The following is a 130,712-nucleotide window of genomic DNA, read 5'->3' as shown; positions in this document are numbered from 1 at the left end:
GATTTGAGAAAGAAGGCCATTAACGAACACAAGGTTGCCTCTGAAGGGATTCTCAAAACCCCAATGACTTTGAACTTTGAAACAGAGAAATCAAAGTGGATCACCAGAAGGCACCCAGCCTGGCCACAATGCAAAGGAACCATCTGGAACAGTTCCTAGTCAGCATAGGACATAAAGGTGTCAAGGTAGATGAATGTGTGTTCACAAAAACGCAAAAGTCTGCATTAGTGAAATTTGAATTTTACTGATTGAAAGAGAAATCTTTAATGACTGTGAGCCTCACATGTCAACAGCCTATACATAGTGTTGAAATATACAGATATTTGATATACACTGTTTGATTTGGCACTGCTGTGCATTAATTTTCATGACAATAACTTGTCAAAAGAAAAATACTAACTTCAGATAGCACATGCATCCGTGACGACAGATTGAGTTGATTAAGCTAGCACAGCCTAGAGCCATTCGCTTACACCACTGTCCACCTAAAGGTCTGACTTTGAAAACTATGACACATGACATTATAGTCCATGACCATGCAGATCACTAGTGCTGGTTTGAAGGGTGCAGATGAAGTGATGGCTTGAATTGACATCGCTACTTTAACAGAAAGAGCCTTAAACACATCTTAACATAGGTCAAATGGTATCAGCATAAGGTTACTGATTTTAGGAAAGAGACTCTAATTTCAGTATTAAAGCGTAAGTCTGTTTTGGCAAAAGAATCTCAGCTCAGCAGCATATAAACTGTACCAGAATTCATTAATTTGCTTTGGTTGGAAAGAAAAAATACCACTTGCAGTAGTACTTAACCTGTTTCTGATGAAGGAATCTCATTACAGTGTTATATAGATATAGATTCGGGCGATGCTCCCCTTTCGACAGTGTAAAGGCCTTAAAGATTATAGTCAGATTGATGTCATTCATCTAAACTTTAGCTGCACCTACAAGCATAGCTACCTGTTGATTAATACTATGTTTCATTCGCTGAAAGAAACATCAGTATTCAGTCATGAGATGGATGTAATTCGGTGTGCTTAAACAAGTTTTAACTTGTAGCAAAACTGTTTACTTACTCTTGAGACAAGTGCCAGAAGCCTATCATCCAAAAAAGGAAAGAAAGAAAGAGAAGCACTTGCAGAAAGAGCTTACATGAGTAAAATTCGCAAAAAACAAAAAACAAAAAAAAGTCATATTCTTGAATATCTGAAAGTACAGGCACCATCTTGTAACTCTATATAGTGTGGTTTTGTCTCCCCATAGAGCCCAAAAGGGACCAGAGACAAACAATTTTTATTTGTGATTCTGTTTACACTCAATGAGTGCACAAAGCTCTGTGACCCTGCTACACAGTAATCTCCAAGACTACTAGAGCATAAATATAGTTCACTGGTAATAAACATAATCTGAATGGGAAAGTCGTTCTTCTCCTTTTGCCACCTCTTAAGAGACCTAGCCTGTGCAAGCCAATAGGAGATTCTGAGAAATAATTTGACCACAAGAACCATCTTAAGTCATTTATTAAATCTCGCTTACTACTTTCTGAAACACCCTCAAAACCACTCAAATCTTAGCTCTACAGCTAAGCAAAACTTAGCTCCTACAGCTAAAATAGTGATCAAAGCAGACACCTTTCCATAGCAAGCTATGCCAGAAACATCAGGCTTTATACTTTACCACTAGTTGACCCAATGAACCTTTAGCTGTGAACTCTTTAGGATCATGCATTAGTCCCTCACCCGACTCTCAACAACAAGTGTGCCAAAATGTTGCAGATGCACAGTCCATCTTCCTAGGCAGGAGATCTAAAGGACTGACTGGCCATTGCGAGGAACATGGTTCCACCCAGGGCGGCGGAAAGCCCGCAGCACCAGAGCCAACACAACAGGACAATATGAAAAGAGGACTAACAGTACATGACTCAAGCCAGAGTTGCAGCCACACAGGTGACCAAGGGTTCCACCTCCTTAGCTTCCACCTCATGAATCTGAAACAGAAGGTAAAACAACCTTACACAGCAGATCACAGAGACCGGCAAGGAGCGGACACATCCTCAAAGTCTCACAGACCAGCTACAGACTGAGGCCCAAACCAAAATCAAAAGACTTTAAACGGCTCAGACAGCTCCTGAACAATGAGAGCAGCTGGACAGAGCAAGCACAGGACCAGTGCAGAACTGTCACTATGGCAACTGTCCAGGTACAAGACACTGGGCAAAGCCATGGAAGACTGCACCCTCAACCTGCGCACACCACAGGCCATCCCACGGCCGATGACAACCTCTTCAGCCAAACCCTTTACACACGTGTCAAGCGAAGGCTGAACAAAGATAGCTGGATACGACTATCTTAGAGTTACAGGAATTGCTGACACCAGCAAAATAGCTCCATGAACAAGCCTCCAACTCCTTGCCCGACACAGCTCAGGCAAGCTCCTGTCAGCACTGCCACAAGAGCAGAGCAGAGCAGAACTCCAATCCTTCGGACTTCTCGTGACTGAGAGGCTAACAACAGCCTGCTGCCCTCCTGCTATGAGCACTAGGTCAGTCTAAAACCCTCTTCAGGTCACACAGACCCCTAACCACTTCCTGAAACTAGACACCTGCACCACACAAACGGACTTCTGGATGACAGGTGACGCACCATCAGGGCACCTGCTGCCTCGACACCTGCTGCACAAGCACAGAGACCTGAACTTGGCTACTGTCTGCCTTATCTGCAGTGGAACAACCATCACTCCAGGAGACAAAAACAACTGGAGCCTAACATTTCAGTGGTGCATCTGATCTTCCTGAACTTTTGATATTGCTCGTTATTGTCCATAGGAGGGGCAACAACTATTGAAAGGGGGGAATTATGTAGCGACTCAGGCGAATCAAACACACAATCGCCAGTTACATTTAACAAATATGTTTTGAATGCTTTGTGCTTTGTAACAGACCTTCCCCCAACACAACAGAGAAAGATTCTCCGTTACCCTGGAAACCATCTGATAAGACGTTTTACGGCCCAAAAGAATTTGGCCACATGAAAAGTCCAGAGTTAAAGACAAAGCTTGGAAAACACACGCTTTTGCCTCAAATTATAGACAAACCATCTATAAATGAACATGCACCCCAGGACATTGTATGTAAACACATAACTGTCTTGTAAAATGTTTTTTCTGTATGGTATTTTGCATCTTTGTGTCTTTGTCTTAACAACTTACTAGTTCAGGTAACCTCATATATGTCATGTCTCCTATCAAATTAATGCTCACTTCACGACTTACACTTCCATGTATGTCACTTATTCAGAGAATGCAGTGTGTGTTTGTTGCATTAATTAGAGTATGAATGGGCAGAGACCCACTGATTGAAGCTTGAAACAAAGAGCCATAAAATCTCCAGAGGAATTTCCCACTTGGAAATCCCAACAATTTCATTGGTCAAGTCTACCCCAGGAGGGCGTGACTACTCCCAGACCTTAAAAAGAGGAGTGCTCGGATGCCCTCCCTCTCTCTCTTCTCTCTCTGGCTGAACCAACACGTCATCGTGGCTGGCCCTTGAGCCAGGCCACCAATGCAGGCCCTCCAAGCAGGGAGGGCCTCCATACACAGAGCCATGTGCTGTGTGGGACTAGAAACCCGAGGCCCACACACGACTATTGGGCCAGCAGGCCCCAACACTTCATGTGGACCTTCTTCGACCATCAGAGACTCTGCAAGTTCACCGTCGTTCCTTCACTCACCACGGAAGGAATCATGCGTGATAAAACCCATCAGACCAAACCATCAAACTTTCTCCTGCGATTTCCACCTGGACGGTCTTCTACGGCTCAAGCCATATGCAAGTATTGTACACAAAACAAATTGCTGTGTAGTGAGTAAAGCTGTAAACCCCTTTGTTCAGACAAAGGGGCTTGTAGTCACCTATGGTTTCTCTCAAGGTTTCAGACTCTTTAGACTTCATCCATCTGTACTGACCCGGTTCTTCTTACCACTTTCACTTCAACTCTTGCTATGTATGTTTTGTGTATGTATGTGTTTTATGTCTTGTTCGTGATTTATAGATATTAAATTTTGTGCACAATATATGTTTGGTTCTGACTCCCTGCCTGCAAATGAATTGTCCCTTAAATGATTGATCTGGTTATGCGCTCTAAGCGCTTATGTAAATACAAAGGAAGAATAGTTTTTCTGTAGCCATGAAAAATATCCTTTTCATTCATTCATTCATTCGACTTTATTGTCCACCTTAGTGGAAATTTGTCTTCGACTTCTCCGAACAAAAATAAATCAATGACACCACATTTAAACTTACATTAAAATACACACAGTTAAGAGTACAATACTACCGCCATCAACATACAACAACAGAAAAATGGAAAACAGCGCAGCTGATTATAATATGATAGATTTCGATCTACAATAAACACATTTTTAAAACAATTTCAGTTTAGATTAAGTTCCTGTATGGCATGGGGAACAAAAGATTTCTTATAGATGTTCCGGCTCGCCCTTGGGACCCTGAATCTATGGCCAGATGGAAGCAATTCAAACTCTGAGTTTAGTGGGTGTAGGGTGTCTGTTGATATCTGTCGGGCCTTCCTGAGTACTGCCTTATCAAATACATCCCCAAGCTGCCTCTGTGACTTGCCAATCACCTTCCCTGCCGTACTAACAATTTTAGAAAGCTTGTTTTTATATTTCACATTCAGGTTACCATACCAAGCTGTTATATTAAACTGCAAAATACTTTCTACAAGGCCCCTATATGCCATCTCAAGAATATGCTGACTGACCCTGAAACTCCTCAGTTTTCTAATTAAAAACAATCGCTGATTAGCTCTCTTAAAAATACTCTCTGAGTTAACAGTAAAACTTAAAGTACGATCAATAATTGTACCCAGGTACTTAAAATTTTCAACTACTTCCACAGGCTGGCTGTTAAGTACAACAGGGTTGATGTTACTGGCCCCTCTTGGTTTCGTTTGTATTATAAGTTCTTTTGTTTTAGTCACGTTAATTTCCAATTTAACAGTCTGACACCAATCCTGCAATAAAGTGACTTGGCTAAAATAAGCTTCCTCATGTGCTGCATTATTTTCTGTGAGAAGTCCTACCAAGGCCATGTCATCAGAATATTTAAGTAAACTAACATTGGTGCTGTGCACAGTCATATCATTTATATAAATTGAAAACAACAAAGGTGACAACACACAGCCTTGTGGTGCTCCAGTATTTATAACAAGCTCATCTGAGTAGACCCCATTCATTAAGACTCTCTGAGGGCGGTCAGTTAAGAAACTTCTAATCCAATGAATGAGCCCACCATTCACATTCATCCTATGAAGTTGTTCTAAAAGAATGTCAGTTTGCATAGTATTAAAAGCAGAAGTAAAATTAATAAAAAGAACCCGAGCAAGTGACTTTGGTTGTTGCAAATGTTTAGCTATTTGATTTACAAGAGTAAGAGTTGCGTCCTCTGTGCCCCTGTGTGACCTATAGGCAAATTGAAGGGGGTCAAGTTGATTTCTAACGGAAGACATAAGATGGGTGCTGACCACTCTCTCCATACACTTAGCTAAGAGTGGAGTGAGTGCCAGTGGTCTAAAGTCTCCAAGGGCTATAGCCCTAGAGACCTTAGGCACAGGTATTATTGTGGATTTCTTCCATGAATTTGGAAAAACACCACAATTCAGCAAAATTTGAAACAGCTGAGTGAGAACCCCTTTAAGCTGCTGAGAACATACCTTTAACACTAGAAGTCCCAGAGATTTGTAGCCCTCCTTTAGCCAACTGGATGCTAACTGGCTAGTCTTTTGGCTATCATTAGCATCAATTCATGTGTAAATATGGTCATTACCTGAGCAATCTGCAGGGGGGTTTGGGGTGTGTGTGTGAATGGTTGCTAGTGGCTTGTTTGTATGTGTGGGGGAGGGAGGGCTGCTAAAAGCAGAGAACTTGATTGACCATGTCTCACATGGACATGGGTAGAAATGTTACCACGGGCAATTCACTTGCACATAAACTTATTAGCCGGAAAACCACCATCCTCGGCACAGTCAACAAGATTTCCCGGGAAACCCCTCTATCCGCTAGACACACAGATCGCAATGAATTCACCACTCAGGTATGTTGCAGGTCTTTTGTGGTTCTATGTTTGTGTTTCTAAATTTTAGAATCAACACCGCCAAGTGTTTCATTGTGTGTAAAAGTGCTATGAAAATAACAATATCTTATTTATTAGGTGTTCCCTATATCGAGGGAACTTCGCACTGCGTCGAAACGAAGAAATTGGGGATACTCCCTAAGTATGAACGCGTCTGAAGTATGAATGAAACTAGTCCAATCTTTATTGGTCCTACGTCATGACGTAGATGTGACGGCATACCCGGAAGCTATAAAGGGGAGCCCGGCGCATTGTAGCGTCAGTTATCGCTCTACAGCAATAACGCTCTGTGTGTGTGTTTGAAGCACTGTCTGTCTATTTATTGTTGTCTGTCCCATATATCAAAAAGAAAAGAAAAGAGACCTAGAAACATATATATAAAATAAATATGTCGAACACTGAGTTTAAGAGGTGCGTGCATCCGTGTCCCCGCTACATCTCGGGAGTGGACACGCACTCTCTATGTGTTCAGTGCCTGGGCGTTCAGCATGCTCAGGTGGCTCTCGAGGGAGCCGCCTGCAGTCATTGCGAGCTGCTGACGCTCAGGGTACTAAGGTCTCGGTTGGCGGTCTTTGATGAGGCCGGCCAACCACGCGAGCCCCGCCCCTCTCGCAAGCTATCTGTCACCCGAATCGGCATCGTCCCTAAAAGCTCTACTGCCCACCAAGCCATGCAGGGACACATCGGCGTTGGTGGGCAGGGCATATATGGTGGCGGGTCGGGCTGGTAGCTCTCTGCACACGTTGTCTAACTTGCAGGCGTACCAGGCCGACCTTCTCAAAGAGCTAGACGAGGGAGAAGGTCCCTCTCCTGAGGACATTTTAGAACTTAGGAAGGCTGCTGATCTGTCTCTCCGCGTCACCAAGGAGACAGCCCGTACCATCGGCTTCAAGGCTTCTGGTGGGTGTGTAGACTCGTAGGAGTGAGTAAAAGTATGCGGGTGCTGAGCTTGTGGAAGATCCAGCAAGAGTCAGGGCTTTGAATTGGATCCAGGCAGCGAGTGGTAGAAAATGCAGAGAGATGAAGAGAGGTGTGACATGAGCCATTTTGGGCTCATTGAATACAAGGCGTGCCGCAGCATTCTGGATCATTTGCAGCGGTTTGATTGCACAAGATGGAAGTCCAGCCAGAAGCGCATTGCAATAGTCAAGTCTAGAAATGACCAGGGCTTGGACAAGAAGCTGTGTTGCATGCTCCGTAAGGAACGGTCTGATTTTCCTGATGTTGTGCAATGCAAACCTGCATGACTGGGCTGAGATGTGGTCTTTGAAGGACAGCTGGTCATCAAAGATTACTCCAAGATTTCTGACCGACTTTGAAGGGGTAATCAATGATGAACCTAGCTGGATGGTAAAATTATGTTGTATGAAATGGTTGGTTTCTTTATTGGTTTCTTTGGTTGGTTTCTTTATTTTATTTTGTACTATTTTTATCAATAAATCTCAGCAACAAAGGAAAAAAAAAAACATTTGTGTTGATTTCTCCCTAAGATGGCTCCCTAAGATTCCCTAAGGGAAACACTTCACAAGTTTCCTGGAAGTGGCTCAGCATGGCCCCACATTGTTTACATAACAAAAGCAACTGTTCACAGGTGATTAAGGATATTAGCCTAAAGCCTTCCAGCCCATCGGCTGTCCTGCGGGTTTTATAGGTAGAAAAGCCAAATGGCTGCTCTCTGGGACTTCTAGTGTTAACACCCTTCCTTGGAGGCCATCAGGCCCAGGGGCTTTGTTTGTTCTAATTTTAGAGAGACATCTGGCTACTTCTTCTTCAGAGAGCTGTATCTGTTCATAGCTACCAATCTGATCACAGGTAATACTGCAGCCTATTTTTGGGTCTCTCACATCATATCTTCCATAGAAGATATTTAATTCATTAACAAATTTACCACAATCTGCCACATTTACACTTTGTTTTTTTCCTTCCCTACCCATTATTGTGTTTAATCCCTCCCATGCTTGTCTTGCATTGCCTGTACAGAATCTTTGTTCAACCTTATTCTTAAAATCTATTTTTACTGTAAAAACCTTACGTTTAAATTCCTTCTCTTTTTTCTTTACTACATCATTTTCTCCTCTCAAAAATGCAGCCCTTTTCTCATTCAGACACATTTTAAGATCCTTTGAGAGCCATGGCTTGTTATTACTAAACACCTGAACTTTCTTAGAGGTGATAACAGTTTCTTCACAAAACTTAATATAGCATTTTCTTAGAATTAAGTGATAATCAATATTAAATGTTCACAAATGAACTGATTAATTGATTGCAATGTTAATGTAGCTACATAAAGCTAATCTATTTAAATTATTCAAATATTCATAATTAATCATAATGAGTTATGAATAATTATTAATATTTCCCTTAAGAGCTAATTCGCTACAACACACATCTCACTGGGATTGGATTATTACAATTAATGGCAAAATAAATGTTTAAAAATGTAAACTGGTATTACCTACTGACACACTATTGCAAAATATATAAATAACTGGCTTAATATTTTTTTTTTTTTTGGGGGGGGGGGGTGAGAACATACTAACATACTTAAGACTTTTGCAGAGTACTGTATATTGCTAGATATTTATATTATAAGGTTTGTCTTACCTGTTTGTTTGATCATTTTTAACTCTCTGATTTCTTCCTCCAGTTGAACCCACTTCTCCATCTGTGCTTGATGATATGTAGCAGATGAGTAGCAAGTATTCCTCATAGTAAGCACATTGATCAGTTCTGAGAGCTGCTTACTTTCAAGTCTTTGCTTACGGTGTGCACTAAGTGTGTAGTATTTGTCCCCGCATTTTTGAACAATTTGTTGAATATCTCTGTTTCGATGTATAAAATCACTAATGACCTTTTCCTTTCTGTTACCCTGCGGTATGAACAAGATCGTCAGATGATCCCAGAACTTCCCATCAGCTGTGTCAAATATGCCAGTGAGTACATTGATTTCTCCTTTATCATCATCAGTGAGAGGACTGACAGGAAGGACCAGGAGAAATGTGTGTATGTTAAATGAACACAGAGACAGAGCACAGTGTGCCTCATGCAGCACATCTTTCTGAGACAGAGATGTATTGTATAGCTCCGGCATTTCAACCAGGGTGACCTGATATCCAGATGAAGGTGTGTAGCATACACCCTCTCTCTTCACACATCCATGGATGGTTTCAGATTTATAAACTCCTGGCAGTATTGTATTTGCTGTAAAAGTCTTTTCAGCGCTGCTCCTTCCAAACATCACCAGATTGAGATTTTGAAAAAAATTGCTTTGCACTGAAACAAACAAGTAAAAACTGTGTTGCAAATGTTCAAACCTACTGAAGAGCTAAAATCTGTTTTGTACCAATACACTGACAACCACCAGAAATAGATGGTGATGAGAGTCACATGATAAATCAAACTTATCATCTTCCACAAACTGAGAAGGTTAATGCTAAGAAGGGTCTCTAATTAAATTATAGTAATTTACTTCAATTTGTGGATCAATCTACTTTTTTCACTGTAAATTATACAGTGACTTGAAAAAACTTAAATGTAATGTTATTTTTTGTACAATTACACTAAATGTCAGGTTGGATCTATTACAGCTATACATTGTAGAACAGAAACTTAACTTTTTACTGTAGCATTTTTACAGCCTTTGACCATTAAAATCATGTTATTTTTTTTGTGTAAAATATTTATATTATTTATTTTAATTATATGTGTATATTATTTATTGGGCTAACAATTTGATTATTTATTTTTACAAATTGCAGTATTTGTAGAACAATCTTTTCTAGCATTGAATTCTTTATACAAATTAAACACTTTTCATCTCATGTTTTAACTGAATAAATCATGTGTAGCAGAAACACAGCAAAAACTAAAGTGTTATCGAGATATTTAAGAGATTAATTAAGTCATGAGTGAGCATTAGTGATGAACACTTGATGATAACAAGCAGAATTACTGAAAGATTATGGTGATCAGTTTTTGATGTACTGTAGTTGGGCTCTTGACCCTTGGTTTTATAACATTAGTTTTTGTCTGTCTGTCTGCTGTAAGTGATTTATAACAGCCAGATAAGTCCAGAGAAAATGGGATTGTCAGGGTTATGAACATTTTCGGCCACTAGAGGCCCCCATTGCATCAATTTTTGTTTATCAGTCACTGTCACTATGTCGTTTCGTGTGTGTATATTTAAGTCACCCAGAGGCCCGTTGCACAAAAGTCGAATTAAGAAATCCAGGATAAATGACTGAGCTGAGCTCAATGAATCTAAAACAAGGGTGTTCAGGCTTAATTGGTTGCACAAAGACCAAGCCAGGATGAGCAGACACAGATTCATCATTATTACAAATTTGGCCTCTTATGATGTTTGTGCTGTATACTGCAAGCTTGTATTACACACAGTATACAGCATAAACATCATAAGAGGCCAAATCAATTAAAACAAACTAATTGAAAAAAACAAAAAAACAAATTCCTCTGCCACTGCAGGATATATTTAACCAAAATTGCAAGCACACATACTAACTAAAATAATTCAACACATATTGGTCCCTCAGCAGGCCACATTGTGGAGAATGCATTTATTCATTTGTCTGTTCAGTTGATGTGTATGGACTTGTGCTGCATTTATTGCAGTGTGCAGACATGCGTTGTGTGTTATATACAGACCTTTGAATGTGTATTTATCCTTTTTTGTTGTATAATATGCTTTGGAGTTTCAAAAGGAGCTGATGGTTTACCTGCTTTTTTTATCCTTATTCAATTAAGGAACATAATGTTACTTTAACTTTGTTACTTTAACTGTGTTTTTTAAATTTATATGGAATGTGTATGGTATATGCCATAGTATTAGGGCCACACTGAGGAAGAAGGAAAAAGTCATACATTTATGAGGCTGGTTCTTTCTGCGGAAAAGATACATATTCTTTTTACAGTCCTGATACTTACACTGTAAAAAAAAACAAAAAAAAAACAAACAAATCAGGACTCCAATTGAAAATGACTGATCACATCTAAATTTGCAGTTTTCAGATTTTCTGTTAATTGATATAATTGAATTCACAGTTTAATTCCTTGTTTGTGAAATCATACTGAAGAACAATTCCTCAAAATGCCCCAGAGCTGTCATTTTATTTTAATTACTGTCCTCCTCTAAAACAACGGGTTACAATATTAGGACTTCATTCTCGAAGGCTGTGAATTTTCTTTTTTTCCCTCTGCGGCCCTAAAATTCTATCATTTTATATATAGCCTTATAGTCTATGGATAACTCTAAATTATCTAATAATAGCAACATCATCTGAAAATCATCATTTATCCAAAATGATTGAAATTAATGATCACAAACGTTTTAATAATGACAGTGGGTCTAGTTATATGCCATTACAATGTACAGTGGGCAATGGAATAACTCTTGGTTTCCGTTTGTGGTGACTGCTGACTGACATAAGGGTGAGATTAAATAAATCCTGGAATTTAGTCTGGTCTGGAGCAGGCTAGCTCCACAGAATAAATCTCCATGGTCATTTATACTATAACATCCTACTTTCAACCATCCAGATTTAGTGCAGCCGGATCACAGATAACCAAGATATCCCGGCTTAATCCCTTATCCTAGTTTTGTGCAATAGCCCCCTGGTCTTGAATACTCTGCTCAGTGTTTTCATGCTGTGCTTTTTGGACTGATCTGAAGAAACTAAATTGTGTACATGGTATGATTCGTTTGTTTTATTTGATTTACAATTTTTTTTTTTTTTTTTTACTTTGGCAGTTACTCAAAGATCTTTTGTTTAACTTTTTCGAATGCCTCCTGGATTTGCATTGTGAACTTTTGGGATTTACCTTTTGGAACTCTTGACATTCCTCTTTACTTTTTTGTATTTTTCTCCTACGAATTTGTTTTGTATGCATCTTGAAAAGAAATAACTTTTTTTTTTTCAACACTTTTTCAACTCTTTGCAACCTTTTTCAATGAACCGCAAAAGAAACTCTACAGAATGGTTGTCATAAATGTTACCAGATTATTGGATGCTTTCTCAAATGTTACATGGCTGTACTTTTAGTGCTAGCAGTCAAAATAGAAATAAATAGTCAAAGAAATATTGAAATACTGTTTGTTGTTGTTGTTGTTGTTGTTCTTACTGAGAATCATCCATAAAGAGTAAGCAAAAATTTTAAATTGCAGGGTAAGGTGGAATTCATTCATAACATTATACTCACTACTCGCGAACTCTTGAGTACTTTTAAAATTGCTGCTTTTTTTGGCTCCTACTTTAAGTAGTATTTAGGACAGGTACTTTTTCTCTAGTAGAACAAAAGTTTTTGACAAGCAACAGTACTTCCACTTGAGTATGCTTTTTCAGTACTCTTTCCACCACTGGTAATGATGTTACTCAGTGTGTTCGCTCAGCGGCTGCTGTGACTCTTGTTCACACTGGAAAGAGTAAAGCCCTTCTGAGAATAAAACCAGAAACTGAGAGTAACGTACATATGACGCAATTGACAGGCAACTCTCTCAGATGTCCCGGCTCCTTGGTTAAAATAACAGTTTTCTCATAATTTACAAATAGTTGGAAAAATTTTGGATATTGAAAGAACTCACTTGAACAAAATATATAACACTGGCCTGGTGTTTTTTTTTAAAAATATTTTACAAAAAAAAAATCCTACATACCACCTGCACCTGTAACTTTAACACTTCTTCTGAGTTACTTTTAACACTTGAATACATTTTAAGGAGAGTTAATTTAACACTGGAGTTTTTGCTGTGTACCAAACAATTGTTTGATACAAAATCCTCTAGTATAGTATGAATATTGTTGAGATTCAAGGATTGGTATCATGACAGTGATTACTTACAGTCTTCTTCTGTTGCGCTCTGGTGTGCGGGTTTCAGCAATGACGACACTTTGTGTTTGAGCTTACCTGGAGGAGAAAGTATAGCATTATCAAATTAATGTTTATGATATCAATTATTATGTTTATAATTTGAGCTTTGTTTATATTGCCTTCTATGTATATTTAACATTAAACTTTAATACCGTGCCACAGCACCTACCAGTCTTATGTAAGGAACTTGATAAATTACCTTTTTCTCTTGGTTCCACTATTTTCATCTTTTTACTCAAATGTGGCTCTTCAGATGATGTTGATGGCGTATCTGGCGGTGACTCAAACATTTCCTGGGTGAAATGCCTTCCCTTATTCTCTGTTTCCAAGGACTTGATTTTCTCATATAACTCGAACCGAGAACACCCATCTTTAAATGTGTAGTATTTCCATCCCTTGAGTAACCTCTGAACAGCTTCATGCTCCTTAGCACTGTATTTCTTCTCAGTCATCAACACTACAATGGTATGCTTCATAGTATCATCTGACAATTTATTCATAAACTTCATAATATCTCTGTTCTTCCCAGTGAGATCTGGATGCAGAATCGGCAGAAGCACATGTGGACCTGGAGCGGACATTTCCTCAGAACATCTCAGTGCCTGAGAAACTTGGGCTACAGGAATCTGTCTGTCAAAGAGATTTGGTGTGATGATCACAGATATGCGTTGAGTCTCAAAGCATCCCCTGGCTCTCTCGGGACACTGCTGAAGGCAGGGAGGAACTTGGCTGTCAAATGCTGTTCTATCCAAGAGAAAATTTCCAATTTTGCTTTTTTCTGCCCAGTTCTCTCCCAATATCCAAATTCTTAGTTCAGACACTAGAATTAAAGAAATCAAGCATAGTGTTAGTTCTGGCAGGTCATGTCAGTCAAGCTCGGATCAGCTGACCTATACCTATTGCAGCATCCATATGGGGCATTTAGTATTATTCATCTGCTTTATTGCATTGCTCAGGAGTTAATTCTCCTCTAGTTGGAGAAATCGAAAGCATGCCATAAACGTAAAGGATGCAGAAGCAAACAGAAATGGGGAAACTATATATAGCCTACACAAGCTACCCTTTTTTCTGTTTAACTTTTATTAGACTCCAGATCAAAATAAAATAAAAGGGCGAAAAATTGTTCAACATGATTCTGTTGAACCCTGGTGCATAATCGCAAACATCCACAGGGTATAATAGAAAACAGAATGCGGGTCAGTATATTGGATGAAGGGGGCATTTTTGTCTCATGCCTGTAAAGAGAGATGGAGATTTTAGGCGCCATGCGCAAATACACTGCAAGCTTGCTCTCGCTCATATTTGAGTTAAATCATTAACCCCATCACCACGTATGTTTTATTATAGTTCAAACTATACCCCCGTGAGCAGCAAGTAGTGATCTAAAAATGTAATTGATTGACAGCCCTAGTTGTTACATTGAATTATTGTCATTAAGAACATTGATGATACCTGCAATACATGTATGTTGGTTCTGTTCTGTTAACGCTGCACTCACTGCTTTTACCCATGCTAAGTTCAATCTTTGGCCAAACTATTTAAAAATGGCGGGGTTATTCAGGATATTCCCTCTGGTGAGTGCAATGTTGATGCGGTGAATAGTGACGTTTTTCTCTGACCTCAGTAGTCTGCCATATTTTCACGTCACATTTTAGTATCGCCTCAGCTCGGTGATATGAAAAAAAGTATCTGGAAGCAGGAACTGGCACAACTTTTACACAGTGGAAAACCAAACAAAGGTGAGTCGAGTCGAGCCGAGGTGAGCTGATACTGTGTTGTGGAAAAGCACCAAAACTGGGTGTGGGGCAGGCAGAAGTACCTCTGAAGGTGTCCGTCATCCAGGTGCAGCGCCTAAGCAAGTGGCGAAACTCAACAAACTGGGTATGCCTCCGGAGGGTCTGGTGGACCCAAGTACTGCGACGCTGAGCCCTATGCCGCTGTTCTGCTCTCCAGAGCAAATAAAGAGAGGTGAGTCTCTCGATGAATGCACTATCATCAGCCATCTTGCAACCATACAACCGCCTAGCACTTGCCTCTTCCACTTGCCCCTTTTGCCTCGAATAAGTGTCTATTTAGCTTCAAATGCTCGATTTATACACGTGTCTAATTCGCTTTGGACGCAAGTGGATTCAAAATGTTAAAGTGTCCTAATAGATGAGATAGACGTGGATTTGACTCTCACTTAGAGTAAATTTAAAAGTACTGCGTTACTTTAGCAACTTGAAAAAGTAATCTTATTTACTTGTAATGCATTACTGCCACCACTGGTTGTGACTTTCAAAACAACAGACATAATGGTAAGAAGGTTTTACAAGAAGGCTTTTTATGGACTTTGTCTTTGTACTTACTGTTTGGAGGATCACTCATGCTGTATCTTCTCTTCCTTGGTCCTCTTTTTCCCTTTTTGCACGGTGATGTATCTGTTGATAAATTGCAAGATGAGTTTCAAAAACTGCTTTCATTGGTGCTGAAAAAAATATTAATCTTTTAAACCTTCCCAGCATTGCACATGTTGTATGTCAGATGAATAAACTCATCAGTTGATTGGTAGAGTACTCCATGACCTGATTTGGGTGTGTCCAATAAACAAAACATCCAATATAAGCAGCACTGGTGAGGCTCCAGGAGTGATTTGAAAGACCTCATTAAAATGTGTTTATCTGACAACTTGCTGAAGCCAAAATGTTTTATTAATATTGTAGCATACATGCTATTGGTTTTCACATGCTATGGGCCAGGGGCCAATTTTACAAAACATCTTAAAGGAAATGTATGTAAGATTGTGGCCAAAACTGGTATTGCAATCACTTTCAAATTACTGTAGAGTTCCCAAACCCAGAGTTCTGCCCACATCCAGAGTTCTGCCCACATCCAGAGTTCTGCCCAAACCCAGAGTTCTGCCCAAACCCAGAGTTCTGCCCAAACCCAGAGTTCTGCTCAAACCCAGAGTTCTGCCCAAACCCAGAGTTCTGCCCAAGTAGAGTTATGCCCAAGTACAGAGTTCTGCCCAAGTAGAGTTATGCCCAAATCCAGAGTTCTGCTCAAATCCAGAGTTCTGCCCAAATCCAGAGTTCTGGTCAAATCCAGAGTTCTGCCCAAACCCAGAGTTCTGCCCAAATCCAGAGTTCTGCTCAAATCCAGAGTTCTGCCCAAATCCAGAGTTCTGCTCAAATCCAGAGTTCTGCCCAAATCCAGAGTTCTGCCCAAATCCAGAGTTCTGGTCAAATCCAGAGTTCTGCCCAAACCCAGAGTTCTGCTCAAACCCAGAGTTCTGCCCAAGTACAGAGTTATGCCAAAACCCAGAGTTCTGCCCAAGTACAGAGTTATGCCAAAACCCAGAGTTCTGCCCAAGTACAGAGTTCTGCCCAGACCCAGAGTTCTGCCCAAATTCAGATTTCTGCCCAAATCCAGAGTTCTGCTCAAACCAGAGTTCTGCCCAAATCCAGAGTTCTGCTCAAACCCAGAGTTCTGCTCAAACCCAGAGTTCTGCCCAAATCCAGATTTCTGCTCAAACCCAGAATTCTGCCCCACATCTCAGCGAAAGTGAGGAACGGCTGGCGGAGGGATGCAGAAAACTGTGGAGGTGACTTGGTGAGTCGGCTCTCTCTTGCACTGAATACATAGACCATTTGAACGTGCTACACACAAACTTTGTTTATAAAACTTAATTTTCACTTGAATTCTGTAAACTCACAAGATGAAGACAGAGTCTGGCAATTAGCTGATCATATACTAGTTTAATTTGTCACAATTATGTTCTGTTTTATCTTCACCTGTGCTCATTCATCCCTGATTAGTTTATCATCTCCACCTGTCTCTAATTCATTCCCTCTTTCACCCTGTGTATTTGCAGTGAGAAAAAAATAAGTATTTGAACACCCTACTATTTTTCAAGTTGTCCCACTTGGAAATCATAGAGGGGTCTGAAATTATAATCGTAGGTGCATGTCCACAGTGAGAGACATAATCTAAAAAGAAAAAAATCCAGAAATCACAATATATGATTTTTTAACTATTTATTTGAATATTTTTTTTTTCCATCACTGGCTGTTGCCAGCCCCTTGGATCTGTTGGCACCACTGGTGTCATCCAGCTCCTCGGCTCTGCCACTGCTGCTCATTCCATGATGCTCATCCGTGCCTCGGGCTCTCTTGCCACCAGCTCATCTAGAGTCCCCAGCTACACCTCAGGCCTCCAGGCACATATCTTCACCTTGGCCCGTCAGCCCATCACCATCGCCTCGGCTCACTGCTCCCTCATCGCCTCCGCGTCCTGTCTGCCCGGAAACTCCGCTGGGCTCTCTCGTCACTCCAAGTCGGCCTCCGCCGGTCGATGCACACCCTGTGCCTCGGACTTCTGGGATTTGAGCTGCGCCCTCACCCTGCACCCCTAAGGCATCAGCATGCTCCTCCCTTCCTCCAGCCTTCCCCCGTCGGCCTCACTCGCCACATCATCGTTCCGACCATCCGAGTCCATGTCACCGCCTCAGTCCTGTGAGCCAGCGGCTCAGTGCCAGGCTTCCAGGCCTGCAATGTCGCCCTGGTCCGTCGGCCGCTTGGTTTCGCCGGTTCCTCCTCTCACCATGGTTCTGCCTCCGATGATCAGCCTTAGGGTTCTGCCCGCCCTTGCAGTCAAGATTCCGCCCTAAATCCGCCCACCATCCGTGCTGCCATGGTACCAGTGCCCGCCACTCCAGGATTCTGCCTGTCACCAGCTTCACGCCCTACGCTGGAGCCTCTGCCCTTTTTCCTCATGTTCACCTTTCTTTTTCATGGTGCGAGGACGCGTCTTTTCGGGGGCGTAATGTCACAATTATGTTCTGTTTTGTCTTCACCTGTGCTCATTCATCCCTGATTAGTTTATCACCGCCACCTGTGTCTAATTTGTTCCCTCATTCACCCTGTGTATTTATACTACCTGTTCTGTTCAGTCCTGGTCGGTTATTGTTGGTCTACACATGTCTGTTTGTACGCATGCGTGATTTAACAGCTGTCGTGAATATTCTTTGTCCTTTTGAATTAAAGTCTGTGTTGTATTTTCATCTACTGCGATGTGCGCTTACTACAGCCTCAACTTGTGACAATAGCAACATTAAACAAAATATTTCTATATTTAAATCACTGACAGACACTCTACTATCAGCCAATCACTGTGGTCATAGTTAGCAAGCGTGACGACATCATCCATAGACTTCTCTTTATTCCTTAGTAAATGTTGCTCTCAGTTCTTTTGTAAATAGGTTTTAAGAGAAAACTCTAAACTAATAACTTTTACTGCCATTTAGGAGAACTCTTAAGCCGGGCATACACTGTGCGATTTTCGTCCGATTTCGAGCCGAATTCTGACTCGTGCGACTCTTTTTTGGGTCGGGCCGATTGTCAGGTATATCGTGCGTCGTTTGTTGAGACAAACCTCTCACGATCGGGAATCGGATGGTCGGATGAATTTCTGGCGTGTCAGAAATTCTGCTCGCCCCTCGTGAGTTTATCGCACAGTTGAAGCAAAGCCACGAACTGATTGCCCTATTTCCCCTCACTGCGCCTGCGCGAAGGCAGAAGTTCAACCATTTAATTTTTAAAAGCATTAAGGAAGAAAACGAAAAGAGGGAGATCTTTAATTATGTGGGCAGCTATCAAATAGCAGAAATTAAGTGAACTGCTGTGCCTCCAGTTTGTGTTGTATATATCCAGTGCATCTTATTCATTTAGCTAGTTGATCATTCATTTAGCCTACTTGTTTTACTTTCACATTTTATTTTTATTTTTTCAATATTAATTAATATTTAGCCTAGGCCTACTTAATCTTATTATGACGGAAAGTGGGAACCGTTGTCCATCTTGACACAATGTCATGTTGCAATGTGTTCTTTTTCTTCATGAACGCGAGTCAGTGTATATCACGCAATGCGCAGTTTAAACGCAGTCAATTATTCACTACAGAAAGTGAAAGTAAAATCTGACAAGCTTTCGGCGCATATTCTCATACAACGAGAGATAAATGTAATTCAACATACTGATAACGTAGCTAGCCTATTGCCTTTTCCCATTTTCTTATTTATTTTCTTAATATTTCTATTTTGGTCCATATTGTGAGAAAAAAATAGAAGAGAAGTAGGCCCATTTTGTGTTAAACAAGTTGTTTTTAGATTAATCTGCTTACTTTTCATTGAGACAGACATTATTATTGCAGTGTTCTGACATTAAATCATATAATTAGACCTATAATTCCTTGTTTAATCGGGCTAAATGTTTTTAAATAGTGAGGAGTAATCTATCTATTATTTTATTATGCAGTGTGTCGATTGTGCATTATTGTTGGGGGGAGGGGGCAAATTAATGTAGGCTAATATCAATTTAATAATAAAAGTAGGCCTACTCTTAATAATAATAATTTTATACATAAATTCTAAATCCTCTTGATATCAATAGCTGATGCATTTACCTCTCTATAATACACCATGGTCTATATCGCCGCCACGGGGGTTTTTGTTGCGCATTTTTCACCCGTACAGTGTGAGCAGTCAAAACGCGCTCGAAGGTCGGACCGCACAGTGAGAGCACATCAATCGTGAGCTTTGGCTTTACATCGCATGCGATCTACTCGTACAGTGTGAGTAGGTAACCTTGCTGAAAACGCATAGAAATCGCACAGTGTATGCCCAGCTTTAGTGGTGAGATAAAATGTTTTGTGAATATGGCCCCAGATTAACTAACAGCTTGCGGCAGCCTCTTTTGTGCTACGTTCAGGATTTAATAAAGAATTAGCTCTGAAAAGTCATGAAAAGGGTTATTTTGTGTCTGGCCTTGTTGCATATGCATTTGCAGCAGTTTCCCTTTTGAGACGCAAAATTCGTGGAGGAGAGTAATTAAATGAATCATGTAAGATTATTTACGAAGGTTTGCTCATCAATTTACTGGTGTTTGTGCCATTATTTAAAGCCCCCCCCCACCCCCCCACACACACCCACACAAAAAAACATATTAAACATGTCTTAAGACATCAATGTGTATCCACGAGCCACAGGGTTTAATACAGATTTGTATGTCAGTGTGTTTTTTACAGTCATAGAAATACAACCCATTGACTTGCATTATACGAGCAACGGTTGAGTTAAAAATCTTCATTTGGGTTCTACTGAAGAAACAAACACACCTACATCTCGGATGCCCTGTGGCCTGTTGCACAAAGCTGGTTTCAGTTGCTACCCAGGTAAGTTCGAGATTAGTTTGAGCAAACTCTGGTTTTTCGGGCTCAAGAAGGTGGATTGGTTTTTAGAAGGGTTCATCACCATGGTAACTTACACTACACGACTAACCTGCTCTGGAGACGGTTTTATTGTGGATTTGAGCAGAGCCATAGAGAGAGAGAGAGCCGTGACAACTACATAGACTCCAATGGAACGTTTTTTTTTAAAGCAATGGCGGCTCGTGGAGACTCAATAGTTCCCGGAAGTAGCAGCCGCGCCATTGAGTGACAGCAGAACAGACCGTTCGTGATGCACTTTTAAAAGGTCTTCTTAATTCCATTTCATCCATCGTTATGGAATTAGAGAAAAATATTCTACTTTTTTTTTTTTTTGCAAGGTATGGAAAGTTACATATTAGTTAAGCATAACATGTCGATGTGATAGAAAATTATTGAAAATCAATGCATTTATTGACTATTAATTACCAAAAATCACAGTTCTGTCACTGTGACTGACAATTTGAATTGACCGCCAAAGCACTTCCTGGAACTATTCGAGGTCTACATGAATTACGTGACTATCAAGCGTTTTGAACTTCCGTTGTCGCAACTCTCTTTCACTATGGCTCTGGGTTAGAGTAACCAAACCCAAACTGGACCAATCAGCAGCAAGCCAAGACGCACTAAAGCCACACCCCCTGTATCTAATTCAGCAGTTTATAATGACAAAATCCTTAGAGACAAAATTCCTCATTCTTTGGTGCAAATTATTTATTATATTTATATTATATGAATTATAATTACTTTAAATTTTAAATGTGTTTTTTTATTACAATAATAAATTCATATAATTATATGAATTGACAAGTAGACAAAATAATATAAATATAATACATGCATTCATAATTCTTTTAAACAACGTGTATTAATTTGAGCTCTTTAATTCACATATGGTCAGATATTCTTTGTAATTTTCAAAACCATCTCTCAATCTTCAGAAGATAAGTGAATCAAACGGACACTGTGATTGACCGTTTGCCGCACGTGTCACACTTTCAGGTGCTCGCGCTTCAGAGTTAAACGCTAACTTTGGATTAAACCTGAGTTGACAGATTAAGTTTATACCAAGCTTTGAGAAACGGTTGCACTTGATCTAAACCAGGTTGGGTTTATCTGGATTTGTTAACTCTAAACCTACTCTGAAACTCAGAGTTTGTTCAGCTAGCTTCATGCAACAGGCCTCAGGGGTCAGCAGATAAACATCATAGTTTCATTTTGGCTGAAGTATCCCTTTAAACTTTAGACCTCTTTATTAGAAAGGGGTTTAATATGTTTTAAAAGTGTTTTAATATGACTTCTGACCTGTAAAGTTGCCAGAATAATAATCTTACACGGTGTGTTAATAGCAGGGTTGCCAACTTTGGAACTTTGGCTGGAGTGAGACTCCGTAAAAATTTCAGTTTGTGCGCGGAGAAAATGTTTGATAACCCTAATTAAAAAAAAAATCAATGTCAGTCCTTGTTTACTTAGTATAAACCCTGATTTATTCACAAAAAAACTGAATATAATAAACGCTTTTTCAAAATGTACAATTAATTTATTGATTGTACTATAAAAAATAAAGATAAAGGTGAACAAAATAAGGATGATTAAATAAAATGAAAAACAACACCATCAGAACAATAAGAAATATCAAAACAAAAGGGACACATAATAGTTACTCCACTTGCCCAGAAAACTACAATACACAAGATTCACAAATTAGGTGTGTTGTATGCTACAGTGGCAGTTTTGGCATGCTTCACTACCTCTGCAGGCGGTTCATATCTGAAGCAGGGTTCAAGGCTGCTCATTTTGATTGTCATGATTGATGACAGGGTGCCATCAAGTGACAGTCTATTCCTAGTGTCAGTCTTGTTGAGCCCAATAACCGAAAAGGTTCGCTCAGCATCTGCATTTGAGTGTGGCAGGCTCAACACAATTTGGGCAACCTTCGATAATTTGGGGAATTTTAAAATGCCACTTGCCTGATTTTTCAGGCTTCCGAGGTATCCCCATAGACGGTCCATCCTGTGGTACTCCCCATCCTCTTTTGTCCGGATGACTGCTTCTCCCCAGATGGATGCTGGGATATCATCCTCCTCCATCATTTGATACTCAAGGAACTCATCATTCAGCTGGTCCTGCTCCCTTGGTTGGTTGTAGGGCAGGAGATGGTTGAATCTACATAGATATATTGCTTTAAGAAAAGTGTCTTTGCAACAGAAACAGAATAATCCAATATCACTCTACAGCCCAGATAGTTGTATACATACCTATGGACAAAGTAAAGCACATCATCCAAGCTGGTATCCATTTTTTGTCTGAAGTCAACAAATCTTGAATGCTCCAGCACAGGGTCATGTAGTGGGAGCTTAGCTGTGGCATACTCGACTGCTTTGACAAAAAAGCTCCTGGCTGCAACTTGGAACTTTTTAGCAGAGTCCTTGGGGATATCACCTGCTTCCACAAGGCGGTTTAATGTTGTCCTTGTTGTGAAGCCAACACCAAGCTGAGAATCTAAAAGGTATGTATGGATAATTTAGTGCTTAGAGTAACAATAGACCTGCATTCAATGCAAATTTTATATAAAACCTTTGTTTTTGTTACTCCTAATATTCACCTGGCAGTTGGCTCTCCTCATCCCTGAGGTCCACTGTGTCGACATTGACCCCTCTGAAAGCTCCTGGTTTCAAGAACTTGGACAGGAGTTTCTTGATGAAAAACCTGATCTTGAATGCACAAAAAAAAAAAGTCTTAGGTTATCGAAAATACACTCTCACACATTACTTTAAAAAATATACCCCCTTGAAAATTAGCCCTATTTGCACAATTACTTAAAGCACAGGGCTAAAATAACTCTAAAATAGTTAAGTTAATAGTAGGGTAGACAAATAACTGAATATATTTGAGAGTGCAACTACAAATAACAAACTAAACTAAGTGTTATGTACTTGTTCATGAAGGAGAAAGACACAAGGGTCTTGCCGCTGGAAGAGCAGGTTGAAATGTGTAAATATTATCAGTGTCGACTGGTAGAATAGGAGATGGATCTCTGTCATTGGGTCCTGAAACACTTCACGCAGTCTGACACACCTGGCTTGCTTCTCATCTGTGGTTTTAAAGAACAGGCACAACCAAAAAAATGAATAATGATTTGAAACACTCATATTCCAACAGTCAACTTGTGACAAACCAAAAAACATTTTTGCAAAGAAAAGGATACATTGTACCATTAGATATCATTCATCAAATATTTTTTAAAATCAGCTAAACTAGGTTTATACTCACGGATGCTTCCAAAATAACTCCTGAGTGCATTATAGAGACGTAGAATCCGACTGACCACCATCTCCAAACTAAGCCATCTTGTGCTCACATGCAGCAGTGTCTCCATGTAGCTTGTGTCACAAAAGGTACAGAACTCTGTGATGATGAAAAATATAGATAACAGCAATCAAGCAGTGCAATTATTTAAGAGAAAAAAACAATTTATTACTATATCTGTATGCAAACTATATATTGACAATTGAAATGGGTGAATTACCATCCAATATGTTCTTGCGTTTGGTGCTAGCCTTGAACCAAAAGCCTACATCTACTGCCAGGTCCTCAACATCGAACCCTGTGATCTGGAAGGATTTATTTTCTTTTTTAAGAAAGAATGCTAATGCAAATGGGACAGGTTTCCTAAGGAACACCAGATTAACATTTTCTTTCATGTAATGTTCTGTAACGTTATGTGGTTTCTTATTTGAGCTTGAACTACATCATCTTTATAATGCTATGACTTGACTAACTGAGCAATTTACCTCACTGTACACGGCACCAGCAGCAGAGGCATTGTTGTGCACTATGTGGCATGGGCAACCTAGGATGAACACTGAAGGGTTTTCTTTCATCACCCTTGACTTGATAGAGTTCCTGTCTCCCATATTGACACTGGCATTGTCCACAGAAAGAGCAATGCAATTCTGCCATTTTATACTGTGCCCTTTCAACACAGAGTCCATCTTGCTGAATATGGTTGCCGCAGTGCCACAGCCTTCTCCGGTTGTTATTCCCATATCTAAAAATCTATGGGCAACCCCATTGGTCTCCCAGATTTTGACAGTCAAAGGGTTCATCTTTTCCTTTCCTTAAGAACAAGCCACAAGTTTTACACAATCAGATAACTGAATCTGCCATTGTCAGTAAACAGTAACAGTAAAGCAGCAAATCAAGCAATGCACAACTTGTCATTCTCTATACCTATTCTATGTTGGATTTAATAGAAGTTGGATTCAAGCACCATGTAAAAGCCTAATGGGAGAGGGAAATAATAAAAAGATCACCTGTATCATTGGACCCATCTGTCAACAGACTAAATGGTTTACTCCTCATGTTGCTCACCAGCTCGTTCAGCAAATAAGGACTAATTGCCTTGTTGATGATGGCTGATGTTTTTGTTCTTGCAGAACAATATTTCTTGGCAATTTTAGAATCAGGAAAGCATTCTTTGAATAGCGGGCTGAGGTGATCTGCAAAGGCTAATGGGATATTGTGGCTGACCAGAGTCACTGCCACTTTGACCTCTGCCCTTCTAGCCTGTAAAAAAAATAGAAAAAAAGATGAGTTTACATCTGAGGTAGATTATGTGCAAATGCATAGCCAAAGCACATGAGGAGATTGCATTAAATTATTACCTGAGTGTCCAGATTCATCTCTTCAGTCTTCGAACAAACAAATCTATCTAATTTGTTGGTACTTTCAAGTATTTTTAGTTTTTTGATATGACTCTCTCTGCTGATATGCCGCTGAACATCTGCCCTGCCCTGATGCTTGCATTCCAACTCATGCCGGCAGACGTCACACCAAAAGTGAAATTCTGTTGTGCCTGGTTTGATGAAAGGCCACTCTTTAGTCCAGGCACTGATAAATTTGCAATTATAAGCAGCGGCCCCTAATTTTGCAGTTTTTTTCTGCTTGATGGTTGGTTCTGTGCTTTTATCTTCCATCTCCTGCTCCTCCTCCTCATTCTCCTGCTCCTCGTGCTTCTCCTCCTCTTTCTCCTGCTCCTCATCATTTAACACCACCACTTTATCTTTCTCCTCTCTTTCCTTTATCTAAAAGGTAGGCTAGGTTAAAAACCTGCAGCCTCATAATGACATGGTAGCCTAATCATAACACATCTCCTTTAAAATTACATGATGTCTAGATTTTCCTGTGCTAACATTGGCAAGGCAGGTTTTGAGTTATGGTGAGTATCAGGTGGAGGGGGCACTCTCCATCTTTTAATGAATAGGTAGCCTAGTGTAACATTTTTTGCTAACAAACAACTGAACATTGTTGTTATTTGAGTTATATTTAAAAAGTCCAGGCTAACGTTAATCCCAGCAGTAGTTGTAGTTGTGTTTGAAGTCCATAAAAAATGCAGCTGTCCGTCAAATAACGTGCTCCACACGACTCCGATGGGTTAACAGAGCCTTCTGATTCCAATCGATGCGTTTGTGGAAGAAAAATATCCATATTTAAAATGTTCTAAAGGAAACCTGCCTTGAAGTCTTCCATTGCAACCCACGGCTGTTTAAGCCACAAGATGGCGCCAGCGTTAAGCACAGAAGTAGAACCGGTCAAGATAACTCGCAGTACCCGGATGAGCGGGTGTTATCTGGAAATAACATACTGCTGGAATGTGCGATTGACCAATCAGAATCAAGTATTTCACAGAGCCGTGGAATAAAAAATATTATCGTTGGCTCTCAAATGTTTCCACATTTCTGATTTCTAGGGTACATTTATGATGAACATACAGAGATTAAAAAGGATATTAAAAATGGACAGCATTAACTAGAAAGTAAAGTATATCGCGTTAGGAAGGAACAAGCATTGTCTGTGCGTGAACATGAATCAGTTCCTGGAGCTGAATTAGTTACGAACTCACTGGAAACGACTAACAGCTCGACTAAACCTCTTCATGCTGTCGGACCACCGTTAGACAAACAGAAGAGGAAGAGAAGTTCAACATCCTCCTGTTTAAACAGGAACTCAGATCTGAAACCCTGCCAGCTTACTTTTATATATCTAAATGAACATCAGTGTGTGTGAGAAAACAAACAAGCTAAAGCTAGCCAAGCACGCTTGTTTTGGGTCTTCAGTTGATGAATTTGGTTCGATCAGTCAACGCCCAGAAATAAATCTGACTATATATTTTTTTACTTTTAACAGTCCTGATTTAGCAGCTGCTTAAAGTGGAACATTCAGTGAGATGAAAACTACCTGCTAAATTACAGTGAAACAATTAGGCTAGTTTTGATCATGCTAATCAGGCATCAGGTTTGAAGCTGTTTATTTCTCCTGTTAGAGGAACTTTTCTGTCTTCTTGTTTTGGATGCAAAAAATAACAACATTTCACATAATTTAACTTGAAAATAATCACATTGGGCCAGTTCAAAAGTAATCTGATTGGATGTTCAGCTATCGGATTGGATCAGGGCCCGTATTTATCAAGTTTCTCAAAGTGCTTTTTTAGTCTTATGTGCTGAGAATTCATGAAATTTACTCCTACTTTCAAACTTAAAGGGTCATGAAACCCCCCTGCTGCAGTGGTGTTTTTTCACACCTTCGATTTGAAAAAGCTTGTTAAAAGGGGAGTGGTCGAATGTGAAAAGGTGGGATGGTATTGTGTGGAAAGAGGGAATGTTTGCATAAATAGGGGAGTGTCATTGTGTGCATTAAGATTAGCGATACCAACAGCAGCAGTTAGAGCGGTTCTGAGACATGTTCTTGGTTCACGTTGGCATAGTTTACCACAGTGAGATTAAATGAGGGATGAGTACAGCGAATGAGAGAGCTATGAGTGGCATGCAGCAGAGATCGCAAATCATTCAGCTCTTCATATTCAAACCAGCATAATTCAGTGAGAAATGAAAATAAATGGTATTCTGCATGACGAAATATTTTGCAAACGTGATTAAAAAATTTGTCCAAATATGCACGCTGTTTGGCAAGATGAACAACGCGCCGACGTGATAAGAGAGCGTGAACCACCCAACATGCGATGTGATAGAGATGTGTAATTCTAGATCGGGGTAAAAGCGAAGGGGTTTGAGGCTTCATAGTCTCGACCGCGCATCTGAAGCAGAGCGACGCGCTGGGTTGCCGTGACGATCCGCGCGGTCACTTGGCAGCTAAATCTATATTTGTCCAAATATGGGGCACACTGTTTCACTAAGAGCCCGAACACGTGCGGTTTAGTGCATGGCTGTGACCACAAATAAAACGGAGAGGACGTGGCTTTTGTTCATTATCCTACAGATTGGTTATTTTGCACTCCTGACATAAATTAGGTAATGCTTGCAGGTTCGGCGTGCGATTGCTCAAGTTAATTTCACTTTACCGAGCCTTTGTAGCAAAGGCTTCCACAGACGGCGCCGGTTACAGCTCGCTCGGCGCCCTTTACGTTACTTCGTATCAGCACAACGCCTAGCTTTCCTCCGTGACTTTTCCGCACGCTGCTTCCAAAACTTCCCCACCATATCTCTACAATAATGATGTAAGACGAGCCTGACAGAAGTGACTGTCTCATGCATATTAACTAAATTATCTTGTATGAATACTACAGCGCAGGGATTGGACTGAATGAGCTTTATGTCATGAATATATATCGAGAATTGCTCAGAGCGGTCGACGTCAGCATGTGCCCAGCTGCCCATACTTGGGCCGAAAAGGCCGTGCCGACGTCAGCATTTGTGACGTTGCTCCGACTAAGCTTTTCAAACCGGAAGACAGAAATCGCTCTGAAAAATGCAAAAATAACTATTTTCACATATGAATACCATTAATGAGTACCCTTAGTGTTTTCAATGATGTGCAGCCTATACATATCTGTTTACATCTCAAAAAAAGTGTTTTGGGGTTTCATGACCCTTTAAATATAAAAGAAAGTTATCAAATTTCTTAAAGCTAAGAATCCCTCTTCCTCTCCCAGTTATTTAAGACCGATCGAGAGGTCTACAAGTGGTTAGGAGTGTCCAGTAGGGGTTTGTGAAGGCGCTGAGGAGACAGAGACATGCGCACATCTTTCAGGAGAGGAAGAATGTGTTCGAAATGTTTGACAACGAGCAGTTAATCAAAGGGTATCGTTTGGACAGAGCAGGCATCATCTTTTTCAGCGCTGGATAATGTTGGGTTTTATAAAAAAAAAAAAATTATAAAAAAAAACACTGTTCGAGTAATTCAGCAAGCAGTAGCGATCGCTTATTCATCCTGCCATTTCGTTTCCAATTCTGAAATAATTTTTTATTTTATTTTTATGAGCAGATTTACAGGCCGTTATCTGTCAGCTTTTATAACACACAATCTATCTGCCACACATTTAGCTGCATGCTTTACAGCCCTGAAGGACCTTTGGCCCCTCCAAGGTGCTCCAGAACATTTACGAACCGCTCAGAGCTTCGAGCACATTCTGTGAGCAGCAGCAACAGAGACATATTGGACAGAAATTAGGAGGTTTGACGTTTATGGGACTTTTCTTCTGAGATATTTGGATTTAATTGAAAGTAGGCAGTAGCTGAGTGATGGACCTACTTGAAGTTCATTGATATGGTCAGTAGACGTCGCCTCTTATCACACGCAAAGCAGAAACTGGATCAATGAAGGCTTTTCCTTTGAAAAGGTTGGTGCTGGTTGTTCATTAACACGCAGAGACACACCTGAGCGTGCATTTCCTCTTCAGGTTCCTGTAAAAACACAAAAGCAGAAAACTCTTGCTGCAGTCGCTGTATAATGTCCTTTCAGAGACATCATGTGATCTGTGTACATGTGGCTGAGCGGACCTTTCGGATGGAATTAATCAGGAATGACTGTGGGGTTAAACTGAGCCGTGTCTATTGAAGGACACTCACTGCGGACGGGATGGTGGGTTTGTTCTGGTTCTGGTTCGGCTCTGTGCTCTGCGTCTCTGGGTTTGACGTGTTGAGTTGCAGAAACTCATCCGTCACACTAAACGTGGTTCTGCTGGAGGATGAAGATTCGCCCTGGAGCCTGAAGTTTGTGAAGGACGTGGTGGAAATGGCTGTCAATGTGGAGAATGACAAAAACAAGGACGCAGGTGAGGCAGCTGTATATTAAAATAAGTTACAAGAGGGACAGTCCCAGATTAATCATTCTGATTACATTTTACATTTTATAAAGAATAGAGTGGAAGACATTTGGGTTGTTTATATTCAAAGACTACGGGAAGACAAGGAGTAAATAATCAAACTATATTTCAGAGTAGAATTCTTAAAAACAAAGGTTCTTTATTGGCATTGATGGTTCGACAAAGAACCTTCATAGAACCATTCCATTACGCAAAAGGTTTTTTAGAATTTTAGTGGTGGAAATGGTTCTTTTTAAGAACTGTTCACTCAAAGGTTCTTTTGGGGAACCAAAAATTGTTCTTCTGTTGCATCGCTGGGAAATCCCCCTTTTGAAACCTTTGTTTTTATGAAACTAGTGGAACATTTATTGCACAAGACCATTGATATATATGGTTTTAAATTGGTCAAGGGATTCAGTAGCCCATGGTTTGGGCTCTGTTAATCAGCGTTACTGGCTAAGTTGAACCAATAACTGTAAAATGATCTAAAACTTGCTTTACCTAATGAAGTACTGTATATACCTTGCATTTTGCTCTAAAAGATACTTTAAACATTTTTAAATGATCAAATATCAGCCTTGATGTGACCCTCTTCAAATACTGGCTTCATAAACTGATGCTGATGACTAAAATTGCTAATATTTGTTGCTTATGATTGCTTATATATGGGGTACATTTAGTCAAGACTAACTTGACCGTTTCTCCTAACATAAACTCTTAAAAATAAAGGGAGTTTTTGTAACAATACCATAAAAGAACCATTTCGATTTTCCAAAACAACAATCAAACGAACAGTCCGTAAATATATATATATATATATATATATATATATATATATATATATATATATATATATATATATATATATATATATATATATATATATATATATTTTTTAGTGTAAAGAACATTTGAATCATATTTTTTTTCACTTATGTGCATTGGAAAAGTTAAATGGATGTTAAAGGTTCTTAAACGGAACCATCCATGCCAATAAAGGACATTTATTTTTAAGAGTGCACTAGTTAAGTGCCCAGTAAAGAAATATAGTCTTTTTAAAGGCCCTCATTGCTTTACGATCCTACATCAGCATCAAAACACAGCGAATCCAACCCATTCGTGCAGCTCGCCATAAATTATATAGCCGGAAAATATAATCGAGCAGCTGTTAAGTTGATTCGCTGCTATTTCAAAAATGGCGGATCTCAAGTTTGTGTTGGTCTTGTTGGTAAGCCCGCCCCCAATCCTTGACCCAAGCGGTTCTTACTTCTAGACCCGCAATGATTTGGTGCTACTTAAGAACCACTTTTTCTGGCTTGGAGCTGGTGCTTTGGGTGTCAAAAGACAAAAAAACGATTTGAAACTAGGCTCTGGTTCCGAACCAGCCCCAGCACTGCCTTAGTGGAAAGGGGGTATATTTTAAAACTACACCAGAGGATACACACTGGAGAAAAAGCTTACAAGTGATCACACTGTGGAAAAAGATTCAGTTGGCCATCAAATCTGAAAACACATGAGAAGATCCACACTGGAGAAAAAGCTTACAAGTGTTCACACTGTGAAAAGAGATTCAATGTGTCTGGACATCTGAAATCACATGAGATAATACACACTGGAGAGAAACCGTACGTGTCTGATCAGTGCGGGAAGAGTTTCTCTATTAAAAGTAACCTGATAGTAAATGGCAAATGGACTGCATTTATATAGCGCTTTTAACAGACCCGGCCATCCAAAGCGCTTTACATATTGCCTCACATTCACCCATTCACTCTCTCATTCACACACCGACAGCGGTGTCAGCCATGCAAGGCCCCATCCAGCTCATCGGGAGCAGCTGGGGTTGGGTGTCTTGCTCATGGACACCTTGACACTTGGTCAGGTGGAACCAGGGATAGAACCACCAACCTTCCGGTTTGTAGAAAAACTACATGAACCACTGAGCCACTGCCACCGAAGTGATGAGAGACATGAAGATCCATTCAGTGGAGAAACCACATCACCACAGTCTGAAATAAGTGGTTAATCTTAATATGCTGAGTTAGTTTGTAACGGAACAGTTTTTTGACTGCTTGGAAAGTTTCTCATCATAGCAAGAAAGTGTCTCATTATTACGAGACATGGCGCTATTATGAGAGTCTCATTATTAGATGTTCAGTTTGAAACTATACTCTGGCTCTAAACCAGCACCAGCACTGCCTTAGTGGAAAAGGGGTATGTGTTCTGATGCCAATGTAGGATGGTAAAGCCATCAATAGTAACACAACGTTCGCCATTGCAGCTCAGTCGCCATATGCCAAAGGTCTTTAACCCTTCTCCTGGGGACCCACTGTCCTGCAAAGTTTATTTCCAACCTGCCTGTGCTTTTTCAACATGTGCTCCTGAAGAGCTTGATTAGATTCATCTGTCTTTAATAAGGGTTGGAGCTAAACTCTGCAGGACAGTAGGTCCCCAGGAGCAGGGTTGAAGACCTCTCCCGTATGCCATCAAAGTACAGCGAGAGCAGATAACTCCATATGCTTTTGAATCGCCCATGTGGTATTTTGATATCATATGGCGATCGTTCTGCGCAGTGCCTCTCGAACAAGCCTGGTGTGTTTCAGTGATTGTGTTTCCCACTGAGAAAGATGAGCCATATACAGTGACATAAGACCTGGCTCTGCGCTGATTCTCTAGCCCGTGGAAAGACCAACTGGTTCTTAGAAGGCTCATCAGTCGAACCAACTCAGTACCGGCACTAGCAATGGCTCTGAACTAGCACCCGTTCATTCTGGTGGACAAACACAAGAGGATGTTGAGCCAGTGTTGGAATAAAGTTAGCGATCCAAACATGGTGGTGACTTTGTTCTTGTAGGTCTAGACTTCGAGATCAAGGTGCAGTTCAACGGCTTCAACACGACGCATTACCGGCGCAGGGGTTGTGGCAGCAGTACGTGTGAAGCTGTGGAGATCCTCAAATCACTGCATGTAAGTTCTGCCTCACTGCCATCGGCTTGAAGGACGTTTGAAGGACGTTCAGGTTTATTAACGTCGTCTGTCCTCAGGCAAGCTGAAACATTATAGTGAAGATTTAAACCAGCTAGTGTGGATTAAACCCTGCAGCGCTGATTAGTGGTTAAATGTAATGCTGTTTCCCATTTGTTTTGTCCGTTAGAACAGCAGTGACCTGGGATGTGTGATGTTGGGTCCGTCCTGCACATACGCAACATTTCAACTGGTGGAGTAAGTTAAACTCAAACGTGGATTAATCAATGGCTGATTCTTAAACTATTATCCCCAAATGTTACACACAGTATGTGATTACAGTCTTGCTAAGTAGGCTACCAGGATTTTTCATTACTAAAGGCCATTGCCACCAAGAAACATAACTTTTTAAGAGGTTAATCGTTAACTCTAAGAGAATAGCAAATCTACACCACCAAGACTTTCAGAACTATTTTTTTTTCAGCCAATCAATGATAATAAACAATCAGAATCCATCCGTCAAAATGTGCGCTGCACTTGTGGATGGATTTTGAATAAACAGAGCATTGTTGTGGTACAAGATGTGGACTCCAGCGTCGGACAGACGTGGAATTTCAGTTGAAGATAAAAGTTGGGCTTATATGTTTGTTTAACGTCAAGCTCCAACGTTGGGTTAGACGTCAAATTTTGGTTAGAAAAACCAAAACAAGTTTTAAAAAAGGTGAAATGTATGGCAGACACTTGTTACCAGGGTCACACTTTACTAACCAGATTGACTTTATTTTTGTCAGACGTCTTCAAATGTTCTAATTGAGAAATAATAGAGGTTTAGATGTTAAGGTGAATCCATGGTGATCATTATGGTGATCAGTGGTGGACTATTACAGGCTTGATATAATTAATGATTCAAAGGATTATATTCAGGATGACATCAGTTAAATAGACCAGTATATGATGATTATATCTTTATCATCAATAAGACATCATCATAAGATCAAAAATCTCTTGTTTTCCTTGCAATGACAAACAGAGTTACAGTAACCAGAGAAGAACTAACAGAGTCAAACTACCCAACTAAAGCAAACACTGATCACCATTATGGTGACTATTATTTTCAATAACACATCATCATCTAAAACTCTGTTGATTCTCAATAAGAGCTTCTGTAGACGTCTGACAGAAATAAAGTCAGTCTGGTTAGTCTGAAGCTGGTAATGCTGTTTGTGGAGGTGTTTAATCATGGTTCTCTGTATCAGGACATAATAAAAAATAATAATCTGGTCCTTGGTGGCTCTTAATTTGGAAAATAAAACCTCAGATGAACAACAACACATGACATGTCACAACTGTGTGTGTTTATTTATCAAACATAAAGCCATAATAGAAAAGCCATGGGTCACAAAGTTAGTACACCATACTGTTAGCATATGAATTAAGAGGGTAAGTAACAGTCAGCAATAAACTTTCATTAACCGGTCACCAGCAAGTTTGATCACCTCCAAAAGCAGAAGTTTTGGCAATTGCGGGTTCAGGTGTGTGTTAACACAATGCCAAGGAGGAAAGACATCAGCAATGATATTAGAGAAGCAATTGTTCCTGCCATCAATCAATCTGTGAAGGGTTACAAGGCCATTTCCAAACAATTTGAAGTCTACAGCTAGGGAGAATATTCACAAGTGGAAAACATTCAAGTCAAAGCAATCTTCCCATGGGTGTACGTTGCAGAAAATTCACCCCAAGATCACACTGTGTAATGCTCAGAAAAATGGCAGATAGCTTAAGAATTACACTTCAGACTCTATAGTTCATGACTGTACAGTTGCAGCACAGCTTAGGTTTGCAAAGTTGCATATGAACACAAATGTGAGACCATCTGTCCAACAGCTAAAGCTAAAATTGGGTCATATAACCTGCCAATGATCCGAAGACAACCAGCGAATCCACAACAGAATGGATGAAAAAGAAAAGAATGAAGGTGTTGCAATGGCCCAGTCGAAGTCCAGACCTCATCCCGACAGAAAAGCTGTGGCAAGAGCTGTGCATTACAAATGCCCACAAACCTCAACAAACTGAAGCAATGCTGTAAAGAATGGACCAAATTTCCTCCTGAATGATGTGAGAGACTGATGAACAATGACTTCAAGTTATTGCTGCTAAAAGTTTGTCTACTGGTAATTGAATGATTGGTTGTCCTGACTTTGTCACCCATGGTTTTTCTATCTTGAGCTTCTTTTTGCTAAATAATTTCAAGATGTGATGTGTCATGTGTTGTCGTTCATCTAAGGTTTTATTCTAAACTTTGGAAAATAAAGACCTGCTACTCACTAGATGATTTTTATTCTATAATGTCCTGAATCAGAAAACCATGGAGTTCAATGTGTGTCCAAACACTTTCACATGACTGAAGTTGATGCTCTTGGTGTTAATGTGGCTTAACCCAAAACAACTGAATTATTTCACCCCAATAAAATACATTTGGAAATCATGTATGCCTAATTTAAATGGACATTCAATTTTAGCTATTTTAACTCACAAATATCACAAAAGACCACAGCATTATATACAGACATTACTGTCATGCTTTGAGCCAAGAATAATATTAAACATTTATGAGCAAATTTAAAAGATGATAATATTAATAGCAACTAATGTATGTAGAATTGCATTTTTTCTATATAGCTAATTCTGTATTAAACGGTGTGTTAAACACTCAACACAGAGTCAAATCCATCTGATTTTCTGAATAAGTTTATAAGTATTATGTATTAAGTCTGTCTGTCTGTCAGTCAGGAGGTCGGTCTGACGCTGACCATCCCCATCATCTCTGCTGGGAGTTTCGGTCTTTCCTGCGACTACAAGGAGAAACTCACCCGGCTGCTTCCACCTGCACGCAAAATCTCAGAATTCTTCTTCCACTTCTGGCACGTGAACTTCAAGGATCTGAAACCATCGTGGAAATCAGCGTACATTTATAAAAAACCCAACTACACAGAAGAATGCTTTTGGTATGCTCAATAACACACAAATGACAACACAGCACACCACAGACACACACTGAAATATCAGCCTGTACGTTCGTCAGGTACATTAACGCTCTGGAGGCTCCATCGGCTCTCTTCGCCTCAAACATATCCAGAGAGATGCTGAGGAACCCAGAAGAGCTGAACAATAAGCTGAAAGCTAAGGACCGTCACAGCAACAGTGAGTAAACATCACATGACCCTTCCGTCTGTCTGTCTGCCTGCCTAGTCGTCTATCCATCTCTCTTTCTATCCATCTACAAACCCAATGCCAAAAAGTTGGGACATTCTACAAATTGTGAATAAAAAGGAAATAATAATTTACAAATCTCATCAACTTGTATTTTATTCACAATAAAATATAGATAACATATATAATGTTGAAAGTGAGATGTTTTGAAATGTCATGTCAAATATTGGCTCATTTTGGATTTCATGAGAGCAACACATTGCAAAAAAGTTGGGAAAGGTAGCAATAAGAGGCTAAAAAAGTTAAATGTACACATAAACAGCTGGAGAACACATTTGCAACTTATTAGGTCAATTGGCAACATTATTGGATATAAAAAGAACCTCTCAGAGTGGCAGTGTCTCTCAGAAGTCAAGATGGGCAGAGAGTCACCAGATCCTCCAATGCTGCGTCGAAAATAGTGGAGCAATATCCGAAAGGAGTTTCTCAGAGAAAAGTTGCAAAGAGTTTGAAGTTATCATTATCTACAGTGCATAATATCATCCAAAGATTCAGAGAATCTGGAAAAATCTCTGTGCGTAAGGGTCACGGCTGGAAAACCATAGCATCACATACAGGAATGATATGTAATGGAGATCACAACATGGGCTCAGGAATACTTCCAGAAAACATTGGTGAACACAATCCACCGTGCCATTCACCGTTGCCGGCTAAAACACTATAGGTCAAAAAAGAAGCCATATCTAAACATGATGTAGAAGCGCAGGCGTTTTCTCTGGGCCAAGGCTCATTTAAAATGGACTGTGGAAAAGTGGAAAACTCTTCTCTGGTCAGACAAATCTAAATTTTAAGTTCTTTTTGGACAACTGGGACACCATGTCATCCAGACTAAAGAGGACAAGGACAACCCAAGTTGTTCTCAGCGCTCAGTTCTGAAGCCTGCATCTCTGATGGTTTGGGGTTGCAAGAGAGCGTTTGGCATGGGCAGCTTACACATCTGGAAAGGCGCCATCAATGCTTAACGGTAATACAAAGTTCTAGAACAACATATGCTCCCATCCAGAAGTCGTCTCTTTCAGGGAAGACCTTGCATTTTCCAACATTACAAGGCCAGACCACATACTGCATCAATTACAACATCATGGCTGAGTGGAAGAAGGATCCGGGAACTGAAAGGGCCAGCCTGCAGTCCAGATCTTTCACCCATTGAAAACATTTGGTGCATCATAAAGAGGAAGATGCAATAAAGAAGACCTAAGACAGTTGAGCAGCTAGAAGCCTGTATTAGAAAAGAGGAGGACAACATTCCTATTCCTAATCTATCTATCTATCTATCTATCTATCTATCTATCTATCTATCTATCTATCTATCTATCTATCTATCTATCTATCTATCTATCTATCTATCTATCTATAAACTCTGTCTGTGTTTTGTTTTGCAGTTTTTGTCCTGTGTGGGACTCCAGACGACATTCTCGACATTAAGAACAACAACACCAAAATTCCTCCAAACGTGGTCTTTGTCCTGATTGACCTGTACAAGTGAGTCTGTGATTGCCATAATCCAGTCTCAGATCACATGACTGTCGCTTGGCTGACCATAATGTGTCTTTTAGTGAGGGTTACCACACCAACGAGTCCAGCTTCGATCACATGAATGATGTTCTTGTGATCACCATGCACAGCTTCAGGAACTACTCCAACCACACCACCTGGAAGACCAACGGAACGGTAGAGCGGCATCTTCACACTTCTCTCAGTCTGTCTTTCTCTTATTCATTCTGTTCGTGTTGAGGTTCATTTTAAAGGGATCCCCTGGTGTTGAGACTTGTATGGCTTAATATAACATAAATGATGTCTCTTACTGAATTATGTAGTAGAAAACCCATGAAAGATCCACGTTATTTAAAAAATCGATTTTATATTTGGACCATGGGCGGCGCCATTTTGTTTGCGTTCTAGGTTGATGACGTAGAATGGTTGAACTCCTCAATCAGCTGGCGTTACCCGTAGCTATTTTTACCACAGCACAACTCGAAAATTGTTTCAGAGTTAAACAAAACCAATGAATTGCTTTGTAATTGTACTTAAAACACACTCAAACATACATGTGCACACAAACTCACCTATACAAGTCACAAACAGATCGGCGGGCGGGCACACACACCTGACAGACTGCTGTCTCAATCGAGATGTTGGGCTGCTCAGTCTCCACGACAGGGGCTGATTCCGAAATCGACCCCCTATACCCTGAAATAGGGCATTATTTGAAGGGACGGACATTTGTAGTGTTGTCCGACATCATAGTGGACATGTTCGAGTGCAGTCATTCAGTCTCACGTTCACCGCAATAACGAGTGTACAGCCGATTTACAAACGGCTGTCCGACTTCACGCACCCAAACATACATGTGCACACAAACTCTCTCGCTCACACAGACTCACACACACCCCAACAGATCGGCGCGAACACACACACACACACACACACACACACACACACACCCCAACAGATCGGCGCGAACACACACGCACTGCGTGCGCGCATACATAACCCTCAATCACTATTCCCTGTGTTGATATCTAGACTGTTGATATGCAGTAGATTAACTGTAATGCCTAATGTATCCAGCAGAGGGAACTATCTAGGTAGGACGATGGGATAAGTTAACGTGAGGAGGAAGAGAGGCAGGATGTTTTGGTGATGATGCATGGGATTGGTTTGTGCATTAAAGTTTGAGCACAAGCTCAGTGAATTAACCTCAATCTTTAAACTTTCACTTTTAAGACACAAATTACTTTCGCTACTTTTGTTCACTAATACAACTTGAAGGAGTTAATGAAGACGATCGAGTGCGTGAAGTCGGACAGCTGTTGTGTGTAAATCGGCTGTACACTCTTTATTGCGGTGAACGTGAGACTGAATGACTGCACTTGAACATGTCCCTATGGTGTCGGACAACACTACAAATGGCCGTCCCTTCAAATAATGCCCTATTTCAGGGTATAGGGGGTCGATTTCGGAATCAGCCCCTGTCGTGGAGACTGAGCAGCCCAACATCTGGATTGAGACAGCAGTCTGTCAGGTGTGTGTGCGAGCCCGCCGATCTGTTTGTGACTTGTGTAGGTGAGTTTGTGTGCACATGTATGTTTGAGTGTGTTTTAAGTACAATTACAAAGCAATTCATTGGTTTTGTTTAACTCTGAAACAATTTTCGAGTTGCGTTGTGGTAAAAATAGCTACGGGTAACGCCAGCTGATTGAGGAGTTCAACCACTCTACGTCATCAACCTAGAATGCAAACAAAATGGCGCCGCCCATGGTCCAAATATAAAATCGATTTTTTAAATAACGTAGATCTTTCATGGGTTTTCTACTACATAATTCAGTAAGAGACATCATTTATGTTATATTAAGCCATACAAGTCTCAACACCAGGGGATCCCTTTAAAGCGTCATTTGATGTAGGTCATTATTTGCTTCAGGAAACAGAGAAAGCAAATAATTAACTGTGTATCAAAATGACCAAATACAGTGTGTTGTAATAATCTCCCACAATGCAGTGCATTCAACCAGACCTTCCACTTCCAATATGATAGTCACATGACAATTTAGCACAATGTGTGACAATAATGATTTTTTTAAATGTGTCATTAGTTTACTTAGTAGGTTACTTGAATTGTTTAATGTATATATATATATATATATATATATATATATATATATATATATATATATATATATATATATATATATATATATATAAAAAATAAAAATAAAGTTTACAGTACATCTTTTTACAATCCAATTTTTTGTGATTATTAGTTCCATGGATTCTGCCGTGAATTAAAAAAAATAAAATATAATTGAGACTTTATATGAAGCAATTATGACCTTTTATAACTGGCAATTGTGATTGTTTATCGCAATTCTGAGAAAAAAAGTCAGAATTGCTTGATATAAAGTCTCAATAATCTTTTTTTTTTTTTTTTTTAACCCATGGCGGAAACCATAGGGAACTAATAATCCCAAAAAGTTGAGGAGTCTCTGGAATATTGTATCCTGTTGCACAGACCATTTTTTACTACATAGCAGTTGATATTGAGTCATTAAAAATAGGATGGGGACACTTTGTCTCCAACATTTGGTTGTGGTTTCTTACTGGTGATGGACCAGCAAATCTCAGTTTCCTCTTGTCCTGCAGGCGCTGAACGATTATGTGGTGGGTTACCATGATGCCGTGGTTCTCTTCGGTAAAATGATGAGAGACAACCTGCTGGCGATGAAGAACCAGTCGCTCACCCAGAGCAGCGGCATTATTGAACATCCCTTCAGGAACATGGCGTTCGACGGTATGAAAGCTGGAAAAACAGCACCACACTCAATCAGCACTCAAGGGTTTGTGAGTAAATATGATATGTGTGTGTTCAGGTGTGGGTGGACACTATGAATTAGATGCCAGCGGAGACAGAGACTTCAATCTGTCTGTGGTTTACACTTCCAGTTCAAACAAGGTGAGCCTTGTGTAGTCATGAAGGATGAATCATTTATTATAAGGCTGTTGTTTTGGCACAAATCAATTTAACGACTCACTCACTTATAATACAACAAAAAAGTCACTATTTTGTGCCACATACTGGCATAAATATGAAGAAATGGCCACTTAACCAATGTGAGCGATTCTTTTGCATGAACAGATTCGTAAGAATCGAGTCACTTAGGATGAATGAAAGCACTACCTTTTAGTTTTAGTTTTCAGTGATTGAGTCATAAAAAATAAAAGATGCTCAATTGTGTCGTACTGGCATAAATATAAAATATGAAGAAATGTAGCCTAGAAATCTAGACGCACCCTAGCGGCAGCAAATTTAATTTGCCCGCAAGTGTCGTCTAGCAACTCTCAATACCCTTCTGAGCTGTATTCGCCTAACTCTTGCTGGGCCAATCATATCGTGTATAGAGTCGGTGGGCGGGGCCATAATGACGACAGCTGAGTTGCGTTTGCGTGCTTCTAGTAAACACAGAAACTGGCGAACGGCGGTCTTTCGAATCAGCTTTGACCGCGACTCTGGAAGACTTGGAGTTAAGCTTTTCTCTGAGAAAAGAACAAAGAACGGCACTGAAGTCATTCTTAAAAAGGGAAGATGTGTTCGGAGTTTAGCCGACCGGATACGGTGAATGTTTAATCTATCAACATGTTCTGCTTCACCTTCGTTGCTCTGATTGGTGGTAGCGCTATCCTATGGCGTACAGAGGGAGTTTGAAAGACAACCGTTTATCCGCCCCTCAGATTGAGCTGTCAATGGTGAGTTTCCAGACCAAACATCTTGATGCGGCTCTGGCTTGTCAGGCTAGAAGAAATGCCGATCCTGAAGGAAATACTGGGGGAGCTTGAGGACTGTGATGGAAGCCCCCGTGCACCTTCCCGCCACTGTAAATGAGCTAAACCTGGAATGGATTTTTTGGGATTTGTTTTCTGGGGAAATTATTATATAAATGATCTTCTTCTCTGGTTCCGCCCAGCTGAGAACTTCCTGTGATTCCAAATGCACCCTTGTTAAGATGACAGTACTGACAATTTTAGACTATGGCGACATTATCTACAGAATGGCACTAAACACAGCCCTAAAAAAAATCTTGACACACCATCTATCACTCAGCCACCCGTTTTGCTATTAATGCACCCTTTCACACTCATCACTGCGACCTGTATAAGCTGACCCTCCCGTCATACCCAGCGGCTCTATCATTGGTTGCACTTTATATACAAGACAATCTTGGGCAAGACACTTACTATCTGTCATGTTTCCTTCATAACACCCACTCATACCACCAAGTTATTTTATTAGGTTTAGTGAAAATAAATTTGAAAACAAAATGTTGAAAAAAACCACCTACTAATTAAATATATCTCTGGTGTTTGTCTTCAGTATAAGACGCTGTTTGTCTTCGAAACGTCTCTGAACGTCACGCGGAAGAATAACTCGGATCATGACCTGCAGTGGGACAGATCGCGGCTGCCCAGCGACAAACCCGATCACGGTAACCGGCTCGCATTCAATTATAAAGCTCATGTGACAGACGGCTTCACGGCAGTGTGTGTTTACAGGTATGCCGATTCAGAACATCATCATGATCGTCCTCGGGCTCAGTGTGGTGATCGCCACAGCCATCGCTTTCATCTTGTACAGGTACAACGACACCGAAAGGCACAAACACGGACACATTTCACCACAAAATCAACACAACAACAACTTTACTGGACTTTTAGTTCACAATTGCAGCTTTACGTACTGCATTTCTGTACCAAAATGGTTTGCATCAGGTTTTTGTCAAATCGGATGCTCTAGAATTGTGAATGTTTATCTCACAAATTTCTGTCAAAATTGTGAGGTAAAAAAGATAATTACGACCTTTTAATCTTTTTTTTACCCTAGCAGATAATCCAAGATGCTGATTAGACAGTGTGATTACTGCACAGGTGTGCCTTAGGTTGGCCCCAACTAAAGCCCACTCTAAAATGTGCAGTTTTATAAATATATAGTGTTGGGGTAACGCAGTAAAAGTAACTCGAGTTACTTCCCATTTATTGACTGATGTTGAGAGGAACAAGGAGGAAGTGCAGAGGTGTGTGTGTGTGTGTGTGTGTGTGTGTGTGTACATGGGGGTTATTGTGGTGTTAGAATAATTGTAAGAACTCATTTACTCACATGCACAAAAAACAGATACAGTATTCCTCAAAATATATAAAATCAGTCAAATGCAAAATCAGGATACTATGCAAAACTGCAATAATTAAATATGTTAAATAAAACAAATATTCGTATGCATTTAATCTCACTTTATTGACCAATACACTTGCTGCTGACCTTTGATGATTGAGTTAAACCAGAAGTGAAATTTGTGAAGTGTTAAACGTTCTTCTTCAGAACAGCTGAAAGGGTTGAGTGACGCCCTCTACTGTACACGTGTGAATTTGCATTTCTTTCAGCCTTATTAGTTACATTTTGATGCGAAATGGTCTTTACAGTTGCACAATTACTAACTTTAAAAACAAATAATAAACACACCTGTGCAATAATCATGCTGTCTAATCAGCTAATCATCTTGATATGCCCCACCTGTGAGGTGGATGGATTATCTCGGCGAAGGAGAAGTGCTCACTAACACACATTTAGACAGATTTGTTAACAATATTTGAGGGAAATAGGAAAAAGTCTTAGATCTTTGAGTTCAGCTCATGAAAAATGGGGGAAATATTAAAAAAAGTGTTGCATTTATTTTATTTATTTAGTATATATATATATATATACACACAAACAATCATTATTTGTATTACATTAGAGTAATAAAAAATATTATATAAATGCATATTATGAAGTAATGCCCAATGCAAAAAAAAAAAAAGATTAAAAAAAATAATAATAAAAATAATAATAATAATAATAATTATGGTAATAAAAATAGACTTCATTTAGTTTCTAAATTCCCAAAAAAAAATTAAGAATTTCTTTTTCTTTTGATTCAGGGGTGACATGATCTCTACATGATCTGCAGTCACGGCTTCCCCAGTGTGATTTATTGTTAAAGTCAATCAGATTAATGAAAGTCTCTCAGGATGAAGACGAATGTGAGTTTTGATTTATTGAGTTTTAACGTGCCTGTGTTTGTGTTTTCAGGCAGAACAGGCGAGTGCGTTTCAATCAGAAGAAATGGTCTCACATCAACCCGTCGCTCATCACGCCGCTGGACGACAAAGATAAAAACCACTTCAGTCTGAGAGTAAAACCCTCCGTCCGTCTGTTACGAGTGCAGATGATCTGTCTCTGAGTGTGTGACGCTGAGTGTGTGTGTGTTGTAGATCGACGAGGATAAGAAAGGAGACAACAGCGTCGAGAAACTACACAAAGGTCGATACGACAAAAAGGTCTGTGTGTGTTCGTATTGTGTGTGTTATGAATGTTTCCATGTATTTGTATTTGTTTAAAAGAGGACAATGTACATTAATCAACATTACGATAATGTAACTGTACCCGAGTTAGCTCAAAAGTGCTCATTTTCATCGGCAGTCCTTCAGCCAGGTGTAAAACAAAAAGGCCTTAAAAATAATCACAATTATAAAATCACAAAATAAAATTGCAAACAACACGTTATGGTTAGCAAATACAATTAACGTAAAATAGTCATATAATATATAAATACACACAGAAGGAATTAGTGCTCACCGATTTGGTTCTGTAGAAGCCATAGTTTTGCATTATTTTGAATGAAGAGAAGGACAAAGACTCTGTGATGGTTTCTGGAACTGTGTTGACCGGCCTTTAACAGCCTGACCAAACGCAGTTTAAGAATACAGTCTTCCCTCACTGCTCCTCGTTATCCTAACCTCACATGATCTAAACTTTACAAAGACACATAGTGGAAGAGGTGCTAAACCACATCTGACTTGATCAATGTAACAAATATTGTTGAATTTAATGAGATTATCCCAGTTAAGTATCTGATATTTACTTAAAATACTACAATTGTGGTAGCGGTATGGTTTTATCCAGTATTTTTAATGCTTGTTTATATAAAATTTCTAGTGCTTTTATCGTTGTTTCACTCTAAAAAATGCTGGACTAAAAAAAAACCAAGTTGGGTTAAAAATGGACTAACCCAGCAATTGGGTTGTTTTAACTCAACGTTGAGTTATTTTAACTCTGCAATTGGGTTGTTTTAACCCAGCAATTGGGGTGTCTTAAGCAACATTTAACCCAACCGCTGGGTTAAAACAACCCAATTGTGGGGTTAAAATAACTCAACGTTGAGTTAAAACAACCCAATTGCGGGGTTAGTCCATTTTCAACCCAACTTGGGTTGTTTTTAACCCCATTTTTTAGAGAGTATAGAGTGCGTATTGGACCAGCTTATTAAACAATATGTAATGTGGGATAAAATCATGGAAATGAAATATAATTTAGCAGCTTCTGTTGAGAAGGAGTCTCTAATGAATCTAAAGTTTACTAAGCAGAATTTAATCCTATTATTTACTTTTTTAATACAAGTTTTTAAATTGAGGTTTGAATCCGTTTATCATCCTAAATATTTGAATTCTGTGACGACCTGTACTACATATTAAATTGTCAGGTTTTATAATTGATTTATTTTTTGAAAAGAACATGGAAACTGTTTTAGAAATGTTCAATTGCAGAGATGGTTGTTCAAGCCAGAGCGAGATCAATGACATGGCCTGTGTTCATCTTGAGGAAACTTCCTCTGTAGATTTTCCATAGGCCAAAATAACCGTGTTGTCTACACACATCAAAGTGTCACAGTTCTTACACACAGATGGTAAATCATTAATATATAAACTGAAGAGAGCTGGACCTATAATTGAACCCTGAGGAACACCAGTTGAGAATAGTAAAGGTGTAGAATTAAATTGGTTAATGCTTAACCTTTGTGAACGAGATAAAAGATATGAATTAATGAGGCTAATGAATTTGGAAGAGAAATTAAATGCATGAAGTTTGTGCAGTAAAACTGAATGGTTAACTGTATCAAATGCTTTGCGAAAATCCCCCAAAAATAGCTCCCACTGTCCCTCCTTTCCCATATTAGATTTAACCTTTTCCAGAAAATAACATGTTGCTGTCTCTGTAGAATGATTAACCCTAAAACCAAAACTGCAGCGGATGTAATGGAAAAGAACTACAGCTATGATGATTAGTGATTTGTTTAGCAACCAGACTTTTAAAAACTTTAGATACCGTTGGCAAAATACTAATAGGCCAGTAATTAGATATAAGAAGGGCGTTACCTTTAAAGTTTAAAAGTGGCACGTTTCCATGACTCAGGAAAGTTCCCTTGGTCTAGTGACTCATTAATAATGTGTGTTAGTCGACCCATAATTGACTGACCTAATTGTTTTAGCATGAGTGTGTCCATCCCATACACGTCTTTTGCTCTTGAAGACTTACGCTGTGTAATTTCCTTTTCCACATCGGATATGGGCACAGTTTTTGGAAATAGTGGGGGCTCAATTAACAAATTTGAACTCATGTCTGGTTAGTCTTTACATTTCACAGGGAAACCTTTGGCGATGGTATCAACAGAACCAACAGAATACTCATTTATTGTCAGTGCCACAGCAGATGGACGCTGCAGAAGCCATTATTCTAAATTATTACTAGAATAAGTTTTACCTGTTCGTTTTTTGATCTGTTCCCAAAATTGCTTTTGAGTTTCCATGACAGTTTTTAATGATTGTGATAAAAAAAGTCGGCCTTTGCTTTTCGTATTGGACTTGTCACTTTATTCCACAACAAAGCACGTTTTTGTCTCTCACAAGATAGTTTTTATTTTATTTTTTGCCTTTTTTTTAAAGGCATCGTCTCTGTCTTTCATTGATTTTCTGATATCACTGAGCAACGGGAAGAGAACACTTTCTGTTTTTGAGTTTAAATGTCTCTGCAGTTTCACACATTTTTGATTGTAAGTATTCATTGAATTTCTGACTAATTATTTCCAAATCGTGTGTGTGTGTGTGTGTGTGTGTGTGTGTGTGTGTGTGTGTGTGTGTGTGTGTGTCTGCAGCCCGTCATTCTGAAGGAGCTGAGAAACACCGATGGAAACTTCTCTGAGGATCAGCGGATCGAGCTCAACGCTGTAAAAACCTCTTCACCTCAAACACCTGCCGTCCTCAGATCAAAAGAAAACTTTACTATAGTGTGTGTTAGGCAAAAACCTGTTCAAAAAGTGTTCAGTGTGTTTCAGTGACAAAAACACTTCCACAGCCATTTATCCTTCTTATTTATAATTCATTCCTAACACAACAAAAGTCCCAAACGCTGAAATAGTTATTATAAGAATATATAAAATTATTATAATTATATAGAAGTAATCATGTAAATATTCAACTGAAATATTACATTGAAAGACTAAATAAATTATACTAATATTACGACTACTACTACTAATAATAATAATTTATAATACTATTATAGATTTTGAATAATGATGATGATGATGATTATTATTATTATTATTATTATTATTATTATTATTATTATTATTATTATTATTCAATTAAACACACTTTACCCCAAATTAAAAATACATAAATACATTATATATATATATATATATATATATATATATATATTTATTTATTTATTTAGGATTATATACAATAATAATTTAATTACATATACAATAATGTATACAATTTCTTTATAATGACCATTTTGCAGTTTTTTATTTATGCTAATTCAAATGAAAATATTCATTATTATAAAGAGGTCAGTTAAAGTGTCATCTCAATAATAATTATTATATAAAATGTTAATAATAGGCGTATTTGCATACATATATGCACTTCTGGGTTTTTGAGTCAATCAAATAGAGCTAATAATTATTTCAATCATACAATTTTTATTAAAAAAATAATTTCAATCAAATAAATCATTATTATAGTTTTTGTAAATCATTTTTTATTTATATTAATGCATTCTGTTCTAGTTTTAGTTGTTTTGGTCATTTGTATTAGTTCTTTTTACAGTGTGTCATGGTGTTTATTGTGTTGTTTTCTCTCGGTCAGTTGTTGCGTATCGATTACTATAACCTGACCAAGTTCTACGGGACGGTGAAGTTCGACTGTGGCATGTTTGGGGTGTTTGAGTACTGCGAGAGAGGATCTCTGCGGGTAAAAGCGTCTGATAACACATTTATAAATCATCACCATAAATCATCATCATCATCTTCATCATCATCATCATCATCATCTTCATCATCACATGACTCTCGTGTGTGTGTTTGTTTCCTCAGCTCGTGCTGGACGATAACATCTCGTATCCCGACGAGAGCTTTATGGATCTGGAGTTCAAGATCTCCGTCATGTACGACATCGCAAAGGTAAGTGAGTGTGTGTGTGTGTGTGTGTGCATGTACACAGTAGACTGAGCTTTTTACTGCCCCGTCTATAAAACGTACTTGTAAACTTGTTGATGGTTTTATAATGGGTCACAGACGGAAACATAAACCTCATCACGTCATGAAAGACAAACACCAGAGCATATCAAGCCCTAGAAAGGGTCATTTAACTCTTTCCCCGCCAGCGTTTAAAAAAAAAAAAAAAAGTTGCCTGACAAGCCTGACTCACATCAAGATGTTTGGTCTGGAAACTCACCATTGACAGCTCAATCTGAGGGGCGGATAAACGGTTGTCTTTCAAACTCCCTCTGCACGCGATAGGATAGCGCTACAACCAACCAGAGCAACGAAGGTGAAGCAGAGCTCGCTGACAGATTAAACATTCGCCGTATCCGGTCGGCTAAACTCCGAACACATCTTCCCTTTTTAAGAATGACTTCAGTGCCGTTCTTTGCTCTTTTCTCAGAGAAAAGCTTAACTCCAAGTCTTCCAGAGTCGCGGTCAAAGCTGATTCGAAAGACCGCCGCCGTTCACTAGTTTCTGTGTTTACTAGAAGCACACAAACGCAACTCGGCCGTCATTATAGCCCCACCCACCGACTTTATACAAGATGTGATTGGCCCGGCAAGAGTTTGGTGAATACAGCTCAGAAGGGTATTGAGAATTGCTAGACTACACTCGCGGCAGATTAGATTTGCTGCCGCTAGGGTGCGTCTAGATTTCTAGGCTATCAAAATGTAATAACCCATAGAATATTTAGTTTTATGAATATCTGAGCATGCAATATATTAACAGAAAGAGCTGGCCCTCTTCTTTTAAACAACAACAACAAAAAGCTTCTTGCATTCCTTTTTTATCAACATTTGAACATGGGCAAGTGTAATGAAAAAAGCTACATTTTGAAGAAAAAGCTGAGAAAATCACATGAAAGACTGACTCCAGATCAGATTCAGAGATGATCAAACACAGATGAGCAGATTGAGTCCATCTACACCTCTAATGCTTAAGTCCTGGAGCTCGTCCTGGGTCTACATTTCATTCAGTAACGTCAGATAGTTTTGATTTATATGATGTTTAATATGATGATCACGTTATTTACATTTGCATATGTTTACATACGATCGCTTGTTTTACTTCGTCTTCCTCGTGTGTGTTTTGATCAGGAGATTCAGTGCTCATTCAGATGCGCAATAGCGCAACCTAGCGTCTGACAGTAAAAACACGGAAAACGTCACTGTAAAAAAAGTCCGTAAAAATAGGGCACAATGTACTGTATAAATATGGAGGAATTTTCCGTATTGTTTTTTTACAGGTGTATTGTCCGACAGTGAAAACATGGAAAATTACGTTTTTGGCCGGGAAGTATTTTCTCACAAATAACGGAAAATTACGTGTTTGGCGGGGAAAGAGTTACGCATGTCCGATCTGCTGTGCTTCTGTTTTGACCTTTGCCCTCTGCTGACATCACAGGGCATGTCGTACCTGCACTCCAGTAATGTGGGCGTTCACGGCCGGCTGAAATCCACCAACTGTGTAGTGGACAATCGCATGGTGGTGAAGATCACAGACTTCGGCTGCAACACCATCCTCACACCCGGGAAAGGTCAGCCAGATCCACCCTCATGTTCCTCTGAAATATAAAACATGTCTCAGACTAACCTCAGATTCATTTGATTACCAGAAATGGCACCAGAGTAATTTAGTGTAAATACAATACTTTGTGTAAAACAAATGCCAAAGTGATGCATATCTCCAGAAAGTAGAGACTCTAAGCTTTCACATGAGGTGAGAGCTCCTCCACAGCCATTTAAAATTGAAAGTACTGTATATACATGACGATGTCATTCCTGTACAGGGTCTGTGGATTTTAAGTGGTTAAATGCTGCTGTCCCATTAGAGTGGACCTTTCTGCACTTTCCTAATAGTGATACTGTTCAGATGTCCTGACTGAAGTCTCTCTCTCTGTGTCAGATCTGTGGACGGCGCCGGAGCACATGCGTGTTCAGGGGATTTCTCAGAAGGGTGACGTCTACAGTTTCGCCATCATCTCGCAGGAGATCATCCTCAGGAAAAGCCCGTTCCACACCAGCTGCTGCTCCGACACGGCAGGTACAAACCAAGCGGAAACCTCCATCAGTTTCTGTTGAAGCCAATATGGAAGTGACTTAAACTGCAGTTCATCGACTGGCCACTAGAGACAGACTCCAGAAGGAGCAGAATCTCATTGACCCTCATGTTAAAATGCCAAACTTTACACCAGAATAAAACATGTTTACAGTCTGGGAGAAATTATGGTTTCTTTCTCATTCTTTTACATTATATAAAGCCTAAAGAAAGATGAAATATTTTAGTTATTTCCCTGCATGTCATGTGACCATTAGTTGACGTCTGAGAACTGTGAATGTTTGTTAAATTTGTTCAAATTAAAATCTCAGGGGGAAACATTTGAGCAGCTCGCCTGATCTATAAATCTGTTCTCACGTGTTCTTTCTCTGTCTTCTCTCTTCTAGAGAAAATCTATCGCGTTCAGTGTCCGCGGGGCCCGAACGTCTTCCGACCGGATTTGAGTTTTGAGTCCGTAGGAGAAACTGAAGCAGAGGTACCATAACCACAGACTGTACATTATGAACTACAAAACATGGTTCACTTATGTTACCAAGAAAAGGAGAAACTGAAACACCCACATATTACAGCTCTAACAAAGGAAGCCCCGCCTTCTAAATAAAAGAGCCAATCATTTTACTGCGGCTGCTGCTCAAAGCAAATAACTTAATGTTTTATTTACCAGCCCACCTGCTTTGGTAGTCCCGCCCACCTGCTTATGTAGCCCCGCCCACCGACTCATGCAGCTAAACGAACAATAAACACACCGAAGATAGTAAGATAATCGTTTTTAGACAAGACTCAGGTGGACACTGGATTTACTGACACAATTAAAACACAATGTTGTGCCTTCTACATTGGATCCGACAGGAATGGTGCAACACACTTATGTGAGTAAAATGTGTTTTTATATGTAATAGTATTGCATTGTTCCAGATCGTATTGATTATGTGTATGTGGCTAATAGAAAATACCTTAGCACGCTGTCACAGGCTGGAGAATCCTTTATTTGTTAGTTCATTGAGATTCGGGATCAGACTCCCAGGGCTGTGTGTTTTCCAGACCAAAACGTAAGAACATAGGCAGGCCGGTGAATCTTAAATAGTGAAATAACATTAATTTCTTGATCTGTTATTCACTCTTGACTTTATATTTGAAGAGCGCGCCCATGCATGTGTGTGCGGTTCACGCTTATATCCACTGATCAGGCAGGCTAAGTAATAAAAAAAGATCACTCGCGGGTGAATGACAGATAAATCATTGTGTTTGTTTGATAAAGACGTTTTGCGAGTCTGAGAGAATCATTCCGGTTGCCGCTTTCAAAACAATCCCTCCCTCATGTGAACTGAACTGAGCTGGAGCTCATTAAATATGCAAATCTTATCCAATCTTAGCAGTGGGCGTTTACTTCCAAGTCTCCAGTGACACGCCCATCAAAATCCAGCGTTTTTAACAGAGCCTCTAAACCAGTGTAGAAAATAGCCCATTACTTATTAGTTATGATGTTTTTAAATGTAAAAACCACACAAACATCATTAGTTGACCTCAGACAACAGTATAAAAAAAAATTGACACCTTTAAATGTAAAAAATTGGTTTTGTAGCTGTACGTGCTGATCAAGAGCTGCTGGGAGGAGGATCCAGAGAAGCGTCCGGACTTCAAACGGATCGAGGGCTCTCTGGGGAAGATCTTCAGGTGCGTGAGTGATTGAGTCGCGTTTTACCAAGTCGTGAGCACACACACTGACATATACCGCTGTGTGTTTCTGCAGTAACCTTCACAACCAGGCCAACGCCAGCTACATGGACAACCTGATCCGCCGGCTGCAGATGTACTCCAGGAACCTGGAGCACCTGGTGGAGGAGAGAACGGCTCTGTACAAGGCCGAGAGAGACCGGGCCGATCAGCTCAACTTCATGCTGCTGCCGGGGTCAGACACGCACACACACACAAGCAACTGCCTAGCAACCACATAGCAATGCCCCAACAACTTCTTAGCCAATTTAAAGTGATGCCCAATAGTAACTGCCTAGCAAGATCCAAGCAACCACCCATAACAATCTAGCAACCACTCAGCAATGCTCTAACAACTTCTTAGCAAATTTAAAGTGATGCCCTTTAGTAACTGCATAGCAACACCTAAGCAACCACTAATAACACCCTAGTAACTACCTAGCAACCACACAGCAATGCCCAAATTTAAAGTGATGCCCAATAGTAATTGCCTAGCAACACCCAAGCAACTGCCCAGAACAATCTAGCAACCACACAGCAATGCCCTAACAACTTCTTAGCAGATTTAAAGTGATGCCCTGTAGTAACTGCCTAGCAACACCCAAGCAACCACCCATAACAATCTAGCAACCACTCAGCAATGCTCTAACAACTTCTTAGCAAATTTAAAGTGATGCCCTATAGTAACTGCCAAGCAACACACAAGCAACAACACATAACACCCTAGCAACTACCTAGCAACCACACAGCAATGCCCTAACAACTTCTTAGCAAATTTAAAGTGATGCCATATTTAGCTATTTTGGCTATTTAGTGATGCCCTATAACTGCCTAGCAAATCCCCAGCAACCACCCAGAACACCCTAGAAATCATGTCGATATCAAAGAAACAAAACAGCAAAACAGCAAAGTAGTAGCTAACTCATAGCGATGCTATGATAAAGCGTCTTAAACCTGAGTGCTTGTGTTCTGAGCCTCAGTGCGTCTCTCTCTCAGGCCGGTGGTGCGCTCTCTGAAGGAGACGGGCTGTGTGGAGCCGGAGCTGTACGACGAGGTCACCATCTACTTCAGCGACATCGTGGGCTTCACCACCCTCTGCCATCACAGCACGCCCATGGAGGTGGTGGACATGCTCAACGACATCTACAAGAACTTCGACAGCATCCTCGACCACCACGACGTCTACAAGGTGCGCAAACACAACTTTATTATTTTTTATTATTCAATTTAATTATTTTTATATTCGTTCATTTTAATATAAAAAAATGAAAGGCAGAATGTGATAAAATAGTCGTGTTTAGGTGGAGACCATCGGCGACGCTTACATGGTGGCGTCTGGTCTGCCGAAACGCAACGGGAACAGACACGCCGTGGACATCTGTCTCATGGCTCTGGACATCCTGGAGTTCATGGGGACGTTCCAGCTCAGACACCTGCCGGGAATCCCCCTGTGGATCCGTATCGGGATACATTCAGGTGCAGAAACATGGGAAAGCAGCGTCACCTATTGCTCAAAATGCATAAATCAGCCAAAAATTCATTCGATTAACCGTTCTATCCATTCGGATATGCTCAGCCATGCATCATCTTTCTGCTATTTTGACCCAATTAGCACATTTTTTCTTATACATTTCAATAAATAGACATGATTATAATGTGGGGTTGGTTGGTGTAATGTCTAACTTCATAACTCGTACTAGTCTCATGTCTGAATGTGTGTGTAGGTCCATGTGCGGCTGGTGTGGTGGGTAACAAGATGCCACGTTACTGTCTCTTTGGAGATACGGTCAACACAGCGTCCCGTATGGAGTCTACAGGCCTGCGTAAGACAAACACACATTCACATACACACATCATGTACAAAACACACACTCTTCAGTGAGGCAGCTGATGTGTTTTACAGCTCTGAGGATTCACGTGAGTGAGTCGACCATTGAGATCCTGCAGCGAACCGACTGTCAGTTTGAGTGCGAGCGCCGGGGAGAAACACACCTGAAGGTGAGACATATCAGCCAATCACAGGCTCTAATTTCAGCTTCCGTCCAATCGTAGGCTCTTATTTCAGCTTCCAGCCATTCACAATCCTGTTGGAGAAGAGCTCATAGTAACAGCAGACTCACAATGTGTGTGTTTGTGTTTCAGGGCAAAGGGAAGGAGATGACTTACTGGTTGACCGGAGTCATCGGGCAGAAATACAACCTGCCGACACCTCCAACAGCGTAAGACCACCAACACTTATATTCTAGCGTGTTTCATTCTTTGAAATCATTTTCTTTTCGCTCAATTTTTTTGTTTGAAAACCCCTGCCGTTTAAAGGGATAGTTCACCCAAAAATGAGAATGTGATGTTTATCTGCTGACCCCCAGGGCGTCCGAGATGTAGGTGTGTTTGTTTCTTCAGTCGAACACAAATGAAGGTTTTTAACTCAGCCGTTGCTCGTATAATGCGTGTCAATGGGGTGTATTTCTACGAGAGTAAAAAACACACAGACATACGAATCAATTTTAAACCCTGCGGCTCATGGCGACACATTGATGTCTTAAGCCAGAAACACCAGCATGTGTGATATTTTACCTCATATCAGACGAATCTCATCTAGTATTCCCAACGCCATTACTTCTGCCGATTAAGGTCAAAATACCGGCGCGATCATAGATATATTTACATAGATGCCTCATTTGACTGATCCATGCAGGCACTAATTTTCTTTTTCGGGTGAACTATCCCTTTAATATCATCAGGATCACCAATACTCACACACGTTGAATCTTTCTGCGTGTGTCTTTTGATCCGCAGAGAGAATTTCCAGCGTCTGCAGCAGGATCTGGCCGAGAGGATCGTCTCCACGCTGGAAACACGCGGGAATGAGTTGCGGAAAACTCTGTCCACTCGCCAGAGACGGACACAGAGACACAGCAGCGACGGGCAGCCTGAATACCTGCACCTGACCGACCCCACAACATACCTGTAGAAAACACACACACACCTGCACGTATTTAACTATATGAAATGTTACTCATTGTGTTTCAGTGTTCCTAAAACTCCTTTGATTTTATCATGTATTCAATAATTTAATCGTTCCGATTCTGAAATGAATGATGTATGTAGGATACAATATGACTTCATGACAACTGTTTCTTACTCATAGACAATAAGGGAACAAACTGTGTTTTATTTAGATGGTTTATTAACCAAACTTGCTTATTAATAAACAAACAGAGGAAATAAAAATCATACGTCTGTTTTTCTGCATTTAGAAAACACTTTGAACCAAAGCAACTTACAATAGATGAACATAAACATTTATCCACAGAGCCAAATAAATGCTTATGAACAAATATGACTGGAAATCTCCCAAAAAATACACAAGAAAGTGATGATGAATCTGTTCCCGTGTGAAGTTCTTACAGCTGCACACGAGCTCCAGATTTTTAATGTGGTCTGCAGTTTGATGTGAATATGAATATGAACTGGATTCATATCAAGAGCTCAGTTGGCACATTGGATGATTTTCACATTAGGAACCCTCAGAATTAGCTCTACTGTTACTCATCAGACTTCAACAGGCTGTCCAGTTTTGGTGGTGACGAGGGCGGAGTCTCCCAGTTCTGTGGCAGGAAGTGGCAGCCCGTGCTCTGCCCGCCCACTACACAGGCTCCGCCCACAGGACCCCTCACTGATCGGCACTTCCTGTGTTTGTCCGTTGAGATGCAGGAAGGGTGAGTGGGCTTCCTCTTCCTGTGCTGTGATTGTCAGGGTGTGAGGTGTAGTGTCCTTTTCGCCTGCTGGACAGATAAACCACACTGACCAGTGAGTTAGTTACAACAAACAGCTGATTCCTACTATGGCCACTAATGCCCACAAGAATTTTCCCAAGAAAAATCCTTGCCGTTACAATACTGGAGTCTTGTGGGTGTTTGCTGGGGTATTGCCATTCAGTGTTCAGAGTGTTGTTGTTTTTTTAGGTCTGAGTGTTTTTATGCAGTGTGTTGCTATGCAGTTCTAAAGTGTTCCGAGTGCTTTTATTGTGTTGCTATGCAGTTCTAAAGTGTTCCGAGTGCTTTTATTGTGTTGCTATGCAGTTCTAAAGTGTTCCGAGTGCTTTTATTGTGTTGCTATGCAGTTCTAAAGTGTTCCGAGTCTTTTTAGTGTGTTGCTATACAGTTCTAAATAGTTTCGAGTGTTTTTTGGTGTGTCGTCGTGCAGTCGTTAAGGTGTTCCGAGTGTTTTTTGGCGTGTAGTCATGCAGTCGTTAAGGTGTTCCGAGTGTTTTTTGGTGTGTCGTCGTGCAGTCGTTAAGGTGTTCCGCGTGTTTTTTGGCATGTCATCGTGCAGTCGTTAAGGTGTTCAGAGTGTTTTTTGGCATGTCGTCGTGCAGTCGTTAAGGTGTTCAGAGTGTTTTTTGGCATGTCGTCGTGCAGTCGTTAAGGTGTTCCAAGTGTTTTTTGGCGTGTCGCCGTGCAGTCGTTAAGGTGTTCAGAGTGTTTTTTGGCATGTCGTCGTGCAGGCGTTAAGGTGTTCCGCGTGTTTTTTGGCATGTCGTCGTGCAGTCGTTAAGGTGTTCAGAGTGTTTTTTGGTGCGTCGCCATGCAGTCGTTAAGGTGTTCCGAGTGTTTTTTGGTGTGTCGTCGTGCAGTCGTTAAGGTGTTCCGAGTGTTTTTTGGCATGTCGCCGTGCAGTCGTTAAGGTGTTCCGAGTGTTTTTTGGCATGTCGTCGTGCAGTCGTTAAGGTGTTCCTCGTGTTTTTTGGCATGTCGTCGTGCAGTCGTTAAGGTGTTCACAGTGTTTTTTGGTGCGTCGCCATGCAGTCGTTAAGGTGTTTCGAGTGTTTTTTGGTGTGTCGTCGTGCAGTCGTTAAGGTGTTCAGAGTGTTTTTTGGTGCGTCGCCATGCAGTCGTTAATGTGTTTCGAGTGTTTTTTGGCATGTTGTCGTGCAGTCGTTAAGGTGTTCCGAGTGTTTTTTGGCATGTCGTCGTGCAGTCGTTAAGGTGTTCCGAGTGTTTTTTGGTGCGTCGCCATGCAGTCGTTAAGGTGTTTTAAATGTTTTTTGGCATGTCGTCGTGCAGTCGTTAAGGTGTTCCGCGTGTTTTTTGGCATGTCGTCGTGCAGTCGTTAAGGTGTTCCGAGTGTTTTTTGGCATGTCGTCATGCAGTCGTTAAGGTGTTCAGAGTGCTTTTATTGTGTTGCTATGCAGTTCTAAAGTGTTCCGAGTGCTTTTATTGTGTTGCTATGCAGTTCTAAAGTGTTCCGAGTCTTTTTAGTGTGTTGCTATACAGTTCTAAATAGTTTCGAGTGTTTTTTGGTGTGTCGTCGTGCAGTCGTTAAGGTGTTCCGAGTGTTTTTTGGCGTGTCGTCGTGCAGTCGTTAAGGTGTTCCGAGTGTTTTTTGGCGTGTAGTCATGCAGTCGTTAAGGTGTTCCGAGTGTTTTTTGGTGTGTCGTCGTGCAGTCATTAAGGTGTTCCGAGTGTTTTTTGGCATGTCGTCGTGCAGTCGTTAAGGAGTTCCGAGTGTTTTTTGGCGTGTCGTCGTGCAGTCGTTAAGGTGTTCAGAGTGTTTTTTGGCATGTCGTCGTGCAGTCGTTAAGGTGTTCCGAGTGTTTTTTGGCATGTCGTCGTGCAGTCGTTAAGGTGTTCCGAGTGTTTTTTGGCGTGTCGCCGTGCAGTCGTTAAGGTGTTCAGAGTGTTTTTTGGCATGTCGTCGTGCAGTCGTTAAGGTGTTCCGAGTGTTTTTTGGCGTGTCGCCGTGCAGTCGTTAAGGTGTTCCGAGTGTTTTTTGGCATGTCGTCGTGCAGTCGTTAAGGTGTTCCGCGTGTTTTTTGGCATGTCGTCGTGCAGTCGTTAAGGTGTTCAGTGTTTTTTGGTGCGTCGCCATGCAGTCGTTAAGGTGTTTCGAGTGTTTTTTGGTGCGTCGCCATGCAGTCGTTAAGGTGTTTCGACTGTTTTTTGGTGTCTCGTCGTGCAGTCGTTAAGGTGTTCCGAGTGTTTTTTGGTGCGTCGCCATGCAGTCGTTAAGGTGTTTCGAGTGTTTTTTGGCATGTCGTCGTGCAGTCGTTAAGGTGCTTGAGTGTTTTTTGGCATGTCGTCGTGCAGCCGTTAAGGTGTTCCGAGTGTTTTTTGGCATGTCGTCATGCAGTCGTTAAGGTGTTCAGAGTGTTTTTTGGTGCATCGCCATGCAGTCGTTAAGGTGTTTCGAGTGTTTTTTGGTGTGTCGTCGTGCAGTCGTTACGGTGTTCAGAGTGTTTTTTGGTGCGTCACCATGCAGTCGTTAAGGTGTTTCGAGTGTTTTTTGGCATGTCGTCGTGCAGTCGTTAAGGTGTTCCGAGTGTTTTTTGGTGTGTCGCCGTGCAGTCGTTAAGGTGTTCCGAGTGTTTTTTGGCATGTCGTCTTACAGTCGTTAAGGTGTTCCGAGTGTTTTTTTGGCGGGTCGTCGTTCAGGCGTTAAGGTGTTCCGAGTTTTTTTTGGTGTGTCGTCGTGCAGTCGTTAAGGTGTTCCGAGTGTTTTTGGCATATCGTCTTGCAGTTGTTAAGGTGTTCCGAGTGTTTTTGGCATGTCGTCTTGCAGTCGTTAAGGTGTTCCGAGTGTTTTTTGGTGTCGTCGTGCAGTCGCTAAGGTGTTCAGAGTCTTTTTTGGTGCGTCGCCATGCAGTCGTTAAGGTGTTTCGAGTGTTTTTTGGCATGTCGTCGTGCAGTCGTTAAGGTGTTCCGAGTGTTTTTTAGTGTGTCGTCGTGCAGTCGTTAAGGTGTTCAGAGTGTTTTTTGGTGCGTCGCCATGCAGTGGTTAAGGTGTTCCGAGTGTTTTTTGGCGTGTCGTCGTGCAGTTGTTAAGGTGTTCCACGTGTCGTTGTGCAGTCGTTAAGGTGTTCCGAGCGTCGCCTTGCAGTCGTTAAGGTGTTCCGAGTGTTTTTTGGCATGTCGTCGTGCAGTCGTTAAGGTGTTCCGCGTGTTTTTTGGCATGTCGTCGTGCAGTCGTTAAGGTGTTCAGAGTGTTTTTTGGTGCGTCGCCATGCAGTCGTTAAGGTGTTTCGAGTGTTTTTTGGCATGTTGTCGTGCAGTCGTTAAGGTGTTCCGAGTGTTTTTTGGCATGTCGTCGTGCAGCCGTTAAGGTGTTCCGAGTGTTTTTTAGTGTGTCGTCGTGCAGTCGTTAAGGTGTTCCGAGTGTTTTTTGGTGCGTCGCCATGCAGTCGTTAAGGTGTTTCGAGTGTTTTTTGGCATGTCGTCGTGCAGTCGTTAAGGTGTTCCGAGTGTTTTTTGGCATGTCGTCGTGCAGCCGTTAAGGTGTTCCGAGTGTTTTTTGGCATGTCGTCGTGCAGTCGTTAAGGTGTTCAGAGTGTTTTTTGGTGCATCGCCATGCAGTCGTTAAGGTGTTTCGAGTGTTTTTTGGTGTGTCGTCGTGCAGTCGTTACGGTGTTCAGTGTTTTTTGGTGTGTCGTCGTGCAGTCGTTAAGGTGTTCCGAGTGTTTTTTGGCATGTCGTCTTGCAGTTGTTAAGGTTCTCCGAGTGTTTTTGGCATGTCGTCTTGCAGTCGTTAAGGTGTTCCGAGTGTTTTTTGGTGTCGTCATGCAGTCGCTAAGGTGTTCAGAGTCTTTTTCGGTGCGTCGCCATGCAGTCGTTAAGGTGTTTCGAGTGTTTTTTGGCATGTCGTCGTGCAGTCGTTAAGGTGTTCCGAGTGTTTTTTAGTGTGTCGTTGTGCAGTCGTTAAGGTGTTCAGAGTGTTTTTTGGTGCGTCGCTATGCAGTCGTTAAGGTGTTCAGAGTGTTTTTTGGCGTGTCGTCGTGCAGTTGTTAAGGTGTTCCGCGTGTCGTTGTGCAGTCGTTAAGGTGTTCCGAGCGTCGCCTTGCAGTCGTTAAGGTGTTCCGACTGTTTTTTGGCATGCCGTCGTGCAGTCGTTAAGGTGTTTTGAGTGTTTTTTGGCGTGTCGTCGTGCAGTCGTTAAGGTGTTCAGAGTGTTTTTTGGTGCGTCGCCATGCAGTCGTTAAGGTGTTCCGAGTGTTTTTTAGTGTGTCGTCGTGCAGTCGTTAAGGTGTTCAGAGTGTTTTTTGGTGCGTCGCCATGCAGTCGTTAAGGTGTTCCGAGTGTTTTTTGGCGTGTCGTCGTGCAGTTGTTAAGGTGTTCCGCGTGTCGTTGTGCAGTCGTTAAGGTGTTCCGAGTGTCGCCTTGCAGTCGTTAAGGTGTTCCGAGTGTTTTTTGGTGTGTCGTTGTGCAGTCGTTAAGGTGTTCCGAGTGTCGCCTTGCAGTCGTTAAGGTGTTCCGAGTGTTTTTTGGTGTGTCGTCGTGCAGTCGTTAAGGTGTTCCGCGTGTCGTCGTGCAGTCGTTAAGGTGTTCCGACTGTTTTTTGGCATGCCGTCGTGCAGTCGTTAAGGTGTTTTGAGTGTTTTTTGGCGTGTCGTCGTGCAGTCGTTAAGGTGTTCAGAGTGTTTTTTGGTGCGTCGCCATGCAGTCGTTAAGGTGTTCCGAGTGTTTTTTAGTGTGTCGTCGTGCAGTCGTTAAGGTGTTCAGAGTGTTTTTTGGTGCGTCGCCATGCAGTCGTTAAGGTGTTCCGAGTGTTTTTTGGCGTGTCGTCGTGCAGTTGTTAAGGTGTTCCGCGTGTCGTTGTGCAGTCGTTAAGGTGTTCCGAGTGTTTTTTGGTGTGTCGTTGTGCAGTCGTTAAGGTGTTCCGAGTGTCGCCTTGCAGTCGTTAAGGTGTTCCGAGTGTTTTTTGGTGTGTCGTCGTGCAGTCGTTAAGGTGTTCCGCGTGTCGTCGTGCAGTCGTTAAGGTGTTCTGAGTGTTTTTTGGCGTGTCTTCGTGCAGTCGTTAAGGTGTTCCGAGTGTTTTTTGGTGCGTCGCCTTGCAGTCGTTAAGGTGTTCCGAGTGTTTTTTGGTGTGTCGTTGTGCAGTCGTTAAGGTGTTCCGAGTGTCGCCTTGCAGTCGTTAAGGTGTTCCGAGTGTTTTTTGGTGTGTCGTCGTGCAGTCGTTAAGGTGTTCCGCGTGTCGTCGTGCAGTCGTTAAGGTGTTCTGAGTGTTTTTTGGCGTGTCTTCGTGCAGTCGTTAAGGTGTTCCGAGTGTTTTTTGGTGTGTCGCCGTGCAGTTGTTAAGGTGTTCCGAGCGTTTTTTGGTGTCGTCGTGCAGTCGTTAAGGTGTTCCGCGTGTCGTCGTGCAGTCGTTAAGGTGTTCTGAGTGTTTTTTGCCGTGTCGTCTTGCAGTCGTTAAGGTGTTCCGAGTGTTTTTTGCCGTGTCGTCTTGCAGTCGTTAAGGTGTTCCGAGTGTTTTTTGGTGTGTCGCCGTGCAGTCGTTAAGGTGTTCCGAGTGTTTTTTGGTGTGCCGTCGTGCAGTCGTTAAGGTGTTCCGAGTGTTTTTTGGTGTGTCGTTGTGCAGTCGTTAAGGTTGTTCTGCTGGTTGTTAAAGGGATAGTCCACCCAAAAATGAAAATTTGATGTTTTTCTGCTGACCCCCAGGGCATCCAAGATGTAGGTGTGTTTGTTTCTTCAATAGCACACAAGTTAGGATTTTTAACTCCAACTGTTGCTCATATAATGCATGTCAGTGGGGTCTACTTAGACCCCAATTTTCATCTATCAGCACTACTAATAGTTACTGGTGATTGAGTAAACAGTACCAAAGTTGACAGGTGTCATCTTTCAGTGTTGTTTCTCGTGGGATAAAGGTTTGCATAACACTCAGACAGGCTGAGTGTGACAGGGTAAAAACTGTTGTTCTTATGAATCATGGTGCCAAAATGATTCAGGAAACAAAACAGACTTCACACCTGATCTCACTGACGTCAGTGTGCTCTGAGATCATCCAGGCGTCTTTAAGGGGCCGTTTGAACAGCGAGAACAAGTTCTGAGGGCGTTCACGCAACACACATTTTCACGTTTAAAAACACTCTAAAAATTCAACTCATGCGCAAGACGAGCGTGTTGAAACGTGTTTCGTGGGAATTCAGAAACGCAAGATTGGCCTTAACACGATGAGAGACATAGCAAAAAAAATAAACAACTGAACTGATAGGAACTGGGACTGATGAGAGGTCGAAGATGAAAGTCATTTATACAGTTGTGAGTCACTAATATTTGCCTGCTTCACTGAATCATCAACAAACAGTGAACTCCCTGACCTCTCGCTCTGAGTTATCGTTGTGTTCTTCCGCTGGTTTAAGAGCTGCGTTCTGCATCCCGAGGGAACGGATGCATGCGCGCGCGCTGTGTGCGTGTGTGTGTAATGGAGACAAGAGACATGGGACAGTCCCTGAAGACCTCTCACCACCCCCCACCCCCCGACCCCCAGAAGAGGAACAGAAACTCACTAAAGTGTGTGTGTGTGTGTGTGTGTGTGTGTGTGTGTGTGTGAGGTTTCATTGGATAAAAACTCTTTTACTGAACCTCTTGGGCCATTCGCACAGAACACATTTTTGTATTGCATCGTGCTGATTTTCCATTGTTTTTCTACTTTTTTTTTTGCTTCATTTGAACTTCTTTTAACCCGAGAACCATATTTGAGCTCGTCAATGATTCATCATTATATATATATATAAAATTACATTTTTATATGAAATATATATTTTCCCAAAACCCGTTTTATTCTAAAAGTGTTAAAAAACTAAACAAACAAAGCCATAAATCTAAACAAGTTTCTCCCAAAATGAGCTTTCAGTCAGATTTAGTTTGGGCGCAGTACCAAACGCTTCCACTAGATGAAAATTGTCTTCCATTCATTTCCAATTTAGGCCAGCAAAGTAAGTAAATTCGAAACTATCGCAGTGAAATGGAGAAAAGAATAAAAGGTTGAAGGAAGTTGAAGGTTGGGATTACAAAAAACTAATCTGTTTAAAACTAAGGAAAGTACATTGTATTCAGCGTTTATGGTAAAGATGGTGACAGGCTGGAAACTTTGCAAATCAGCTGATGAGTTTCCTGTCAGTTCCTGTTCTCTTTATTGTAAGTCAAACGAGCCAGATTACGGAGAATCTCCCCGTTTGCCTTTAATGAGTCTTGGCCCTGTCCTATTTGTGAATCGTTATGTCGATTGGATTAGGACTGGCGATACTCTAGAGTCTGGGGCAGGTCTCTTTACCTGGATACCTCATTTGCATGCTTTGTTTAAGGTCGGCACCTATTTGCTTCATCTCCCTGCCACCTAAAATCTATATAAACTACAATGTACCCCCTTAGTCCCTTGGACTGCAGCTACGACAGCACTTGTTCTCAATAAGAAAGGCAAAGGCTCACTGGGGCCATGTGTTCATCTCCAGTAGCTCGACTGTTTGATCGGACCCCACGGGCCAGCCTTCGCTCCCCACGTGCATCACTGAGCCTTGGCCGCCCATGACCCTGTGGCCGGTTCTCCACTGGTCCTCTTGGAGCACTTTTGATAGATACTGACCACTGCAGACCGGGAACAGCCCACAAGAGCTGCAGTTTTGGAGATGCTCTGACCCAGTCGTCTAGCCGTCACAATCTGGCCCTTGTCAAACTCACTCTAATCCTTACGCTTGCCCATTTCTCCTGCTTCTAACACATCAACTCTGAGGACAAAATGTTCACTTGCTGCCTAATATATCCCACCCACTAACAGGAGCCGTGATGAAGAGATCATCAGTGTTATTCACTTCACCTCATAATCTAATGTTGTGCCTGATCAGTGGAGATATACAGTTTATAATTTTATAAAGTTGAGGTCATAATTTCACCCTTGCAGAATCTGCTAAATGTTTACAACTGTAAAAATAAATAAAAGTGATCATAAAAATTGCTCTAAAGCACAGTAGTGCGATTTTAGCTCAGTTATTTTCAGCTCTGAAACATTTTATAAGCATTTTGCTGTTTGTCGTTTTAAAAATAGCCTTTATGTTTAGTTGAGAATGTGCAAAGTGTTAATAATTTAGAAAACAATATCATATGGTGCATGTTTTTTTTTTGTACTACCCTGAAATAGATATTTCACATAACAGATGTTCACCCTGTGAGACAAAATTAGTTCCCAGTTCAAAAGTTTGCATGCACTTGATTCTTAATATCGTCCTTAACTGGAGCTTCATGAGCATCAGTTAATGTTTGCACCTTATAGATATACAAATGTCATACAGTCAGGATTTTTATGAAGAACAGAGGGGCAGTTTAACAATCATAAAGCATACATACAGTCGAGGTACGGGAATGTAAACTTTTGAACTGGTTTGTTTAGATCAATCCGGCTATTGCTTCTCTGAAGTCGGGTGGATTCTGATTGGCTGTCGGTGTTTTTATCAATCATCCAACACGATCACATGTGAATGTGTATCAATAATATGAGTGCAATCTTGAGGAATGTACAGTATACGCCACAATGAGTTTTGAGTTTGCTCGTGCGTTTAATACACCAGGGGTTTTCAAACTGGGCTCCTCCAGAAGGTTCCCCAGATATTGTATATTTAGTTTAGAGTAGTTTGCTCTGTACCTTTTCAGTGGGGTTTCTCACTATAGTCCCCTTTATCTGGGATTTGTATTAGGCAGTATTCTTAACGCAGTATGTCAGCTGATTACATACATTTATTGTGAAAGTTGCTTATAATTTTTAACTGAAAATGTTCTTCTTCTGGTTTATACAACATTAAGCATAGCCAGTTTAAGGTTGTAAACAATTTGTTAACTTGAAGCTACTTGAAGATAGATAGATAGATAGATAGATAGATAGATAGATAGATAGATAGATAGATAGATAGATAGATAGATAGATAGATAGATAGATAGATAGATAGATAGATAGATAGATAGATAGATAGATAGATAGATAGATAGATAGATAGATAGATAGATAGATAGATAGATAGATAGATATTAGGAAGGGGTCCCTCTTAAAAGATTCATCGTATTTGTGGGTCTTTGGCATCATAAAGTTTGAAAACGCCATAAAGTGCGTATCATATGCACGCGAAAACTCATTTGTTCTTGATCTTGTTGTGAACTTTGGAAAGTCCGTCGGTCTCACCTGTGCTCTGTGAGGTCCCGTGGCGTTTGTAGATGAGGAACCACAGCAGCAGCACCAGAACCGAGCCGCCGGCGACCAGCCCGACGCAGACCCACACGCTGGGGCCGATGGAGGTCTCGACCGGGCCGCTGGTGCCCCACACGGGTCTCGGCATCGGCGGAGGAACCTCTGCGCAAACAAAAACAGCTCAACATCGAGACGAGAAGAAAACTATAATCCCGCTCCTACACAGCAGATCCGCTCACCTGACGGCAATCCGGGCGATTTGTGGGAGATGCAGCGTTGGAGCAGAAAGTCCCAACGAAAACCAGTCGCACACGGGCTCCTCTCCATCCCTGCTATAGCCTCCGACTGAGGAGAACAACCGGGGGCGAGGGGTGAAGGAGACCCGTTTCACTTCTGCATTCACAGGTCGGAGAGAATGAATCACTGAGCGCGTCTCTGGAGACCGACAGGCGGAGAGGAGCGACAGGAAACGCGGCTTTATTTTTAACCAGTAACCACACCATCATGTTGTTATCTGCAGATCTTTATAACCTAAACACACTTTTATATATTAACGGTGGCTTTGAAAAGCATCTGTTCACTTTGACCTGTCTGAATTTGATTCGTCTGTTTGCAGGGTCCTTAAAATGGCTGAAATTGTGTTTAAAATGACAGTGAAAGAGTCAAAATATGATTAATTATGTCTTAATTATGATACATCAATGTGAGACGAGAGAAGGAGGAAATTGTGACCAGGAAAAAGTTGAAAATTATGAGATAAAATATTAAATTGGACAAAATGCTAGCCTTTAAATATAGGCCAAATGATTATATGAAATAGGCTATGATATAGAAAGATGAGATTATGAGAAAAGGGGGAAACATGAACAAGTTGAAATTAGATCATATATATATATATATTTAAAAAAAATGCACCAAAAAAATAAAATGCAAATTATGAAATGAGTCACAATTATGAGAAGTCAAAACTGACAACTATGAAATTATGAAAATTTAGAAAGGGCATTATCAATAAATCAGACTTGAGACACACGTCTTAATTATGATATCAAAAGTTGAGATTATGCGAAAGGGTGAAACACGAAAAAGTTGAAATGAGAAATATATATATATATATATAAAAATGGACCTAAAAAATAAATGCAAATTATGAAATGAGTCACATTTATGAGAAGTCAAAACTGACAAATATGAAATTTTTAAAAGTTGGAAAGGGCATTATAAATCAGACTTGAGACAAACATGTCTTATGATATCAAACGTTAAGATAATGAGAAAAGGGGGAAATTATGGGGGGAAAAGACACTAGAACATCAAATATTAAAATGGAAAAAAAAATAAAATGCCAACCATGAAATAAATCAAAATTGGCATAAAATGACAATTATGAAATATGAGAGGAGACAAAATTGACAATTTCTTATGAGACAAAAAGTCAAAGTGGACAAAATGCCAATTTTGAAGTCAAAGTTATGAGGAAAAGGGGTCGACAAATATGCATGACAATTATGAAACCCAAATATGAAGGAACAGCTGAAACTGACTAAATGTCTTATGATATAGAAAGCTGACATAAAAAAGTTGGAAATGAGATAAAATATAAAAATGCTAATTATGAAATAAGTCACAATTATGAGAACATTTAAAGCTGACAACTCTGAAATGATGAATATTGAAATCTACTCTAGTGGAAAGGGCATTATAAATAAATCAGACTCGAGACAAACATGTCTTAATTATGACATCGAAAGCTGAGATTATGAGAAAAGGGTGAAATTATAACAATAAAATAAAGAGTCAAAATTATGACATCAAATATTAAAAATGGACAAAATGCCAACCACGAAATAAATCAAAACTGGCATAAAATGACAATTATGAAATATGAGAGAAGTCAAAGTTATGAAATAAAAGGAAAAAATAAAAATTAGAAAAAGGTTGCCAAAATCTCACAAAATTTAAATATGCAAAAACTGACAGTCAATTATGAATAAGTCAAACCTATAAAAATGCTAATTATGACAGTCAAAATGAAGAGACAAGTACAGTACGTTTCATCAGTTTAACAAACGTCAGTGATGGTAAATTGGTAAAAATCTTTGCTTTAAATGATACTTGACGTAATATTTTAGATCTCAAAGATGTTCGAGAGAGAGAGAGAGAGAGAGAGAGAGAGAGAGAGAGAGAGAGAGAGAGAGAGAGAGAGAGAGAGAGAGGATCTAAAATATGTGAATCTACCTTAATGAATCATGTAAAATATCCTAAATTATTTATTAGATTGTAGTGAAATGTGCTTTTTTTATTTGAAGTTAATTTGTTCGATTTATATTTTGAGGATTTTTTTGAAGTTTATCCATCTGAGACCAATCTCTAATAATAATAATAATAATAATAATAATAATAATAATAATAATAATAATGCGTTTGATTTATATAGCGCTTTTCTAGGCACTCAAATCGCTTTACATAGAAGGGGGGAATCTCCTCAACCACCACCAATGTGCAGCACCACCTGGATGATGCGACGGCAGCCATATTGCGCCAGAACGCTCACCACACACCAGCTGATTGGTGGAGAGGAGACCGAGTGATGAAGCCAATCGGGATAGGGGGATGATTAGGAGGCCATGATGGACAGGGGCCAGTGGGCAAATTTGGCCAGGATGCCGGGGTTACACCCCTACTCTTTATCGAAGGACATCCTGGGATTTTTAATGACCACAGAGAGTCAGGACCTCGGTTTAACGTCTCATCCGAAAGACGGTGCTCTTTGTCAGTATAGTGTCCCCATCACTATACTGGGGCGTTAGGACCCACACACACCACAGGGTGAGCGCCCCCTGCTGGCCTCACTAACACCTCTACCAGCAGCTACCTGGTTTTCCCAGTTGGTCTCCCATCCAGGTACTGACCAGGCTCAGCCCTGCTTAGCTTCAGTGGGAAACCAGTCTTGGGCTACAGGGTGATATGGCTGCTGGCAAGTTGTCAAAGCTGGCAAGTTGTCTCTCAAACGTGTGACTGGAAATGTCCTGTGTATGTGACTGTGACTGAGAATAGCCTGTATGCCGCTAGCACAGCAGAAGTGTTACTGCACTGACATTAGCAAAGTCATCGCTCATTCAACAAAGCCACATGCATCTCATTATTAACATATGTCGTTATCCACAACATAAAGTCAGTTTCAATATTAACTCTCCATATCCAGTCATATGCAAAGCATGCTGGGAACTAACAATGGTGTCTCGAAATAAAGCCAAATCATTTAAATAAATTAAAATAAATATTAAGCTTTTCCCTCTTCATTTTACCAACTTAAAGGGGCGGTGAAATGCTGTCTCATGCATACTGAGCTTTTTACACTGTTAAAGACTTGGATTCCCATCCTAAACATAGACAAAGTTTCAAAAACTAATGTTGGACGTTTGATGGAGTATTTCTGTGTCAAAAATACTCCTTCCGGTTTCTCACAAGTTTCGGCGAGTTTTTTTCGAGTATGGCTCGGCTTGACATTAATAGAGCGGAAGGTCCTTGTATGGGCCGTACGGGCTCTTCTCCCGGTAGGGTGCACGCCGTAAACACTCTCAGCTGCAGATTCAGTCGTCCGTGAACACTTATGTCGCGCCGCGCTCCACTTTATTCCTATGGGTGACGTCGAGCGACTTCAGCGCTTCAGCACAGCATTCCGGGAAGGCAGCGCTGCATTTGAACCGATTTGAACGCAGAAATGACGGGAAGCTTCAAGGCATCGCTTCAGTCGCGTCGCAAAGTGGATTTCCACGGTCACTGCTGTCACAGGACTTCACCAAATCATACCAAAGAAGTGTGTTTTTGACGGAGCGGTCCCAGTGATAAAGGTTCGGTCCTGCTTTGGAAGCAGCCGGTGAGTAAAACTGCTTCAAATGTCTGTGCTGTCGGCTATCGTCGCATGAGTAAACATCAGTAAACGACACGATCGCGTGCTTCGTCATTCAAATGCGCTAACGGTTACTCCATTGCTGTTCTGTATAACGTTACAGTATTCTGACGTGCAAAACCGTTTTGCTTGCTACCTCTAAGGTTTAGTCGCATACAATAGTCCATAAACCGAATCATGTCCTCATAAACTGCGAGTAAACACACACAAAGGCCTCTAAATACAGTCCATACCACAGAGACGGACGTCCTGATGTTGCCGTTTCTCCTGTTCAATTTATTTCAGCCTCAGATTTGATTGTGGATCATTATCTGTATTAGCTGAGATAGCGATGGGTTTCTTCACGCTTGAGGACGTCACCGCTTTGCGCGCTCATCATTCTTTAGCTCCGCCCACACGATACGCCTCCAGGCGCTCGGTTTTTTCCGGAAAGACTCGGTACAGCCCATATTTCTTTTATAAATATAATAAAACTAAAGACTTTTCGGAGATATGAAGGATGCAATACTACTCTATAGGTACTCAAGATTGACTGAAACTGAGTTTTTCACCCCCCCTTTAAGCTTTCCCCCTTCATTTTACCAACTTAAGCAGTTTTGAGGCTTGAATTGAGGAACTAGATAAGTTTAAAAAAAATTTTTTTTTTAAAATGTCAAATGTTCTCAATATTTTCTATAGAACACGGAACCACAGTTTTCTTAAAAAAACACACACTATTTTTTAATTATCACCTTAATTTTTTGGGTTAAATATCAGAAGACCCAATGATTCATTCAGTGTTTGACACACCACCTACCGAAGCACTGTTGCAGACACAGCACAAACGCTTCAGGAATGGTTTGAGGAGCAGAACAGCGAGTTTGTGGCGTCGACTCGGCCTCCAGATTCCCCAGATCTCAATCCAATCGAGCATCTGTGGGATGAGCTGAACAAACAAGTCCGATCCACCTCACAACTTACAGGACTTAAAGGATCTGCTGCTAACATCTTGGTGCCAGATACCACAGCACACCTTCAGGGGTCGAGTGGAGTCCATGCCTCGACGGGTCAGCGAAAGGGCGACCAACACAATATTAGGAAGGAATGGTCATAATGTAATGCCTGATCAGTGTATTGCAACTGTTAGCTTCATCATTATTACAGCATTATCTTCAAATGTCTTCTTGGACAGTAAGTTGTGCGTGTTGGGTGTGTGTGTGTGGTGTGGGTGTGTGTGTGTTGGGTGTGTGAGCCAAACCTGCATTGCTCTTTCTGGTTTGTTGGTCAAACTCTGATGAAGCAGAGCGATTAAAAGCTTCAGTCAAACACGAGATGAACAAGTCAAACCGTTTCCGACAAAAACACACAACACTGAGAAATGAGGCTGGAGTTCATTCATTCATTGGTCCAATCAAACAGAAGAATAACAGATCAGAGCACACACACACACTCATCATGACATGAGTGTGACAGCAAAGCTCAAAGATACACACACTCAATGCTATCAAAGGCACTTTAGACTCGCGTTCCCTGAGAGAAAGACCTGCAGATCAGAAACACACACACACCGACGACACGTTCACACACTCTGCTGTTCGCCAGGAACATCTCTGATGCGCAAGACAGACAATCATGCTTCTGGAAATCACAATTATGATGACACGAGTCATATTTATAAGATGAAAAGTCAAAATTATGATATAAAACATCCAAATTTGGCATAATCAAGACATTTTTACGACCAAAAAAACCAAAATGATAACCATATTCAACAAAAATGTGTTGATTGTCAGAACTGATAAGTCAAAATTTTCATCAATGTCAAATTAATATTTATGACAAAGTAAAAATTACTACAAGTCTTAAGATTATGTACATACTAAATCATATTTATGACAAAGTTCAAATTCATATACTGTTGTTTATGACGAAATGTCAAAATCATGACAGACATACTAAGTCATTGTTGACTCAAACTGTGTGTCAATTATGATTGTCATAACTTTGACTTTTCATCATAAAAAAGACTTAGCATGTCAATTCAGGTGTTTAATGTCATTAATATGGTTTAGCGTTTCAAAATTTAGATTTTTAATGTCATAAATGTGGATTAGCATGTCAACATTGTGTTTAATGTCATAAATATGAATTAGTATATTAACATTTAGGTATTTAATGTCAAAGTTTAGATGTTTAAGGTCATAAATATGAATTAGTATATTAACATTTAGGTGTTTAATGTCATAAAAATGGCTTAGTATGTCAACATTTAGGTGTTTAATGTCATAAATATGGTTTAGTATGTCAACATTTAGATGTTTAATGTCATAAATATGGTTTAGCATGTCAACATTTAGGTGTTTAATGTCATAAATATGGTTTAGTATGTCAATTTCAACTTGTGTCCAAATCATGATTGTTATCATTTTGATGGCATATAATTTAAACTTTTTCATCTCATAATGAAGTCTTTTTTTTTGGTCAATTTTGACATGTCATGATTTGTGATAACTGATTTCCCAAAGCATGAAATGGGCTTGTACAGTGTGCACTAAAGCATTACTATTAATTTTCCTCAATCGATCAATCAAAAGAGACGTAAACAGCCCAGGGCTGATGGTCCAATGGCAGCTTAGCATTCATAATAAACAGATTCGTGTTCAGGCGTTGAATAGAGACTCAGTTGAAAAGCAGGCGGGATGTGCTATCCCATGATCCTCAGGGGCGGAAGAGCTGCGGCTGCATGCTGACGAAGCTGAAGTTGTATTTGGGAGGAAGCCCCTGATGTTTAGTGCTGTTGAACGCCTCCCAGGAGAAGACAGGAAGTCCTCCTTCTGTGGTGGGGCCGTTGAGCGCCTCCGCCTTGAACCCCTGAGCCATGTGCAGATCCGTCACCTGACAGCAGAACAGAGGTCAGGAGCACAGAACTCAACCTGATTGGCTAATGAGCGGCGGTCAGCTGACCTTGGTGTCGTAGCATCCTCCAGGACTGGCCTGATACTCGCGCAGGTCGTTTCGGCAGCAGATGGACTTACACGGGTCGCCCTGAGAGTACGGGTCGTTCTTATAATCTGAGGACAGATACACACACACGCAACTCATTATTGACACCTGTTGGTTATTTACTGGTACTACTGCCTTAACAATGACACTCCCAATGGATGAGGATAATTTAATAGCATTTAATAGAGCTGTGTTATGACGTATAAATAATGAATATAAAAAAAAAAAAAAATCTGATAGACTGTTTAATATACAACATACACATAGTCTAGTATTAGGTTACAAATTGTTTACTAACTTTTATTAGTAACTTTGGTAGGTTTCAGATTTCAATTCATAAATAACATCGATGGAGGGGGGCCCAAAAAATGCAGCCTGCCTAGTGTAAAGGTGCAGTGTGTAGTAGCTAGGAGACCCGTGGTGTGTGTCGATAGAAAGGGCTCATTCTAAGGTAATAAACACATAGCGGTCTTTATACTCTGAAAACATAGTTATATAAATTATATAGCATTTCTGTCAATAGATCCTCGTAAATACTACACACTTCACCTTTAAATAATTTTTATAAATTTTTTTGTAGATACGGCCAGGATTATTAAATCGCCAACAAAACATAAGCCCCCCAAAAACTTGCTACTTGAAATAAAATAAATGTTAAATATATAAATTTGAATGCATGTAGCAAAATAAACTAACTAAATGAAAGCTATATAAACAAACTACTAAAATGAAAACAAGCAAAAAACTAAGCAAAATTGACAAAAATAAATAAAAATAGAAAACACAGACAAAAAGAAAGAATAAAAACTATAATAAAGTCAATACTAATATAATATCAGTTAAACCAAAATGTATTCAGACACCTTCAATATTTCTTACATTATCACAGTTTATTCTCTATAGTTTAGAAAATGGCGGTAAAATATCTCTGACAAGAGTTAAACTCTGTCAGGACAAACTCATCTTTATAATGTCAGATAACTTTGATAGAAAGGTGTGTAATGGATTACAATCAACGGTTAGATGTAAGAACAATTAGATAATACCAGTTTAGCTCAACCGATGACCAAGCAATGCTTTAAAGGTCACATTAGCAGTTAAAAGAAGAAGGAAAACACACTTCAGCAAAACATGCTCCGCCCAAAGTGTCTGAATCATTGTTTCAATTGTACTGGTAGTCCCCGTATGAACATCTTTGGGTATTTTATATGTCACAGTTGACTGTTTTGCTCTCCTCACTTACAGAAATAAATCAAGCTCTGGGGTCAATTTTTGGGAATTTCCACCTACACAAATTGAAAAGCTTCCCATACACACATACAGTAGCCTCGAAATACATAAATGGTGTCATTTTACAGGAAACCGTTTAAAGTTACATAAAACACTGCTAGAAGTGATAAACATGTAAGTATAGGTTGTCTGAGCTGTAATAACCACCTCCACCCCCCACATATTTTAGGTTATAAATTCATTTTTGAAAGTGTGAGCTCTAGCACCCTGCAGACAGTTCGGGCTGTTTCCACTAGATGGCAGCAAACACTGGAAAAAAGACTTGTGTCTGTATCATGTTGTACGCAACATTTATTCAAATGGGTCTGAAAGGACCCCCTCCCCGCCCCCTGAGTGTTTGGTGTGGTTACCGTTGTATCTCATGATGTGTTTGAGGGACGTCAGGTCGCTCACTGAAGCCTGGTCGCGGCGGAAGATCTTGGCGCGAGGGCAAAGGTCATAGGAGAAGTCTTCGCCGTGCTCCTTCCACATCTGCTCGTATCCGCTCAGATCGTAGATCTTACGGTGGAACGGCACATTATAGGACGGCCAGTAGCCTGCAGCACAGACAGGGTTAATACTAGAGCTGTTGAATATAAGCAATAAATAAATTAAGATATTTCACTGTAAACTAATCGTTTCTCCGATGTATCGCGATGCAGACGAGGACGATTCAGTATCGGTTCAGTAAGACCATAACCGGTTATAATGTTACTGACGTCACGTATAATGTTATTTGTCACACACGTGTATTGTCGCGGTAGCACACAATGGCAGAGGAAAGCGAGACGCGAGTGATTAAAAATGCTCCAGCTACTTTAAAAGTCGTCATCTGGGCACATTTGGGCTTTTATGAACAACCCGGAGAACCTGAAAAACACACACACTTGCTTTGTGTAAATCAAAGTTATCTGATTTATCAAAACTATTTAATTCACACTTGGGCGCATAAATGTGTGTCTGAAAAAAACGGATATAAATCCAAAATATAATAATACAAATATACAAATAATACAAATATTATAATAACCTTTTTCTCCATGCCAAAATTCCAGATGGCCAGATTCATATTATATATATCTATAATCATAACCGAACCGTGAGATCACACTAGGGATGGGCATTTTCCCAAGATATTGTATTCGAATATTTGGGCTCATAAAAATCGAATATTCGTTTATTTAAATTAGGTATTTTGAGAAAATGAGAGAGATGTTTCTTTCTTTTTTTCTCTAAACATGTCGTCACCATTTCTGAACAAGCTTATGATTAGGCAATGTACACAACACGCTTACGTTATATCTTAAGGTTTTTAAAACATTAAACAGTGTGTAAAAAAATGCCTAAAGAACAAAAGCATTATAAGCTCAAGGAGCACGAGCGGAAAGAAACACTTATAAAGCAGAGCGCGTCAGCTAGTGTGCAGAACGTACACACACACACACGTCAATAGGCTATATAGCCTACAGACCTGTGTGTGTGTTTGATATGGCTGATGTGTTTACTTTGTATTGTTTCACATTTTCATGTAGAGAGAAACTATAATATTATTGGATTATGATATTATTCCCGGATGAGAAAACGCGCCACTGACAGGCGTTGCGGAGACAAAGATAACGGTTAAGTGAAGTTTGAGTGAAGAACTTTGTGTTTTCTGTTCATAAACCCTCAAAGAACTTTAAAGGAAGCATTTGTCTCGAGATCATTTTGCTATCATAAGTTATCTCACTCTCACTCGGGGTACAGATGAGCTTACCTGCACTCCTGAGCAGTGATCGCTCATTCCACTGGTGTTTGGATTTCATGTGATTCTCGTTTGTGGTGGTGATATTATAACTCAGTTTCAGTTATTGATTTCATCAAAAGTAACTCCATTTTTCAATTTTCATCTAAGTAATTCCAAACATCGCGAGGAAGACGACGACATTGTGATCAAATGCACTCAAATTATTAACCCGCTCCACAGCGCCCCCAGTGGATTGAGTTATAACTGCGAGATCTCATGGATTCACTGCATTTACAGCCAGCCAATTAACACAAAATTCGAATAGTATTTTTAGTTTTCGACTGTTAATTACAGATCGGATATTAAATATATAAAAGTGTGTTAGCCTTACCTCGTCGCAGCGTCTGAGTCTGGTCTGAATACTCCACCAGTCCCGGGATCTGCTCCACCACCGTCAGCGCCCCGTCCTCCAGACGGCTGCCCAAAACCACTTTACTCACATCCAGAACCATATACTGGTTATTATAGGTGCCTGAGGGGGAGATTCGGCTCTGGGTCAGAGCGCTCACTCACAAAGGACATAAAACATCAGACGCTAAGGAGCTAGGAGCATTTATTTATTCTTCATAAACTTTACTCTAAAATTAGGATCTGTTATTATCTTTATTAGGAACTGCAACATGAGAATGATAGATGCATTTATTTATTTATTTATTTTATATGAATATGAACAATATCAAATTCATTTGAATTAAAAATATCTTAAAATAAATGGAAAATTAATTTCTTAAAATCATTTAAAACAACTATTTTACATAGTATAACAAGTTTTGGTTCCTTGCCCCTGTGGCCTTTGGCTCAGATCGGGACACTAACATTAAAATTATGATCCAAGTTATTCAACTAAATATAGAAATAAAATTAATTTATTAGGTTTTTATTTAATTCTTTAAACTATAATACTGATCTGTCCATATTGTCACGATATGATAATTGAAATAAGCCAGTGTTGGTATTTGTAAAATTTCTTGACCATTGCTGGCATCTTAAAACTATTATTATGTTAACAAAAATATAAGTTACTTATGGTCCTCAAGTGTAATGATATGAAGTAATTGTAAGTGTTATGGGTGTAACGATGGGCATGTTTCTGACCGGAGTTGTATCTGGAGAAGATCTTTGCCCACTGCTCTCCGGTCCGGGCCAGGGCGTGTGCCAGCCGAACCCTCTGCCAGGAGAACAGGCTGGCAGGAGTAATGTAGGAGAACAGCGAGGTGTTGAAGACGTTATTCGTGGTCTGGGTCATCATCAAACCGCTGCCCAGCAGATAGAAGTCATCCAGAGACACCAGGAAGCCTAAACACAGACATCACCTCTGCGTTCACAAACACCAACATACTATACACTACTGTACATGATGAATAAAACATGACCGTATGAAACACTGGATAGTATACATAGTAGTCAGTGGTCATAATGTTATGCCTAATCAAAGTGTCTGATGATCTCATCACCTGTTAGTGGGTGGGATATATTAGGCAGCAAGTGAACATTTTGTCCTCAGAGTTGATGTGTTAGAAGCAGGAGAAATGGGCGAGCGTAGGGATTTGAGTGATTTTGTCAAGGGCCAGATTGTGACGGCTAGACGACTGGGTCAGAGCATCTCCAAAACTGCAGCTCTTGTGGGCTGTTCCCGGTCTGCAGTGGTCAGTCTCTATCAAAAGTGCTCCAAGAGGAACAGTGGAGAACCGGCCACAGGGTCATGGGAGGCCAAGGCTCATTGATGCACGTGGGGAGCGAAGGCTGGCCCGTGTGGTCCGATCAAACAGACGAGCTACTGTTTAAGTGTGATGCTTTGGGCAATGTTCTGCTGGGAAACCTTGGGTCCTCCATCCATGTGGATGTTACTTTGACACGCTCCACCTATCTAAGCATTGCTGAGACCATGTTCAGCCTTTCATGGAAACGGTATTCTGGTGGCTGTGGCTCTTCCAGCAGGATAATGCTCCTGACACAAAGCACAAATGCTTCAGGAATGGTTTGAGGAGCTCAACAACCAGTTTGTGGCGTCGACTCGGCCTCCAGATTCCCCAGATCTCAATCCAATCGAGCATCTGTGGGATGAGCTGAACAAACAAGTCCGATCCATGGAGGCCCCACCTCTCAATTGACAGGACTTAAAGGATCTGCTGCTATAATCTTGGTGCCAGATACCACAGCACACCTTCAGAGGTCTAGTGGAGTCAGTGCAACTCAATATCAGGATGTAGCATTGTAAGAGCCACATAAGGACTAGCTCACTTGAAATAATAATTTAGTTTAAACAGTAATAAATAAATAAAAACCATTTCATGAAAACTAATAAGAAATGTATTGGTTTAAAATGAATGATTTAGTAATCCTATAACATTTCAGTATTTTGAGCTTCCGGTCAGATATCACTACGTCATAGCGTTAGCGATTGCATGTAGTTAGTTAGTTTGAAGTTAGAGACGTCGGAAGCAACACAGTTTTCTGACCGTGCGTACCATGTCTATGTATATTTTTGTTTGTTTGGAAGGAAACACAGAAAGAAGACAGTTGTCTGCTCGTGTTTCAAATACTGGTTGTAGTTAGACTGACTTCAAAAGGTGCTACAGAAGAACTAAAAGCAACTAGGTGCCTTTACATTAGTCAAAAAACTCGCTAATACAAAGCTACGCTGGATTATCTGGATGACGAAGACGACGTGGCTAGCTGGTTGTTAGCCAAAATAATCGGATCGGACTTTAGCGCCGAAAACAAGTCTCAGTGATCTGCTGCGGAACGGCACGAGCCGTTTTTACCGGAGTTTGAGAGAGTGACGCTGCGCGCTGAAGTGTGGACTTTTTCCTTCAGAAGACAGAAATACGGTAACGAAAACTACTTATCTGTGTGGATTGTCAAGTAAAGCCACGATACGGACGCACGAAGATACTGAGTGAGTTTGGAAAAGAGTGAAAATATGTCCTCTTCTCCCTGTGAAACAAACACTGGCTCTGATTCAGCCAATGTGGAGTTATATCTGCGATCTTTAAGAAGTTGTTTTGCACTCGGTTTATTAACCCTCTGGGGTTCTTCATTTATGGGTCACACTCAGGACCTTCGGGTCTAAAAGGACCCGGAGGTCGGGAATAAAAAAAAAAAAAAATTGAGTAAAATCAATGAAATATATTTTTGTTCAATAATATTTTTTCTTTTCTTTTTTGGTGTTTTGAGATAATTTTATGATTTATAAATAATATTTATGCAATAATTATGACCCATTTTTTCCCATTGAATATAATAGAATTTTTTTTTTTTTTTTCCTTTTTTTATTAAAGCTGTATTTCATTTTAGAGTCAAGCCTAGGCCTCATGAAAGCATTTTTTTTTTATTTGATTGGTGCCATCTGGTGGACACAGAGCATTTTTATCACGCAATAGCACATTTTTACCACTAGAGTGCATTACAGAACCTGTGTGTGTGTGTGTGTGAGTTTTTGTTTGTCTGTTTTGCACTCTTGATGTTTTAGAGATTCACCCCTTCACTGTTGAGTCCTTTTTTTCTGCATCCTGGCTGATTTGTAGATTATATGCACAAAAAACTCTGTATTTTCATATTTTTGCCAATTTCCCATTCATTTCCTATGGGGGTCTTTTTTGACCCGAAGGCCCCGAGTGTGACTATTTTTTTTACGACCACTTAGACTTTTCCAATCCTGTCCCCAATTTTTTTTTCTGTCCATATACCAAGTACCAATACCCTCACCAAGTTTCGTACCATTCAGATGAAGCTACGATTTTTAACATTTCTTTCAAAAAAAAATTCGGGTCAGAAATGATCGAAGAACCCCAGAGGGTTAAGGAAAGTACATTTGAAGAAAGTGCTTTAAACGTTTGCATACAATTAGAGCATTAACTCTGCCATTTGTAAGATGGCTGAGGAAGACGAACATAGATGTATCGAGGATACAGTGAAACAGGGAAGATCACATAAGCTGACGGAGAAGGCATTAGAGGAGAGATTGCAGAGGTGCATTGCACAGAGAAGAGGAACATTAGCAACTCTGACAAGCAAAAGAAAAGAGTTAGAGACAATGATGAGTAGTGATCGACCGATATCTCGGATTCCCGATATTTTTCCTGATATTTAAGCATTTTTTCATAATCGGGTATCGGTTTTGTAATATCAGATTTCCCGATAAATGGCGCCATCTTGTGGACGTTTTGAGAATTGCATACAAGCGTGCCATTAACGGACTGTCTGAGGGGAGATGAGTCAACAACGGTGTTTAAAAGGTAAAATAACCTGCATCCCTTAATTAATAAACTTTGTTTGACATAACATTAATGCACAATTGAGATATGCACAATTAAGATGTTATGAGATGATATCAGTGGCGGCATGTCAATAGAGGGCGCTGGGGCGCCGCCCCCATCACAATTCCAGAAATACACATGTATACAAAAATTATATAAAAATGAAATAAAAATAAAATAGTTTACTCATATGATGTGCAGGCTGGTAATTAAGAGCGTCAGCATTTAATTAAAACAAATTTTTATATGTTTTTTAATGTTTCGTGTGGTTTCATGGGCGAGGGACGCCGGACAAATGGATGTCTATCTGAGTCCATAAATCGTCGGGCAGCATGTGACCTGAAGCTGGTCTCTAATTGGTTTCTTAAAGATTCTCCTCCGGGCGCAGGTCGCTGCGTCCCTGGCGAATCAGAATTGCATACATGTTTTTTGATCCAATCTGATTGGTTCTCGTCAACTGTCATTCAATGTTACGCTCTTGGCCACTACTGCGAGAGAGCGTTGGTGACAACGTCACTCCGACCCCGCCCGCCTAAACATTCGTAGAGATGGCAGCAGTCAAACTAAGTTCTGTGATTGATTTACAAACAAATCCTTTCACAAGGCGTTCGCTGGAAGAAAAAAAAAAGAATTAAGGATCTCGAACCAGACCAGCCCGATTTACAAATTCAGCAGCAGTCCAGTGACAGAGGACGAAGCTACACTCGGAGCTTCACCCGCGCTTGTTATGAGAAAAGGAGGTGGCTGACTGGATGTGACGGTAGCATTGCCCTTTTTTGCTTTCCCTATCTCTTATTTCAGTGACTGAGAGGTGCTTTTCGACCTTGAAAAGAATAAAAACTTTTCTCAGAAACACCATGACCCAGGAGAGGCTGAATGCACTTGCAATGCTGTCCATGGAAAAGAGACTTGTCACTGAGATGACTGACTTTAATCAGAGAGTAATTGAGAAATTTGCTGGCCAGAAAGAAAGGAGAGCAAAATTTATGTTCAAGTAGTCAACATGCCAGTCTGTTGTTGCTACTTTTGTTTTTTCCTTTCCTTGTTCAATTATATATGGGAAATAAATATGTAAAAAGATAAAAAGTGCAGACACTTTTCTCTTTAATGCTTGAATTTAGTCAACATGCTTCTTGGTACTGCTTTGTATTTATTTTACTTATTTGATTTATAAATAAGTAAAATAATTTATAAGTAATTATTATTATTATGTATAATTTATAAGTAAATTATACTTAAATATACGCAATTATTCTTAAATATACATAAATTACCCCCCCCAGGCCACCATGAATGAGAGCATGTTGGAAAGCGCTAAACTTATTTCTCTCTCGGAGTTGCAGCTCCAGCATAGGATAGTCACCGTATGTAAACAAGACCGACTCGTTTAAAACTCCTAATTATATTAACGTCTGCTATATAACATTTATATAATAAACATCTTGTTAATTACAGCTCCGTGAAAATGTATTACTAGGCCTTTCTCCGCGAGATGTGTAAGTTAAACGCAGAGATGAAAACAGCGCTGTCGTCAGCATTTCATAGACTGACACAAACATTAATTTTGATACCGTACTAGATGAGATAAGAAAAAGAAACAAACCCACGAATACATCATAGCCATTACAATTCCAGAGAATATTCAATCTTTAGTCTATTGAACACAAACCTTTTAAAACTGTAGTTTAAAATGAATGCTTATATTTAGTTATGGGGATTTGAGAGACTCAACTCTCATTTATGTTCTCCATTTGGAAATATTAGACTTTATATATGTATTTTGACTGTTGTTAATATGGCTGCATTTATAAATAAAAAGTTGAAACAGCATTAATGTTAAAAGGACTGCACTGTATTTAAAAAAAAGCAAATTTTTTGAGATTATTTATTGATGTAGATGTCTTTTGTTCTGTATGTAAGTGAGTGAAACCGCAAAAATTACAGTGTTTAAAAAGCGCAGTTAAGTGCTGTAGCTGTAATTGTAAAAAACACAGAAATAACAAATAAAAATATCGGTTCTATATATCGGGTTATCGGCACATAGACATCCAAATAATCGGTAATAAAAAAAAATCAATATCGGTCGATCACTAATGATGAGTGACGCATAAAGTTATGCCTGATCGGTGTATATTACCAACTGTACTTTTAAACAAATCAATGAACCGAATGAGCCGATCTATACCGGGGTAGCTGCTGAAGGACAGTTTTCCGGTGGCCGTGTGCGGCTCGCTCAGCCTGAAGTCCCAGTGTTTGTAGATGCGCATGGTGGCGGCGTACGTGTACCAGCTGGAGTGAGCGAACAACAGGTTCTCATAGCCGGGCAGCATCTGAAACACACGGCGGAGGTCAGAAAACATCCCATCAGCCGCCATTAATGACCATCACTGAGGTTACCTTGATGAGCGCGGAGCAGTGGCCCATCGGAGGAGCTTTATACAGACTCATGCGGGACGTCCCGCCGGGAACCAGCGCCGGAATCAGGTCCAGCAGATCGCCGACCGCATTCAGGAACTGAATGGAAAACTGGGACAGAGGCTAGAGATAGAGAAAGACACACACACACACACACACACACACACACACACACACACACACACACACGCGATAAGAGAGAACGAGCAAATTGTGCTTCAGCTTCAACAGAAACTAGATACAAACACAAAAAAGCAACGACTAGTACTAATAAACCCTTCAGTTAAATTAAGGTGATGAGGTAAGAATGATGGTAACATGATTAGCATGATGCTGCTAACATGATTAACATGTTGTTAACATGATGCTAACATGATGCTAACATGATTAGCAAGTTGTTAACGTGAGGCTAAGATGATTAGCATGTTGCTAACATGATGCTAACATGATTAACATGTTGCTAGCAACATGATTAGCAAGTTGTTAACATGATTAGCATGTTGCTAGCATAATGCTAACATGATTAATATGTTGCTAACATAATGCTAAAATGATTAGCATGTTGCTAACATGATGTTAATATGATTAACATTATGTTAACACAATTAACATGTTTGCTAGGTGGTTGCTAGGGTGTTTTTGGTGGTTGCTAGGGTGTTCTAGGTGGTTGCTAGGCAGTTGCTAGGGTATTCTGGGTGGTTGCTAGGCAGTTGCTATTGTGTTCTGGGTGGTTGCTATGGCGTTGCTATGTGGTTGCTAAGGTATTCTGGGTGGTTGCTATGGAGTGGCAGCATCCCATAATGATACCCAAAAATCACCTTGCCAGTATGAATTATATAAACCAGGGCTATTCAAATCTCACCCTGGAGGGCCAATGTACTGCAGACTTTAGCTCCAACCCTGATCAAACACACCCACCTGTGATTTTCTAATGATCCTAAAGACATTGATTAGCATGTTCAGGTGTGTTTGATTAGGGTTGGAGCTAAACTCTGAACCGCATTGGCCCTCCAGGATAAGATTTGAATAGCCCTGATATAATCCAACCCCCATGTCTCTATGATTTTCTAACGCAGAGATCTAAATTGTTGCTAGGGTACTCTGTTGGTTGCTATGGAGTGGGTTGGCACCATCCCATAATGACACCCCAACAGCTAAAATGGGTTTTCATGCGAGTAAGAAAGAGGAAAAATACAGGAACTAGACCTTTAATAAAATAAAAGCTTTCTAGATGTTTACATTTTATAACTACGGAAAAGATGAGAAAGAGCATAATAAACTAATTACGTGAACATCTACAGTTTAAGTAATAAAGAAAACGGGGAATATAGCATTAATAAAACAAAATAAAAACTCTTTAGACATTTTTTTAAAAGAATGACAAATACAAGACAGATAAGAAAACACAGGAGAGACTGAAAGCCTTTTAACGCATGTTTACATCATTTGAGTGAGGAATAGGAAAACACAGGGAATAAAGATATTAAAATATAAATGACTGAAACATCTAAAGTTAAGGAACAGCTAAAATACAGGAAATCGTTAATCAATTATCTTTAGATGTTTACGTCATTATTAAGAAGGAATAGGAGGAAAAAAACTTTAGATTATGTTTAAAATTCGCAAGAGTAATATAACGGATGTATTTTACTCTATGGGACTTTTATTTTGACGGGTTCTCTCTCTCTCTCGGCTGTCTGGGCGGATGATGCAAGGATGGCGGGAGAAAGGAGCGAGAGGTGTTGCGTGACAGACATGCCATGATTGCTGTACGAGAAGTCAACACTTTCTGAAGTATAAATCAGTGGTGCACAGTTAAAGTTTAGTGAGTTTAGTGAACTAACATTATCGTGCTGGACTGGGCCGCGCCATTTTGTTCCAGAAAGTTCCTGAGTTTTTCTAGGCCGCCCTGAAACTTCTCGTTTCTGTTTATTACCCTGCCATCCTCACGACATCTCACTGTCCTGTCCCAGCTGTTATCCTGTCATCGCAAGTCATCTCATCAAAGTTGTCGTTGCCACAGACTGGTATAACAGTTCGACACACACACACACACACACACACACACACACACGGACATTTACTGATATACAGTGAACCGAACTGAGTGTTTGAATGAACTTTATGATTCAATCGTCAAGTTGAACTTTGTGAGAACTGAGTCAATTGGAAATTTAATCATACATTGATTCATAAAAAAGGTTCATACAAGGTATTTGAACTGTCATTTGCACTGAGTCATTTGGTTTGACTTATAAGAGTCGTCAGAGTTTGAAACATACAGTGTTGTTTGTGAATCAGTTGGTGCCTTGATATTGAAATTAATTTTGGAAAATTCATATCTAAGGTGTTAAGAGTTTTTTGAAAGTGTTAAGTATTTGAGTGGTTAACAAAGACAGAAGTCTGTTTATTTCTTTTTTGTTACTTTTGTTATCTTATCTTATTGAAAGAGATCCTTTAAGCCAAACTACAGTTTCCTAAGGAAGGAAAAATAAATTAATAATTGTAAAAAACAATACAGCTGAAGGTTTAATTTTTTTATTACTTACCTTGGAGTAGGGGCGTCTCACTTTCACTATTAGGTTAGGAAGGGGGGGGGGGGGGGAAACGTGCGTTTGCGTTATTGCATGTTTATACTTCAGGAAGCCACTGTGTTGAGATTTAACGACCTGAGGCCCAACCTATCTATTCCTGTAGTATATTATACAATAGTGTAAGATAAACCCTATTCACGCATTGTGCATAATTGAGACTCAAAGCACCAGAGTGGGGACCAAGATCCTTTACTCAAGTCATCAAGGGTAACGTTTAAATTTCCCCTACGGAGCGGAACACACAGTTTTGTTACATTTGGCGTCACGAACAGGATAGAATTACTGTCTTTAAATTTTTTTGTGTGTGTGTGGTGTGTCACGAGTCCCAGGCCTACAAGCTGAAAAATGGCGGAGCTTGAAGAACTGAAAAGGGAGATGGCAGAGATACAAAGGCGCTTTGCGGAGCAGACGGGAGCACTTGACCAAGCCAGAACCGAACAAAGAGAAGCCCTGTCACTAGCAAGAGCCGTCATTGAACATCAAGCCAGCACACAATCAACCCCAGCTGCCATTTATATACCCAGGGACCGAAAACTTCCAGAGTTTAGCGGTCACTCAACAAATACAGGAGAGTTAAGCATTGAAGAATAGGTATCATCAATGAAATCTGCCTTCCAGGTAATAAGAGTGCCTGCGGAAGATTGTGTAGAGTTAGCAAAACAACATCTTAGAGGTGAAGCCAAAGCAACAGTGAGGTTCATGTTGGGAGAAGGTGAAGGGTCTGCTGACGCCATCTTCAAAGTCCTGCTAGAGACGTATGGAGACAAAGTTCCAATCGGTACCAGACTGAAAGATTTCTATGAGCGTAAGCAAAGGCAAGGAGAAACGATACGCTCATATGCGTATGACTTACAAGAGAAGCTCAGTCGAGTTCAGCGCAGGGAGCCAAGCCGTGTTCCGGACGCCGAAAGTGTGTTAAAAGAGCAGCTCGTCCTGGGCCTTCGAGATGATTTCTTGAGGCGTGAAATGAAAAGACGAGTTAAAGAGGACACAAGTTCGACTTTTGTTCAGGTAATGCAAGCAGCAATCACGTGGGCAGAAGAAGAAGAAGAGACACAAATGGCAAACAATCCAAAACCCAGCCCACGTGTCAGAGTAGTTAATGCTAATGCGGATCAAGCTTCCTCCACATTAACCCTTGAAAAACTACATGAAGCTATACAGAAGATTGCTGCCCGTCAACAAGAACTTTACCAAGCAGTACATGGTAACAGCAGAGTACGATTTCAACAGAGCCGTCCTAATAGAACACCCCTGAAGGACAGCGATGGCCGATACATCTGTTATTCATGTGGTGAACCTGGGCACACTAGCAGGCGCTGTCCACAAGGTGCGGAAGCCACCCAAGCGTCTGATCAGTCTCGACGTTCTACAGGGATAGCTGAAACTAATGTCGGAAACGTTCCAGCAAGTACAATGCAAGCCATCCCTGGGCCATCTATGATAAGAAGTCATACAGCTGAGTGGACTGATGGAGCGACAGAGACGTTGAAAAAGGGTGCATTTGGAGATTGTCTGACTATTGAAGTTAAAATAGCTGGTGTCAAGACAAACTGTTTACTGGATACAGGCTCAGAAGTGTCTACTATTACAGAGTCACACTTTAAGAAGCACTTCGGAGAGCAAGAGTTGAAATTAGCATCTGCTCACTGGATTAGACTCACCGTAGCTAATGGGCTCAACATTCCTGTCCTAGGATGTTTGCAAGCTGATGTGGAGTGCATGGGGAAGGTTCTCCCAGGGAAGTTTATCTTTGTGCTGACAGACACCAGCACAGAAGCAGAGGAGATAAGAGGACTTTCAGGAATCATTGGGATGAATATCATCAGTGAATTTAAGTCGTTGCTTGTCACAGGGGAGAGTGTAAAGACAGCCAACAAATATGGGCAACCCGCAGAAGCAAAGATAAGAAGGGTGCTAGCCAGTGTTGAGAAAGCTAAATCCCTGAGTTCTGACGGCAAGATTGGTTTTGTCAAAGTTGGTGGAAAACAGGCCATCACCATCCCTCCACTAAGTGAAAAGGTTTTCGAAGGTCGCTGCAGAGTGCCACCTAAAGTGAAGTGTCAAGTATTAATTGAGCCCGCCACCAATGCAAGCCTACCCAAGGGGCTTTTAGTTGCCAGTGTGCTAACAAAAACTGAGGGTGGTATAGTCCCTGTACGCGTAATGAATTCAAGTGAGCGGACCATCAGACTTAACCCAAGATGCAGAGTAGCAGTAGTGTCTAAACCACAGGAAGTGTTAACAGAGAATACATTGGAGTTTGAGGAGCAGGAAGGTATGCTACATGTCAGACGAGTGGCACATGTTTAAGCTATCGAAATCTCTGACCATTCCCCAGTACCAGTCCAGGTAAATTACGAACAGCTTAGCCACACAGAAAGAGAGAAACTAGACCAGTTGTTGGCCAAGTACAGAGATGTATTCTCCAAAAGTGACAGCGACTATGGTTACACCCAGGCAGTGACACATGACATTCACACCGGTGATGCTCCACCAGTAAAACAGAGGCACCGTAGAGTGCCGCCACATGTTTTCCAAGAATTCAAAAAACATGTTCAGGACCTAGTAGTATCGCAAGGCATCCTCAGAGAGAGTGCGAGTCCATGGGCGTCCCCAGCGGTTATAGTCGTAAAGAAGGATGGCAGTGTGCGTTTCTGTTGTGATTACAGAAAGCTAAATCAAATTACATACAAAGACGCATATCCACTTCCCAGAGTGGAAGAATCTCTTGATGCATTGGGGAATGCTCAGTTGTTCTCAACCCTAGATCTGACGGCCGGCTATTTCCAGGTAGCTGTGAGTGAGCGTGATCGTGAAAAGACAGCAGTCACTACCCCGTTCGGACTGTTTGAGTGGACGCGGATGCCATTCGGGCTGTGCAATGCGCCAGCCACCTTCCAGCGCCTTATGGGGGTAGTGCTCGGGGATTTGACTTTCGACGTCCTCTTGATATATCTAGATGATATTATCGTGTTTTCCAAAGACTTCAAGAGTCACTGTGAGAAGCTAGAGCTGGTCTTTGATCGACTGAAGCGTCATGGTCTAAAGTTAAAACCAAGCAAGTGCTTTCTCTTCAGGTCTGAGGTAAACTTTCTGGGCCACGTGATCTCCTCCGAAGGAATCAAAGTCGACAGTGAAAAGGTTAGTGCCTTGGATACTTGGCCTGTGCCGAAAACTGTGAAAGAAGTTAGACAATTGATTGGATTCATGAGTTACTACCGGCGGTTTGTACCCAATTTTGCTCAAATAGCAAAGCCATTGCATGCGTTGATGGGGAGCAAAGACAAAAGGAGGGCCTCTGAACTGTTCATGTGGAGTAGCGAATGCCAGACCGCATTTGACAAATTGAAACAATGCTTGATGTCACCACCTGTCCTTGCTTACCCTGACTTTAGTCTTCCATTTGTCCTCACCACAGACGGGAGTCATCAAGGCCTCGGAGCTGTATTGAGCCAAAAGCAAGGGGGAGCAGAGCGCGTCATTGCATTTGCTAGCAGAGGCCTGAGAGGGTCAGAGCGGAATGACAAGTACTACAGTGCATTCAAATTGGAGTTGTTGGCCGTTAAGTGGGCTGCAACAGAAAAATTTAAAGAGTATCTGATGTTCTCAAAGTTCACTGTAATCACAGACCATAATCCACTGCGTTATCTGGAGACTGCAAATCTTTGTGCAGTCGAGCAGCGCTGGGTGGCTCAGTTAGCAGAGTTTAATTTTGAAGTTCTGTATAAGCCTGGAAGACTGAACACCAATGCTGATGCTCTGTCGAGGATTCCCTTCTGTGAGGTCCCTGAACGAGAAGACACAGAGAAGGATTTCATCCGACTGAACTCTGAGGAAGTGCGTGCATGCCTGTGGCCCACAAACGGGTTGAAACGGAGAGAATCCGGAGTTCAAGTGGCGGTACAAGCATCCATAAAGAAAGTGCTGAATGGTTACAGCTGGGATGAAATTAGAGCGCTGCAAAAAGGTGATTCCTTGATGGGTCCCAAATACCATGCTGTGTCCGAAAACAAAAGACCAAGCCGTGCAGGACAACAGAGTATGCTGCCAGAGTTGAAAAAGCTTTGCAGAGAGTTTGAACGTCTTCAGCTGCATCGTGGAGTGATGTTTAGATGCATTCTTGACCCAAGAGATGGAGAGAAAATTAAACAGCTTGTTGTTCCTGCCCCCTTACGCCGTTCAGTTTATGACAGCCAACATGAGCATGGAGGTCATTTTGGAGAGAGGAGTACGCTTACACTGATCAGAAGAAACTACTATTGGCCTAGCATGTCTAAAGATGTTCAAGGATGGACAGAACAGTGTAAAAGATGTACCCTTGCAAAGGATGTGTTTCCAAGCATCAGAGCACCGATGACCTGTAGCAATGTCACGGCTCCTCTAGAAGTTCTGGCAATGGACTACACCCAGCTGGAAATGTCCTCAGGAGGGTATGAAAATGTTCTTGTTCTGACCGACATGTTCACTCGATTTACTGTTGCTGTTCCGACCAAGAACCAAACAGCGAGTACCACCGCAAAGGCCCTCATAAAACATTGGTTTGTCTATTATGGCTGTCCAGCACGTCTGCATTCGGAGCGCATGCAGTTTCGAAGCGCAAGTAATCAAGGAACTCTGTAAAGTGTACGGTATCGGGAAAAGCCGTACGAGCCCCTATCATCCTAAAGGCAACTCTCAATGCGAGAGGTTTAACCGTACAATGCATGATATGCTGAAAACATTGACACCTGAACAGAAGAAAGACTGGAAAACTCACTTGCCAGAGCTAGTGATGGCATACAACAATCACATTCACTCATCCACTGGCTATTCTCCTTTTTATTTGATGTTCGGGAGGGATGCACGCCTTCCATTAGATGTACTGGGTGGGAAGGATTTAGAGGAGAGTGATGCAGAAAACTTGGATGATTGGGTGAAGAACCATCACAGCCGACTAAAGACTGCCGTTGAAGTTGCAAACACAACTGCACAAGAAGCCTCTAAGAGACGAAAGAGAGTGTATGACCGCAAATCCTCTGGAGCACTTGTAAGGCCTGGTGACCGTGTGTTGTTACGTAAATCACAAACATAGGGGCTGAAATAAGATTCAAGACAAATGGGAACACACACCCTACATTGTAGTCAAACAGAATCATTCAGACACTCCCGTATTCACTGTCAAACCTGAACAAGGGGGTCCGTCCCCAGAGTAGTACACAGAGATCAGCTCCGTCACTGCACATTTCCTTTGTTGTTATCTAGCACACCACGTCCAGCCAGATGCGGACCTGAAAACCAGTCAGATTCTGAAACAGAATTCCCAGATCTTGTGTGTTTTCCAGCCACTGCACATAGAGAGAGTAGAGATGAAAGGGTGGTACAGGTGGGAACCAATGATGTAGAACAGAGAAAGTGTAATTCAAGAACAGGGGAATGTAGTACAAGATGTGGTCCCAGAAATAGAGTGTAGAGTACAAGAAGTTTCTGATGATGCTGACATTTCAGATGTTGAATGTGAAAATGTTCCAGAGCTCAGACGCTCTCAAAGACAAAACCGTGGTAAATTACCTGCAAGGTATAGAGATGATTATCTTATGAGATAAGGTAAAAAAAAACATTAACTAAGTTTGTGATGAGAAATATTTAGGAGTTTGTGTGAGATTGTAATGAATGTATTTTGTGAATTGTTGCACTTTTAAATTGTATTCTGTTTATGTTCCAGGGGCAGGCTGTCTGGAGATGTCGATGGTATGGCAGGGTTTAGCAGGGGGGAATGTAACGGATGTATTTTACTCTATGGGACTTTTATTTTGACGGGTTCTCTCTCTCTCTCGGCTGTCTGGGCGGATGATGCAAGGACGGCGGGAGAAAGGAGCGAGAGGTGTTGCGTGACAGACATGCCATGATTGCTGTACGAGAAGTCAACACTTTCTGAAGTATAAATCAGTGGTGCACAGTTAAAGTTTAGTGAGTTTAGTGAACTAACATTATCGTGCATAGTTAAAGCAGAAGTTAGGTCGATTGCGTCATCAGAAGGTGAACGGTGTTGGAGAGCACGAGAGAGAGTTGCTAGAGCCGTGAGTTTCATTCAGAACACTTACTCTTGGTGTTATTGCGAGTTGGACTGGGCCGCGCCATTTTGTTCCGGAAAGTTCCTGAGTTTTTCTAGGCCGCGCTGAAACTTCTCGTTTCTGTTTATTACCCTGCCATCCTCACGACATCTCACTGTCCTGTCCCAGCTGTTATCTTGTCATCGCAAGTCAACGCAAAGTCATCGCAAGTCATCTCATCAAAGTTGTCGTTGCCACAGACTGGTATAACAGTTCGACACACACACACACATACACTGATATACAGTGAACCGAACTGAGTGTTTGAATGATCTTTATGATTCAATCGTCAATTTGAACTTTGTGAGAACTGAGTCAATTGGAAATTTAATCATACATTGATTCATAAAAAAGGTTCATACGAGGTATTTGAACTGTCATTTGCACTGAGTCATTTGGTTTGACTTATAAGAGTCGTCAGAGTTTGAAACATACAGTGTTGTTTGTGAATCAGTTGGTGCCTTGATATTGAAATTAATTTTGGAAAATTCATATCTAAGGTGTTAAGAGTTTTTTGAAAGTGTTAAATATTTGAGTGGTTAACAAAGACAGAAGTCTGTTTATTTCTTTTTTGTTACTTTTGTTATCTTATCTGATTGAAAGAGATCCTTTAAGCCAAACTACAGTTTCCTAAGGAAGGAAAAATAAATTAATAATTGTAAAAAACACAATACAGCTGAAGGTTTAATTTTTTTATTACTTACCTTGGAGTAGGGGCGTCTCACTTACACTATTAGGTTAGGAAAGGGGGGAACGTGCGTTTGCGTTATTGCATGTTTATACTTCAGGAAGCCACTGTGTTGAGATTTAACGACCTGAGGCCCAACCTATCTATTCCTGTAGTATATTATACAATAGTGTAAGATAAACCCTATTCACGCATTGTGCATAATTGAGACTCAAAGCACCAGAGTGGGGACCAAGATCCTTTCACTCTCAAGTCATCAAGGGTAACGTTTAAATTTCCCCTACGGAGCGGAACACACAGTTTCGTTACAGTAAGGAGCAGGAATATACAGGAAACAGCATTATTACATACAGTATTATTAAGGAATGAGAAAAACATATAAAGTTAATAAAACAAATTAACGTTTTAGATGTTACATGATTATTAAAAAGGAATAGGAAAATACAGTAAATAAATATTTAATAAAAAATAAAACGATTTAGGAGTTTAAAGCATTGAATAAGAAATGGGGAAAATACAGGAAATATAGCTTTAATAAAACAAAAATAACTCTTTAGATGTTTTAATCATTTTAAAAAAGTAGGAAACAGAACAATTATAGGAAAGAGATATGAAAAACACAGGGAAAATATTTAATAAAACAATTAAAACTTTAGATGTGTCATTTTTTAAAGTAAGAAATTAGAAAAATACAGGAAATTAAGTTAAAAACGAAACCTTTGTAGGTGTTTACATACATAAAATAGAGATTATAGAGCTTTAATAATACAGAAATAAAACCTTTTTACATGCTTACGTCATTTAAGTAAGGAATGGGAAAATACAGGAATTAAACCTTAATAAAAAATAAAAAAGTTTTAGAGGTTTAAGTAATAAAAAAAATAAGAAAAATACAGGATAGAGCTTTAATAAAACTAAAACTCTAGATGTTTCAGTTTAAGGGAACAGGACAAATACAGGAAAGAGAGATGGGAAAAACAGGAAAGATTTAAAAAATAAATACAACTTTAGATGTTTCAGTCATTTTTTAAGTAAGAAATTAAAATACAGGAAATTAAGATAAAAAATACTTTTTAGGTGTTTACATGTTTTTTGAGTAAGCATAGCAAAAATACAGATTATAGAGCTTTAATAATACAAACACTCTAGATGTTTGAGTTTAAGGAAACAGGAAAAACACAGGAAAGAGATTTAATGAAACACAAATAAATACTTTTTTTTTTAGAAAAAATAAGTAAATAAGGTGATGGCTGTTCCTCCGCTCACCTGTCTCCCCTGCTGTTTGGCCCAGTCTTTCACTCCGGCCTGCAGCCCGTCCAGCTGTGCCAGAATCAGACCCGTGTGGACCCACAGGGGGTCAGAGCTGTTACGGGTCACCTGACGCCGAGACCACTCGTCCTGCTTACTGCAACACACACACACACACGCGCACACGGGGTCAGTGCTGTTACGGGTCACCTGACGCCGAGACCACTCGTCCTGCTTACTGCAAAACCACAGACAGAATCAGCACGCAGGCAGAGCAAACACAGGAGCTAACACACACACACACACACACACACACACACACACACACACACACACACACACACACACACACACAAGAGAGTGTGACTCACGCCATGAAGCGCTTCACGGCCACCAGGGTTTTGGGATCCTGGATCAGCTGCGGGTACATGTTGGCATAATGATCGAAAATCTGCCTAAAAACACACAAAACAACAAACTGTCAGTCCTAATAATCCCACTCATATCAAACTACAAGCATTAAACTTAAACCCCAAACCCTGACAAAATCAATATTCATATTTTTAAATAACACCTCTCAACAAGACTATATACCAAAGTATTAATGTCATTTATATACTATATTAGAAATATAATTAATATTTAGATTTTATTTTTAGGTTTATTAACAAATATTTTAAGTTAATGATTGAGAAACCCGTTTTGAATGTCTAAAATCGTAATTAACCCAAATCTTAACCTGAATGAATGCAACATTAATATTAATTTCACAAGCACACAAGTTTGCCACTCATTTACATATTGCAGAAAGTTTGTTTAAATACTAAGAGTCAGAAAAAAAATGGAAACATGACTTTTTAGTGCTTGAAACTTTGACTTAAATAAGTCCCCTCAGCTGCAGCTACTGTAGTTGTTTTATGTTTTATTTGCACTTTGACTGAACATCTAAATGAAGCAGGTCGTTTAAGGCTGAGCGCTCAGAGGACGTACGGTGCGGTGAGGAAACCCTCCAGATATCCAGCTATGAACATGGTCACGTCGTCCTTCTCCGGCGTCTGTCCGTATCCGGCGCGGATCTCCAGCACGCCCCATCCGGTGGTCGAGAGGGTGTCGTTATAGTAGCCGAACGCGTCGCCCTGCGGGTCCAGAACGCCCTGCTTCAGCACAACAGCCTTATGGGTCGAGTCCCAGTACGCCGTGGCCTTCAGCAGATCTGGAACACACACACACACACAACGTTAATATGGACGAAATAACATCACAACCTTTATTTTCAAAATCACTTTCACTATCATCACTAATCACTAATCGTAGTAGATTCACTTTCTCGAATTACTTTATTTCAACAAAGGTAAAATAAGGACAAGGGCCAGATTGTGAAGGCTAGACGACTGGGTCAGAGCATCTCCAAAACTGCAGCTCTTGTGGGCTGTTCCCGGTCTGCAGTGGTCAGTCTCTGTCAAAAGTGCTCCAAGAGGAACAGTGGAGAACCGGCCACAGGGTCATGGCTCATTGATGCACGTGGGGAGCGAAGGCTGGCCCGTGTGGTCCGATCAAACAGACGAGCTACTGGAGCTCAAACTGCTCCAGAAGTTAATGCTGGTTCTGATAGAAAGCTGTCAGAATACATAGAGCAGCTCAGTTTGCTGCGTATGGTGCCCATGCTGACCCCTGACCCCGCCGAAAGCACCAACAGTGGCACGTGAGCATCAGAACTGGACCACGGAGCTTCACTGGATGAAGGTGACCTGGTCTGAGGAATCACGTTTTCTTTTACATCACGTGGATGGCCGGGTGTGTGTGTGGCTTACCTGGGGAACACATGTCCCCAGGATGCACTAGGGAAAAAATATTTAATATATTATATAATATGAAAACAAATCCACAAAATAAGGTTCTGATTCTCCATGAATCTCAGTCATGTGATGTGTCTGCAACTACTTCCTTATAAATACATACCATTTTTAAACCATTAGAGGAACTTTAATTTGAGGATATGAGATGAGAAATTATTAATACTCAACATTTACTCCTTGTAGAGCGAATACAACAGTAAAACACTCAAAAATATTGCAGTCTGACTTTTTAATAAGTTTCAGTAATTAAAGATAAATTGCCTAGCATGTTATATTTAAAATCTCTGAACACTTATCCTTTTAAACCCAGCTTAAAATATGACTTTAAATAAAGAAAACAAAAAAATATAAATACTTTAAACAAACCTTTTCAACTTATCTTATTGATCAATGCATAATGTATTACTTTATGTATTGTTGTCCCTTTGGTAACTTTCTGAGGGGGGGAAACTATTATATTTCAGCTCAATCTAACCATAAAGTAACTGGAGACGCGTCTCAGACTTCAGATTGACTTTTACAGGATCATGTGCTTCTCCAGTCAGCTCATGGTCCAACAGACAAACCTGCAGTGCTAGACAATTCCTCTTTAACTCACTTAACTTGAGCTCTAATGAGCGAAACAAGAGCAGGGAGTGTGTAAGACACAACATATGGCCAACAAAGATAAAACACAACGTGTGAAGCACGAGCTTTATGAAAGTCAAGGTTAAAAAAAAGCGAGTTACTTACTGTCGCTCCTCGCTGTCGCGGCGAAACAAGCGAGAATTAAAACACAAATGCTGTTTGTTGTCATGTTTGCGTCGATGTCCAGTCAGTCGCCGCAAAGAAACGGAACATAAAGTGGGAAAACTGTCAGTAAACAGGTTCCTTGTGGCAAACCGACATTAATAAATCTGGACGCGATCCTCAGACGAGATAATCCGACACTGCGTTTATAAGACACGACAGACAAACACTTAAACGACACGATGAACACCGACAGACGCCGAAAAAAAAGTAAAACTATCTTCACCCCAGATGGGACTCGAACCCACAATCCCTGGCTTAGGAGGCCAGTGCCTTATCCATTAGGCCACTGGGGCGGTTGATACCAGCTGGGAGGCGGAGACCCTTATAAAGACGTCCAATCGCACGCCAGTGAGGCGTCACGTGACTGTTGCTGACGTTCGACGCGGAAGCAAAGCGCTCGACTACGAAAAATCTCGGGAATTAGTTCAATATAACTATTCAGAAACGTCTGAATGTATCATTATAACACATATCACGGTATTAAATAGCTATCTTAGTTTAATACACGCGAGGAGAACCCGTTTGAATTAACTTTTTGGGAAGTTCAGGGGGATTAACCATCTATCTGTACACAGCATTTGGTTTTCGGCGTTATTAAAACCATAACGTTTCGCTCTTATTAAAACGAATCACGATTTTACTACAAATAAAACCAAAAACGATGGTTATTATATAGTTAAATCATGGTAAGCACAAATTAACCATAGCTTAACCATGGTATTCGTGGTAGGCGACTGTGGTTAGATAAATGGTAATCAATTGGCCATGGTTACTACACTTTTACTATGATAAAACCATTGGTAATTTTCTTAAGTTTTCGCATCTTTTATGTGATCAGTGGCTGAATATCAATACCGGCTGAAAATAGGTCAAACCTGATTATTTTAAATCAATAGTTAAAACAACATTAAGAAAAAGATAAGGGTCTAAAATAAGTTTTTTTAGTAGCAAGACTATATTAGGCCTACTTGTAGATGTACCTTTCTTTTATTAAATACTTAAAAAGTCTAAAACTACATGATTATCAACTTAAAATAAAAAATAAAAACATGATAATCAAAAGCAATAACAGCTGAGCATTGTCATAGGATTCATGCATTAGTACAACATTACCAATAATGCAAATGGGAAAAAACAGGAATAAAGAATAATCCGAGAGAATGTACCTGAAATGTTGAGTTATTTTGTTTGCAGTTTTTCACATGGTTAAACTACCCTGATCAACTAATGAGCTGGACATTTGACTGACTAATTCGTTTACATTTCCACTGTTAAACCTTTGATTTGGACATGATTAAAAGAGGTTGAGTCCAGTAGAAACGCCAGCCATCGGTTCTGAGCTTCTGCCGGTCACACAAATGTGAATCCTTCAGGAGGAAAGCACCACAAATATTCCTGAAACTGAGACGCTCAATGAGAAAAGGTCCATAAAACAAGTCTGATTGATATCTTTACTCACACACACACATAAAGCATTTTTCATTATCAAACCGGTTTAAATAATTGCTTTTCCTAACGTCAAGACATTTGCATCTTTCCAGGATGCACATAAACCACAATAACACAGTTGAATTAAATAAAATAAACCCAAAACAAACAAGAAAACAGTGAAATGTTCAGATCATTGGAGCTTTAAGACATTCATCCAGTGTTTCGGAGGCAAGAGAAACTCACACAAGTTGTGCAAACACACATTTTTAGGTCCCGTTCGTTTGAAATGTTTTGAAACAAAAGAGTGCAAAGACTAAAAAACAATCAAAAAAGAATGTTTAAAAAGTGTAAATTCCATCACCATAGCAAACAAACGTAACATTCTATTCTAAAGTAAGTAACATGGCAACCAGGCGCTTCCGTGATTCCGTTTCTGTCCGAGAGTAGCTTATCATTATAGAAATGTAATATTAAATATCATATATATATATATAAATATGAATATATAATATAATCTTTCATTGAACACACCTAATATCTCTTCTGTCACAGTGAGATCATTCGCTTTCCCTTCACTGATTCGCTCACTCACTCGTCGTCGATGAGTTTCTCGGCTCCGTTCTCGGTCTGCCGAGAGTCTTCCTCTCCTCCTCTGCTCGTCTCCTCTTCCTCCTCGTCCTCATCCTCGTAGGAGAGGCTCTGTCCACCGTAGTTGATGGTGGTTCGGGACAGATCCACCTCGATGGGGAACACGTCGGCCTCCTTCAGGACGCCGTAGCAGTCGTCGTAATAGCGGGACATGCCCGAGACGAAGCGCTGCAGCTGGAACACGATGTCCTGAACTGAGGGGGGAGAGTAAAGGGTTAAAGTAAAGCAGGTAATGCGCTCTATTGTCTCCACCTACTCAACACACCGTGTTTCTGGTCCAGGAGTTCGATTTTCTCCAAAACGTCCTTTCGCATCTTGGCGAATCGCGCACGAGCTTCCTGTCGACAGCGCAGGATCAAACGGTACTCGTAGTTACCGGTGCTGACGCGGTACAACGGGTCTCCCAACGCCTGACACACACACACACACATACAGAGAGAGAGAGAGAGAGAGAGAGAGAGAGAGAGAGAGAGAGCGAGAGAGAGAGAGAGAGAGAGAGAGTTAAAGAGGTCATTCTCATTATTTGTTTCAATGAAGTAAAATATATATTAAAAATATATATAAATAATAATATATTTTCCAGAGCTGTATATACAGACAATACACAAATATAAGAATGCATTTATGTAAAAAATGGTTAATATATTTTAAAATACATATAATATTTTAATATGCAATAGTCTTTCTGCATCATCATTTTCGCCTGATTGACAGTAGCAAGCAGAAATATTTTGTATGCAATCACATTTATTATAAATTAAATGGGTTAAATATTTATATCAAGGGTTAAATATGCATATATAACAAGCCCTAAATCTCAATTTCATAAAAATAGAGCTTTTATCCATGATTAACAGTAATACAATTATTTTTTTAATCATATATATTTAAAATAACCGGGCACACTGGCAAAATCTAGCTTTATTTAATGACAATATTACTGAAAAATGCTATATTGAGTACATCTACAAATCTTAGGGTGCATTTGAATTAAGGGTTATTTACTTATTTCAATTCATCTTTAAATTAAATGGCATCAGGGATTCTGCAGATTTTATGAAGGTAAATTTAAGATCTTTTTTAAAGGCCCATTCAAATTTAAGGGAACACAACACATCATTATGTTCTCTAAATGTGAATGTCTAAGCATGCAATGAGCTGTATTACTGACAGACATCTTCACAAGTCCCTGTGGTCCAAGTCAAGTCTCAAATCTTTGAGGTCAAAGTCCAAGTCAAGTCTTTGATGTTCTAGTCTCGTCTCAAGTCTTTGAGGTTCAAGTCAAATAAAGTAAAGTCAAGTCTTGTCTAAAGTATTTGGGGTCCAAGTCAAGCAAAGTCAAGTCTTGTCTAAAGCATTTGGAGTCCAAGTCAAGTCAAGTCTCGTCAAGTCTTGTCTCAAGTCTCTGGGGTCCAAGTCAAGTCAAATTAAGTCAAGTCTCGTCTCAAGTCTCTGGGGTCCAAGTCAAGTCAAGTCTTTGAGGTGCAAGTCAAGTCAAGTTTCAAGTCTTTGGGGTGCAAGTCTCAAGTCTTTGAGGTACAAGTCATGTCAAATCAAGTCAAGTCAAGTTTCAAGTCTTTGGGGTGCAAGTCAAAAGTCTTTGAGGTACAAGTCAAGTCAAATCAAGTCTCAGGTCTTTGAGGTCCAAGTCAAGTCAAGTCTCAAGTCTTTGGGGTGCAAGTCAAGTCAAATCAAGTCTTTAAGGTCCAAGTCAAGTCAAATCAAGTGTCAAGTCTTTGGGGTGCAAGTCAAGTCAAATCAAGTCCAAAGTCTTTAAGGTCCAAGTCAAGTCAAATCAAGTCTCAAGTCTTTGGGGTGCAAGTCAAGTCAAATCAAGTCCAAAGTCTTTAAGGTCCAAGTCAAGTCAAATCAAGTCTCAAGTCTTTGGGGTGCAAGTCAAGTCAAATTAAGTCTCAAATCTTTGGGGTGCAAGTCAAGTCAAATCAAGTCCAAAGTCTTTGGGGTGCAAGTCAAGTCAAATCAAGTCAAGTCTTTGGGGTGCAAGTCAAGTCAAATTAAGTCTCAAATCTTTGGGGTGCAAGTCAAGTCAAATCAAGTCCAAAGTCTTTGGGGTCCACGTCAAGACAAATCAAGTCTTTAATGTCCAAGTCAAGTCAAATCAAGTCTCAAGTCTTTGGGGTGCAAGTCAAGTCAAATCAAGTCTAAAGTCTTTGGGGTGCAAATCAAGTCTCAAGTCTTTGGGGTGCAAGTCAAGTCAAATCAAGTCTCAAATATTTGGGGTGCAAGTCAAGTCCAATCAAGTGTTTAAGGTCCAAGTCAAGTCAAATCAAGTCCAGTCTTTGAGGTCCAAGTCAAGTCAAGTCAAATCTCAAGTGTTTAAGGTCCAAGTCCAGTCAAGTCAAGTCTTTGAGGTCCAAGTCAAGTCAAATCTCAAGTCTTTGCAGTCCAAGTCAAGTCTTTGAGGTCCAAGTCAAGTCAAGTCTCAAGTCTTTGTGGTCCAGGTCCAGGTCCAGGTCCAGGTCAAGTCAAGTCAAGGCTAAAGTCTTTAGGGTCCAAAATTCTGTTTGGCGGGGAAAGAGTTAAGAAAAATTCTGATCAGAGTGACTATGTCAGGGTCAAAGTTTAAATTAAACTGAACTCCAAATCACGTTATAATCATTGAACAGGTTAAGGCAGTTTAAACAGTAACAATATACTAAGAGTTGAAAAATTGCCAGATGACTTCCCTCACGCAAGGTTTAGTTAATGGACGGAGTGAGTGAACTTACGATACAGCTGTACTCTTCATCGTCCATCTCCTTCACCTTCAGACAGTACGACTGAAACACAAACACATCACCATAAAACACTGGTAAAATCCCTCTCTCTATCATTAAATGATGAACAAATCCTCGGGCTGCTTTCATACCAGATACTCAAACTTGACGTCCAGGTATTTGCGGATGGTGAGTTTGGTGTCTGGAATGGCCTTGTGAAGATACGTGTTCAGATCATGCAACATCTGACAGACAGAAAGACAGACAGCGTTATTAGTTAACGCTTATCTTATTAAATTATTTATTTTAAACAGTGTTTGCATTGTGTCTTTAGTTCTTCTACACCATATATTTTGTCTATGTGCATTAAGGTTCCTCCACATTCATCTCTATTACAGTCTAGTGTTTGTCGGGTTATTACCAGACCAAGCTCAATTTAAGATTAAACATTAGTCTGGGGAGTCTGTTCTGTATTTTCTACTGCACAAGAGGCATGATCAACGGCCATAGTTCAAATGACTCTGAACGCAATTGGATGCTTCTTCAACCAATCAGACCACAAGAGGAGTGATCAACGGGCATAGTTCAAATGACTCTGAACGCAATTGGATGGTTCTTCAACCAATCAGACCACAAGAGGAGTGATCAACGGGCATAGTTCAAATGACTCTGTACGCAACTGGATGGTCCTTCAACCAATCAGACCACAAGAGGCGTGATTAACGAGCATAGTTCAAATGACTCTGTACGCAATTGGATAGTCCTTCAACCAATCAGACCACAAGAGGAGTGATCAACAAGCACAGTTCAAATGACTCTGTACGCAACTGGATGCTTCTTCAACCAATCAGACCACAAGAGGAGTGATCAACGGGCATAGTTCAAATGACTCTGAACACAATTGGATCGTTCTTCAACCAATCAGACCACAAGAGGAGCGATCAACGGGCATAGTTCAAATGACTCTGAACGCAATTGGATGGTTCTTCAACCAATCAGACCACAAGAGGAGTGATCAAAGGGCATAGTTCAAATGACTCTGTACGCAATTGGATGGTCATTTGACCTATCAGACCACAAGAGGAGTGATCAACAAACATAGTTCAAAGAGACTCTGTACGCAATTGGATAGTCCTTCAACCAATCAGACCACAAGAGTGATCAAAGGGCATAGTTCAAATGACTCTGTACGCAATTGGATGGTCATTTGACCTATCAGACCACAAGAGGCGTGATCAACGGGTACCGACCCATCACTTCTCTATCCGTCATCGTGTTAAACCCGCCAATAGCGCGCCAGGTGGATAAGCCAGTCTGTGATTGGTTCCCACAAAGTGTAACAGATGCAGGAGAAATTAATGTACAGGTTTCCAGACTGAGTTGCAGAGCGAAATCAAATCACCGGCAGATCAGGCTGGGTTTACCCAATCTAGTCAAGTGTCTCAGTAAGAACATGAAGTGGTTTCAGATTGATCGCTCACGGGTTTGATGGTCTTCAGCAGCTGGATGCCGAACTTCTCCATGTTTCGATGAGCTTCGGCAAACTTCACAAAGGCTTCGCTGGCGGCGGCCTGCGGCTCACGGACGCCGATGACGGAAAACACGTCGCCAAACGCTGAGAGAGAGCAAACAAACATCACAATCACACAACAGGTGGAGTCTGTCGGTGGTTATTATCTGAAGTTACTGGTGCGTTGTGTAACTAGAGGCCATATTTTGTACATATTTATAGGCACCTTGGGGCCTATTGTACAAAACCCGGATAAGGGATTAAGCCAGGATATCTTGGTTGATCGTGGCTCAATTTATCCACTAATATACCGTAATCTTTCATTATCGTTATCGTTCTTGGTCTGAGTGTGCCTTCAGGGTACGTTTACACAACAGCGGTGTACTAAATTTAGCATACAGATGACAAGATCACCAAGATATCCCGGCTTAATCCCTTATCCTAGTTTTGTGCAATAGGCCCCTTGGTATAGTATTTCTGTTTTGTCCAAAACATCAACCTACCAAGGGACTACAGAAGAAAATGATCCAGTGTTGGCTAAATCTGGTGCACTTTTACATATTTTATGTATTATTATTGTGTATTGACCCTGATTAAATAAATAAATACAAATTAATTAATTAATTAATAAATTGAATGCATTACCAGTCTACTATTATTTTATTTATTTTTTACAGCAAACTAGTTTTCTTGTCTATAAAATGCACAATATTCAGGAGAAAGTGAAACTGCATCCCATGATGAACCAGATTAATGACCATTGGTTGCATGCAACCTCTTACAATTTGTTCCTGTATTACAATTTGTGTTATTTTCAATTATGCTTAAACTCTTAAAGTATCACAATCTGACAAGATACAGATAATGTGAAGGTTGCTGTTCATTTGCATTGAGTTTCATTCTTCTTAACATTATCAGTAAAGTCCCTTAAACCACAGATTTCTCCGTCACTGTAAATGAGACATTGTTTTGTGTGTGTGTGATATCTGACCTCTGTGAGTGTGAGAGAGCTCATAGAAAGCTCTCAGGAGTCTCTTGGTGTGCTCCATCAGCCCTAAACAGACACAAACACTCAGGTTATTTCCATGCCAAACCACTGGTTTAATGCAGCATCAGTGTGAATAAACGACCTTTATAAAGTTCAGCCGTTTTCTCCAGCTCCTCCAGCCTCTTCACCAGACCATCTGAAAACACACACACACACACACACACACACACACACACACACACACACACACACACACACGACTATTTGTTTGCATGTGTTGTTTAATGTCTTGAACTAAAAGAAAACCTTAATATCCCATCCACCACACTAGCCATTATTTTTATTGGAAGGTGAATGTCCAATGTCCAAGCATTAATGGCAAGGAAACCCCTTAGGCTACTTAAGCGGCACGGATATGAGGTGTGTGTGTGTGTGTGTGTCAGATCTGCTTCAAGGTCTTCATGATAATGTAGCATTTCTGTATTTAGAATCCAGTATTACTGTAATCCTATTGTCTTTTATGAGTTTAATAAAGAAATCTTTCTCGTCTTCTCTGCAAACAAACGTCATCTGTAGAGAATGATCGACTTTTACGCGCCAGGTTGACGCATAGAGAGAAGAGCGAAATGTTTGAATTTGCATGGTAACTCAAATGGTTTTTGACCTGTAAATGCAACAAAAAAAAAACATTTCCATTGCAGTTTTGCCCATTTGAAAATTTGCGAAATTGCCGCGTTTCCATTGGGCATATTTTCAATTCACAATTTCAATTTGCGCAATTTGAAGGGTAATGGAAACGCAGCAACTGACTCGGTATTTCCACCTACGTTAAGCGTAACTTCCATCAAAAACCTTAATTTCTTTTCGACTGAAGAAAGAAAGACCTGGACATCCTGGACGACATGTGGGTGGGAAAATCACCAGTAAGAGTTTATTTAAAAGTGAACAGAGAGAGAGAGAGAGAGAGAGAGAGAGAGAGAGAGAGAGCGAGAGAGAGAGAGAGAGAGAGATCGAGAGAGAGAGAGAGAGAGAGAGAGAGAGAGAGAGAGAGAGAGAGAGAGCGAGAGAGAGAGAGAGAGAGCGAGAGAGAGAGAGAGAGAGCGAGAGAGAGAGAGAGACGGTCTGACCGTTGCACAGAATGGCTCTGCTGAGTCCCAGAGCGTCTGCGGTTCCTGAACTCATGTTCTCCACCAGACGATGCTTCACCTTCTTCAGCACTGACACACACAAAAACACACATTTACTGTCAAAATACACACACACAAACTTTAGTACTATATAAAATAAACCATATAAAAAAAAACTTTATTTGACGTGAAAATGCGACATTCTGATATAAATGTTTTCATTTGATTACATTTTTTTAAAGACTGCTTACATTGCTAAAGTTTTATGAATGCAATTGATTAAACAATGTTTTTGGCGAGTCAAATCTATTAATCCAAATGGATAAAAATAAAGAAATTATAAATGGCTTAAATAGACACAAACGCCCGTCTGCATCCATTCAAACACAATGAACATTTATTTGAGTTTTACCGATATCCAGAGATTTGCCCTGCTTGGGGTCGGCCTGCAGTTTATTATACTGGATCACGACTTCACCCTGCAGACCACACACACACACACACACAAACATAACACACTCTTATGATTCCTGCATTGTAATTTGACTTCAGTTCAGATGATCTTTCACATGATTAAATCACGTATCCTGCATCTAACACGGTAAAAGTGCTTTTAATAACACGTACAAGTTTCACATGATTGCCCTCGAATGAGTGTATAAAGTCAAACAATTTGTTAATAATGACAAAAACACAAATAATTGATATGCACAGTTTAGTACCTAACAACCGCCTAATCTTTACTAAGACTTGCAGCTAGATGTAAATCAAAATTCATCTTTTTCAAACATCACGGGTTGTTTCAGCCGGCAAAGCCTTAAAACATTTCCAAAAAGCTTGAGTTATTAAACTGATATCTACAGATTTCTTCTAGAACGGACATGACGTCGCCACATCAATGCTCATTTAAAAGTAAGAGCAGTGTGCTGTGCGATTGCGGTAATATTTCACTGTAGGGCTGTCGAAATTAATCGCTTCTCCGATGTATCGCAATGCAGACGAGGACGATTCTGTATCGCTTCAGTAATAGACCATAACCGGTTATAATGTTACTGACGTCACGTATAATGTTATTTGTCACACACGTGTATTGTCGCGGTAGCACACAATGGCAGAGCGAGTTGAGAAGCGAGTGATTAAAAATGCTCCAGCTACTTTAAAAGTCGACATTTTGGCTTTTATGAACAACCCGGAGAACCTGGAGAACACACACACGTGCTGTGTGTAAATCAAAGTTATCTGATTTATCAAAACTATTTCATTCACACTTGGGCGCATAAACGTGTCTCTGAAAAACAGATATAAATCCGATCTTCAGTTCCCGCACTATACGCAGATTTAACGGAGTTGACGTCCCTGAAAACAACAGATATGAGCTGCGTTTATTAATCATCAGATAATTTCACAATCACAGGCCACAGCACGGGTCAGATCATTCAGCTTCTGCACTTTAATGAAGATAATCATCGAAGATGATTGTGTTCAGCACCTACGACTTTACTTTCGGTTTAATTTGCGGTAGTTTGTGCGCCGATACGTGCTGGATAGTGCCGTCATATCGGGGTATAACACGCTCTCACACGTTTATTTTTTTAGTATTGTTGGGATGAGTTAAATTGACATTCGTGGTACAACATCCAGATGCATTTAGACTTCAGCATTGCCTGTAATGTGACCCAGACCACCTCCTGAAGTGACTTTTAGTATCGTGTGTGTTTGCTCTAAATGCTCCTGTCGTCTTCTGTGCCCAGACTTGAGTTTTATTTGATAGATTCAAGACGCCTGTTTTCTTTGAGCAGGTCAAATGAAAGGTTCAGTTCATATAACTGACTGACTAAATTGTATACGTGAGGATGCAGTGAATCGTGATAGTGAATTGAACCGATTCGTTGACATGATAATCATAACCGAACCGTGCGACCAGTGTAGGTTCACACCCCTATTTCCCTGGCATTAAATGGACATTTTAAAGGTTGTTGTACCTGCACCGTCTGGATCATCTTGGCCACCTCCACTTTAGTCTTTCCTTTCACCGGTCTGCCATTGACCCCAGTGATCTCGTCTCCGGCGGCCACAGTCCCATCCAGAGCGGCAGGAGTGTTATCAAACACCTGAACACACACACACGAGATCGACACATCAGACCAACAGCTTCACACAGGGCAAAACTAATGACATGAAGATAGTACGCCTACACAGAAATAAGATTTGAGTGACTTGAGTATTATTGAAATCTAAATATATCTTCAAAACATCTGTATGCAGATGTGAGAGTGAGCATGTGACCTGTACGATGTAGAGACACGGGCAGAACTGAGCTCCGCCCCCAATGCTGATCCCAATCAGGTTCTGGGAGTCTTTCTTCAGAGTCACTGTTCCAGGAACTGTGGGAATCCCACTGGAAACAAGCACGACACCACATTAAATACTGTCCATCTTCATTTTTTATACACTAGATGTTGCTTTCGCACTTTCCCATTGAGAATGAGCAGCAAATTTCTATCTGGATACCCAAAAAGAAATCTGTTACCCATTCTCAATGGGAAAATGTATAATATATAAGTTATATTTTACCACACTGTCTTCAAATTTACCTCCAAAAAAAAAGGAAAGACATCATTTGATGTCGGAGATGTGACTTTGGAACAAACCATTGCTGAGTTTTTATAGGGAGTAACACAGTTGACACTGATTTCTCAGACACACACACACACACACAAAATGGATGATATAATGTAGAGCAAAATACTTTTAAAAACACCCCTCATAATTTAACGATTCTTTTGGACAAACATTTATAAGAGATATATTCAGAAACATGCATTTTAGTGCTAATCTGAAGATCAAAATATTTTGCGAGATAAAAGATAGGTCTCTGTTAGATATTTGTATTAAATTAATAAGAAATGTCCCCTGATATAACATAAATCATTGCTTGAAGTGAAAAGTTAATGAAAAATTGGTAAAATTGATAATTGAGTTCACGGACATGAAATGTACCCCTAATATTACAGAATGACTCAAATATACTATTTGATGACATGCAGCGCAGTAACTGTGACTTGCAGAAATATCTCTATTTCCTTCACAACTGTAGAAAGCCCACAGGATGTGACAACATCATCATATAAAAACTAAATTATGAATTATGATACTCACAGTTTGTCCTCTTCGAGCTCATAGTCCATGTCTGTGAACATGATCAGCTCTTCTGTGTTCAGTGTGTGATCAAACTGCCTTCATTCATTCAGATGCCGCCCTCTCAAACTGTATAACACAACAGTATTAATACAACTCACGGTGTAAATCATGTGCGCTGACATATATTCAATATGCTGCTCATTATCATTATTGTATGTTGTTGTTGTTATTATCGCAGTTGTTATTATGAGTTGGCGACAGGTGTTTGCGCTAATACATCATTCTGGCGTCTCTCTTACCGCTCCGTCGATGAATATTTCAAGTATAAAGATGCCGCTAGCATGTGAAATTTTAGACACAATGTTTCAGTGTTATTTTATGAAGATATTTCGATAAACATTGAGCTTTTTTAGTCTGAACACCAGTCTGCAGGATGTTATTTTTTCTTCTGCTGGTGTTTAATGGAGGCTGGAAAAGCCCAACGTAACGTCCGCGCGCATTTCCGCCTCCTACTGCACTGGAGGGTGAAGCAAAAATATTATATTATATTATGGAGTGGATTGATGTAATATTACTGATTTCACAAGGAGTGAGATATTGTTAAGTCGCATTAATCTTAAAACATTTCTCTTTTATAAGCAACACAGTTTTGAAGTATTCCCACAGTCACTAAAGATCTTGCTTTCCAATTGCGTACAAATTATGATTTATGATGTATTTTTAATATCCATGTAGCCTATATGCATATATATATATATATATATATATTAATATAATTCAGGCAGTTTTGCACTACTTCATATATTGTAATCTAAAAGTATATACACTTAATTAAGAGACTGTTACATGTTAAACGCAAGCATTTGTTTACAATAACATGCAGCCCCCCAGGATTAAAAAAAAAAACCAATAAGATTCATTAGTTAACTACATTAGTTACATTAACTAATAATGAACTGCACTTATTTAGCATATAGTTATCTTTGTTAATGTTAATTTCAACATTTACTAATGCATTATTAAAATCTCGTTAACATTAGTTAATGCACTGTGAACTAACATGAACAAACCATGAACAGCTGGATTTTTATTAGCTAATATTACCAAAATATTAGTAATCTAATTATAATATTAGTTCATTTGTTAACTAATGCATTAACTAATGTTAACTAATACAACCTTATTGTAAAGTGTTACCAATATTTTTCTTTGCATTATTTATATTTTGTATAGTCAACATAGTTATTAAAAACTATTAAGATAATTTATTCATAAAAACACACGTCGTGATTGGCTACATTATAGTCAGTGGTGGAAATGGGCGAAATTCACTGGGCAGACTGTAGTTTGGAAATGTATGTTTTTTGTTTAGTTTTTTTTTTTTTTTTTTTGGGGGGGGGGGGGGGGGGGGGGGTTATTATGTGTTTAATAATAAGTGTTTCTCGGTTAAGGGTAGGTAAACAGACGTGCTGAATTGGAGACGATAAAAGTGAGTGGGTCTAATATCATTATCATATCAATATCATATCAAGACCCACCCAAGTGCCCCCCCCCCAACACACACACACACACACACAATGGTTCTGACTATGTGTGAACCTTAAAGTTACAATTTTCCACCATGTTAGAGATATGAAATGTTACTTAATTAAATAAATAAAATAATAATTGTCAGTTAAACTGTTGCCTGCCACCCACCATTTCAGTATTTGCTATGTCCAAGGAAAAAAGTACTAGGCCTACTATAAAAATACAGAAAATAACAAATAAAGAACCAATAACTTGAATACAAGCAGCAGCACAAATAAATACTGTCAAGCAAACATACTGATAAAATAAACAATGCTTTTCAGTTTTTTTAGGAAGGTCTAACATTAGTTTTTAGGTACAGAAATTGAATAAAGTAATCAAATGTAAAATAACTGCACATTTAAATTAAAGATGAATCCTTATTAAAATTACAAAAGCTATTCAATCAAGACTCAGAGCATGGAGCGATGTCCTTATCTTTTGTTTGACATTAAAGGGGGGGTGAAACACTCAGTTTCAGTCAATCTCATGTCAATCTTGAGTACCTATAGAGTAGTATTGCATCCTGCATATCTCTGAAAAGTCTTTATTTTTATTATATTTGTAAAAGAAATATGGGCCGTACCGAGTCTTTCCGGAAAAAACAGAGCGCCTGGAGGAGTATCGAGTGGGCGGAGCTAAAGAATGACAAGCGCGCACAAAGCGGTGACGTCCTCAAGCGTGGAGAAACCCAACGCTATCTCAGCTAATACAGATAATGATCCAGAATCTAATTCGGAGGCTGAAATAGAAACAGCAACAGCAGGACGTCCGTCTCTGTGGTATGTACTGTATTTAGAGGCCTGTCAACATGACATGATTCGGTTTATGGACTATTGTATGCGACTGTGGCAAGGGGGGCGTGGTTTAGCGAGGTCTGCAGCGGGAGAGAGAGCCGCGGGACGATCCTCTCTCCACGCCCATTACTGGAACAAGAGACAGGTGTTATTAATCTGCGTCCAACCCACTCACTTACCGCTCGTCCCGCGGCTCTCTCTCCCGCTGCAGACCTCGCTAAACCACGCCCCCCTTGCCACAGCGACCAAACCTTAGTAGCAAGCAAAACGGTTTTGCACGTCAGACTAGTGTAACGTTATAAGTTACATAGAACAGCAATGGAGTCCGTTAGTGCATTTGAATGACGAAGCACGCGATCGTGTCGTTTACTGATGTTTACTCACGCGATGATAGCCGACAGCACAGACATTTGAAGCCGCTGGGACCGCTCCGTCAAAAACACACTTCTTGGAGTGTGGAGATCCACTTTGCGACGCGACTGAAGCATTTCTGCGTTCAAATCGGTTCAAATGCAGCGCTGCCTTCCCGGAATGCTGTGCTGAAGCGTTGAAGTCGCTTAATGTCAAAAGTGGAGAAATGAAGTGGAGCGCGGCGCGGACTATAACCGACATTAGTGTTCACGGACGACTGGATCTGCACCTGAGCGAGTGTTTATGGGCGTGCATTTCCTCTCTCGCTCTAGTCACGCGCGCGCACCCTACCGGGAGAAGAGCCCGTACGGCCCATACAAGGACCTTCCGCTCTATTAACGTCAAGCCGACCCATACTCGAAAAAAACTCTCCGAAACTTGTGAGAAACCGGAAGGAGTTTTAATACAGAAATACTCCATCAAACGTCCAACATTAGTTTTTGAAACTTTGTCTATGTTTAGGATGGGAATCCAAGTCTTTAACAGTGTAAAAAGCTCAGTATGCATGAAACAGCATTTCATGATAACAAGTCAAAAGATGAGAAAAACACATGACACCCCCCACATGAACAACATGAAAAACACATGAAAAACACCCCCCCCCCCCCCCCCCCTTTAAACAGACAGCGGTAAAGGCTACTGCCCCTTTAAGACCTAATACAGGGATATGCTCGTCTTTCTCGACTCTATACAGTTCACTTAAAGCATACAGACTATGTCTGCTTGGATACTCATCAAGATGGACATGTTGACATACTTTTTGTGCGAGTTTGTCCGTTGAAAACTTAACGTCGATGACGAGCATGCACTCAGCAGATGATCAGCGAGTGATCGCACTTGCGGTTTTTAACGTGAAAACATGTAGCAGTAGCAGAGCCGGCCCTAGACCTTTGGGGGCCCTAAGCAAAATTTGGTTGGAGGCCCTTGACCGTTTTAAGTAAGGCCTAAAGAAAAGCAATGACTACCTTATAACTATACTATACATATATCTACTATGTTACTTTAAAATTTTGTAGTCTATTAAATTATGTTTTAATTATTCTATGTAGCCTACTGTATGATAATTATCTTTTTTTTACGCTGCTGGTCCAGAGTACGTATTTCGTTCTTATGTGGTAACATGTACAGAACGTCAATAAAAGACCTTGAGTTCTTGAGTTGAGTTCCATGTTTGATGTCTAACAGGAAAATTATGATACCACTGAGCTGAATGGCAGTGCAGTGCAATGAACACACACGGATGAACTTGCTGAATAAAAAGACTGATAAAGTGATTTTCACTGACCATCAAAGAAACATTTTTAATTGACACCAGAGTTTAAAAGGCAAAAACAGCACACGATAACAAATTTTGCTGGACAATAAATTGGTCAAGAAATTATTGCGATAAATGATAAGATTTTTCGTTCTAAACCCATTTTCATCTAAAATAATGATAATGGCATAATAATGCAGGTACACCTTTTTTAAAGATCAATAAACTTTTATCTCTAAAGACTCTGATACGGAAAACATTTTAAATATCCACAATAAATTAACAAAACAACCAAAAAACAAGAAAAGTCTGTTATAAAACTCTCAGTCTGTTAACAAAAAATACACTTGAATAAATACCAAAAGCAATAAATAAAATTGATGAAAACTGCTTTAGGTACACATTAGGGGTTGTTCGGTTCGTATCACGGATTTAGGGTCACGTTTTTTAAGTTCTGTACGGTTGTTGTTGTTGTTGTTTTTGCTTTTACTTGTTAACACTCCAGAAATTTACTTCAGCATAATATGATATATAGCTTACTTATCCACAATTCAGGATACAGTATTAACACAATTGTTATATCATGTAATCATGCACAAACTGAACTTGACTATCTCTGAGGAAAGCTAGGTGAGATTTTGATACAGCAAGAGAAAGACATTGATGACATGCTTTCATTTATTTGGCAAAAAAAAGGAGAATGTGTATTGCTATCTCTACAGGAACTTATGTGCCTTTTTTAGAAACAAATATTGAACTGAAGAATTAACTTGCATTTATCAAACGGCCAACTTCAGTGTAGCTTTAAGCCTTGTTTATACTTGACGCGTCCGCACGAGCGCGGCAAAAATTGCGTCGAGGAGTGCGCGAGACCCAATTTCGCTTGGCGGTGTGCACGTCAAATTTTGTAACTTTGCGTGCAGCTCCGCAATCGAAGAAGCTCGAGGCGAATCTGGCCGAGCATGACGTCTCATCACGCCTGCACCCAGTCTGCGCTTCGAGTATAATAAACACCTCCCCAAACAGATGAGGCGAGGTGCGTGCGCTCTCTAGGGGGCCCTCTGCAGGCCACGGGGCCCTTTGCAATTGCAAGGGTCGCTTAGTGGCTGGGCCGGCTCTGAGCAGTAGCCTATGTGGTCAGTTGACCCGATATCTCTTGAGATTATGGGTCGACTCCCGTCCATCATGTGCAAAGAATGGCCTGAGGAAATAACCCGTCACTGACAGCAGCTGAAAGAGGTTTGAATTAACAACAATACGTTTTTACATCGCTAAGTTCTGCGTTAGGTTCTAAAGTGTGTAATGTAATATAGAGTACAACTCCAACGCTGTCGGTTTTGCCCCACAGACACGGAGTAAAACCATCAAAAGACATGTACATACGTTCATTGAAGTCCCACTTAATGAGTTCTGACTGTTCTCTCTGAATATCGCTCTTCCTTACATGAATGATGAGTTCATTTGCAGTCTTATGCTTCATCAGGATGTTCTGAATTTCCCTGCTTACATCAGAAATTGTTGCTTTTGGAAGGCAGCATGTAGTTGTATCCCTGCTGCTAATGTTTCTGACTGTGGAGTCACTATCAGAGTCCTTCTGCATCCGAAAACCTAGGCTGCTGACTTGCTGCCTCATCAGAAAATGACTTGTAAGGCGTGTTTTGTGCATGAAGGCATCTCATGAAACTAATTTCGGACAGACTTCTAAGGCAGTGTAACACTTTAATGAGCTACAGCAAAATAGAGAGAGCTTTGGTGAGAACTAAACACATATTTAATTACTACAGTGATTTCTCGCTAGAAATGACATCAGAAGTGTAGCCTAATATTTTGGTAAAAATCGTACATTTACACACAAACTGACCCGTAAACACAACTTCTGGACGCCATCTTTTTTTGCCAGCTCAACTGTCACTGAATGGAAAGCACAGGATTGTGGGATATCAAAGGCAGCGAAGGACACATGTACGCTGCCTTCAAAAATCGTTCAGATCAAGGTATCTCAGGAGACAAGAAGTGAAGCAAACATTAGATTCGGACGTGGCTCGATGCCTTCCTGCCTTCACATGTGTCCTCTGAAGGCAGCATTTTCCAAGTTTCGGATGCAGCCCTTGGCTCGGCTGTGCTCTGAGCTGAGGGCTGCTGTCTGCTCGACCTTTAGGACCTGTTAGCATCAGTGTTGGTGTTAATTACTGTAACCATTGTTACAGTTATTTTTCGTGGCCAGAAGAATAATCTTTCAGGGGTGCATTTCCCAAAACCATATTTGGTAACTAAGTTAGCAACTTTGATGGTTAATGCAATTTACCAAGTAATGTAAAGTAATTAGTTATATAAAATGAAAAAAATAGACTTTAATGAACCCACATAACTTTATTTATGCAGTATATTGTAAATGCATGACTCACATTTATTGAACATAAAGGTGTAAATAATTAGACAATGAACTTTTCCCGCCCTAACTACTAAATATATATATATAAAAAAACTTTAAATAGAATACATAAAATATATATTTGAAAACTAAATTACATGTACATCTTTATAATTATTTTTTAATATACACTTTTATCCAAAGTGACTAAAGGCCCTTTCACACTGGACGTGATTTTGACGTGCGAATAATTCGCGCAATGTTTTTTTCTTCGATCAGCTGTTTGTGTAATGAGCGCTTCCACACCAAACGCGAATGTGCTGAGGCGAAAAAACGACATTTATTTTTTTCGTTTCGATGTTGATTTTTTTTTTTACTCTAGTGGTGACAAAAATGGCTTCAACCAATCACATAAAAGGAAACAAAGGTGACAAAATGTCCAGTTGATGTCACTAGCTATTCAATCAACTTTAACCTTTGTTAAGATATTTCTTATGAGATTACAGCTGTAAGCTGTACAGCTGCCGCTGTGTTTGCCCACTGTATGCTACAGACAGCAATAACTTATAACCTTTTATAAATAGTTGATTTTTTTCTAAACATTGTGTCCGCGATTATGGAAAGTGAATGTGTTGCCATCAGTAGGCTACGTCTGTGGCACTGAAATGTTTACATGTGACTCGACTGAAATGATTGATTCCCTGAAGTGTGCGGTTTGTCTCGTCAGATGCGCTGCCGTCTCTGGAGGAGATCCTCAAATTGTCCCACAGACTTTAGAAAGTAAGTGCTGAACCCACCATGATAAAGTTTTAGCTCCTGTACATGATTAGCATCCTAACATGTGAATGTTTTGGAATGTTGGAGCTCTGAAACGTCGCAAATTCGTGTCGCGGCTGATGTGAATGGTTTTGACGCGAAATATTCGCATGCGAAATATTCGCTTATTCGTTATGCTTTTACTTTACGCGTCCGGTGTGAAAGGACCTTTATACTGTAAATAAGGGATACAAGAATGCATCTTAAGGAGGCAACAACCTGAAAAGTTCAAATAATATAACATTTTCAAACATTGTATAAAACAGTACAGGCTAGAACAAGGAGGGGAAATAGTGAAAGCATAGTAGAAGATATTTTTTTTAAAGATTCAGCAGGATTCAGTGAAGAGCTCAAACTAGACTTTTACTATCATAGTGTCACATTTAGGAATTTTGTTCCTATAGGTCTTAACGTATTGATCAGTCCTCCAATACATAGTCTTTTGAAACAGAACACTATTCAATCTTTCGAGACTTTACTCTAAGGTGTCCCAAGGAATAAAATATGTTTAGACGAGTTCAGCTTCACTGAAGTGATTAAACTATTCTGTAAATTAAAGACCTAAAAGAAACGTATTATACTTGTTTAATTAAATGTATTTATCCAAACTCTCTAAGGCATCCCGTTTTGAATATTTTCTCCATTCATCTGGGATCTCACCACTCCCCTCAAATGTTTTACTGTAGTATTTTTCCAGATCTTTCTGGAATCTGCACACAAACCACTTCCAGTAGGGCAGCTCAGAGAGATCAGAGGTGATGCTCCAGTCAGCATAAACTCCTCCTGCTGTTCTGTAATCTTTCCAGGGGACTTTATCTTCTGATCCAATAGGATAAAAATATAGATTGCTATTTCCTACTGCTGATGTGCAGATATGAGTAGACAAGTTAACTGTATTGTCGTAATGAATTCCACTCAGTCCAATACTACGGTGGAAAGGAACACTGTGATCTCCATGGTGGTTTTCTATGGTGTTGGTACAGACGGTTTTACAGAACGGACACTGAACCCAACAACACTGGCAGAAGTGATCAATCAGAATCTCATCTGGCCTGAATGTATAGTCCAGCTTTCCTAAAAATGTCTGTGTGTTGAATCTACCGTAGATATCAGACATTGTAGCAGGAAGTTCTTCTCTTATCACATCTTCAAGGAGGTTGCAATTGTCAGCACCACTATGCTTCACTCCACTGAGGTCTTTTTCAGAGAAGATCAGCACATCTGAGAGCTGCTGTGTGAAACTCTTCAACCACAAACCAACATCTCTGTTCTCTTGAACATGTTCAGTAGATTCATGTGCTGCTTTTATGATCTTCTGCTGCAGGAGTTTCATGTTCACCTTCATCTTGTGTAAAACACCAGCACCGAACTTCTCAGTGATGTACCGACTGACTTCATCTCTGATGAAACTCTTGAAGTGATCTCTGGGGTTATAAATGTAGTTCATGTATTTGTGACAATCCTCCTCTTCTGCCAGTGTCTTCAGGATGTGTTTCTCCAATTTTGATCGGTTTCCATTCAGTGATTGACAGTTTTTCATTATTTCATCTGTCAGATCTCTGGCAGTCTTCTTGTAGACGCTCTGCTCAATGGGCTCTTTCAGTTTTTGACAGATGATCTCACCAAAGATGGCAGCTGATGTTGCTCCATGACAGTATTTCTGGAAAATACTATAGTACTCTGCTCTCTTTTTCTCAACATATATTTCTGGATCATTGGCATCTCTAAACATTTTGTGTTGGTCCGAGATCATTTGCCTTGCTCTGCTACAGATGGAAAGTACTAAATACACAAAGAATTCATTCTTGAACTCATATTCCACAGATCCTGCCTGATGTTCTGTTACTCTCCTCTTGATGTAATCTATGAGCTGTTGAATGCTGCTGATGTTGTAGCCCATCTTTGAAATGTTGAATGACTGAATCATTTTATCTGTCTGCTGTTCAACATCTGTGATGAAGGCTCTTATTTTATCTTCTGGAGACAATGTTTGAGTGTATCCAGATGAGTTGATTTCAGACTCTTTGAACTCTTTTTTGAAAAGAACATATTGCGTATAACTTGGCACAGAGAAAATATCCTTGCTCTCCATCCAGTGGCCTACAGGAGCACTTTCGTAGATGTCACTGAGGAAGTGTTTCACATCTCTCATTATGTCAATGTCTTTTATTGGATGAGTGTCTCTGATGATCTTCTTCACACTGTGTTTCCAGAACAAATCAAACTCTTTATTCAGCGTTTCTTCATCATTTGTTTTGTCTTTGAGTTTTAAGGCAAGTTCTTTGCTCTTTTCAAAGAGAGTGTTTTCATGATGTGTCTTCTGAGCATCAATCATTTTCTTCAGATCTCGCTGCTGAAGAATCTCATTTAGTTTCCTCTTTGTTTCTCTCACAATGTTTTCCTGAATCTCTTTGATTTTGATTTCAAATGATGTTTTCCACTGAATCAGTATATCTGCATCTGTGTCTTTCTCAAAGAATTCAGACATTGATTTCTCCACTTCCTCACTTGTCGTCTTCAGTTCTCTTTGAAGATCAGTTTCCTCAACCTCATGAATTGCTTCATTTTCTATTTTGTTGTGTAGTTTGTTCTCAATTTCCATCATGGCACTGCAAAGCCTCCAGGACCACTTGCTGTATTTTGTCTCCAGTTTCCTGTAGGCTGAAATCTCCAGAGAATTTCTGAAGCTGAAGACAAACCGTTCATTTAGTAAAGCCTCCCAGAGATCTTTAATACGATCTTTCAAGTCTATCAGCATCATTCCATGTGACTTTGTTGCATGAGACATAATAGTTTTCTTTAGTTCTTGAATATTCTCACAGTAGTTTGGATTTGGTGGTGCCATTGGTGGGTTTCCCTCCCAGAGATGAGCAAAATACTTCACATCATTCTGAACATCAAATCTAATGACATCACTGAAACATCCTGCATCATAGACTTCATCTTTAGCAGCAAGTTTTGTCATCTTATCCAGTGTCTGCAGCAGTCGTCTCCTTCCCTCCTCATTTTTCTCTCCAGCTGTGACGTCTGAGACGTTCTGATGCACAAACACGCAGCTGGGATTCAGTTTGACCTTCTTCATCCTCAGGAAGGCCTGAACAACAATCTGAAGAATGTCCTGCATCTCAGATGGGTTTTCTCCAAAGATGTTGATCAAGGTCAGATTTCCAAGACCAACAACAAATGTGGCCAATTCATTGTCATGATGCCTGGTTGAACTTCCAGTCAATTCTAGAGCACGAAGACCCTCAGTATCAACAACCAGAATATAGTCAAAGTTCATCTTTATTTTCATCTCATCTGACAGTCTGACCAGCTGCATGAAAGCTCCTCTGGTGCACCTGCCAGCACTGACGGCAAACTGGAGTCCAAACATGGTATTGAGCATGGTGGATTTCCCAGAGCTCTGAATCCCTAAAACTGACAGCACAAATACTCTCTGGTCTCCCAATTGCTGGATGAGTTGATCTAGAACAGCAGAGATCCAGATCACAGGAACATGAGCAGCATCTCCATCCATCAGCTCCAGTGGAAATCCAGAGATCATCATCTCTGCTGCAAGACTCGGCAGAGAAGAGAAATGGAATTGGAGGTCTTTCTTGTTCTTCTTTACAGATGAACATGATTCATAGATCTGACCGATCTCCCTCATGATGTGCTCCAGACCAAAGGCTGCAGCTTGAAGTTCTTTTGATATTCTCTCAAGTTCTACTTGTTCAACTTTGAGGTGTTCAGATTTATCGTATTTCTGAGGACCGAAAATATTTTTTGAGGTTAGGAAGATTTCAAGCCATTTCAGAAAATATATCTTGTTCTCAGCATGACATTGGGTTTGTTTAAAAAACAACTGTATAAAAGCAGTGATGTCAGATTCATGCTGTTGGTGACGGATGTTCTTCATTTCTGTTTTCTTTCTACTGATATCCATTTCGATCTCATATGCTCGAGGTCGATGAAGTTCTTTGTTCTTCTGACTCCACTGATGCCACAGTTTCCCCTGACAGGGCAGAAATATTTCTTTGATTTCTGTCAGATCTTTCTTCTCCAGTAAACCCATCATCTGCTGTGCTGCTTCTCTTCCTCTCCTGCAGTCATCATCATCTTCCTCATCTACTCTGATGTCTGGGTGTTTGGACACATCTTCAAGTCTGAAAGTAGAAGAGGACTCTGAGAGACAATCATTTATTACTCTTCGGATCTCTTCAGATACTTCTGACTGGTTTCTGTCTTTCAAACCAATCTTGTATTTTCCTTTCATCGGCATAGTAACAGCAGATTCATCCTCAGTAAAAAGACAAATGAGTGGCTTTCTGTTCCTGTACAAGTTTTGGATAACTGCCGCACTTTTGTCATTGTTCTGGAGTCGTGGTAGAAGAACAACATTTACTGAGGCCATTTCAGTGAGGATCTGCAGCTGTTTCTCATGATCTCCAGCATCACCGTGTAGATTACAGAACGCAACACAGTCAGTGAATTTATCCGTGTTTTTCCCAGAGGGGCAGAACCAGGCGATCTCCACCACCCCATCCATCAGGACTCTGGTTCTGCTGCTGCCTGGGCAGTTTCTGTGGAAGAATGTGTTGTGTTTCTCATTGATCAGACTGTTCATCAGCTGAGACTTGGATGAAGACACAGAGCCAAACCTGAAGAAAGACACCATTGGAGTTTCTGCCTTGTAGACTGGATGGGTTTGACTGATAATTTCATTGCTGGTGTTTCTCATCTTCCAGCTCTTGTTGATTTGTCTGAATGTCCAGAGAGGAAACTCAATCTGTTGTGTGTCTGGATCAGGAACAAGCAGAGGCAGAGCGTACTGACACTGGGACAGTTTAGTGACCATCAGCTGCTTCAGAAAACCATCAGCACAATGAAACACGGCCATCTGAACATCCATCGGGTGAATGCAATCAGATTGATTGAGTCCTTCGTTAGAAAAAGACATTGCTTTAAAAATATCACTCATATCTTCATGTGAGTTATTTTCTCTTTGTTTTGTGTGATGCTGTTTGTTTTCCTCAACTTGAATGTATCTTGCTCTGTAGTTCATCATCAGTAGTTTTTGCATGAAAGTCTGAATCAGCTCCTCTTCAGCACAAGATTCACTGGATTTTAATGAATGTGCTGTTAATTGAAGAAAATCTGCAGCTCTCAGTTTATGATGCATTTCTTTAAGATGAAGTCTGTTAAAGAGATGCTTTGTTTTTCCATTAATTTCTTTTCCGTCGTCTTGTTCCAATCTTGTTTCTTCTTCCACTAAAGGCATTACCTACGAAAGAAACAGCAATTTATTTGGTAAATATTAATGAAAGACATTGTACACTGATGCAGGAATGCAACCAATGTTCTTGATAATCAATAAATCAATTTTAATAAGACAGTAAGCCACATTTTATATTCTGTATATAATGGCATTTTGCTATGTTATACCACATATTGTCAAATTGAAGGCTACCGAAACAAATACCCACAGGATCCACTACATTTCCCAAAGTAAAAATAGCAAACCACCCTATATCTATAACATGCAGAATGTTTTTATTTCTCCATTTTAAATGTTATGAAATTAATATTGAATATGAATAAATATTGAAATTGAAAAATATACAATCCAAACAGTATTATAAGATCTTTGGCCATATTGCCAAGCCCTACTGCAAACTGAGGTGCTCTGAGAGACTAAAAATCCTGCATAATAAGCACACGCTCAACTTCAGTGACGCATTTCACTTTAATATATGCAGCTCATGTGTACTTGTAACAGAGCCAGTAACATCTTCAGCACCAGATCTCATCACTCCACCCACATGATCACAATCAACCAGAATTCTGATTCACCTCACATGCTGCACCTGATCAGGACTCCCATAAATACCCACATAAACCATCATCCTCTGTCTGGTCTCGTCAATGGCTACCATGCATTGCAATCCTGTCTCTTACAGAAGCCTTGATCTTCTTTTCCACGAATGTGATTTAAACTCTGAGAACACTTAAACTGCCATTGAGCTAAGTTTGCTTACCTGCTTTCCACATGTATTTCTTATAATAAAGTTCCTCAATGATCACCTAGCATATCCTCTTCTTTGTGTGCATGACAGAAGACCAGACCACAATGGATATGGAAGGCGGTGTTGCTGCTAATCCCTGTCCTGATATGTTTGCTGAACTTGTAGCGGCGCATCGTCAGTCTCTTCAAACACCTGCCACTGCCATGTCTTTGTTGATGGATGGTGTAACGAGTCCCATGGCCCAACCAGTGCCCAGGGGATTGCAGCAGGTTCCTCTTGCAGTGTTTATTGTATTTTGAAATGCAGCCCCACAGATTTCCCTCAGCGCAGTCTAAAACTGCCTATATAATTTCCATATTGTCTGGAAGAGCCTTACAGTAGGCTAGAAATCTGTGGGAAGCCAATGCTCCAGTCACACTATCTCTAGATGCTTTCAATAGCCATATCAAGGAGGTGTTCGGACAAGCAGCCAGCGACCAACTACACAACCAACTCTACCAACTGCATCAAGGCCGTTCAACTGTCGTTGATTATGCCCCACAATATCGAACCCTCACTGTTGCATGTGGCTGGAATGAGGTAGCCCTGATAACAGCCTACCTACAGGGTCTCTTCATCCATTGGTGCCACAATGGCCATCTATGATGATACTGTAGGGCTGGACAGCTCTGTTCAGAAACCAATTCGTATTGCCCAACTCCTCACTGCCTGCCATCTGGACGAGCCCCACTGCAATCTCCAGCCTCTGCATCAAGCCCTCCAGCACCCAGCACTGAACCAATGCAGATTAATTTGTACCACCTTTCCCATGTGAAATGCCAATGATGCATCACTCAACATTTGTGCCTGTACTGTCATTTGATTCTGACAGACATCTTATTTATGAATGGTTCAAAATGTAGACAAATCTCATTTACGGCGCTCGAGGCTCAACGACCAAAGTCATCTTGGGACGCGGTGGACACAACAACATTCTCACAAATGTCCTGGTCCAGTGGTAATGTCCTGCGATACGGGAATGAATGTTTCCATTGGCGCATTCTCCGAACGCCTGTACAAACCTTCAGCCATCCCAAGGAGAAACACACTATATTTGTAAAGTTCCACTTACATCGAAAGCCCCAAATCCCATCTGCAAGCTAAAATATCCCAAGAATATTGGCCGTTTCAAGAGGGTTTTTGGTAAGCAGCTTGCCACAAGACTTCCACCACATTGGCGATGGGACTGTGCTATCGATCTGCTGCCTCTGGCCACTCCACCTAAAGGAAGGATTTATCCTTTGATAATCCTTTGAAAATGCCATGGAGAAGCATATGGAGGAAACTCTCGCTCAAGAATTCATACGTCCATCCACTTCTGCATCCAGTTTTTTTTTGTGGCAAAGAGGGTTGAAGGCTTAAGGCTTTGTATTGATTATCGAGCATTCAACTCCCAAACAGTGACATACCAGTATCAACTTACCCTGGTTCCATCTGCCCTGGAACAGCTGCGAGGAGCCTACTTCTTCACCAAGCTGGACCTTTGTAGCACGTACAACCTCATCTGGATACGGAGGGGGGACTAGTAGAAAATGGCATTCATCACACCTGCAGGCCACTATGAATACCTTATGCCTAATGGGCTGGCCAACTCCCCCTCCATATTCCAGAGATTTATGAATGAGGTGTTCTGGGAATTCCTCCATCGCTTTGTAATTGTTTACATAGACAATATCCTCATCTACTTCCGGACCCTGGCTGACCACCACCACTACGTTACGCAGATCCAGCAAAAGCTGAGAGAACACCATCTGACACCTCAAGTGTCAATTCCACAAGTCCGCCATCTCATTCCTGGGTTACATCATCAGTGCACAAGGCATAAAGATGGACCTGGGAAAGGTATGTGCTATCCACAACTGGCCACAACCATCTACTATAAAATAACTTCAAAGATTTCTCGGCTTTGCCCATTTCTACCGACGCTTCATTAAGATCTACAGTAAGATCACTTCCCCACTCACCTCAATGCTGAACGATCAGACCAAGTCCCTATCCAACAGCCACAAACGCCTTCTATCAGCTCCAGGGTGCATTCTGCACTGCCCCTATCTTGGTTTACCTCGATCCAGAACTCCCTTTCATCGTTGAAGTAGATGCATCTACCACAGGATTAGGGGCAGTGCTATCACAATGGCAGGGGAACCCTTCCAAACTCCAACAATGAGTGGGGGAAGGTTGTATGTCCCTACCTCCTTTCGCCTCACCCACATGGACTCAGTACATTCACCTCTGGGCTCTGGACACCCAGGCAGCCAACAAACCCTCTCACTCCTCCGTAACCATTACTGGTGGCCCAGTATGACCCAGGATGTTGCTCGGTTTGTGAGAGACTGTCCCAACTGTGACATCACCCCCCCCCCCCCCATCATCTACCAGAAGGTAAACTAGTTCCTCTGTCATGCCCCAGATGAGATTGGTGTTGACTTAATGACTGACCTACCCTCCTCCAATGGTAATGCCTTCATCGCTGTGGAAAGATTCTCAAAGGCCTGTCATCTAATTTCGCTCAAGGGTCTATCATCGGCCATGGAGACAGCTGAGGCCCTGTTATAGCAGTGCCACTTTGCTTCAGAAGGCCTTTATTAACCCCCTGGAGCCGTTTGGAACAGTTATATGATGGATAGATGCACTTTTATGGACTTAAAAAATTACCCGACAAGTCATTTCCATTAAAAAGCTTGGATTTAGTAACTTCATTTTATAAAATGCATGACAGTAACCTTTAAATTTCTCAAATTAAGATAAAACAATCTAAGAGTTTAATTTAGAGCTAAATCCATTTGATACAAACTGTATTTGAAGAATGTACTGTATATTAAAACTTGGACATTTTTGGGCCTAATTGGGTCTCTTTCCATACCTTACTTTCAATACATCTTTAGTTATTCTACAGTTTTGCATCCCAAATGTTTGTTCTAAAACAGAAGATAAAATGTGACAGAAACATTTTCTAATCTCAACATTCCTTACACAATAATGTTAAAAAAATTTCATTTGGACTTTGTGCAAATATTCTATAGTTATATTTTAACCAACACATACCTTGTGTGTATCTTTCCCCATGCTTGTTGTGGTTCGCTGCGTATTCTCTTTTGTGGTTGGGATTGTATCTATTTTTTAAACAAACAAATGTGGAAAACTGAAATATTTGATTCTCTGAAGTGGAAAATATATATATATATATATATATATATATATATATATATATATATATATATATATATATATATATATATATATATATATGTATGCATAACGTCAGAAAACAAACTGATTTCTTACCACTTTCTTTTTTGATCTTTTCGAAGTTTTGCCTTATTTCAGTGTAGCGCTGCTGTTTATTCTCACTGAACAGACGCTCAATCTTGTTCATCAGGTCTATGATCTCTGATTGGTTGTTCATCATCTTGTTGCAGGTGTGATATCTTCCTCCACATTTCTCCAGCAGCTGCTTCAGAACAGGGTCTTTTATATCTTTTATAGCGTCACACTCTTTTTCTGTCTCGTAGGTGAAGAGAATCATCACAAACTGAAGAACCTTGTCTCCAAACACTCTCTGAAGCCATGCGAGACTCTTCTTATCAGCATCTGTTAACTGGCCCAGTCGCACAACAAAGATGAAGGCGTGGATTTCATGTTCATTCACTAGTCGATCAATGAGTTGATTCACACAGTCCAGGTTAAGTTCAGTCTCATGTCTGACAGTCATGTTTATCACAGAGATGTAGTGTTCTGCTATTTCCCTCTGTGAAGGGATGATCCTGGATGTGTCTGCAGTTTTAAAACTGTACTCTTCTTCTCCAAGTAGAATATTGTCATGTCTAAACTGGACTGATGCAGAGTTTCCAAATAGTGCAATGGTCAAAGGTGACTCCCTGTGACCTGAAGTAAAAAAACAACAACTTTGACCTCTACAATTAAATGCACCACAGAAAAAGATCAAGGATGACCATCTGATGACCATTTATTTTTATTTTTGTGCACATCATCCTATCCTACATTAATGCAGTTATATATTTGTCTTTATAACCTTCCGTTTAAAGGAGATCATTGGATAAAAGGTGTGAAGTGTGTGATTTTTTTAATATATTTTTGTAATTGACTTCTATTTATTATGAATCAGTAAATTAAAATTATATAAAATATTTCCAAATCACCTCTTTCTCGGTCCTGTTGCTCCATGGAATACTCAAATTCGTCACAAATCAGATAGTGTCCACTGTTCATCTGTGCAAATTTCTCTAATTTCTCTTTAAGATCGGCAGAAGGGCTGTTTTTTGTAAGTTTGTAATGTCTGTTAAAACATTTTTTGACAATGTCCTTTATAACACCATTGACTTCGGTCGACTCAACACTGTCTGACTCGTGTGTCGTGAGCACCATGGTGTATTCATAAACCTTGTTAGAGAAGTTGTTGAGCACCTTCTCCACGTGCTCTTGATCTTTTGTTGAAAACTGATCGTGTTGAAGAACCAGAACGATCACGTGAGGTCCTGGATCAGACAGATACAGACACTTTCTCACTGTCTCTAGGATCTGATGGTCTGCGAGATGTGGCTGGAGAAGGTGAGGAGCGTTGATGACCGTCTTGTGCATTTTTCTTTCTGTCTGCACTTGATCTGAAGGATTTTTACTTTCAAACTTTTCATTCCCTAATATGAGTTTTCCCACTCGACTGTTTTCTGCTAAGTTCTTCCCCAGCAGAACAATCCTCAGATCACTCTCTGAAACACACAGTGTGTTATGAAAAAGCAGTAGAAGCAAATGAAATCTACAAACAGTTCAAAGTTTTATTAAAATACTTACTCATGGGACTTTCATGAGGTCTTGTGTGAAAAGTCTGAACAACTGCTACAGAGGCAAAAAACAAAGCTTTCAACAGACTGTAACTCTATACTACTGTATTATATATTATATTATATCATATTATATACATATTATAAATGTGTGGAGTTGAGTAGTAATGCTAAATGAAATTACAAATATCAAGTACTTGTAATTAAACTTCATTATTGCATCCAATTATAGGTATAGATTATATTGATTACATTCCCTATCAGCACATAGCAGTAACTTATTTAATGATGCCTCTACATTGTAAAAGAACTTGAAATACACCAGTACGATTCGGGATGCTAAACCCTTATCTGGCTTGCGTTTCCACCGCCAACAGCACCATTATGATAGGCGGGATCTAGTAATCGACGTCATTCTCGTACAAAGAAGAAATCGACACAGTAAACAACAGCGGATGACATTCAGCAGATCTTGTTCTCACTTCTTGGTCGAAAAAGCACACGCCGATTCTCTGTCCACCAATTAACATTCTGCTTTTAGTCTAGTGCCACCCTTTAGTACCAAATTACTGTGCTAGGTATGCCAAAGGAGGGGTGCCAAAAAAGTGGTATGGTGCAATTTAAACTAGATTAACATTCATAACTTCTGACAATGGAAATGGCAAAAGTTGTACACCGTACTGAACCGTACCGTTCGGTGGAAACAAGCCATAAGTGGGCCAACCGCCAGTTGCACGCTGCAAAATTTCGGAAGTGAAATGCGAAATTACAAATGACTAAGGCAACATTCAGACTGCCAATCCAAATTCATGTGCAGATCTTATTAAAATCTGATCAGATTTTGGTACTGTGAACAGCCAAAAATCACACGAAATGCAATTGTTTTTACCCGTCTCGAGCTAAATTCATACTATGTGCATTTCTGGAAATCTGTTTTATTCCAACTGCTCTGATCACATGTCACTTTGACTTTCTCACGTCATGTAAAACGTCAGAAGTTATAGGAAATATGCCGAAAGTTGCAGCTGAATCAATCCTGTGTTGTTTCGAAGTGCTGGACTATAATTTGTTACATAAATAGAGCTTTTTCTAGGCACTCAAAGCACTTTACATGAAAGGGGTAAATCTCCTCAACAACCACCAATGTGCAGCATCAACATGGATGATCTGACGGCAGCCATATTGTGTCAAAACGCCCACCGAACACCAGCTGATTGGTGGAGAGAAGATGGTATATGGGGATGATTAGGAGACCATGATGGACAGGGGCCAATGGGCGAAACTGGCTAGGATGCCGGGGTTACACCCTTAGAAGAAAATGACAATATAGGGGAGTCGGATCTGAAGAGTTGCGATGTCAATAATTTTTAGATCAGATTCCAATCGGATACACAAGTAATCGAATTTGGACTGACTGCGAATGTTGCCATAGTGATAACTAACATGGGACAAAAATAGCAAGGCAAAATATATACGCAGCATATAAATGCTGACTTATAGATTTAATAGAAAATATTTGTAGCATTATATATATATTTAAATTCCATTCTAATTATTTGTAAAAGTAATGACTTATCTTAAATATCTCACAGTAGTATTCTTATGGTTGCTTATACATTACATCTGTTCTTTACTAGAGAATCCTCACTAATTTCAGATTTTTTAATAAACTCGAAGCTAAAGTTCAGGTAAGTGATTAATTGTCCAAACTGGGGTGTGTTCAAAAAAATAGCAATGTGGCATTCAGTCACTGAGGTCATCAATTTTGTGAAGAAACAGGTGTGAATCAGGTGGCCCCTATTTAAGGATGAAGCCAACACTTGTTGAACATGCATTTGAAAGCTGAGGAAAATGGGTCGTTCAAGACATTGTTCAGAAGAACAGCGTACTTTGATTAAAAAGTTGATTAGAGAGGGGAAAACCTATAAAGAGGTGCAAAAAATGATAGGCTGTTCAGCTAAAATGATCTCCAATGCCTTAAAATGGAGAGCAAAACCAGAGAGACGTGGAAGAAAACGGAAGACAACCATCAAAATGGATAGAAGAATAACCAGAATGGCAAAGGCTCAGCCAATGATCACCTCCAGGATGATCAAAGACAGTCTGGAGTTACCTGTAAGTACTGTGACAGTTAGAAGACGTCTGTGTGAAGCTAATCTATTTTCAAGAATCCCCCGCAAAGTCCCTCTGTTAAAAAAAGGCATGTGCAGAAGAGGTTACAATTTGCCAAAGAACACATCAACTGGCCTAAAGAGAAATGGAGGAACATTTTGTGGACTGATGAGAGTAAAATTGTTCTTTTTGGGTCCAAGGGCCACAGGCAGTTTGTGAGACGACCCCCAAACTCTGAATTCAAGCCACAGTACACAGTGAAGACAGTGAAGCATGGAGGTGCAAGCATCATGATATGGGCATGTTTCTCCTACTATGGTGTTGGGCCTATTTATCGCATACCAGGGATCATGGATCAGTTTGCATATGTTAAAATACTTGAAGAGGTCATGTTGCCCTATGCTGAAGAGGACATGCCCTTGAAACGGTTGTTTCAACAAGACAATGACCCAAAACACACTAGTAAACGGGCAAAGTCTTGGTTCCAAACCAACAAAATGAATGTTATGGAGTGGCCAGCCCAATCTCCAGACCTTAATCCAATTGAGAACTTGTGGGGTGATATCAAAAATGCTGTTTCTGAAGCAAAACCAAGAAATGTGAATGAATTGTGGAATGTTGTTAAAGAATCATGGAGTGGAATAACAGCTGAGAGGTGCCACAAGTTGGTTGACTCCATGCCACACAGATGTCAAGCAGTTTTAAAAAACTGTGGTCATACAACTAAATATTAGTTTAGTGATTCACAGGATTGCTAAATCCCAGAAAAAAAAAAGTTTGTACAAAATAGTTTTGAGTTTGTACAGTCAAAGGTAGACACTGCTATTTTTTTGAACACACCCCTTTCAACTAATTCAACTAATTGCCCAATTGCACAGCCTTAAGAGCGTGCATATCATGAATGCTGGGTCTCATTTGTTTTCTGACAATCTACTGAACCTACTGGTAACTTGTTTGCCACGTAGCAATAAAAAATATACTAAAAACCTTGATTATTCTGGTTAGTCACATTGTACTGCTATTATTTTGAACAATACTGTATGACACGCGCTTGGGTAGGTTTAGGGTAGTGGGGTGGGTAAATGGATGGTAAATGGACTGCATTTATATAACGCTTTTATCCAAAGCGCTTTACATTTTTGCCTCACATTCACCCATTCATACACCGACGGCGATGTCAGCCATGTAAGGCGCCATCCAGCTCGTCGGGAGCAGCTGGGGTTGGGTGTCTTGCTCATGGACACTTCGACACTTGGTCAGGTGGAACCGGGGATTGAACCACCAACCTTCTGGTTTGTAGACAACCTACATGAACCACTGAGCCACTGCCGGGTGGGGGGGTTCGTATGTATAATATGCCATAAAGTGCGTATCATATGCACGCGAAAAACAGCGTGGCATAGACACGCCAAAATGAGTTTTGGCGTATATATTCCACGACATTGCACACTCGTACTATTTATACGCATTTTCGTGAGAATAGCCTGATATTTTTTTACTTTAAACTTTTAAACGTGAAAAAAGAAAGAAAGAAAAAATTAAATATTCTGTGGGCCCCTGAAACTTTTAAGAAGAGCGATCCTGAATATTTCATGCAGACTTTGTGCACTCACATCGGCCTTCCCTGTCAGCCATTTTGATGTCCACTGACGTCTTCAGTGTCTTTATTCAGTGCTGCGGTTCACACCGACATCTGAGCGTCCTTGGAGGCTGTTTTTTTGTCCTGTGGGCAATTCAATGAATTCACATTAATTTCAGCTTTTAAAAATCAATTGGCTCTGAAGTGAAAATGTGAGAAGTGAGAAGACGAGAAGCACAGAAATATGTGTTTTGTAATACTCGTGTATTAGTGTAACTTTTTCTAATTGGTGAGTATTGTTTAAATGTTTGTTTTATGCTCTGATGAGTGACTTCATTCTGCCCTAAGGTGAATTTCAGGCAGTTGGCTGAAAAATGCAGTTAGTTAAGAAGACAAGTGACATGTAAAACTGTTTTAAAGGTGGGGCATGTGATTTGTTCAACTTCCAACCTGCCTTAGGCCCTTTCACAATAAGTGTGAAACAAACCAGTTTTACTTTATTTCTTCCATACATGTACAAAAGGTCTTAAGGAATTAACAGAAGTTGATGTTTTATTGAAAAGTATAGTTTTGTTTAAAGTCACCATTATGGTGATCAGTGTTTGGTTTAGGTGGGATCTTGACACTTTTTAACATTAGCTTTTCTCTGGCTGCTGTAACTGTGTGTTTATAAGACACATTGGTTATGTCAAGAAATAACCAAGCGAAAGTTCATCAGGTGTTTTTGACTGTTGTGATGACATCATAATCCTTCACTGATCTCATCCAGTGTCTAATCTTTGATGGGTCTTTTTATTTTATATTTGTTGATTACATTTGAAGTACTGCATCATTCAGACACCAAGGATCAGCATATGAATCTCAACAATGGTGACAATCAAAAGTTTAATGCCCCAATGCATGCTGGGTGCCAGCATTGTACAAAACTTCCACTAGAGAGAAAAAATGCCTAAAAAGTCAAGGGTCAAGAGCCCAACTAAAGCAGACACTGATCCCCATCATGGTGACTTCAAACAGAACTTGTCAATAAATGTTTTTGCACAAGAAGATATAGAATAGATCTGTAAGTGTTGAATGTTCTGTTGGGATTTAAAAGGTTTGTGTTTTGTGAGGTTAGCGTTGTACAGAAGAGTTGAGCCTGTGCTTCAGTACAGGAGAAGATCAGGAAACACTACGGTTATGTCGCATGATGCTTTATTTAAAAGGCAGTAACTGTAGCAGCTGATTCAGTGGCAATCTCTTGAGTTACCTTGATGATTTTAATTTTGATGATTTTTTGTTTGTTTAATTGTTATTTTTACTTTAAGAACATTTTAGTGTGCTCAAATGAACTAAATTTAAAGTAATGATGGAAGTTAAACTAAAATGGCTGTTGGCTAAGTTTCTTGAAATTAAACTCAAGTGATACTGATCTCTGCATAATTTGCTTCTTCAAAATTTATTTGTGGATTTAATTAAATATATATGAACTGTTGTCTGAGATTACTGCCCATTCTTGTGTTCATTGGAAAGGGCAGATATATATCGATACTCGAAAACCATGATGAGTAATGCTGGCAACGCTTGGCTGGCAGCAAGACATCAACATAATGAAATCATCACATCCCACACCTGACAAAAAACATGATGACTTTCCAGAAACAGCCAAGTGCCTAAAACAACATAAAAGTCATAATAGATACATTAAATATGTACTGTTTGTTACATGATTCACAATTATCTCCATTAATTTCTAATTAAACAGTCTTCACATTTATTTCAAAGTTGTAATTATCAATTCACTTAATTGTACCTGTGAAGCAGATTTGTTAAGTGGCAGCATTAAAGGTGGGGTAAGTGCTTTCTGGTAACCGTTATTTTAAAATCACCAAAAACAAACACTCCTCCACCCCCAAATAGGTCTCAGCCCTATTTTGATAGCTCCACCCACACATACGTAACCCAGGTAATGACTATGGCAAAATCTGTGTTACTAATCCAGGTCGAATATTCAATAAAAAAGTGAATAAAAGTCACCCCTTCTATCACAAAAACACAAACCGTTCTCATGAACAACTCGATAGTACATGAGCATGACAGTCCAGCTAACGACATATTACAATTATGACCAGATTAGGCTTATATAGATCATGAAAAGAGGAAACAAACATATATTAGGAGTATATTATCTTACTTCAAACACATTTTGTGAGCTGATCTTGAACCAGACAGTGAGGAGATTTAGATGCTCCATACGGTGTGGAAATGATTGGGTCTTTATCATCGCTGAAGTGAGCCACAATACGATCGCAAATGGACATACAAGCATACACACGAGCATAGTCAAGCAAAAGCAGCATATATTAGTTCTCGGCTAATGTCTGTTGTGTGTAGCCTAGAAATCTAGACGCACCCTAGCAAGTGTCGTCTAGCAACTCTCACTACCCTTCTGAGCTGTATTCCCCTAACTTTTGGCGGACCAATCACATCGTGTATAGAGTCGGTGGGCGGGGCCATAATGACGACGGCCGAGTTGCGTTTGCGTGCTTCTAGTAAACACAGAAACTGGCGAACGGTGGTCTTTCGAATCAGCTTTGACTGCGACTCTGGAAGACTTGGAGTTAAGCTTTTCTCTGAGAAAAGAACAAAGAACGGCACTGAAGTCATTCTTAAGAAGGGAAGATGTGTTCTGAGTTTAGCCGACTGGATACGGCGAATGTTTAATCTGTCAGCGAGCTCTGCTTCACCTTCGTTGCTCTGGTTGGTGTAGCGCTATCCTATCGCGTGCAGAGGGAGTTTGAAAGACAACCAACAACCGTCCGCCCCTCGGATTGAGCTGTCAATGGTGAGTTTCCAGACAAAACATCTTGATGTGGGTCTGGCTTGTCAGGCTACGTTGTGTGTGTCTTGTGTTTTGAATAATGACGTGCACCGAGCGCTCTCCTCTCACCATCATTAGTAGACACACCACTCACTGCTGATTGGCTACAAGTTTGTTATTGGACTCGGCCTGAGTCCATTTTGTAAAATAACTAATCACAAAACTATTTTGGTTTTGAAATAACACTTACCTCCCCTTTAAATAATGTTTCTTAAGGGTCAAGATCATTTCTCTAATGACACAGCAGACAGAATTGATCTCCTGCGCTGCATCAAGCCACTCCCATATTAGCTGTCACCATTCAAATTAAAGCACTGCATAGAGTAACTGTACATTATGTGTGAAAGACTTCAGTAAAATGATTAGGTAATTAATCCCTCACAAATACATCTCTA

At 40.3% G+C, this 130,712-nt stretch overlaps 4 protein-coding genes, 2 long non-coding RNA genes, 1 other non-coding gene and 1 pseudogene across 9 annotated transcripts; 1 reads left to right on the top strand and 7 right to left on the bottom strand.

The window, feature by feature from the left end:
- Positions 1-28,497: 28,497 nt before the first annotated feature.
- LOC137091298 (uncharacterized) lies at positions 28,498-36,146 on the bottom strand. 3 transcript variants are annotated; one of them, XR_010908063.1, is made up of 4 exons: positions 35,932-36,146; positions 35,209-35,278; positions 29,142-29,311; positions 28,498-28,976 (listed from the first exon to the last, which is right to left on the bottom strand). It is a non-coding gene; the product is annotated as an uncharacterized lncRNA (long non-coding RNA). The 3 variants fall into 3 exon arrangements; XR_010908064.1 differs by lacking the exon at positions 35,932-36,146 and having other exon boundaries at positions 29,073-29,311; positions 35,209-35,348; XR_010908062.1 differs by lacking the exon at positions 35,932-36,146 and having other exon boundaries at positions 35,209-35,348.
- On the top strand, positions 29,152-54,329 carry gucy2ca (guanylate cyclase 2Ca). The gene is made up of 27 exons (XM_067455542.1): positions 29,152-29,347; positions 32,229-32,341; positions 32,529-32,596; positions 35,125-35,343; positions 35,421-35,539; positions 36,991-37,090; positions 37,165-37,279; positions 39,752-39,899; positions 39,979-40,061; positions 41,478-41,589; positions 41,657-41,738; positions 43,227-43,329; positions 43,409-43,474; positions 46,126-46,197; positions 47,129-47,233; positions 47,356-47,442; positions 48,931-49,063; positions 49,432-49,569; positions 49,971-50,059; positions 51,167-51,258; positions 51,335-51,493; positions 52,294-52,486; positions 52,599-52,773; positions 53,022-53,120; positions 53,201-53,295; positions 53,440-53,516; positions 54,094-54,329. Exons 1-27 carry the CDS (start codon positions 29,152-29,154, stop codon positions 54,266-54,268), a joined length of 3,213 nt encoding a protein of 1,070 aa, XP_067311643.1. The 3' UTR covers positions 54,269-54,329.
- LOC137091293 (uncharacterized) lies at positions 38,985-49,079 on the bottom strand. Its single transcript, XR_010908061.1, has 3 exons — positions 48,943-49,079; positions 39,710-39,908; positions 38,985-39,026 (listed from the first exon to the last, which is right to left on the bottom strand). It is a non-coding gene; the product is annotated as an uncharacterized lncRNA (long non-coding RNA).
- Positions 54,330-67,107: 12,778 nt separating the features above from the next.
- On the bottom strand, positions 67,108-67,224 carry LOC137056872 (5S ribosomal RNA; annotated as a pseudogene).
- Positions 67,225-70,284: 3,060 nt separating this feature from the next.
- On the bottom strand, positions 70,285-95,428 carry plbd1a (phospholipase B domain containing 1a). The gene is made up of 11 exons (XM_067455517.1): positions 94,080-95,428; positions 92,482-92,704; positions 91,863-91,946; positions 91,510-91,648; positions 80,852-80,992; positions 80,640-80,784; positions 75,291-75,491; positions 74,527-74,667; positions 72,781-72,966; positions 71,102-71,208; positions 70,285-71,032 (listed from the first exon to the last, which is right to left on the bottom strand). Exons 1-11 carry the CDS (start codon positions 94,141-94,143, stop codon positions 70,856-70,858), a joined length of 1,608 nt encoding a protein of 535 aa, XP_067311618.1. The 5' UTR covers positions 94,144-95,428; the 3' UTR covers positions 70,285-70,855.
- trnar-ccu (transfer RNA arginine (anticodon CCU)) lies at positions 94,360-94,432 on the bottom strand. Its single transcript has one exon. It is a non-coding gene; the product is annotated as a tRNA-Arg (tRNA).
- A 148-nt stretch (positions 95,429-95,576) lies between the features above and the next one.
- On the bottom strand, positions 95,577-106,183 carry pick1 (protein interacting with prkca 1). Its single transcript, XM_067455530.1, has 13 exons — positions 106,001-106,183; positions 105,720-105,827; positions 104,847-104,958; positions 104,543-104,671; positions 102,973-103,039; positions 102,561-102,650; positions 101,576-101,629; positions 101,437-101,499; positions 100,417-100,550; positions 99,088-99,180; positions 98,948-98,998; positions 96,484-96,628; positions 95,577-96,412 (listed from the first exon to the last, which is right to left on the bottom strand). Exons 2-13 carry the CDS (start codon positions 105,758-105,760, stop codon positions 96,159-96,161), a joined length of 1,233 nt encoding a protein of 410 aa, XP_067311631.1. The 5' UTR covers positions 105,761-105,827; positions 106,001-106,183; the 3' UTR covers positions 95,577-96,158.
- A 6,784-nt stretch (positions 106,184-112,967) lies between these two features.
- LOC137091251 (interferon-induced very large GTPase 1-like) lies at positions 112,968-123,810 on the bottom strand. The gene is made up of 5 exons (XM_067455504.1): positions 123,777-123,810; positions 123,128-123,694; positions 122,253-122,852; positions 122,013-122,080; positions 112,968-118,186 (listed from the first exon to the last, which is right to left on the bottom strand). Exons 1-5 carry the CDS (start codon positions 123,778-123,780, stop codon positions 113,510-113,512), a joined length of 5,916 nt encoding a protein of 1,971 aa, XP_067311605.1. The 5' UTR covers positions 123,781-123,810; the 3' UTR covers positions 112,968-113,509.
- Between the last annotated feature and the right edge of the window lie 6,902 nt (positions 123,811-130,712).

This window comes from Pseudorasbora parva, chromosome 2 (genome assembly GCF_024679245.1).
Source record: "Pseudorasbora parva isolate DD20220531a chromosome 2, ASM2467924v1, whole genome shotgun sequence".
NCBI lineage: Eukaryota > Metazoa > Chordata > Actinopteri > Cypriniformes > Gobionidae > Pseudorasbora > Pseudorasbora parva.
This window is presented reverse-complemented; position numbering and strand designations above follow the sequence as displayed.

Bases quoted from the DNA above. Each gene is read 5' to 3' on its own strand.
- gucy2ca (XM_067455542.1), top strand. From the start codon at position 29,152: ATGGTGGGTTTGTTCTGGTTCTGGTTCGGCTCTGTGCTCTGCGTCTCT. The intron at 49,570-49,970 runs GTACAAACCAAG...TCTCTCTTCTAG, and splicing joins CTGCTGCTCCGACACGGCAG to AGAAAATCTATCGCGTTCAG. The intron at 50,060-51,166 runs GTACCATAACCA...TTGGTTTTGTAG, and splicing joins TAGGAGAAACTGAAGCAGAG to CTGTACGTGCTGATCAAGAG.
- pick1 (XM_067455530.1), bottom strand. From the start codon at position 105,760: ATGTTCACAGACATGGACTATGAGCTCGAAGAGGACAAACT. The intron at 101,630-102,560 runs GTCAGACCGTCT...GTGTGTTTTCAG, and splicing joins CAGAGCCATTCTGTGCAACG to ATGGTCTGGTGAAGAGGCTG. The intron at 99,181-100,416 runs GTGAGCGATCAA...TCTGTCTGTCAG, and splicing joins TGCTGAAGACCATCAAACCC to ATGTTGCATGATCTGAACAC.
- plbd1a (XM_067455517.1), bottom strand. From the start codon at position 94,143: ATGACAACAAACAGCATTTGTGTTTTAATTCTCGCTTGTTTCGCCGCG. The intron at 91,947-92,481 runs GTACGTCCTCTG...GTGTGTTTTTAG, and splicing joins GAGGGTTTCCTCACCGCACC to GCAGATTTTCGATCATTATG. The intron at 75,492-80,639 runs GTATAGATCGGC...GTCTGTGTTTAG, and splicing joins GTCCTTCAGCAGCTACCCCG to GCTTCCTGGTGTCTCTGGAT.
- LOC137091251 (XM_067455504.1), bottom strand. The intron at 122,853-123,127 runs GTGATTTGGAAA...TTTTTACTTCAG, and splicing joins GCAACAGGACCGAGAAAGAG to GTCACAGGGAGTCACCTTTG. The intron at 122,081-122,252 runs GTAAGAAATCAG...TTTAAAAAATAG, and splicing joins AAAGATCAAAAAAGAAAGTG to ATACAATCCCAACCACAAAA.